Source organism: Ambystoma mexicanum, chromosome 2q, assembly GCF_040938575.1.
Source record: "Ambystoma mexicanum isolate Mex_15411 chromosome 2q, UKY_AmexF1_1, whole genome shotgun sequence".
Classification (NCBI taxonomy): Eukaryota; Metazoa; Chordata; class Amphibia; order Caudata; family Ambystomatidae; genus Ambystoma; species Ambystoma mexicanum.
In genome coordinates, this window is record NC_090924.1 from 559,193,418 (window position 1) to 559,337,596 (window position 144,179).

Sequence of the window (144,179 nt, forward strand, 5' to 3'; positions counted from 1 at the left end):
CACCACGATTTTGCTGATTTTCAGCGCTATTACCACCGGCGCTAATACCACCAGCGGTAATAGCGTGAAAATTCCCCATTGGGGATTGGGAACCAACCGTTCCGCCAAACCCGTTATCCAGCTCTAATAGCGCCAGGGGTTTGGTGGTAGGGATAATAGCCCCGGTGATAATACCGCTGGGGTTAGCGCCCAACTCGTGATGAGGCCCAGAGTGCGACAGAGTGCTTGTTAGCCTGTTGGCCTGGGGCACTGGGCTGTGGCATGTGGCGAACACTTCTGTTATACAAGTGTATAGTTTGTAATCTTGTTAGCACGCAACACTGTGCAAGGAGCTATCCATCATGTTGGTTTTGGAAGTGCTGTGTTTACTTTTGAACAAGGGGATTTGTAGAAGAGGTGAGCGGCGTTGTTTTCTGACCATGGAGATAATAAACTGTGTTGAATGACTCTTGTGCAATCATTTGAATAGTGTGCTCGATAAGAATTAGCTTTTTTTCCCCCTATGTTACTGGGTGTGCAACAGTGAGCGGTGTGCAGTTGTTGTAGTCTTTGATTATGAAGAAAAAAATGTTATTTCAAAAAAGGAGGGTATGGCGGCTGCAATATCTCCTCCAAATACATGAAGGGCTAGAATTAGCAGAGCGGCAGCAATGTTCCTTGCGCTCTCTCCTGAAATAGACCAGGAGATGCTTGACTGTGCTCAATTGTGCTCAAATGAGCATGTGAACTCGGTATCACCAATTAACATACACACTGTCGACAGTCACAAATCCTCACAATCATTATTTGGGGATGAGCGTGACATGGTGGCTGTTGGTAATGGACATAAGTGCGTTATGGGTAATGAAAGCAAGAAACCTTTGAGATAATAGATCTTAACTGTTCATTTTTGGACACACCTCCAATTTTCCCCTCTGGTGAGATTTCTTTTTAGGTCTTTCAGTGCACAATGATGAAATGGATAAGCAACGGGAAGGCCTACAATCTGGGCGGGAGGATAGATCTCTGCCAGAGATGGCTTTAGTAGACCTGGTGTACATGTTTGGTGGAATGAATGAGCACATTCTAGGGGAATTGAGAAAACAAACTGATGTATTCAATGTAGCCTTGACGGTATTGTCTTCTCTCCCTGATAACCTATCTAGGATTCTGCTAAATCGAGGTGGTCCTAAGTCAATGGAAACAGCTCCCAGAACCAGTCATATTGTAAAGGAAGCTGTGATTGATACAAATAGGTGTAATGATGATATTGAGTTAACAGAAGAGGTTATTAACCTTGATCCTCCTCCTCAGAATTCGGCAAACTCAAACAAATGTAAAGAAAAAATCTCAAAAAAAAGGGAAGAAAAAAATAAACAAAAATTGGTGTTGGCACAGATAACCCTGAACAAATCATCTTGGAAATTCCTAAGAGATAAGGGATAATGAAACCAAATAGCAGAGGGGATGAGGATCCTCAAACACTATCAGATTCTGATACACCAGTTACCAGTGAACAACATGGTACAAAGTCAAGGTCACCCCAGTTCAAGAGATCTTAAACTAATAGGGCTATTCTATGAATACCTAGACGGCACAATCAAACTATCTGAAGCCTTGGAGAACAGGAGGGACACGGGAAGGACTGATATGCATTTAAAATCAATCGAGTATGGGGTGAGTGACATTTATGACACATTCAAAAATCATGCAGCGCCCTCGAGAACAGTTACACCTCTATCTGGTGGTGTTAGCTCCTTGAGGGAGGCCATTGCGGAAACTCCTTAAGGGCAACAGCTATCAGGAATGTGTTCATTTACTGTGCCTTTTTCAGGTGCTCAAGGCGCCCATTATCCTTTAAATGGAAAATCAAATATTTCTTCATGGGGATAGGGCACACAGTTCAACCGTGTCCAATTGATCTAACTCACCCGAAGGACGAGGAGGTTCAGATTTCAAGGGAAAGAGTGATTCCTCTTCCTGTGATTCCTCTTCCTTTAACTAGGCCAGTGTCCAACATATCAAAAAATAATGAGGCCCCAACAGTGGAGGCACAGGGTCACTCACTTAAAGGTTTGGATGAGGAACCCATAAAACAGATGATTGATAATATGCTGAGAGAGAAAAGAATAAATGTAGATGGAGGAAAGGCTAAACAGGAAGCCTATCCTCTGGCATTAATGGACCCACACAAGCTCCCCATTAACAACATTTCAGGTAAGGAGACAGCAGAAATTAAATCTGCATATGCTAGTGAACAAATTAGGAAAGGTTACAAGAGGTAATAATAAGAGTCAAGACAATCAGAAACTCTCTGAGATAAGGAATTGTTTAAGAACGTCAGTATTTCCAAATGACCCGAGCCTTACTCTGAAAACAATATTTGAGGAGGTTAGGCCTTATTCTCTTAATAGATCTTATATACTTTCATTGTTTTCTGATATACCAGAATTAAGATTACTTTCATCTGCTGATATAAAATTTGTTGATTTCATTCATCAGTACAAATATGATTATGTCAGATTAATCATACCCTCCCCTCTAGTTTGCTCTCTGATATTAAAGGAGGTTGTTTACTTGCAAAACTGTGGCTTTGATATCACTACTATCCATCATTCTTGCGATATTAACACAAATACGGCGGGTAAACAACTAATTCCTGCAGTGGAAGGGTTTGGCCAAGAAGAGACAAAAAGTTATCTGGAGGGACAGGTATCTTCAACATCAGAAACCCAGGACTGGAGATGGCTGGCTCCGTCCCTTCGGAATCTATAGCCCAACCAAAAACTCTTTGCCAACCACTTTAGCATGGCATGTAACCTATGATTAATATCTTGGAATTCAAGGGGAAGCTTGCACTTGTTTACAAGTGAAAAACAAATAAAAGAGCTATTACAGTTTGATTTTGTACTGCTGCAGGAAACTTGGGAGTGTGGCAATTTATTTTGGGACACTTTTGATCCTATCTTGGTTCTCTGTGTGCATTCTAAATGTGGGGAGAGGGGTCACCTGAAAAGGGGGCTTCTAGTCGCACATAGACAAGGTACAACAATTCATAAGGACATTCCTACATTCTTTTCTGATTGCAACCTATTGTGTTGATTGTTTTGGGGCACCAATGGACGTAATGATCATAAATGTGTATTGGAATCCTCTGGATTATTCAGATGACCGATTGTTTTCTGCTATGGATAGCTTGAACAATGTAATCAATGAATGGCTATACGACAAGCAAGGGGGGCAAATAATATTGGCATGTGATTTTAACACGAATTGTAAGCAGGCATCCACCACGATAGAGGACTCATTGGCATCTGTAGTAAACCCTAACTCCAAAAGTGGGAATAAACAATTTCGAGGAGCTTTGTGGCTGACCCTTGCGTAGCTGGGGTCTTCAGCTAATTGATAATAATCAACCAACCTGGCAGCAGGAGGATCGTCATCAGTAATTGATTACATCTTTATTTCACATCAATTGGCGGTGAGAATCGAGGATTTTGAGCTGCGCTCTTCTTCTTGTAGTGATCATTGTATGCTCATTTTGTGCCTAAAGTGGCTGAAGGGAAGGGACTGTCAGGACATTTATTGTGAGGAGACTGAAATCAATCTAAGAGGTAACAGAGTCAAATGGACTTCTAAGAGGTTTCTTGAGTTTACAAGACGTATGTTACACGACTATGATTCTACAATTCTACAATTCTGGAAGATATAATTGTGAATTATATGGTTGAAAATTTTCCAGAATATTTGAGGCATAATATAAACAAAATGAAAATCTCAGAAATGAGCAGTAAATGATTGCAATCACAAACATGCACCCGACTTGCAAGTTAGGGAACAAAAAATTCAGCTGCGAAAAGACAAACAAGGTGAGGACATTGCATTACTGTCTGACAAGATCAAACATTTAAAACAAATATATAAAAATTGGTGTATTTATTATGGATACATCTTGCACCAAAGGGATAGTGAAAATATGTTAACCGCATTGATTGGTCATAACTCACAACATTTTTGGCTCCTTGTGAATAGTTTGGAAGTGACTCAAATACAACTGGCTATAAATCCGATCAAAGAAAACATTTGGGTAGAATACTTTTAAGATCTATATAAAGATCTGGCAATACGCAAAGATCCAGACACAAGCAGTATGGAGAATTAGGATCTTAAAATCAATGTAGAAAATATCTCAAGACATATCATTAAATAGAAAACATCTTTAACACCAGGTCCTAATAATCTGTCAAATGCTATTATGAAAGAAAATGTTTTTCTCTGGTTGAGAATATTGAATTTACTTTTCACAGATGTCATTAAGACTAAAAGAATGTCTCCTTCCTAGAAGTTACTTATGTGCTCCCGATTTTCAAGAAAGGAAGCTGCTTATGCCCAATGAATTATAGGTGCATGGCCTTGGTAGACACGGATTCAAAAATCTTTGCCTCCATAGTTTTGGAACACATTAAAGTGTGGATTGGTGGGTTTAATATCCTGGATCGGAGGCAAATGGGCTTCAGAAAAAATGTGGCCACTGATTGTGGTGGGTTGCTCTTAAGTGCCTTCAAAGAAATGCCTGGTCTATAAACACGCTACCAATATCTGTTGCCTCGATGCATCTGTCGAGGGCATTTAACATGGTGGATCGAGCAACTTTGTGGCAAAGGCTAGTAGCTCTGGGCAATCAAAAGGGCCTACCGGAGCTGATTATGTACATTTACTCCAACACCAAGATGAGGGTAAGATTGAGTTCTGAAGGATTGATGTCAAGGGATATTGTTAGATCTTTTCACTTCTTCTCCCGAACCGTAATACTCCCCTTCCTCCTCACCTGTGTAACTGGTTTCAGAGCTACTCTGAGTCAAACGCCGTCTGGAACTGTAATCTTTCTCCTTTTTGTGAAGAGAGGCCCTGCCTCGGGAGGAAGCCACAGTGGCCACCTGAGAACTGCAGCCCTGTGCCCCTCTCCCGAGGGTGGATAAACCCGGGGAAAAAGCATGAGAGGCACAAAAAACCCCAGTGCAGCAGAATCCTGATGATGGTAATGTCCGTCTTCTTTTCAACACTGGTAAAATGAGGTGTAACAAATTCCGAGTGACAATGGCTCAGACGATGAAGTGAATGGCAGTCTCGAATGGCCCAACAGTAGAAGGAGTCCGAGTCCATGGGAACCCAGGAGGAGGCCCAGGTCGCAAACAAGACGTCAACCGCGAAAGGGAGGGACATCCTTGATGCAGCGGCATAGGCAGGTGAGTAAACTGTCTCAGAGGGAGAGACGAGAGTGGGGGAAAGTAGCACAGGAAGAAAAAGCTAAAGACATGAGTGGCAGAACGGGCACAGCACGGGGGAGATGCGCTTTAGGGAAGGAAGAGAAGAGAATTCAAAAGAGAGAGAGGCGATCAGCAGGAAGGGACCCACGGAGAAAAGCGCTGGAGAGAGTTGGCAAACCCCAGGCAAGATGGGGAAAGGACAGGAGTTCCGAAAACTGGAACAGGAGAGAAAACTAGCAGCGTGTGACTGCAAAAGAGGAAAACAAGATCCGGAGCGGTTGCAATGTGCCGTCTTCCGCAAGTTTGAAAGTTGAGAACCTATCGGCAGCGGCCATGACAGGAGAAAGACTAGACCGTCCCCAGGAAATGTAGGAATAACGTGATGGAACAATCAAATGGCGGCCTAACCTCCACTTGTGCCACATGCGCAAATGACCTGGGCGCATGACAGTATGCCCCCACTTGTGCCCGGAAAAACCGGGCTTATCCGGATGGGCCCTGTGGAACTTGCCAACTAAAGTGGGGGCATGGACAAAGGAAGTGGGTTCCCCTGAGTCCTCCGACCGTCAGTACCCCTTCCAACTGACCAAATAATCAAGCCCACCCCAGCGATAACGAGAGCCTTAAATGTGTGAAACTTCATATTCGACCTCAGGGTCTCCTTGTAAGTGAGTAAGGTCCGGAACCGGCCTACGGGAAACATCAGGCACAAAGGTCTTGAGAAAATAGGAGTGAAAGACAGGGTGTATGCCGCTAAGATTAGATGGCAGTTTAAGTCTATAAGCCACTGGGTTGACTTTAGCAGAAATAGGAAATGGAACCAGAAAGCGAGCAGAAAGTTTAGAAGGGTTAACCCATCGAGGCAGGAACTTAGTAGAAAGCCAGACCTGTGAGCCTACCTTCCAGTCAGGACATTCTTTTCGGTGTTGATCGACTTGGATTTTGTAAGTTATTTGACTGGGTTCTAGACTGAGCTTAGCTGAATTGTGGGCTTTCACTATCTTGGACAATCTGGCCTCAATGGCAGGAACGTTGGTTGGACACATTTGAGATGGAAAGATGCTACGAGGATTGAGACTGTAGGTGCAGTCGAACAGAGTGATACCTATGGCTGAGTGTTTGGAGTTGTTATAGGCAAACTCAGCCATTGGTAGTAGGGGTACCCAGTCGTCATGTTGTTGGTTGAAGTAGCATTGAACATATTATTAAATTGTTGCATTAAGCCTTTCCAACTGGCCATGGTCTGGGGATGGAACCCCGAAGATAAGGCTCTTTCTATTCCCAATAGTTGGCACAAGGCCTTCCAGAATTTAGAAGTGTATTGGCTCCCTGTGTCGGATATGATTTTATCAGGAAAGTCAAGGATTCTAAATATATCCCAAACAAAGACTACAGCCATGTCGGCAGCCGTGGGAACTCCAGGCAGAGGAGTAAAGTGAGCCATGTTGGCCAGAGTAATCAACTGTTACCATGATACACGTAAAAGATTGAGACATGGGGAGCTCCACAATAAAGTCTGTGTCATGTGACTTCAAGGGTGAGATGGTAGAGGTCCTTGTTCCAGCAGACCAATCGGTTTACCTGTGATGTACTTGTTCCTGGCACAGGTTGGGTATGATCTTACATACTCCTTCACATCCTTCCTTAGTTTAGGCCAGTAGGAGCGACAGACTAGGTCTAGACTGCCCGACTGTCCCCTGTCTTGTGGTTGTGACACCCTTCCAGAATTGTTTGACTGAGCGATTCCGAAGGTATAAACAAGCAGTGGACTCGAAACAGTAGACCTTACTTTTCTTTAAGTACGTTGGCTGAATCCCTGGGGATAGTACACTGCTCCAGGACTGTTGCTTCCTTGACTTGCTGCAAGAATATCTTCAAGTAGACAACAATCTTATTCCTGGGGAACAGGAGTTTCGGCGGATGGTTTAGGGTGATATCCGAGGACCACTTGCGAGAGAGAGCGTCGGCCAAGGTGTTTTGACTTCCAGGTAGGTATGTGATATGAAAATCATACTGTGCAAATAAATGTGCCCATCTAGCTTGGCGGGAGTTCACGCATTCCATAGACATAGATTCTTATGATCTGTCCGAATGAGGAACAGATGCGCACTGCCCTGGAGAAGGTGGCGCCATTCCTCACAGGCAATTTCATGGCCAATAGTTCTTTTTTCAGGACGGAGTAATTGTGTTGACTAGTTGTAAGGGTCCGTGATAGGTATGCAATGGGGTATTCTACCCCATAATCTTCTTGGAGTAGAACTGTGCCAATGGCGGCAGCAGATTCATCAGACTCTACCACAAAAGGTTCTTCTTGATAGGGCTGTCGTAGGATGGGGGCTGAGACAAAGAGGTCTTTCAGGTGTTTAAAGCTGTCATCCGCCTGAGTCGTCCATAGAAAGGGTCCTAAATTCTTTTTCAGGAGAGAGGTAATGGGCAGCACTACTTCCGAATACTGTGGTACAAAACGGTGGTAGAAATTTTCCATGACAATAGAACTTCTGAACCTCTTTCACCGAGGTCGGAGCAGTCCACTCCCGGATTGCTGAAACCTTGCTCATGTCCATCTTGCTCATGTCCATCTCGATGCCTTTCTCTGACAAGAAGTAACCCAGATACGGTATCTCGGGTTTGGCGAGCAGATGGTTCTCTTGTAGGTGACGTAGGACCTCTTGTTAATGAGTGGGATGTTCCTGACATGAGGATGAATATATTATATCATCAAGGTACACAATTACATGTATAAACATGATATCCAAAAATAGTCTGTCCATAAAGCGTTGGAACACCGTTGGTGCGTTGACCAGCCTGAATGGCATTACCTTGTACTCGAATAGACCAAATGGTGTGCGAAAGGCCGTCTTCCATTTGTCCCCGGCACGTATTCGGAGGAGATGGTAAGTGCTCCTAAGATCTAATTTGGAAAATATTTTGTCCCCCTGGACTGCCTCCATGATGTCAGAGATTAACGGCATTGGATAGCGGTCTCTTATTGTGACTTTATTGAGACCCCTACAGTCTATGCAAGGTCTTAATTCAGTGGAGTCCAGTTTGGGAATGAAGAAAAGTGATGCCCCTGCTAGAGATTTGTAGGGCTGAACAAGGACATTATGGAGATTGGCATCCAGATATTTGTGAAAGACTGCCTTTTCTGCTTGCGAGAGGGAGAACATGAGCATTGGCAACTAGGTCAATAGCACAATCCTCTGGGCGATGCAGAGGCAGCTCCACTGGATCCCTTTCTGCAAATAATCTGCTGTAGTGTGCCAATTCCCTTGGGAGGGTGTGCACACCTGTGGTGTAGTCAGTGGAATTGGCCATAGTATGAACCTCTCTGTAATCAGAGTTTGGGTGGCAATTTTGCTTACAGTAGGGTGAGTCTAACTTCAACTAATTTTTTGCCCAATCAATCCAGGAGTTGTGTTTCCTGAGCCAGGTGATTCCCAGGATAATCGGGAAATGAGCTGACCGAATGATGTCCAACTTGATGGACTCCGCGTGTTGCATGATCGTGACGCACAAGTCTTCGGTGGTATGAGTGATGGGGCCAGATGTTAGGGGACTTCCATCTACTCCTTCCACCTTATGTTCTTCCTTGCGCACATGCCTCCGGAGACCCACCTTGTTCGCCCAGACGGTATTGACAAAGTTACCGGCCACACCACAATCCAGGAGAGCTAGTGAATCAATCTGATTTTGGTCGACCCAGACTTGGACTGCTACCACCATAAGGCGGGAATCCTCATGGACGTCGGTTGAGGATACAGAAAGTGAAACATAGGGACTTACGCAGGAATTGTACCCTCGGATGCCCGTTTCTCCTAGGACCGAGGGCGTCCGTTTCCCGGACAGGAAGGAAGTACTTCTGAGCATTCTCAGAGTAGGTGCCTGTCAGATACATAATAAGCACACAGTTCTTTCTCTGTGCATCTCTTCCATTCCTCAGGTGTGAGTGGTGAGCAAGCAGCCCCTATCTGCATTCGTTGTTCTTGAGGTACTACCTGAGAGGAGGTGCGAACAGGTAAAGGTCCACTGGAAGAGTAGTTTCCCCAGTGTCTTCTCCTTTCATTACGTCTCTCCTGAAGTCGATATTCAATCTGCAGGATGGTGGACAACTGATCCGAGAATGTAGGAGGTCTAGGGGAGCGTGCTAACTTTGTCCTTGATTTCGTCCCTTACTTCACAGCGAAAGATGACATACTGTGCTTGCTCTGGCCAGCCTGCTTCCACTGCAAGTCTTTTAAACATTGTAATGTAAGACAACATATCCATAGAACCCTGGTGTACATCCAACAATTCTTCGCAGGCTGCATATGAGATTTCGGGGCGCTCAAAAGTTTGTTTGAGAAGCATGAAAAAGCCCCCAAAGTTGTGCAATATCTGGTTGGCACAGATAACAAGCGGAGTAGCCCATGCCAAGGCATTGCCTGTCATGTTGGATATCATGTATCCTGACGGTAAGGCCATGGGAGGTAACTCAGAGGAATGGTGTTCACGTGCTGTTATCAACTGCCAAATCACTGTATTTTAACATTTTCTAGGGCTTGAACTTCCTGTGATAAGCCCTGGACTGCACCCAGGAGTTATTGGACCTGTTTGGCCGTTGCCATTCTTGAAGTTGGGCGTTGCAATCTGTTAGATTCTTTCTCTTCTTCCCCCGAACCGTAACTCTCACCTTCCTCCTCAGCTGTGTCACTGATTTTGGGGTTGCTCTGAGTCAAACGCCGTCTGGAACTGTAATCGTTCTCCTTTTCGTGAAGAGAGGCCCTGCCTTGGGAGGAAGCCACAGTGGCAACCTGTAAACTGCAACCATGTGGTCTCTCTCCCGAGGATGGACAAACCTGGGAAAAAAGCCTGAGAGGCACAAAAAACCCTGGTGCAGCAGAATCCTGATTATGATAATGTCTGTTTTTTTTTTTCCACAATGGCAAGATGAGGTGTAACAAATTCCGAGTGACATTGGTTCAGATGACGAAGGGAATAGCCATCTCGAATGGCCCAACAGTAGAAGGAGCGGAGTCCGGGTGAAAGAGAACCCAGGAGGAGGCCCAGGTCGAGAAACCAAAGAAGATGCCAACCGCAAGATGGAGGGAGGGAGATCCTCAATGCAGCGGCATAGGCAGGTAAGTAAACCGTCCCAGAAGGAGAGATAAGAGTGGGGGAAAGCAGCACAGGAAGAAAAAGCCAAAGAAAGGAGTGGCAGAATGGAAACAGCTTGGGGGAGATGCGCTTTAGGGAAGAAAGAAAAGAGGAGTCAATAGAGAGAGAGGCGAGCAGCGAGTGGGGACCCGAGGACAAAAGTGCCGGAGAGAGTCGGCAAAACCCAGGCAAGATGGGGAAAGGACAGGAGTTCCGAAAACTAGAACGGGAAACAAAACTAGCAGCGTGTGACTGCAAAAGATGAAAACAAGATCCGGATTGGTTGCAAAACACTGTCTGCCGGGAGTTTGAAAGTTAAGAACCTCCCGGAAGTGGCTATGACAGGAGAAAGACCAGACCGTCACCAGGAAACGTGGGAATTATGTGATGGAATAATCTAATAGTGGCCTAACTTCCACTTGTGCCAGATGCCCCAATGACATAGGTGCATGACAGTTAAAGAGACGCAAAATGGTCTTAAGCAAGGGTGCATGTTAGCGCCCATCTTGTTCAATCTATATGTCTCGGGAGCGGCTAAAGCGTTTGAAATTAGTGGTCTGGTAAATCCTTAGTTAGGCTCTGTGAGCATAAAATGGTTGGCTTATGCTGACAATCTTTTGTTGTTGGACTCGACCAGAATTGGGTTGCAGCGTTTAATAAAAGCTTTTGGAACCTTTATTACTGAAATCAAATTAAAAATCAACCCTTCAAAGACAGTAATTCTTCATCTAGGTACAGGGAGTAAAAGCTAGACTAAATTTAGGTGGCTATGTGAAGGTGACAAGATAAAAAGCCAGAATGTACTTCATTAGTTGGGTTACCTGATATCAAACACGAGTTCCAAAATGTTTTATAAAAACTGTATAAAGGTAAAGGCTATCGCAGCATCAAGGCAGATGTGTTCAATAGAACGGAAATATGGGAAATGTTCCTTATAACTTGTAGAGAGTTTTACCGTCTGTAGGTGATGCCACGGTTGCTATATGGGTTGGAGTTTTTCCCACTTGAACTTATAGACTATTTAAAAGTGGTGGAATATGTACTCTGGAGGGATGTTTTATTTTATATTCCCAAGTGTGTTCCTATGGAATTCATTTGTTATGAATTAAGATTGCAGTCACTTAAAAGCTGTGTACAATGGAAGAGATTATCCCTGCTGGGTAAATGTATTACAGCGAAAAGGGATGCTTTCTACTCAATTCTGGGTGACAATAATGATGAGGTGTTCATGATGAAACTCAGAAAGGATGCCGAATTAGTGATGCAAAACTTTGGTTTATCTATACAGATGTTGATACATAATCCAAATATAATAAAGGAGATAATCAGAGGAAACGACTGGTGTGAAAACAATGCATCAATTTTTAATAGCAAACTGTATACCCTAACAGTTTCTTTGGGGAAATGGTATCCGCAACTTGAGTCGCATATTAGAAAATACCCCAGTAGATCGATAAGAAACTGTTATATGCGATATCGATTGAATGTAATGAAAACACAGGACATAATAAACATCAGAAATCCAAGTTTGGGCGGGTGGACATTTTGTCGCTTTTGTAACAGGTGAAGAAGGAACACTATTGCATTTACTGCATGTTTGCCCCAATCTACTGCCTCAAAGAATACTTTACTTCTTGGACTTTGTGAATAGTATTAACAAATGTTTATAGAGAGAAATTATGGCTACAAATGCTACATCATAATTCAAATGTGCTAAAAATTTGAGTCCTTGCTTAACTTAAAATTTCTGTGACTTGACCTGAAGAGATTTAACTTTTTAAAGATTGAAATATTAATATGGAAACGTTTTTTTTTTTACTTCAGAGATGAAATTTCAAAATTGTGTATATATTATGTGTTTAGTTTTTGTTGATAATGTTTATTTTAAAATGATCAATTGGTATTTGAAATCAATGTGCGCGAATAAGCTCACATTTCTTTTGTAAATAAGCCTGTATTTTTTAATGTGAATGTTAGTTTTAAATGAAATGTCTTTGTAAAGGTTTATATAAACCAAAACTAATACTTGACTATTTCTTTGCCCTTTTTGTTGGTCTTCTGTTGTATGCTCCTTTTTCTCTTCCTTCATTCTTTAACTTTTCTATTTATCTAATCTTTCACTTATCATCACTATTTTCTTTCTTCACATGCCATTTTCACTGCTTTCAATTGTATTCCATAAGGCTCTCCCAATGTGTCTCGATAGTATGACCACACCTGATTACTTCTCTATGATCTTTTTATATTTTCCTCCATATTCCTTTTTTTGGCATCTCCATTTTGTTTGTGATTGCAATATAACCATATAATTTCTATTGCTTTTAATGTTGGAGCACTTTGGCAAATTGATATATGAATTCAACAAACAAAATTAAACTAAAGTTTGGAAACAGATCACCTCTTCACTAATAACTGTTTACCCCCTGCCATATGTTCCACTCTATCTGTGGAACTCAGAGGGAGCCAACATTCACTTCTTTAGAATATTATTCTCCTCCTCCTCCTTCTTTTACCACCATTAAACGCATCTGCTTATGGAATAACAGGGCACCATCCCAGCGCTGTCCCCTCCATTGATCTTTCTTGCACAATGAACCCCCACACCTCTTTCCTCCCACTCTCCCTAATTATTCATACAATTTTTCCCAGCAAACCTAGAGTGACAGGTACCACTGAGCACTTGTCAATATGTAACACTTCTCTTCTTATTGCAGAGAATATCATTTAAATTAGAATGCATTTTTAGTGATGGTTCATTGAAGTAAGCACTGTTTTCAACAGACCCTTAATATGCTTAACCATTTTGATTATAAAAACTGTTGTGAATGTATTTTTCTAATAGCAGCTCACACAGGCTCTAGTTAGCTACCCAAATCATGCACCTTCTCTTAAGAGCAATACCATGTGTCACACAAAACACAATTTAAAATATCTCTCTTTTTTCAAGGTTGCTTATTTTTTTAATATAATAGTGCTTATCTCCATATCCTATATGCAAAACACCTGTGTTATGTGTTTTAAGTCTTGGACTCACATTTACAAGACACTCAGGCCACTCTTTGAAGCTCACTTGTATTATAGTGTTCCTATGCTTCTGTTCGGGTGGGTAAAATAATGCTGCATTCAGACTATTTTCCCTTAACATATTGTTGAAAGTATGTGTATAATTGACAGCTTGGCATACTATTGTTAGTGTACTTTTCAAGTCATCTCAACATAACATAGTAATATTGAACGCCAACCATATATTTCAGTCAGTGACCATTGAAATGTGCGGGCCTAAGTCCTATGTGGTCACAAACCTCAGCTTTACTATAGTGTTTGATCTTAGGCATTTCTTTGTATCTGGGTGTGCCATATCTGCCAAAGTGTTTCAGTTCCCACTTGCCAGTATTTGAAGACAAGAGATAACTCCGCTGTGCCCCAGCCTAGCTCTCATTCCATTGGAACCTACTATGCTACTGCATTTTCAGTTCTTTGTAAACATAATGTGATGTGTCTTTATCTATTGATGTTATGTTGATGCCTTGTTACATAGTCAACATGTATACCTCTATGTAAACAATCATTGCCCTCTGTGATCTTGCCCCTGGCCTGTGCACTACTGTGATCTTGTTACTGGTTTAACCCTTTGTATTCCCACATTTACCTGTGAAGCCAATACACCAGGACAACAGCTAATGCCCAGCCAGCCCAGCCACAAAGGCATTTGAGATATTGTATGGGGTGGTGGTCTGCTGGCAGTCGGTCAGAGAGCTGATTCATTAATGGCCAGACTGCAACAAGCAGGCTATATCATTGCCCCATAGACATCCGGACGGATGCCTTTATCTTATGGAAATAGAAATCTGGGCAGAGTGAACCTACATATCAATGGCCATTAATCCTTCTAATATTGAAGCAGTGGGCCATGTATCCCTTCTCAGGACAAACTTAGGAGTCAATTGTGCTTTGGGCTATAGTATGATCTGCATCTCCCTTTCGTATGACCCAGCAAAGTTCTTCCATGATGCCGAGTGCTGCCTGTCTTTCTTTGCCCCCCCCAATCAGGAATAGTGGATATCCCCCTTACCTAAAACTATGCTCGCTGGACCAGCCTTGACCAGGCAACCAGACAAAGGGTGCAGATAAGAGGTAGCACGTTTTTGCCTGTTCACCCTATCCTCCCTACTTCTGGTCCAGCAGCAAAATGCTCATTTTCCATAAAAGGGACTTTCCCCCGCTGTACTTAACCTTTGATGTGTTCATTGCACATGTTAGCATGTGTGGCCCCACTATGATATTGCTCTATTGCTGCTTGGCATCCCCCTGTTCTATTCTCTGTGTTGCAACTATATTCCCCAACCCCAACTGTATTTTGCCCTCGGTGCTCCCTTTAGCCTGTTATGTTTGCTTCTGTTTTGTTGCCCCATTTTGCCATGGACTGGATTTCGCTCATAGGCTTTATCCCACTGTGTTCAGGCTCAACACTTTGGTTTTTCTTCTGGTGTCTGCCCAATTGTCATCACCATTGTTATTTGTCTCCTGAGTATTGGCGTACTGTGATTTGGCTCTTTGGTTTTGCCCCACCGCATTTATGCTGCCCACTGTGTCTTTATTTCTGGCTTTTCCCTATTATATTTCTGCTATCCATTGAGACTTCACTAATGGGGAGGTGCATTTTCCATGATACAGGCCATACATGCAGACAATAATATTAATGCACAGAGATATTTTGTCAGAGTACCCGGGCATATGCTTGCTGACAATAATTTCGTTTACCATAATCAGTAATTTGAAGGTGCAACCACTACTCCTCAAGGTTTGATGCATATTTGACACTCTAGGGCAGTGGTCTGCAACCTGTTTTGGACTACAATTCTCATGCTATCTGGCTGTTGACTATGCTGGTTAGGGATATGGGAGTTGTGGTCCAAAACATCAAGTGATCCAAGGGTTGCAGACCCCTGCTCTAGGGTGTGATGTATAATAATTGGAGGCAAGAGTCACTAAGTGAAGTTCTTAGACCAGGAGGAACCTACTCTAGGCACAAAGAGCAGGATAAGTCAACCCCAACTAACTGAAAAAATACAGTTATAGCTCAGAATAGCCACCACAGCAGCCAGACCTTTATGGAAATCCCCCGCCCATCTTTTCAAAAGAAATAATTCGCAATGAAAGACATGCACATCACAGATCCAACACAGAAACGCATCACATGATACACAAAAATACTGCGTTCATCACCGCATCATTACGCAGGCGTACACAGCCACAAATCACACCAGAATCAGACACACACCCTTAATTCATTGCACACTCATTGAGGCACACATATTACTTTGGGCATTCCCTCCTCGACACACCCTTAGAAGACAGGACATACCACATGGGACACTCATTATGATGAAGGAGCTGGCGCACCAGCAGAAGCAGATTTCACAGCAGATAGATGGCAAGGTAAATGGCCCACACAGGTGTGAATAGCAATTACTGATACAAGCTTGCAGTAACTCCAACCACAAAGACTTGTTCATATTCCAGCAGCTGACACTCATGAATAATACTAATCAGTATTAACAGCCCTCCCCATGAACCCTACTTTAGACAAAACAAACAGTACATGACGATTGACCAAATTTCTAGTGCACTTTTGCCTGAAATACAACATGCAACTCTGCAACCTGCCTGAGCACTGCACCACTGACAGACAAAAGGCCTAGCATCTGGGCGCAGGTTACCAAAGAGTTGGATGCCATGAGCATCGAGTGCCATACATCTGAAGAACTCAAAAATGAATTGGACAATTAGGGGGCACGTGTGAGCTCAAAGCACATGAAGATGTTTGCAGTTGAAGAACAGGGAGGCTCCTCATATTCAAGGAAGGAGACACTCCGCTTCCCGAAACATCCTTGCCACCATGCCTGTGGACTAATGTACAGGGAAATAAGCTTCACAAAGCATCACGCCAATCATAGGTAGATTCAACATCTAGTTAGAAACTCCATGGACATAACACTCAGGTCACTGTCTGTAGGGTCAACATGTCTATCGATGAGTCATACAGTGAAGGATGCATGCATGTGAGACACCATGGACACCATGGGAACTGTGGAAGATGGTTAGTTGAATGGTCCAGCCATGCAGGTTACAAAAAGCATATGCCATGTTACCTGTACACAGCGAATGCATCTATTTACCCTGGTGGACGTTAAAAAACATCACCTGACTGAATGCATGAACAATGTCACACCACAATTCTGAAATCTCAACAACTCAAATATTGACCCCTTTGGATGAAGAATAGGCTCCCTTTTCCTAAGGAGGAGAGTATAATGCAAAGGCCATGTAGCTGAGCTGAGCTGAGAGGGTCCATTCCACTAACAAACTCTCAACCTAGAGAACAAGGAGAAAGCCAGAGAGTACCAAACTTCACAAAGGTCAAAGGCCTACTGCAGATGTATGTTCACCGCACACTTCTTAACATTCTCTGAATATGCACACCAATAAGTCACACAGTAAGGCATGCATGTGAGACACCATGCACAACATGGGAACTGTGGAGGACAGTGGATTGGACAGGACAGCCTAGAGGATTACAGACACCATATGCCAAGTTACCTATACACAGGTAAAACGTTAGGCTATGAAATTGCACGTCTCTTCCCTCCAGTGGACACTAAAACGTATCACCTAACACTGGACACCTGCACAATGTCACACCACAAGTCTGAAATCGCAACAGCCCAGATATGGACCCATTTTGTCCAACAAGAGGCTGCCTTTTCCTCAGGGATGGGTGAGAGGGCATAGTGAAAAGGCCATGTAACTAAGCTGTGGGGATCAGTTCCACTGACAATCCCTACACCTGGAGGTCCTGCAGTAGCTCACACAGCACCCAAATTCAAAGGTCACAATGTTACAGAGACCTGCAGCATATGAATGCTCACTGCACAATCCTAAAGCCTGTCTGAATGTACACATTCAGAACAGTAGTACTACATACTGCCTCACCCCCACCACAAAATGGATGACAAACACAGTCACCTACAATACTACCCAAAGTAGTTCCTATGCTGGGAGAATAGTGTTCCATGTGGAGTGGAAACCTGACATTATTACTGAATAGCATCCATCTAGTGTCAGCTCCCTCACCGCAGGCTCCAATTTGTGGCAGCCATGCTGCTCTATCACTTCACTCTCATGTGCTAATGTCCCACATCCAAAATCCAACACAATTAGATCATGCTGGTCCGATAGCACAGCGAGTAGAGCGCTCGCTTTGACATCCGCTTCCAAGGTCGATAAATGAGCACCACACACCGTGGGTAATAATAAGCAGCGCTCAGATACCTGAGGGTTTGTAGCGCTATATAAATGCTAAATCATTATTATTATTATTATTATTATTATTATTATTATTTTATTATTATTAATTATTATTATTATTATTTTTATTATTATTTTTATTCCTATTGCTCTTATTAAGATACACTAACCCAACTGCTCCTAGCTTGCAAAACACCCGGAGACTCCTGCATCAGGCACTCACACATGTCGGGCCCGCTTTCCGTTTCCTACAACTTGCCCCCTTGATGTCTAACACAAAGCTCTGTGGTCAACAAAGTACTTGTGTGTGAACAAACATGCATCAAAGTCCCTTCCATAGCTACCCTTTGCGCACGCTAAAGTAGCAAAGAAAGCAACACCATTTTACATCCATCAATGCAACACCCTATGACTCCACACCAAGTGTGACCTCCGCAAATACCATCCAACCCCATCTCCTTCACTACAGAGAATGCACTCCTCCATTGCAAATTCCACTGCTTAGCTGATGGGCAACATATTCCATCATCAAAAAACAGGTTGTACTTCACTCGTGAACTGTGTATACACTATCTCACAGCAACAGCCTTTCAACTAGACCTGTGTCACTTTCTAGATGTCTGCCTTAAAATAACATTCTTCTATGGATAAATTATTATTCAAGAGGCATGCTTGAGATGTGCCATGCACTACCCACATCCAGGAATACAACACCCACAATGCAATCAAGGGCTTTCTTTGATGGAAGGGACAAACAGCATGCATGCAACTAGGCTATCACAGGATGGTGTGAGGACGCACAGTCAAACCACAAACTTCAATAATTCCAATAGAAGACAATGACCATACACACTGAATAAAACCAATAATGCCACCTGTGAAAGCCTCGAGTTCGTAAAGAAACAATGTTTGACTGTTATGTCATGCATCAAAAGTGGCTAGTCATTCAGTGTTGAGTGGCCAATCTTCATACTGCAAACCTCCTCATGACAGGGCATATATGTCCACCAATTACCACACGGTTCACACACATTGCAAAGCTGACTATCCAAAAATCTTTAGCTTGTCCCTGTCACCCGCTTCATCACCTGTAATCCAACATCGCTTAAAGTGCTGTGGACAGGCACACAAGTCTGTACCCAAGTGGACATGTCAGCAACATGAGTAGGAAAGCAAACCACACACAGACAATGTACCTCTCTAGTGAGGGCACATATGTCAGGATACACAACAGCCTCCAAGACCCATGACTCCCAGGCTCAGAACAGTAACACGTTTCATAGTACACAGAACTCTCCAGAACATAAACTTGTAATCACCACCATATACATTCCACCCATGAATCACCCCATTCCCACACTCATGAAGGATGCCCATATGCCCACAATCACTACTGCACAAATCAAGTCTCTTTTCAGCTAATCTGGACAGATGTCTTTCTGTCAATTGGATGCATAGTTGGCTATGTGAATACTCAAAAGTGTGGAACGGGAAGAAGAAGAGAGGCAGTTGAGTCAATCCACTGATTAGTTGCCAGTGATCTTCATCACATCTAGTCATTCACAAGCCATTCACAGTCCTGACACTTCCTAAATTATGGACTGGGATGCAAAGTGTGAATATGGGCGTAATGCCCACATTATGCCCTGTCATCTCCATACTACTTAATCCAGAGTACACTAGTTATTGGACTGATGCCCCAATTCCAAAAGTAATCTAATACATGAATGGTGAGTGGGGTAGCCATTCTGTAGACCTTCAACTGGTTTCCAAACTAAGTTGACAACACACAGATCATTAGCTAGGTTCACATCTCCCACAGCCAGTCTATCTTCCAGGACTTTGAGTGATGGATGAGCGATAACTGGTTGGCATTGAAACATGGCAATGTGGACCTCAAGTCGGTCTCCACTACTCTACCAATAATGAAGATATCTAAAATATATTCAGAAATCCTAGTGGCAGGTTCTTTGATTAAGACCAGGCTAAACAACAAAATTGCAGAACATAAATCTGGATGCTACACTTTCGATGAGCTTTCAAAATAACAGTGTACTTAGCTCAATGTATTTCTATCTTATGTTTCTGAGGGAATAAAGACAAATACTCTTGGAACATCATTGTGCCATCATCGCTAGTGACATCAAAGGTACAAAGCTTGATTATTGAAATACTAGTCATGCTGAATCTCATGATTATGTAATCCAGTGATAGTAGGCCCTGCAGAACACAGCTGCAAGCATAGTCACTAAAGATAGAACATCCACACCTCACTTCACCACAGAAGGCCCTTTGTCACAATATAATCTCTTTCCCTCACTACAAATTAAAGAGCCTCTTGTAGCTCTATCCTGGCTCTCTCTGAAAGCTCTATGAGATCCCTCCCTGAGGATGTGCTTCCATTTAGGAAGAGCAACACGTTCTTATTTAAGATCCTCCCCCTCCTCTCCTTCTCTTTGTCAGCATTTGTACAGAATACCCAAGTGGTCATGGTGCTTATGGGCCTAAGCAAATTCAAATACAATACATTTGTCGGCAGAGACTACTAGGGAGGAGGGATACAATCCCAGAGTTGGCAGGAGATTAGATTCAGGGACAGTAATTGAATGCCCAAAATGCGTGTCATCTTGTCGAGATTTCAGAAGAGACAATAATGGTGACAAACTCTTGAAACACATTACACAATCTTACACTATGTGCATCAGCTCTTACTAGGAGTTATCGGAGTGCGTATTGGTTAATATATCATTTGGCTTTATTTTATTTTTTCATTCATTATCTACTGAAATGATTATATTGAAATTGTTCATGGGGCCTATACACTCACAGAAGATATTCGAGAAGAACCTAATCCAGAATGTTGTTTTTCAGTATCCATGTGCATTAACCTTAACAATAATATCTTCTGTTATACAACTCAAATTATACATGAAAACACATAAACTACCCACGTAAGAGAATCAGGCTTTGTCTGGGTAGACAGACAAGAAATCAAATTGGATAATTGGTCATTGCTGATTTCACATATAGCCTTTAAATGGCAACCCTATCAGTTTGAAGTCCTCTGCTCTTGTCTCTCAGAGTGGAATATATTATTTCTCGCTGAGACAGACAGCTCATCCTGTATGAATTCCTCACTGCTAATACTGATTAACATAATTGCAGTTCATGTGTGGTTGTGTTTGTATATTAATATGTGTGCATCAGTGAGTGGAGGTGTGCCTCTGAATGAGGGTTTGCATTTGTGTGTTTGTCAGTGCATGTACGGCTCTTTGTGTGATAGTATGTATGCACGATGATACAATCTTAGAGGAGTGCTGATCTGCCTGTCTAGCAAAAATGAAGTTGCCTAGGTGATGATCAAATAAATGGGCCAATAGGGATACCAGTGCATGTATCGTAACTAAAGTCCTGAGCCAGCATCACCTAGAAAATCTTTAGATGTAGCTGACAAACCTTCACCAGATTTCTCGAGGCAACTTAGATTATACAGAGAGCTCAGCCCCAAGAATAATATGTCTGGTCATTTAGAGCCATTGATGACCATCCTAAGAATCTCAATGGAGGAATGTTTTATTTGTTTTTTATGTTACCCTATGACTGAAACTCTTTAGATTAATAGTAAGCATTCCAAATGTCTTCACTTGACACCCAACTTATAAGAAACTGTGAAGGAGGCTCCTTTCATTCTGAAAAACCACAATATACAAATGTTACCACAGCAAGCTAGTAGCAAGAACCACCAGCTTTATGTGTCCCTCTTGCTGATTTAGCATGGCTGCATTTGGAATTCGGGTTGGGGGGTCTCTTTGACACCACCAGGAGACATAGTCCCGGCAGAGTATGTTCAATAGGAGAAAGCACTATAATGTTCAGACTGTGACTCACTAATCCATGCCTCCATTGACATCTATCCTGCTGACGTGTTGGGAACCCCAGGCTGCCTTGGCAGTCTTTTATCTGTGTGCTGCTATTGAGAAGAGCTGCCAAGCTGCGAGTTAGCCCTTTGTGTCCCAGTTCCCTTTTACTTGCTCTTAGATTTGTACCTCATAACATTTTTCAAACATTGGGCCTCATTCTTAGTTAGTGAAGAATGGGACCGGTTCCATGTCATTTCCACAAGTAAACTAATTTGTGGTAATTTACTACATGGAAATTATTTCGAAATTTTACTTTTATTTTTTTTATGGGGGTTACCTCCAAACCACCCTTTTCCCATTATTAAAACCTCTACTCCAAACCCCTCACCACTCCCCTTTTACCCCTTAACCCACAAACACAAATACATTTCGAAGGATTTTTGAAGTAATTTCCACAAAGTAAATGACCACGAAATAATTTACTTTGTCGGAACAATGGGAGACCACTCAATGCAGACTAAATAAATATATCCTACAGATTCCGCTTTCCTAGGCACTGACTTCCTTAACTCTATTTGTCCTGTTTTGATTTTATGTTTTTTGCGCCCCCTGAGGCCCTGGGGCATGTGGCACCATACAACAATTAAATAATAATAATAATGTTAATAATAACCATGGGACCAAATAGCGGTAAAATGGCAGTAACATAATTATCACCACTTTTCTACACTGCAGTACTATGAGTTTGCAGGTGACACAAAGGTTTTACCTCCAGCCTATAGCTCATCATATATGTCTAACATCAGTATTATTATATAGCTTGGCACACTATAGTTAAGTTGAGAATCAACTTCCATAGGAAACCTGAAAAGTGAATTGCTGTTAATTTTTGATTTGCAAGATGGATATTGCGGATATTTTGCAAACAAAAGCCATGGCTAGTGGGCCCCAACAAAACCTGTTGGGGCAACACAGAGAAAGGATGTGGCCACTGGCCATGGCCAAAGGCTATGCCTAGTGTGCCCAAAAGAAAACCTAATGGTGTGCCCATGGCCAAAGGCCATGACTAGTGGGCCTGTTTAGGAAACCTATTGGAGAAATATGCAGAGTGGCCACGGCCGAAGGCCTTAGGAGTTTGTATGTGCAATGCACATATATATATATAATGATTCACTGAAAAAAAACTTAATTAAGGTGCAGTTAAGTTGTGCAGATTTAACGCAACAAAATCCTTTAAATTCAGCGAATGTGGGAACTCATGACCAGATTACCTCGGCTTGTATTTCCATGCTTGCACAGACTGCAGCCTTCTGAAGGGCCTTCCAACCCGCAGCGCTTCAAAGCCATAACAATGGCATTGGGCACTATAAAAATATCACATAACATAACATATAGGAGTGTGGCTTAGCTTGGGGCTTAATGATAATGCCTAGATAACCAAACACGCTGCTAAAATGCAACAGACCATAGCTGGAATGTTTCACTTTATGAAATCTTTTAGGGTCCAACGTATGCAGATGGCACTTGTGGTCTATAGGTCAAAATCTCTGGTGATGGCAAGATATGGCTTGACACTTTGGGGCATTGCTACACACTGTGAAGTGAACCTGGATGATAACCCTCTTTAGTATAGGTGATCCACGGGATTCACATATGGAACAATAGCAAGACGATTTGCTAACTAAATCTCAGCATCTTGCTATCCCATGGTTATGTTATTTACGTATGTTTATTTCAAAGGTAAATGCACACAGTCGCTTTAGCAATCCAGCACCTATCAAGAAAGCTAACATTTAAAGTGAACATTTTTTATGCTCTCTCCGGCAGCAATAAGCAAAAATGTCTCGTTTGCCGAAAATGTTACATAGAAACTTTTTAAAAAAATGTATGTATATTTTTAATTATGGTCCATCTTTTAAAAGAATAACATTTTTGAGTGTACTACCCCTTTAAGAGTAAGGTACTGAGTGCCTTCCTGAACTGCAAGAGCATTGGTGTGGCCCAGATTGCCATCCAGATGGTGTTCAAGTAGACAGCAAGAGAAGGCCTAATTGCTGTTTTTTTCCATGCTTGCCAGTTTTGTCTTAAGCCTAGCGATAGCCTGACTCTTAAAGGAGGTATGAAACCCACCTGAACTACACTACAGAGATTTGCTACTCGGTAGGCGGGTGTGCAAGAAGTGGTTGGTAGTTACAGATGATGCAGGTAGTTTAAAGCGCATTCTGGCAGGGTCAGAACGCCAGAACAGCTGATTTAGGATGGGAGAAATGTGCTAACATTTCGTATTTCCTGTTATGAGTCGTGCCCTTAGTGGTGCCAGACGAATCACCAGAATGCCAATGAGGAGGACATATGCCCCATCGATGTGTGATATTATCAGGGCCTATTTTCGTTCCCTGGTGAAAAGGAAGGATTTTATCTTTGGTGGAGGGTTTGCTCGTACCAGGCAATTTGGGCCTTTTTGTTATGTTTTCAGAAGGTGAGATTGCTGTCTTCATGGAACTTAGCGCTTTGGCTGATATAGCCGACTGAGATGTGAAGTAGTCAAGGTGTACGTCATTTAGCCACACTCGAAACTTATCCTGCTTAGATGGGTGTTAGGTAAGATGTTCATATTTATGATAAATCTTCCTGACCCTCTCATCTAGTCTTTTACTATTTTTATGGGTGACCTTTGTATGCCTCTCCATAGTGTGTGCTTACATTTATAGTTCGCTATAACTTTTGGGGTTAGGTTGAGTTGCCCCTTTGGGCTTCTGTTTCTAATTTCTCTTATTACCTCTTGATTTGCAGTGCAGCATTTTTTCTCTTTCCATTTCGGAGACGGGGCTAGCCTACTAATACCCTATAGACTGCAGAGCAGAGTTGGGACAGAGTCTGTGTGGTCACGGTCGTGGACACGGAAATTGTCACGGTGGTGAGCCTAAGCTTAACTGTGCAGTAAGAGCTTGCCTGCTTATTTGACTGATTGACTGCTGCTGGTCTGCTGGTCTATAGCTGCTGGTGTGAGAGTGTGATTGTTGTGCCTGAAGCAACTTCATAGCCCTTCGCCTGTTTGCATTCAACTTGCACATCTATATACTTTTAATCTCCAAAATCAATTCTATATTATGTTTGGAGTCTCTTAGTGTTGGCTGCTGTTGACTTGCAGACTGGATTTTAGGTTTTTTATTCGGCCACTTCGACTGCGACTGATAGAATCTTAAAAGGTTGGAGTGAAAGGAGACTTTCGTGGAGTGTACTTTTGTTGCCTGCCGGTGGAATTAATTGAGGGAGCATGTAAAGAAGTGCAACAGCGGTGTCTGGATAATGATGCAGAAGGGCTTCAGGAGCCAAATGGGTATGGACGACCCATTGGAATCATCTGTTTCAACTCGCCCAGAGTTATTGAACACTCCCAATATGGGAATGAATCCCAGGATAGGGGGAACAAAGGGGAAAACATTATTTTGCCAAGGAGGACTCAGGTTGTTGGTAATTCACACCCCTCATCTTGTAATCTGGCAGACAATTGTATTCCACCTTGCATCGCCCCCTGGAATGGTCAAGAGCTGGTATCTAATGGCACAGCTCATAGGGGTAACTTATGTGGTAGTGACCTTAATGGCCTGTTGATGCCTAAATGGCCTTATATTAGGAAACTTGTTACTATGGAGACTTGCCCGATTCAATGTTTCACCCAGTCCCTGATTGCCGGCCAAAGAATTATTGACTCCTACTTTGCTAAATCAATTGGAACAAGTACAGAGATTAAATCTGTTGCACCAATTAAAGGCACAGCAATTATAGACCATTCTATCATGTTAAATAAGAATTTTACTACTGATTTCAGTGAAATACATGATCTTAGTATTATTGACCCTAAATGGGTGGTCAAGCTGGCGCAGGTCAGGATTGTCAGTTTACAAGTGTGATCCAGCAAACTTTTGATGCTTCAATGCCCAATTCCCCAACTTAATTGACACATTTTAAGGCAAACAATGGGTTACATGCCAAAAAGATCACGCATTCTCCTCAGGTAAAGGGCGTGGAGATCTCGGGGAGGCTGGTTTGCATCACACCCTGCAAGATGTCGATGAACGTATAGGTTTAACCCATCCTACTGAAATGGTGCTTAGTTCATTTGTACATTTGTACAATAACATCTGGCATAAACTTAAAGAACATAGCTTACTACTAATGGGAGTGAATGATAAACGTGAGCAGTTGGGTATGGGTAACTCCTTTATCCACCCATTTTCAGCTGTACAACAGTTAAGGATGGGGAGTCTGGGTATATTCAATCAAAAGGGGCTATTTATATGGATCCTATTGTGATCAGTGACTCCTCTATTAATGTTACTGATGTAGTCACCACTGTTTCGAATACATTTAAAGGGGTGGAAACCCCGAACCAGAATCCACCTAATGATAATGCAATTGCTACTATTGACAAACAGGCTTTTGAACAATCATTCTGAAAGCCAATCGAGGTTGCGTCCTTTGGGTCTGATCAAGGTAGACAACAAAAGGGGGACAAATTAAAAGGCCAACTGCATGTAAATTGTTCCCTATTTTGCTTCAAAGGCAATAAGTCTGCTAAAAAGGTTAGGAAAAGACCACTGTCTTTGGGTAAATTAGTACGAGGGGCTTCTACTTTAGTACATCAAATGAATAAGAGGGGTAGCAACAAAGAAGGCATATCAGTGAGGATGCCACCAGTGGTTGAGGAATCAGTAGGGGACGCCATGGCAACTCAAAATAACAAATATAATGGAGATTTGATGTCACGTACGGTGCCCCCATTTCAAACCTGCGCCAAGGAGAGTACAATTCAGATTATTAGAGACTCCTCTACTCAGACTACGATTCCACCTATGGGCCAAGTGACCTTGGGGGTGGGGCAATTTGCCCTATCCCCATTGAGATAAATTGGCCCATTGTGGGGTATCCTCAAGGACCATACGATTAAGAAGTGAAGAGGAGTGGGATCCATGAAAAAGCTGATCTGGCCAAGAAGGATCGAATGGGATGTAACCAAGGGGGCGTCTCACCAAATGTCATAGTAAGTGGCGCTCTGGGGGACACAATAGTAGGACTATCATTACTCCTATTATTCAGTCTGGAAAGTACATCTAATGTTGCTTGATTGCTAATTCAATGCAAGGGTGTTGCACAATTTGATAATATCCACAGCTCGCGAGAGAACATGTTTGATTCAAAGCATATTTATTTAATGAAAACTACTATTAATGACTTGAAGCTTTACCTCCAAATTTATATCCGACACTGAATTCGGGGGTTGACCAATTGTTGGATAAATTGCATAGGCGCAATGCAAAGAATGTGGGGGTTGGACTTTGGACTGTAGGGGTGTCAATGAAACCCAAACCATACAGTGAGTTACAGCAAGGATGGTGATGTTGAGCGGGGGAGTCGGCTTGAACAATATGGTCAAAAGAAATGGGAAGGCTTTGCCTCGATCTTCTGATAGCAAGCAATGTAATAATCAGCCTAAACTGAGCATGAGCAGTCTTTTGAGTGCGAAGGTGCCCATATGCCTGAATAGGCGGAATGTTCTTACTATTTCTGCTGAAATTCTAACATTGAGCCTCTTATCATCAGTTGACAGCGACCGAGTGGCATTCCCGAATTAAGCAAACACAAATAGTTTTTTACTCTAATTTGGATCGTATTTGGTGAGAGAGCTGGTTTTCTCTGAAAGCCAAAAATGGAAAGAGCTGGGATTTGATATTCATTATGTGCCAGATATGGAATCAGTGGGTGGGAATATGAATATGTTGTGGGGGCGGGGGGACAAATAGTGATTACTTGTCCTCATCCTGGTTCAAGATCTATTAACCTTGTTGGGAAGCAAAAGGATGTTAACAAGTCCAATTGGGACTTAGCTACATCCGCATTATGGAAAATACCAGTCCCATAGTGGCCATAGGCTACAGGAGAGGGGTCTCCAGAAATTATTCTTAAAAGTTGTGTCCTGGAATTCCAGAGTTAATCAAAACCTGTTTGGCAATATTGAAGCTATGAAAGCTCCAAAACAGGGTAATGTCATTTTACTCCAGGAGATGTGGTTGTTGCATACCCCTCTTCTTGATGGCTACCTGGTGCTCTCATAATCAGCTAAAGCCAGCAAGGGTGTGAGACTGTTGGGGGGCATGTTGATTGCAGTTGGGGCTTCTTTGGGTATGAGGGCAGTTTTCTCCCGAATCTTCCATTTGGGATGATGGCAGTTGATTTAACATCTGCTGATGCACAAAAGGATCTGTTAATCCTGAACCTTTACTGGCATAGTGGGGTTGCTGAATTGCATGCTTTCTTGAATGTTATCTCTGAGAATATTAACGCATAGGCCAATTATTTTCCAGATGGAAGAATAATAATTGCGGGAGACCTTCACTCTAGTTGTATTTTGCCAGAGACAATAGAGGGTAATTGGGATGTCAATGTGGATATGATATCCATGGAGGCTAAGGTACAAAACGGTTGTATATGGTGGTCTACCATGGAGACCCTAGGCTTGTTTGCAATTAATAGAATTGTTCAGGGTGAGGCGCAGGTCCAACCTACTTGGCAACGGGGGCTAAGTTCCTCGACTTTGGATAATATATTTGTAGACTCTTTTCTACTAAATTGTTGCAAGGATTTTTCAGTCCAAACTAATAACTGAAGTGACCATGCAATGTTGAGTGCTGAATTACATTTTTTTATCCTATCAAAGCCACGTAAGAGAATGCAGCCTGGTCACTGCAGTTATTAGTTTGGACTGAAAAATCATTGCAACTCCAGTTGTATTTTGCCAGAGACAATAGAGGGTAATTGGGATGTCACTGGGGATATGATATCCAAGGAGCCTAAGGTACAAAACGGTTGGTTATGGTGGTCTACTATGGAGACCGTAGGTTTGTTTGAAGGGTGGGCTATGTCGACCTTGAGACTAAGCCATTTCCAGATAGGTTTCCATAATCGACATTCTACAAATCTGAATGGTTTAGTTCTAAGGGCATTGCATGACTAGTCTTGGGAAATTCGAATGATTGTACATATCTGCCTCAATCGATCTTTCAATGGCCTTTGATAAAGTCTCAAAGAATAGATTCTGGAGTAAATTAGCAAATTGGGGGTTGCCGGTGTTAGGGAGAATTCTCCAGAATGGCTAATTTCCCTTACCTGTTGAGTCCCTCAGCAGCTTTGCTGGATTTCTAGGGTTTCATTTTTTCACCTGGTAAGAGTGTGAGCCTTTTTCCCACTATTACATGTGTTTTTGCTATGTGTTGTACATTTTTTGTGCTCATGGACTATGGAGTCTCTCCCACTCCATAGCCACCACCGTTTAACTGTGTGTCACACTGCACCTTTAGTGCAGTGACACAGGGTTGTCTTTTTAGACTTCCCACTTTAAACTCCATTTTCTGGGACTGACTACTGTCTCCCAGAACATTTAAAGTTGCCATTGACTTTACTAGTCCTTTTAAATGTACAGACACAGTACAACCTATCTTCCAATAGAGTACTGGAAGGGTTAATAGTTATGCCTTTTTGTCTGATTCTCATGGAACATTATTTTGTTCCCCTTTCTCTAAGATTTGGCTGGTGGCAGTGGTATCTACATTTTTATTTTACTGCAAGGTATGAAAATACCCTCACTAACATTAGAGGCTATGGTGGTAGCCTCAATCTCTAACCCGCTCGACCCCTTTTATTTTGATTTGGTTCCGGTTGGGTTTATTCACCATTTCTTTTTGTAAAGGTCTTCCTCGTGTTTTACTCTGCGCACCAAACCAGGTTTGGTTTCTTTGTTCGCCGTCCTTTGAGGGGCTTCTGCACAGAAGCCCTCCTTAGGCGCCTGAGTGTCTGGGTAGACAGGATGTGAGGGAGGGGTTTGAGGTCCCCTGCACAGGGTGTCCTTGGAGACCTAAGTCAGACTCTAGTTTGATTGGCTAGCCAGGACAGCCACCCTGCTGTGTGATTGACAGCCATGCTGTGTGAATGGGGGAAAACTCCTTAAAAGCAGGTCTCTGGGACTTGGAAGGCAGAGTCGCCACTGGAACGAGAGAACCAACGAGGAGCTGAAGGAAGACGACTGCTGCAACTACTGGACATACCGATGAAGCCCTGTTGCAGGTCCGAATCGCCAGAAACTCCGACGACAGAGAAGATCTGCAAGGAATCTTCTTCCCTTGAGCTTAGTGGAACCAACCAGCGCACCAAACACCAAACACCAGCCTCCCTCTCCTGGTCAAGTTTGCTGTGCATTGCTGCAGTGAACCGGATAGCCAGTAGGAACGAAACCTGTTTGGGTTTTAAGGACCACACCTTTTATTCAACGCTTTGCTCTGCTGCTGGCTTCTTCCCTGGGAAGCGCAGGACCCTCCTTCTTGTCACCACGGCAATCGCTTCAGGAACCGTGAGCCTGCAGAAACTGCCAGGAACAACCGCCACAGCTACAGCATTCTTCTTCATTTAAGGTACTGTGCAAATCCGATCGTTCGTTCCGTCCGACCGCGGTGAAAGTGTTTCAAATATTTTGCCTCTCCGAAGGCTAGTCCATCTCTTCTCCTTTAAATAACTTTTCCTCCGACCAACTTCGTTTTGAATTCTTGGCAAAGACTTAACCGCAAACTGCTCTGAACTGTGTGATCCTCTGCAAAGACCCTGAACCATTAACATTGGCCCAGGCCTATTGACTTGAATCCTAGTTGTAGTAAGCCTTTTCTAGATTGCCCTGCCTATCACTTGTTGGTGTTGTTGATTTTGGATAACCTTGTCTTTTCCTCCCTTTTAAGTTGCCCACACTTCATTTTGAGCTTAACTTGTCCAAAATTGATTGGGGGTTATTGTAGTGTATTTCTGCTGCTTTATAATAGTGAACGGTTTTATAACTGATGGTGTAAATAAATGTATATTCTTTTACTCAGAAACCTTGAATCAGTGTTTGCTTGATTCATAGTAATTGTTGTCCTTTGTGTAACTTTTGATACTGCTCACTTTACTCTTAAGATAAGTGGCTGCTCAGCCATCTCTACCACTTTACTGTGTAGTACAGTCTTGTACCAAAGGTGAAATTCTACTTACACTTGTAGTCAAAGGGAACTGCGTATGATTCTGCCTAACAGCCGGATGGACTTTTGAAACTCCTGATGGGTCTTAATGGGGACTCTGGTATTTGTGTTAGGTTAAATAAGGAAGGTGCAGTGGACCTTTATAGAAAGGATTCCGACAGGAATACAATACTGCATCACGAAAGTTTTCATGCCCAGTCTTTGAAATCTAATATCCCTTATGGTCAGTTCCTGAGGGCTAGGAGAAACTGCACTAAAATAGACGATTTTAATAAGCAAGCTTCTGTCATCGAGGAAAGGATGACAGAGAGAGGATACCCTAAAAGATTACTTATTCAGTCGAAAAAACATGCAAGGTACCAACATAGAGATGTCCTTTTAAAAAAGGACATCAAAGAAAGAAAGTTGGGGGTGACCAACTAGTATGTGCCCTCACATTCAACACCCAACATAATCAAATCAAGAAGATAATATCCAACCATTGGCACCTACTTCAGCTCAATATGCTGAAATTGGCCAAACCCATTTATGCATTCAAAAGAGGCAGAAATATTAAGAACTGGGTTTCCAAAGCCGACAGAAATACGGCGCAAGATAGCCAACCTACCATCACTGCCGCTTGGGGTATGCTGCCTGTTAAGGGACACTACCCCTGTGGCAATTGTTCGAGCTGTGCCAGTACTTCTGCCACTGCCTCTATTGAGATTTAGGAAAAAATCTGGGATCTGAGGCATCATACCACCTGCCTCAGTACCAATGTAATATATGTTATCATATGCCCTTGTAAAAAAGCTTACATTGGGAAGACATCCAGAGCTGTTAAATTACGCATAAGTGAGCACAAATCTAAGAATAGAACGGGCCAGCAGAATGCTCCGCTAACAATGCATTTTTTGGAACTGAGCCATAGGCCAGAAGATTTGAAATGGTGGGCAGTTGAGAAAGTGTTGGGCACTGATGCGGCCAATACGGCTGCACGCCTAGCGCCAAAGGAACAATGGTGGATATACCATACCAATAGCCTAGAGAGGGGTCTGAATCAACGAGAAGAATGGAATTGATTTCCCTTTTCTTTCTTCTCTTTTTTTCCCCACCGTTGCGCTGCAGGCAGTTATGGGGTGAGTTTTAATCCCCCATGAAAGATTACATGGCTTCGAAACATCGGTGCATTTTTGTTCTTTGTTTTTTGTTTTTTGCTTTTGTCTTGAAGTTGGGACCCCAACTCGCCAGGGTTCTGTTTTATTTTATTTCATTTTTCTCTTTATGTAGGACATAATGTCTGTTTTAGTCCTTCTTTTGTGTTTATGTTACAGTTTGGAAATAAAAGAGGGACTACGATGGACATTGTCCTGTCCTTCGGTTTTCAGATGCACACGGCGTTATACTATGGGCTTCGACTGCTGCGAACAAGGTAAGCCGGTTAGAAGTAGACGTCTGTCTGCCGTACTGTTCATTTTGGCTGCGGCTAACGGGATCTGTTTATTTACAGATTTACGCATCAGCGTACGCGCCCGTTAGCGACGAGGTGTTCTCTTTTCATGACCGCGAGCGTATAAACAGTGCTGCGGGACAGAAGGGAGACAAGTGCTACTCTATTTGGATAGCGTTACCATAACGAAGGTGAGAGGTTTTTGGCATTAAGGAGATGGCGGTTTTGACCGCAGTAGTACACATGCCACATTCGAATTCCGTTAGTTTTAAAAGGATTTAATTTGTTTCCTAGACTGTTTCTTGAAAATTTGAGAAGAGTCATTTTCCGTTGCGTTTTGCTGGAGTAAGAAGTGACTGAGCCTTCAGTGTGACTCTATGGAAAGTTGCGAAAGGACTATTAGGCTGAGACTGTGTTTCTGACCTGAGCTTGGAACGGATCAGTTTAGGTATAGAACTTTTGCCATCTATAGCCTCCTATAAAGAGATTAGTATAGGCAGTTTCCATTGCGTGGCACTAATAAGTCTGGTTTACTGTCTCCCATGTGTTTGCCACAGGTTTTGTCTTTATGAAAACCCAGTATTACTGGACTCACACCAGAAGCTACTGGAATATAAGCTATTAGTCGAACCGATTGGGGTTCGCAGGTATGTTTTATATGTATTTGAATTCTGAAGCAGACCAATGGGGGGCGGTGGGTGCTAATGGAGAAGGCACTTAGCACTCAAAAGGATATGTGCTATTAAGTAGGAATATGGGAGCAGCTGTATTCCTTTCTGAACCCTGGAGCCCTAAATGAAATTGGGGGGATTGTCTACGGGTATACGAAAATTGACTGATTTGGTCGGTTGTTGCTTCGTTTAAGTTGGCTGCATTGAGCGGTACTGATGGGATCGTGGGTAAAGGGATACCCACTTGGACTCAGAGACAATTTTTGTTCTAGTGTTCAATGGTTGGTCCGAATTGCTAGAGAGAGTTACTGATGGAAGGTTGACAGCAGTATGTTTTTTAACAATGTTTTAATTGTATGTTTGTTTGTTTTTAGAACGTTGCTATTGTTCATCCAATCCTGATGAAGACACACATAATTTGTCGAGTCGAAACTATTAACCAACTGGGAAGCCTTTTATTGTAAAGAAGATTGAAATTGTTAGGCACCAATAGTCGATATTATATTGGGAATGAACTGTTATTAACAATGCTAAGGCGTTGTGAATCATTAACAACACAATGAAAAGAAGTGGTTTAATGAAATGATCAGCTTCTGTAATTTCTTAGTATGTCTATATATCTTTTAGATATTGTATTAGAGAGTGAATGTATGGATGCATGATTAGTAAAATGTTTTTTTAGAATTAATTAAATTAATATGCCTCTATGTGTTTTTAAGATAAATCCTAATAAAATGAATATAATGATTTGAGCTTCATACTCATCTGCCCACCTTCTTCAGTCTCTCGTGTCCTCCTGGTACCACTTTCATTCATATTAAATAAGGAAGGTGGCCTATCCGAGCAAATTAATACTTTCATGGGTCTGAAGCAGGGAAGCACTTATCCACCCTGCCTCTTTAACCTATAACCAGTGAAGTATATGAAAAACATTAGAGAGAGCCTACTAAATAAAGGGAAGAAAAGCTGTGGGTTCGCAAGTAAAGTCTGTGCGCTAGTAATCACTGATTGGAGTAAAGAATTCTATCAAAAATTGTAAGGTGTCAGCAGCATTACCACCCATGCAGCCAGACCACCCTGGCTGGAACTGAAAACTGGTAGGAGAGAGGGTGAGGTGGAGACGCGCTAGACACTACAGCAATAAGGCATACAAATAATATAGTTCACAATTAGAAGTTTACTTGACATCGCATGCAGATCACAATCCCTGCCGTAATGGCCGTGAAAAATATATTACTCGTAAATCGAGCAAACAAATAACAAGGAAATCCCCGAAAGCTTTCACATCGCCTTCTTTTTTTGTGGGATTACCCCACCACGATTTATCAACATATTTGTCTCGCGTACGCCTTGAGAACGACCAGCGTGTCGAAACACGTGTCGGCTGTTTTTGCTACAATTAAAACATCAACTATATTATTTGTATGCCTTATTGCTGTAGTGTCTAGCGCGTCTCCACCTCACCCTCTCTCCTACTACTAAATAAAGGGAATAGCCTAATTAACCAAGCCCTAAAAGTGTTTAGGAAATATATTCGCTTTTTGATTAGACCTGTTTAAAAAATGTTTGAAGGAAAGATCGTACCTAAACTGGTATATGCTTTGGAGTTGGTTGATGAGTCAATTTTTAAGGTATTGGATAAAACTGAGGCCAAATTATAGCATAACATTTTGAAAGTCGCAAATGCTATATCACTGGCAGCGATTAGATTTGAATTGGGGAGCACCTCATTGGTTGTATGGGGGCAATGGCTGTTGCTGTCATTATTCTCGAAATTGATCGCTCCGATGACAAACTCTTTATATGAGGACTTGGGTGCACAATTGCTGGTTATGAAGGATCAGCTGAAAAACAGTGATTTTCTCCTATTGCTGGGAGTGAGGTGTTCCAGTATTTTAATGAATTTGGTGATGGATAGGTACACCTTATTGGCTAATCTGGAGAAAGTTAGGAACACTCTATATGATCAAGATTGGGTAAGCACCACTGATTTATTTCATTCTCATCCCTTTCAGAAGGATTTGGTATTTGAACACAAAAGGCGTGTAGTGCAATTGTTTATTTTGTCTCAATTTACATTATTACTATAGAACGATTATTTTGAGATTACGCTGGAACCTATTTTAACAAAATAGATTTTATTTAGGAGACATTATTACAGAACAAAAAACTGGCTGTAGGTTTTGTAATGAAGCCCCCATGGAAACCATATGACATTTGTTATTAGAATGTGTGGTATTAAATAAGTGTAGAAAGAAATGTGTTTTAAAATTGTGTGATCGGATAATGCAATGAAGTAAGTGATTATTACGGAATGAGATATATTAATATAAACTCTGTATCAGAGGGTTTAGCGGTGGCTGGTTTTATTAAGACTATGAATTTGATGAATTGATGTATTGAAATCGTGTTTCTGATGTTTTGATATTATCTTGATTCATTGTTTTGTAAAGTTTTTTTTTTAAACCAGATACAAAATATATATATATATATATATATATTTATCTCTTGGTTGAACTACTGTTCCCAAGAAGTAAAGAGTGGGATTCCCACCACCTTTACATATATTTTAATGAGCCACCTTATGTGGAGTGCTGGGGAGATATAATGTAGTGCCTTGCTTACTTGCCTGGTAACATTTGTGTCACAATTAGAAGTTTACTTGAATTGCTGGTGGCAGTGAAACTACTTTTATGACTTTTAGTCATTATTACTCACATGCTGTCAAATCAGCCACAGTAATGCAGAGGAGGGTCACCATTCTGCTAGAATGGTGGGCACCTTCTTTTTTTACCATTTTTCATGTGCTTGTTGTTTCTTGGGCCTTCTTCTGTTGTTCAATGTGGGAAAGACCCAGGTTGAAGTTTGGTCTTCGGCAGGAACCCTTTGTATTCCCCACTGAGGCTTCAGAGTGTCTGAGAAGGCAGGAAGCAAGGGAAGAGTCCAAAACTCCAGAGCTGTCTTTCAACTTGCCTGAAAGCAACCAGCCAGACCACCCCTTTTTGTAACCTGCAGGGAGACTTGGCACATGTTGTGCTACAGTTCCTGATACATACTCCAATCATGGAATCTGCTGACAAGTCAACCAGTGGAACCAAATACAAAGAGGACGATGAAAAAACAACAGCTGTAACAGTTTTTGGCAACCATAGAGCCTGCTGTGTAACCAAAGCATGAAATAACTGTTTCTGGCAAACGACATGGGGTCCTGAAAGTGATGACTCCTACCCAGAGGCTAGTGAGATTAACTAATCTTGAGAAAACCTGCAAAACAAGCCATCCCGTGACATGCTGTGACCTTTTCGGGCTACAAAACGCCAATACCATGGGACCTCAAGCCTGAGTGCATTGCATGGTCTTCTGAAGTCTGATTTCTTCTAAATGTTTGGTGGACTCCTGCTGGACCTTCGTAAATATGATTCATAACCCAGAGGTCCCCTCACCATAGTCCAAGGCCGAGAGGGTGAAGAGAATCTGACCAGCTATATTTATCCTTCATCTGGCTCCTGTAAAAAGGCGCCAAATTCACATAAGAAGCTGATCAAAATCCTTCGTTGGAAGCCTCCCCCATAAATTACTTCCACCAGCTTTCCTTCAGTGTCCATTTCTTCAGTCTGCAGAACAAGAACCCAAGGACCAGAACATGTTCTTCTGCATACTGAAGACATCCAATCAGAAAATCTTCTTTTCTGCTGATGTACTGTGTTGGCTTGGGTAATACTGACCTTAAGTCTTATGTGACTCCTGTGAGGCTGAGTTGGTGATTTGAGTGTTTGGGAGTTTGCCCATACCATTCGCACAGGCCTAATGCTGGAACACATACAGGGAGCCTTCTGTAAAGTCCCTGAACACGTTCTACCAACTCTAAAGCTAATACCTACTTGTTGAAGATGATATCCTCTAGAACTCTGACTTTCCTGCAACTGAAACCTATCCTGATCTGCCTACAGAGGGCTTCTAGACCACTAGGGTCCCTCTTATGCCTCTGAGAAAGCTCATGCTATAGGCTATGGAAGGATTTTGATGATAAGGCTTCTGTCTTGAAAATATAACATGTTTTGAAAGTACTTATTTGTAAATGAGGTAGTGTTGTAACTGTATCTCTGAAAAAAAATACAAAGTGTTACAAAGGTTATTACTTACCTTTAAGTTGCTTGTAGCATCTTTAAAAAATATAGAAGTTATTTTACTAGCTTTGAATTGTGTTACACTCTTCAAAAAAGTAATAGAGTTGGTAGAGTTTTAAAGTGAATGAGTGTAAACGCCTTCCAATAGGATTTACCCACGTTGATTAGCTGTGTGCTCTTCTAAATGTGTGTTATGGGATGTGCTTTCCCTGACATGCTTTAGGGCATTTCTTAAACAGTCTTGTAGTTAATACCTACCAATGAATTGCTGAAAGCCATTCTTAAAAGTATAATAAATTCCTTACCTTGAAATACATTGTGTCTTTCTTAAAGGGTATAATTGGGTTATGCTTTCCCTGAACTGCGTTAGAGCACTTCTAAAATAGTTATAAGGGTTCTTACTTACCCTAGATTTGTAGCCTATACTTCTGAAAATATAATTTGTTAAACTATCTATTCAGTGGACAGATATAATGTAATTGTTTAAATACCAATAGGTTCTACTGATCTTGAATAGCTGATGCTCTTCTTGAAACGTAATATTGCTGAGTTAATTTCAATATGTACGTTTGCTCTTGTAACTGAAGTCACTCTGTCTGTGGTTAGAAGAATACATGTTAAATTACTCTTCTGTTGTTTTGTTTTTTCCCTGATTACTATAGTGCACTTCTACAATAGTTTCCTGTGTTCTTACTTATCTGTGCATAGCATAAAGCCCCTCTAGGTAGTACATATGTTAGGTTACTTCCTCTGAACTGTGTTCTAAAAAGTAACATTGGTATGTAACTGTATCCATTCTTGAAAGAAGAAAGTTGCATATGTTGCAAGAAATACTGGTAACAATGGTGTTATAATTAAGTGTGTATATAATTGATTAACACTGTATATTAGGACCAATAGGGTCTACTTCCCTTGAATTATGTATTGTATTCTGAAAGTATATCTAACCTGGTTATACCCGCCAAGAATAACTTAATGCCATTCTGAATGTGTTATAGGTTTGACTCAACCTGACTGCTGATTGTAATCTAAATAAGGTTATACTTTGGTTTGTAAACCATAAGTATTGAGTTGGTTTTTATAATTGTGTATATATGATATGTGAATAGTACTTATGCCCCCAAGATTTTTCTTGGCCTACCACATTTAAAATACACCATTATTTGTACACTACGTAGTGTATAAGTGTTTCTTTGAACCATATGTATGCTGCAATTTCTTTGTACTGACACACAGCCCTCTCTCTCTCTCCTAAGATTAGCCTGGCTGCTCTTTCTATGCTCCTAAATGTTCTCAGGTGGTACAGCCTTATACTTAGAATGGAGTTTTGTACTGCCTCAGATATGGATTCATTTATTCACCGTCCTTTGTCAGGCTTCTGCACAGAAGACCTCCTTAGGTGCGTGTCTGAGAGTCCAGGTAGACAGGATGTGAGGGAGGGGTTTTATGCCCCGTGCACAGGGTTCCCTTGGAGACCCAAGTTGCACTCTTGTTTGATTGGCTAGGGGACTGTCCTGCCAGGACAGCCACCCTTCTGTGTGATTGACAGCCAGGCTGTGTGAATGGGGTAAAACTGCATAAAAAGCAGGTTTCTGGGACTTGGAAGGCAGAGTCACCACTGGATCGAGAGTACCGATGAGAAGCTGAAGGAAGAGGACTGCTGCAACTAGTGAACCTCCTGGTGAAGCCCTGCTGCTGTTCCGAATTTCCTAAACTTCGACGACAGAGAAGATCTGCAAGGAATCTTCTTCCCTTGATCTGGTGGGACCAACCAATTTGCCAAACACCAAGCAAGGCCTCCCTCCCCTGGTTGGATATGCAGTACACTGCTGCAGTGAACCAGATAGCCAGGAGGACCAGACCCTGTTTGGGTTTTAAGGACTGCACCTTTTATTCGTTGCTTTGCTATGCTGCTGGTTTCTTCCCTGGGCAGTGCAGGACCCTCCAGTCTTCCTTCTTCATGTCAATCCGACAGTCGCTTCAGGAACTGTGAGCCTGCAGAATCTTCCAGGAACTTCTGCCTCAGCTACAGCATTCTTCTTCTTCTAAGGTACTGTTCAAACCCAGTTGTTCGTTCCGTTTGACCACGTTGAAAGTGTTTTAAATCTTTCACCAATCCGAGGGCTTGTCCTTCTCTACTCTTTTAAGTAACTTTTCTTCCGACCAACTTCGTTTCTAACTCTTGGCAAAGACTTAACCACAAACTACTCTGAACTGTGTGATCCTCTGCAAAAACTCTGAACTATTAACATTGGCCCAGACCTATTGATTTGTATCATCATTGTATTAAGCCTTTTCTAGATTGCCCTGCCTACTTACTTGTTGGTGCTGCTTGATTTTGTATAACCTTGTCTTTCCTTTCCTTTTTAAATTGCTGTAGTACCATTTTGCTCACACTTTATTTTGAGCTCAAATTGTCCAGAATTCATTGGGTGTTGTGTAGTGTATTAATATTGTGATTTTCTGCTGCTTTACTTAGTGAACTGTTTTACAACTGATTGTGTAAATAAATGTATATTTTTTTTACTCAGAAACCTTCATTCAGTGTTTGTTTGAACCATAGCAATTGCTGTCCTTTTTGTAACGTCTGATTCTGCTCACTTTACTCTTGAGATAAGTCTGGCTGTTCAGCCATCGCTAACACTTTACTGTGTAGTACGGGCTTGTACCATAGGTGAATTTGTACTGTCACTTGTAGTCTTAATTGTGTGTGGTGTTCCCAAAGGGTACTGCATATGATTCTGCCTAACACCGGGCCAGTATTACCAGCAGTTTGTTTGCTAGTAGCGTGGCAGATAGACCTTCAACTCAGAGCTGCAGGTAAATCCCCCACCTACCGGCAAACTTGTAGTTGGCTGGTTGGGAAATGTGCCGGTAAACTTTACTACAGGCACTTTATTTCCAGACTGGCTCACTTGCAATAAGGCCGAAAGGATGCATCTTAAAAAAGTTTGCTACTGTGGCTCTCTCCAACATAACTAGTGATGTGATGATTTTCTTGTACTTACTTAGGCTTCAAATGTTGCAGGTCCCTTAACACTGATAAAACTGAAGTAGTTTTCTTCCCCTCCAACTCTCTTCCCCCTCCCTCTCCTCCTTCTTTCATTCATTTTCCCCCTTCTAATCTCCCCATCTCTTACCACGCTCGCAACCTAGGCACTCACTTTGACTCCTCTCTCACCTTTTCCCATCACATCTCTCTCACTTCTCGTGCCTGTCGCTTCCACCTCTTTAATATTCACAAAGTCCGCCCCTCTCTCAATTTCCATGCTACTAAACTCTTAATCTCCTCCCTTATCTTCTCTCGCCTCTTCTACTGCTCCTCCTTACTCTTTGGACTTCCTATTTCTCATCTGCTCCCCCCTTAAATCTATCTACCACTCTGCCATCTGCACACTCTGTCTCCTCTCCCCCCATGACTCCATCTCTGCTTCCCTTTCCTCCCATGGCTGGCTTCCCTTTCACTCCCAACTTAAATTTCTCTGCCTAGTCTTTAAATCTCTCCACGGTCTTGCTCCCCCTTATCTCTCCTCCCTCCTCTAGTTCCACACTCCCTCCCGCTCCCTTTGCTCTGCTGACCACTTCCTTCTCACTGTTCCTCCTTCCCCTTGTGCCACATCCCGTTTCCGCTCCTTTCATCTCCTAGCCCCCCTACACTGGAACTCCTTACCTCTCTCACTCTGCTCTATTTCTACCTTTTCCTCATTCTGCACTTGCCTCAAATCTCTCCTTCTCCATTCCCCACCATGAAACCCCTCCCCCCTTCGTGCTCCCCTCCCACCTTGCCTTATCTCCTTGATCTTCTCCCTCTCCCCTTTCCCCCCATTGTCACCCTTCACCCCATCCGTTTCCCTCCTCCACATTTTATGCTACTTGGTCCTACTTTTCGTAATCTAAGAGTTGTATAATTTAATGGTAAATATTTGAACAAATTAAATCTATTTTGATGATGATGATGATTGATGATGATGATGATTCAAATGTTGTTTTGATGAATTGTCACTTACATATAGAGGACAGAACCTAAAGAAGAGTTGCATTTCCAAGGTGTGCTTGTATTTGTTTTTAAAAACAGAATTTTCACATACATGATGACTGTCTTTTTGTGAACTGTGCTTTACAATCTACATATAGATTATTTGTCTTGCTTTTTTGAATTGGAAGGTTAGGGCCAAAATAAATAGGGCCTCATTACGACCTCGGCGGTGGGCGCCGAAATCGCGTCCGGGTCCGGGTTCCCAGAATGAGGAATTACCGGGCCAATCCGAGTTCGGAGGGCCCGGTAATACCTCCCTCCAAGAACCCGGACATTCCCCATTCCCATTTCAGCCCCCATAGGGCTGAATGGGAATGGGAGAGGGAGCAAACAACGGGCCGATTACGAGTGGCCCGTTGTTTGCTCTCTCTTCCCCTCACGGGACCCGGTAAGCACACCTGGTTTTACCAGACGTGCTTACCGGGTCCCGCGAGGGGACCTCGTAATGTGATGGAACGGGTTTAACGGGTCTGCATCCTTTTACGGCACCCGTTAACCCGTTCCGCTAGGGTCGTAATGAGGCCTATAGTCATATAGTCATCTTCTGTGAATTGATCCCGCCAATCTCAATAGATTGTATTTGTATTGAAAAGTTTCAATTGAAGGGTTTTTAATGGGCTTCAATGCATTGGTATTACAGTTATCATTTACTACATATACAACAAAATAGCATAATATGAGTACAGCAAAATTGGAATAAGAACGAGTACTGCATTGAAATCTGCAATTCAGGAAAAAAATGTAATGCAAAGCTTATTTCTACAAATGTAGAACAATTAATGCAAACCTTATTTCTACAAATGTAGAACAATACACGAAAATCCTATTCCTCTCGTAGGATTGTTCACTATAAATCGACACTAAACAACCTTATTGTGGAGAATCCGGCACAAAACGAAACGCCATCCAAAAAAGTGACATTCGGGAATCCGTACTGTTCCATACTGCTTATGCTGCAAGTAGACATAAAACAACCTGGAATTCATTATTTTAGCAGGGTAGCCCCTTTAAACGTTGGACGTTTCCCTGTAAAACGAGGTAGCAGAACAGTGAAATACATGTTCAGGATAAACCCTGTATGTAACTGCAAAACCCGTGATGGGCTCACATATTACCCACACATTTATTCACATATTATTCAAAATACTCAAGCAGTGCTATGGTCCAAGTTATTTGTTGGATGCATACGTATTTTAAAACTGCAAATGAAAAAATAGCAGTCCCTCACCCCCCCCCCTCCTCCTTAATCCGCCCCCCAACCCCCAAGTCTCCCTCAGGTCTCATCTCGGGATCCTTTTCTAAGAAAACGTAGAGCTCTTCTGAGGAAAAAGTAGGTTTATAATTGTATCCTGGCTCTTCTCCTTAAATGCTCACCTTTACAATGCTGCAGTAGTTGCTTTGGTTTTCATCGCTGCTGCTTAGCAACGTCAATTTCATTGAGCACTATCCCTGGGGTTAAACCAGAGCACTCGGCTTTGGAGGCAGAATAATGTTTCTGAAATCTCTGCCACCACAAGCTAGCAAAGCGTAGCACTGCTGCATTAATTTCTCTTATGAGCCCAAGTGATGGTGGCTCTATGGTTAGGCAACCAGGGTATATTTTTTATGAACCCAAGAACTGCTAGTTCAACCTATTCATCATGTCTTTACATCTCATCAAATGCAGTTGTTCTCGCTGGGTGTAAAACACATTCTGACCGCGTTTGCAAAAAGTAATCTCACTCTGCAAGGGTAGGTGGGAATACGATCGAAGCTGACAGTTCCACCCCCACCAAACCCAGCTCTTTTTTGCAATTCTTCTACAAGTCCACAAGACCGCCTTGCAGAAATCTCTGTGCCAGGTAGGTGAGGATAAATGGGGCACATGGATAGGCTGTGATCCCCTGGGGCCACCCTCCACATATGCTACTTCTCAGTGAAACCCCTGAGTACCTGTTCCAAAAGAAACATGCACATTAGGAGCAGCAAAAGGATGGACTCAATCTGGCCAGTTTTGTGTCAGGCATTGATGGTTCGATAATAATACCAGGTATTGAATAAAGTAAATGAACCCTCAGCAGGAGGTGGGTTTGCATAGGGAACCAAAATGCAAAATCGGCCCCATCGACTCAACTGTCATTGCAGTGGCAAGTGTTGGCCCACACTAGAGTCTGTGTTGTCCACTCCTGTAAAATGGGCCCCTTTGTCATGGGTGCATATAATGCATAGTGCAAGTGACTTTTCGAATGGCAGTTCAACCTCCCTGCAGGCAAATGGCTCCATATGTATTGTTCACATATCTTGTACTACTCTACTTATAATGCTACTGATAACAACAGACAATACATGTATGCAGATGTTATATAAATTGCCACTTGCATCGTGGGTAACATCATAGAAATCTGTTTGGGAAATGGGCTTGTGTATAAACAGTTATAGGCAGAAAGGCTTCAATATGAATAATAGGATCACTTGTTTAGATAAAAAAAATACTTAAAATAAGTAAAGGCAAACATGTGGGGAGCAGATTTGCTAAAACGGGGAGTGCACATGTAAAAATGTTGAATTTTGAAGTACACCATTTACCAGTGATTTGCTAATGTGATTCCCCTTTCTCAAGAGTATGCAGAAGGAAGTCAACAAACACAATATTTGTCATTTTAACTTTGGCTGAAATTGTATTAAACCTGCTTTATTAATCAGCTTTTCCCTGCTCCCGATGCCAACATGTGTGCCCTGAGCTATGACATCCCAATCTCTGCCTCCTTTGATCCCTCTCTCTTTCGCTCCATCTAAAGTGCAGAGTGAGTTCGGATCTCAACCACAGTGCTCTGAGGAAAGGAATATGACGTGATGCTGTGAGATTCACATGCAATTCCCTCTAACATCAACAATATACAACAGAACATGCAAAGGAGCACTTGAAAATAAGGGCTGAAGTCAAATATTCTGATATCAGGATAGGATGAGTAATTGATAAAGCAACAAATGCGTGTTGTCACGATCATGGCCACAGTAAACTGTGTTACCAGAATAAATAATACAAGGTAGTGAGTTCTGCAAAAATATACAAATATTTTCCTTTGAAAAAGTAATGTTCTGACAGCATGGAGTCAACAGTCAACAGTCTGCAGAAGAAATATGTACTCCTGGGGGTTGGTCATAATTTTTAGTGTTTCTGTTCATGTTTATCTTTAGTTTTTGATCATAATAGGTAAGTGACTGTGGCTAACTCTGTCCCATGAGTGAGACTGGACTTCAAAGGGTGACTTCTGTGTTTCCTTGATTCATTCTATTTGTGACTGAGTGTGTCTCACTTCAGAATCCCGCTGTCCTCTTTTCAGCCTGTGGCATGGTGTTTGTATAAGGGCAATCTGTTATGAATAGTGTTTATTGAGAATCACTTGTTCACACCAACAAGCAGGCGTATGATCCAGCCCATTTGTCCCAGAGTCTAAGTTCTAAATGTACTACACTATGCCTCTGTTTGAAGCTCCTTAATGGCTTTCCTTTCCTTTCCTACTAGTGCTATTGTTTTCACTTGGTCACCAGAAGGCATGAGCTTCTTTCTCACTGGAGACATCAGTAGCTCACTTACCTCTATTCATTTATGTTTTCAGTCTAACCATGGAAGGTTGCTGGTTGCATTCAGTTGTGACTAGTTACTATTACTTGCATGAAGAGGTCTGGAAGTCCCTCTACCAGCACGAACACGGCCCACTGACCTGTTCTTGGGTGGATGGCCCCCAGGAGAGTCTCAAACATGCTTTAGCCCACTGTGCTTTTCACAGAAGAGACACTTCCATAGGCATAGCAATCTTTGTCCCACCCGAAGGTAGTCCAGCACTGAAATGCTAGGCAGATCTCCTCTGAATAAGAGTACCAACAGCAACCCCAGACACATGTTTCAGCCTAGTCGGGCCTCATCAGTGTGGTGAAGCTGTGTCTCTCTGATCACAGTGAGCAAGGGGTCTACGTCTGGATTACCATTGCACACTGTTCTTAGAGAGGCGCAGCTCCACCTCACTGATGAGGCCCGACTAGGTTGAAACACGTATCTGGGGTTTGTAACGGTTTTATAACACGGCAAACTCCAGCCAGGGACTCCTTCCACTGACAATGAATGTGGCACGCAATAAAAACGCTTTTTATCTTTAATCAACCACAGGTTCTTTATTTGAGTAGGCCCCCAACCCGTCTCGCACCCACTTTAACAAACACCCTGTGTCTCAATGGACCAGGAACCAGGCCGGTGTGTAACAATATGGTATGTGTTAATTTTATGGTCAAATGAAAAATCAAGCAAAATCAAACAATTGGGCAGCAGCCCCTGATGTTGTGGCGATACAAATGCAAAAATACCACAATATAGTTCATTCCAACTCATAACACAATATACAAAAACCTTTCCTAGCTAGCAAAATAGACATTGTTTTTAAAAGCAACAGATGGTATTCAGGTTAAGCACACCCCCTGCAGCACTCGACCCAAACTTCTGCTTACTAATTTTTTTCTGGATGCAAGGCAGTGGCAAGGAGTCAGTATGAAGAGGGAAAAATCAGATTTAGGATTCAGCCCACCACTCCAAGATGGGAGGCTGGAAAAGAAAACGTAAACCTTATTTACGGGCAAAATGGCATAATTGGATTTCACTGGTTACTCTCACAGCAGTTTGCAACCACTGTGGGATAGCTAGGACAGAAATGTGTGTTGCTTCACTTGAGAGATAAGGAAGCTCACTGACTACTAAGCAGGGCACCAAGGCAATGTGAACACAAGGTAAGAAATTCAAGTTTGGTAAAATAAAAGAAATGCAAAAGAAAACACACGTGGCAGAAGGGAAATTCGTTGCTACACAGGACTTGTGATGACAGGCAGCCCCAGAAAGGGCTTGGCGGTCACAAGTGAAAATCAGTTTTCAGGACAAGGAAGAGAGGAACATAACAGATGGGATTCTGATATAAAGGGGTTACTCTCAATTGGACTACAGTTTGTTTTTTTCTATGGGACAAATACACAGTAGGACTTCGAAATTGGTAGGAAAGCACACACAATACACGGGCCAATTCGGTATTTGTTATGCAAAGGCTAGTTTTGTTGAGACTATATTTTAATGGCTATAATTATTAAAGAAAGGCATTTGACATGAGGTGGTTGATTTTGAATGCAAACCAACTCACTGTGAATCTCTTTATAGGGGAATTCATTGATTTACTTGAAATTAATGCTAAGGATGTATACCGACTTTTGAAAGATTTATGAAAAGGGATGAACTAACATACACAAGCTAATACAGATTAGTCTGTCGAAAGGTGAACAGATTATATTGGCAATTTGGGACTTGAATGGGATTTCAAGGGGGTGCAAGGGTCAAACGAGTGGGATATGCAGTTTGGGGAACTGGGGTTAGGTGCTACTTACAATGTAAGCTTGAGTTTGGGATTCTGGAAAGCCAGCAAGGTCTCTGGACAGTTAGGCAAAGGGATCTGGTCACGCTGGACGGCTGGGCCAAGGGATCTGGTCACTGGGCTCTCCTGGATGGAATGCTGGACAGCTAGGCAAGGTCTGGTCACTGCACTCTCTAGGATGGGATCAGCTGCCTCCTCTCCTTTCTCCCTGGATTCTTGGGTGTGCCTGGATCTGGATGAATGGATGGATCTGTCTGGATGGATGTATCTGGTTTCCAGGATCTTGAATGGATTTGGATTCTTCAGTCAGTGAGTCTTGAGAGTGAGTCAGTGAGCCAGTCCCCTGTGTTTCTCTGTTTCCCCCTTATATAGCCAAATGACATAATCGAATTTTCAATCTGGGGAGAAGTACTCTGGAATTATTCCTATCCTGGGATAGGACCATCTACCAGCCCTTTCTCCTCCTCCTGGGCCAATTGGTTCAGGGGAAATGACATCATTTATGTGTTTGCATTTATGACCTTTCTTTGTCTCTCCAGCCTACTTTTTACCAAAAATGAGTTATAGATCAAAGCTTCAAACTTATACTAGTCACCGCCATGAGAAGTAGATAAGCAGATTCACTAGATCACAGGGAATTGGACAATCTGATCGCCGACTCTGTGCGAGCTATTTAAAATTCTGCCAATGACTACACATATTCCCAATAACAATTTGCATCTTCTCAACTAGTTCCATATGTGTCCCATTTATAATTCACCCCGAAACGCGTCTTTCATGGCCATTTCAGTTCACCAGTGCTAGAAACATGTACTTGGTCTCTTTACATTCGCCTAAAAATCACATGGAAAACTACCATAATGCAAAATTATTACTTATTCAGGGTACTGGGAAAAATGTCTTAAAACAGAGGAGTCCTTTAATGTCAATGGGGTGGATTTGTCACATGTGTGGGTGGTGCTGCAGACCCCCACAGCAAACTGTCTCTGCCAGGCTCGGCTTTCAACAAAGGACTTTTATGATGCCCTTTGAAGTTTGACAGTTCCTCCTTCAGAGTGGGTGCTGGAGGACATTGCACCTCTTGGTCATGCACCAGCCCTACTGGCTTCCATTGTTCCTTCTTCCAGGGCTGCCTGATTGTCTAGTAGGGCAGTGAATCCTCACACTCTTGCCCTTTCCATATGTCATTGTGAGCCAGTTCAATTATGGATGCAACTTTTTCAATACGAGGCAGGGCTGGTCATTGAATTCAGTGTCTGGACCAAAAACCCAGTTAGTGTTTTCCGAGTCTTCTTTTCTATGTAACCAAGTCTTGTGGGGACAAATATAAGGTACATTATATAGCAAAACCCCCACCCAAATATATCTCATTTCTATGCAAGCAAACTCTGTCATTTGACATTAACTTTTCAACTGCATTTCCCTTATTTTTAAAAGAGCATATTCACACGTGTCTTCATTTCCTTTCATTTCAAGTTTACAGATGCAGTTTATGCAGACCACTGGATGGTTTTTCAATTAATCTTCTGGGGGGCTCGCATCTACTGCTAGTTTATGGACACCAAAGGACACTGTACAGGATTTCTTGGATGTTAACATGGAAAATGAAAAGCCATGTTATTTCTTTCATTTACTGCAATTTGAGCGCAATGGTTCACAGCAAAATGAACCAAAAGCTGTGTTGAGTAAAAAGCAGAACTCTCTGCCCCTCGTGTGATTTATTGGTAGAAAATGCTGTTCTTGGGAGGTATTGCCTAACTTTTTGGCAATCAGATAAAATAAAGCACACAGGGGTATGTTTCAATGGAGCGCACAATTTGGTGGTGTTTTCAATTAAAGAAAAAAAAGTACAGGGCCGTCTTGAATGTTGTGCGCAACTTTAGGATTTAGAGAGGAGAACAGCAAATGTAGAGCCGTTCTGAATGCAGGTCTATTTCTGATGATTCAACTTGAAAGTAAAGCAAATGCAGAGCCATTCTTCGGGTGGCAGTGTTCAATGATTGCCACACATGTGCCAGGAAAAGAAAATCACAGATGTTATTTCCATGCCGTTTTTGTTTTAAGGGGATTTCTGCTTAGGGCCATAAATGTCATGAACTCTAGAGACTAATAGGCAGAAACCACTAACCTCTTCAGATGGACAGTCCTTGGAGACAGGAAAAGCCCCCTTGGGAATCTTGTTACCCCCCGTCTGACAGTACACAGGTATGGAGAAAGACAAACCCCCCTAGAGAAACCCTCTGTGGTAGAAAACCCTGTACTGGATAGAGAGCGCTGGTCTGCAATGGACTCCAAATTCTGACTCCCGGATCTAGGTTATTTGGGCTGGACAACTTCTAACGATGATGTCTTCACGAAGTCTGCATTACTGGAAATGACACAGGTAAGTTTCTGAAGTACTGAGAGAGCGTTTATAAGAAAGAGAAAAGGAGGTAATGATATAAACCTGTATTAGTCAATAGAATTCTTCCTGTATAGATGGGAGGTCCTGGCATAACTGTAAGTTAGAGTATAGAAGGAGGAATGAATACAAAGAATTCTAATACTTGGAAATTGAGGTGTATCGATAATTGCAACCTACTGGAGGCAGCGTGTAACTAGGACAGAAGATCTGTGATGCAGGAGTCATGTAGGACTTGCTGGGAAAGTCTGGATGAGTCGTGATAGCGGATTCACAAAAACTGAAAGGTAGGCAGACGAGTAACTATCCGTTCTACCTACTGGAATTTTGAAGAAGGAAATGAGCAGAGAATCCTACCTTGTCTCAAAGATGCAAGAAACGCGGAAGGAAGTTCCCGAGGGTGGCGGCGAATGTTTGTTGGACAATTCGGGCTGCAGCATATGATGCCACGAAGGAGTGGACATAACCGCGAAGATTTGTAATCTATAAGAATAGTGAGTATTTTAGAAAAGAATACAAATAGAGGCAGAAAAGGGTAGCTTCCTAATGAGCGTACTTAAGAAGCGTCTGTGGCTAGAGTAGCAACGCACTGCAATGTAGGCGCGGCTTGCTTAAATCCTGCCACATGACTGGAAGATTGAAGAGCCACGGGGAAGGCTGGGATAGGCAGCACAGCATTCTGTAAGCGGGACACACGGGTGGCCATTTTAGGTAAGGCAAGTGGCACTGTATACCTATGTCTACCATGGCACCACCATGACCAAAGCCCATAAAGGGATGCAACAGTAAATGTACCCCACAGATTGCTGCTGGTACCCCTGTTGAGAAGAGAATCACCTAGCATTTCAGTGCTGGACTGCCCTTGAGCAGGACAAAGACTGATATGAAGATGGAAATGTCCCCTCTGTGAAAGGGATAGTGACCTAAAGACCTGGTTGGGACTCTGTCGGGAGGCAACCACCCAAGAACAGGTCAATGGGCCATGTTTGTGCCGGTAGAGGGACTCAAAGAACCCCCTTTCTTTAGTTATTATTACTATTTAAGAGGTTTTGTCATAATTAGCACTGTGAAGTTGCTCTGCATCACTAGGACCTGAGTTAGGTGACATAAGCCCCACCCACCTGTTAATAACTGCTGATATTTTGGTACCTTCATGTTTTCTTTTGGCACTATTTTACCATACACAAGCAGTCCTCCAGCCTCTTTTCTTTTGCAGTTGGAGAGCTGTGGCAACTGGATCGAGGTCATGTGACCTAAACTCCACTCTCATGTTTAGCCCTCTTCCTGCCTTTCCTTTCTCAACTGTTAGATCAAAGGACATCTCTTGCCCAGTTGTCAGAAGTGAGGAACAGATGAAGAAAACAGCAATTCCTGTTTAGATCTGTTCGAACCAGAAGGACCCAGGAACAAAACCCCTGCTACTCTAACATCAGGTAAACCCGCCTGAATATGTGTTCTACCCATCTCTGGTTCTGGAAGCACCTCAAGACCTTCCTCTTTGCTTCTGCCTTTGCCCCCCCTTCTCCCCTGCTGATCTGTTCTTTCCTGGCACTGTGCACCTGGCCAAGCTCTGTCATCCGGGCCCAGGTTCCTGCTCACCCCACCACCCTCCCATACTGCCACCGAGCCACCCCTTGCACTGGGGTCTGTATCTGTACCCATACAGTCCCCCCTTTTTTCTTCCTGCACTTATCGGACCTACCCTGTCTGCTGCCTTAAACTCAGCACTTGCCATTTGCTGGCTGCACTACCACTTGTGTTGCTTTTATTATTTATTTATTATTATTTATTCTGTTCTCCTTTTGCTCCACACTTTCCACTTCTCCCCCTTCCTTGCACTTTTCCCCGCCCTATGCATTTGCGCGTTCTCAATTTCACTGGGCCTAGTAAAATCGTTGTTTTGTTCTCCCCTGTTCCCCTCCCTTGCCTTGTCGTGCTCTGAAACACTTGTGTATGAGCGCGATAGAAATAAAATATCAATTCAATTCAATTGAATTCCAACAGTCCATTCCCACCATTACCACTCATCGACCACCATAGCGCTCACCTGCAACATCATGGACACCACATCGCAGCAAACTAACCTCACCCATGTAACCATAAACCCTGTCAACATTCCATCATCTACCAGTACACAAAAACTGATGCTTTCAAACATTGACTCAGCAATCAACCATGCAGCATGACAGTGCCAACCTCATCACTACACATGGCCTTTATGCCATCTTCATTACCAAGACCTGGATGACATCCACCTCCACCCACATCTGGATGTGCTCATCTCCAACAGCTACAGAATTCTACAACAAGACCATGCAAACAAGATGGGCGGAGATCTCACCATCATTCACAAGACATCATGACCATGCATGCAACTGTGCAACTGAGCATCACTCTTTTGAAAAACATTTATGCCACTTCCCGCTCCCCCAAAAGACATTGTCACTTTCCACCTCATCTACAGAACACCCAATCCCAACACCTCCTTAATCAGAGACTGCATGGACTTGGTCACCACTATTTTGCTCACACATGCCAATATCTTCCTCTGTGACTTCAATTTCCAGCTAACCAGCAACCAAGTCAATGAAGGAAGATCTCCACTGTCTTCTCAACACAGCACACAAAAGACTCAACTCACAAGAAATGTAATATCCTTGAAGACACCATCACTGCCCTGTCCATGCTCTCAATCCCGCTGGACTGGTTGGGTGATCTGGGAGACCCAATTGACATATGCCACACCACCCCAGTAAAGCACACCCATCAGAAAACCACCAAACAAGCCTTCAGATCATTCAAATAATTCACAGTTGAGATTCTCACAGAAGATTTTGCCAACCTCCACCTCACATGGGCCAGTCTACATCAGGTGACCCAGAACTATGACTCACTTCTACAAGAACTAAACACCACCCTCACAACCAACAGCAACCACCGAGCTTCAGTGAAACAATGCACCCACACGCATAACCCTTTTACACCTTGGTACACGCAAAAATTCAACTTCAACAAAAGAACCATAAAAAAGCGAGAGAAGACTTGGAAGAAATCATGCACTGCATCTGTCCTCACACTTCACGATAAACTCTGCTACACACAGATGATGGATCACCACTGCCAAGGTAAACTAATACAAAAATATGATAGCCAAGTTAATCAATGAATGCAGACCCCTCTTCAACGCCAACAAGCATTGTGTCATCCCCATGCCTGACCCACCCGTGCTGCACTCCATCCACAAATCCAAATCCATTAACTCTTTCTTCATCAAAATGATCAGCATAATCCACCAACATAAAGACAGCAACACCACAACTGACATCACATTGCAAACCCATTCTCTCAGAACCTCCACTATCTGGACAACTTTCAAGACACTCACTATGGAAAATCTAACTGTCACCCTATCATCCCTCAAGGTAACCTTGTACATGGACGACATGCTACCTGCAACTGTACATCCCTTTCTACTGAAAGACTCCTCCCTTACTTGACCATCACAAACAACTTCCTGTTTATGTTTACGTTTATTGCATTTCAGGGAGTGGGTTTTGTGGGAAAAACTCGGTAATCATGCCCTGGTCCGCGGGTATGGCATTCTTAGTTTTCTTCCTGGGTTTTGCCCATGCTGTATCATTACTCGGAGGACTCTTGACTTTCTCCATTCCCTTAGTTCTTCTAAGGTTATACTTAAGCTGTGTAGATCTCTTCATTGGAGGCATTCGGGCTTCCACCAACTCTAGTCCTCCGCACTTTGATTATATCACAGTACAGTATCAACGGGAATAGATCCCTGCAGTCTCCTCGATATATTGGTGGTGAGGATCAAAGGGATCAAGTCCCAATAGTCTCCTAACCACAATTTATTGCATTTGTATTGCGCACCTACGGACCCAAAAGCTTGAGTGCGCAGACATCACAAAAGACAAGAAAATACAAGATATACAAAAATAACAAAAGAGCAAAACATAGAAAAGATAAACCATATTGTCATACGAATGACTGACTTTGGGGCAAAAATCAAAAAATTAAATTACAGTTTGATGACCCTTTAGGCAAGCATTTGCAGCGTCTGAGATACACCGGTAAGGCGCTCTTCCCACAGCCAACTAAGATACAGTCACTATTGGGAGAAGAGCACCAGTCACTGAGGTCCAGCCTTTTAATGATCAATAAATCGTTCAGTCTAACTACACCCGGGCCTGTTCTCTGGCGGGCGCAGCCATGCAAGAGTCTTATTTCGCAGCGCTTCTTTGGACTCATTTCCATTAGATTTCTGAATATTAGTGATGATAAAGTTTCTCTCATCCATTATAAAGTCAGAAGAGTTCAAGTTTTTTAACGGTGGCATTTGTGCTTTTTTTACTTGAACATTACGTGATAGTATCCTTTTCAATTTAGAATTCATGACTAAGGGCTGATTAGCTACTTTAAGGTCACCACTTGACTTCTGTAACGGTAAAGGTGGATCAATTTCCTGTATAGAGTCTACGCTGGAAGCTTTTAATCTTTCCTTTTCTGGCAGAGGTGGCTCAGATGATCCCAAATGGAGTTTGGTGTCTACATCCGTTTGCGTGGCTTGATCACTCATTTTCTTTTGTATGGGAGTTTGACAGGCAGTGTTTACCCTCAACACAGGAGCCAAGGAGTCCTTATTAAGAGGCTCACGGGTCTGAGAAGCAGAATTTACCTTCGAGGGCCGAAAAACCACTACCCAATCATTTAAGGCATCCACCAGGAGACTGAGCTCAAAAGGTTCCTTACAAAGGATAAGCTCTTTAGCAATGTTGGCCATAAGTGCAGGCCATTGGGAGGGTACAATATACTCAGGTTGTACAGGTTTAGATGAGTCACTCCCTTCAGAAGCAGGAAATGGTAAAATGAGAGGTATCTCAGGATTTCTAGCTAGTGGGACATTTACAGTCAGCACTGGCTCCCTATCATCCATAGGGCTGAGAGGGCCGCCCATTAACATATGTACTGAGTAGCTTGCCTTCGCAGGGGATTTATCCGTGACCCGTGTTGACTCTGATGCCTTACAGGGGGGGATAAATATCTCAGAAGGAGGTGTTTTGGTGCTTGGTGGTTAAAGATTTGTTCTATTGTGCTGCACTCTTAGTCTTCTGCGCTTACTAAGCGCCAAGACCTCAAGTACTCGATCTCTATTAGCCACTGGGGAAAGGGTCGTAGGGTCCCCTAGCTCCCCCATGCCTGTACTTGGCAATGGCTTGATGCCCGTTTTTTTAGGAGCAGCCATCCTGCTAGAAATATAATAAACGTACCGTTTAAAAGTTATAGGCAGCAGGGTATAGGCTAGCCTTGCCTGTTCATAACTCCTTGAAAAAACATCATGAAAGAGAAAGAGAAGTACCCGCAATGGTATCCACACGTAAGAGGCTACGTGTCTTCAAGACTCTTACCAGCAAGTTATGCCGAGTTTAATTCGGACCTTAATTCGGACCTTGGGCTTGCCTTATGGCCTGGATGTGCCTGGATGTTCCTGCTTCGACCGCAGGATAGTCTGGAGACACAGACTCAGCCGCAAGCACAAACGCAGCCACAGCTGCAGGTACAGCTGCAGGTACCAGAAACGCAGCGGAGCCTGCGAGCGAGCGAGGAGCATAGAGGAAAGGACCTTGCCTCATGTCAAGCCACACGCCGGCCTAAGGCTGACGCCGCTTCCGACGTGAGATGAAAATTCCTCACTCAAGGCACCTTCCCCTTGATGCTCCAGATGGGACAAATCCTCCTGCTTCTCAAGACTGGACCCTGACAACCTCAGCAAATACCACCCCAAAACCCATATTCCCTTCCTGGATAAGATCCTTGAGAAATCAATAGTCATGCGATTCCTCCAACACCTCAATGCCAACAACCACTTGCAGTTCTACCATTTGGGTTCCGTCCAAAATGCAGCATGGAAATGGCTAATGTAAAAGTGATCGACGATGCCCTTAACAGCCCTGATGAATGCCATCCTCCTGGTTCTCCTCAACCTGTCAGCAGCATTCAACACAGTGGACCATCAGGCATTCACAGACATTCCACATCACTGCATGGGGATGTGGGAACTCATCCTCATCGGGTTCATATCCTATAGTGCTCCAAATGGATTCCTAAAGATCACAGACTCTGCCCATCACCTTGGGAGTCCCACAAGGATCCATCTTAAGCCTGATGTCTTCAACCTTTACATTGAATTGCTCAAAAATGTCCTGGTTCCACAAAACATCCACATCCACCTATGTGCAGATAATACCCAGCTCTACCTCAAGATATCCTACATGTAAGACATGGACAGGTTCAAGGCTTGCTTCAAATTGACCCAGTCCTGGATGTCCAGTGCTTACCTGAAGCTCAACCCCTCCAAGCCAGAATTCCTACTGCTGACCAACAGCACTGAACACCCCGATATCCAGACTTGGCTCACTGCTATGAACTTCAAGGGCTTTACAAAGCAGCTGACCATCTGCTCCAAGCCCCTTAGGTTTGACATAGATAGACAACTCTCCTTCAAGTAGCAGATAGCAGGGAAAACACAAACAGCTTGGTACCAACTTTCCCTCCTGTGGAAAAATGGGTCCCTTAATGTCAGAAAACAACTTCAGATCTGCTGTCCAAGCCTTGATCCTCTTCTACCTGGATGGTGGATGCCCTTCTGGATGGCCTTCCACTGATTACCCTGGAACCTTTGAGGTGTGTCCTACATGTTGCATCATGACTCATCAAAGGCCTCTGCAAATTTGACCACGTCACCTGCTGCTCATAGAACTTCACTGTAAGCATGTCTCATCTTAAAAATCTGCCGCAACCATCTACAAGGCTGTCACCCTGAAGTCAACAAGTTGCCTCAATGAGAAAATTAGTTATTCAGGAGGCTTAGGATTCACCAGAAGTACAGACATGTGTGCACCAAAATTCCACCACTGCAGGAAAAAAAGTACCAAAAGACTGGCCTCTGTCTATGCTCCCAGACACTGGAACCTCTGGAACCTTCTCCCTGTCTACACCAGACTTACCCCCTTGCTTCTATATTTGATGAAGAGATTCAAGACTCAATCAGGTGTCCTCCCCTGGTTTCTTGCAGATCACTTCCTGCCAAATTTCCTGCCCTTCACCTCACTCATTGTTCTTTCTGCCCCCCGCCCTGCATCTCTGCTTTTCTCACCATGTCCTTCCCCTATGACTTGTAAAGCACTCTATTGCGTCCCAAAGCTAGGTATGTGCTCAATAGAAACTTTAATACAATAATAATAATAATAATAATAATAATAATAATAATAATAATAATAATAATAATAATAATAATAATAATAATAATAATAGTAATAATAATAGGCCAAGTCAATTGTGGCAGATATAAAATGCAGGGAAGAACATGGATGCCATGCATGCACATCCTCTACTAAAAACATTGGGAGTGTGTCATGTTCTACCTATTGACTGGCTGTGCAAAGAGGTGTTTCTCTACTATGGCTGTGTTTTGGGTCCACCGTCCTTGTTCAGATATATCAAGTAATCTCATCTCTCTCAGCCTTTTTGCCCTGGCTACTTAAGCCAGGCAAGCAGTCAAGTCAGGGACCCCTACCTGCGTCTAGCCACGTGACACTCGAGTGGCATCATTATTTTCCAATATCATGAACTTCTGGTATGACTAGATTGATGAACCTTTCTCCATGAGTGGTGAAAACACTAAGCCGACATGCTAAGTGTTGTTCAATACTCTAAGCCATTAAAGTATTTAACAGAAACCAACAATGTTTTTCAGGAATAATGTAGTGCAAGCTAATATTATTCTGCCAAACCTCAGACATCTGAGACTTTTCACATTAAAGTGACACCAGCAGCAGCAATGCTGCCCAATGCCAACTAAGACACATACCGAATGTTCATATTCTAGGAATCACAATGGCAAGCAACAAGAAAATTAGGGGATAATGACACCTTTCTAAGGCACATGTGTTTTCATTCCCACTTACATCTTCCACTGTCAATTACGGTCCATACATACTCAAACTATGATATGCCCTTAAACATTCATTCATCCATCCTCAAATCTTTCATTTATATCTCTAGCAGCATTCTTATTCATGTATCCTCATAATCATTCATTCACTCATCACTGCTCACTCTCATTCATCATTCCTCCCATTTCTATTGATTCATCCACCCCACCTGCACCATCTAGCCACTCCTTCTGCTTTCTCTCAGACACGTGCCCCGTCTGCCTGTGTCATGAACTCGGAAAAAGGTTTTGACTAAGCAACAGCAAGAACTCATGTTATGGGAAATCGCATATACCACTATATGCAGATTTTTAAACTGCTTCAGATCACTTTACGAACTAGGGAACACAAACTAAGAATGACATTGACTAATAAATAATCTGATAAAGCACCATTACAGTAAAAAATATTTCCTTAGATCGTACTCAAATCAATAGATCATAGAAATATTTCATTGCATTTAACTAAATGTTTTCCTAAGGCATAATGGGTAGACGTAGCCCTACATAGTACATACAGTGTCCGAAGAATGCAGACACTTGATGTTCTCTGCTGGACTGGTGCAATGGTCTGTTGATCCTGGATTCTATAACCATAGGCTATGAGCGGGTTAATTCAAAAATCTATTGGCTTTAAGTCCCACCATTTTGAAAAGCTGCTGGTACACTTGTATAACTATAAAGACAGTAGGGGTCTCTAATTAACGGAGGGGTTACATGTGTATATGTTTAATTAGAAATCATAATAAAACAGACAGCTGAGACCCTGCGTTCAATTGTCACATGCTAAATGTTGTGCATAAATTAGAATTTAATTTCACAGTGAAATCCACCAGGTTGCTTTTGTGTGCCTTTTTTTTGTGTTTCATCAAAAGCGTTAACAGTCTGGACCAGCACCTCCACCACCCTTGACCACCCCCAAACAGGTGGTTTCACGTTGCATCGCTGGAACGCATCCGGGTATACTTCCATGTGGGCAGCCATTCCATTTAGGCAAGGTGACCTCCCATGGGATGCTAGTCTAACCGAATGTCACTCTATCAAAAGGCTGCCATCTGGAGTTGTCTATTATGGATGATGACGTCTCTGACAAAAACGCTTTTGATATTATCATACTCATTTTAGCCAGCGTCTTTTTGGAAATTCAATTTCAGCGCCCAGTTCACTCGAGATTTGATAAAAGATGCAATGGGAGTTGACTGATGTGTTGGTGCTAATGAAGACTGAGGAATCAGGGAATGTGATTGGAACTAGCATAACAGAAGGTGTTGGACTGGTTTACTTTGGTCCTATTAATGAAAGATTTGACCTCAGTTAGTTCACCACTATTGTTATGTATTTTCATGGTGTAACTTTTTTGGCAGTACACTTGTTGAATTATAATTTGGGTGTGTGTCATTTGTTGTGTGTTTTGATGTGACTTATGCTGGGGTACACACGATGAAATATGACCCTGAATATTATATAATGTATTGATGAATTGTATGTATTTAGTTTTTTCATGGTATGTACCAGTCGTTTGCATTGATATGTAATTAATGTTGTTTTTCCTTTTTATTGTAATAAGTGGGCTGTCTTTGTTCTATATGTACATCTGTTATGTTTCATTAGAGAATACACAATATATATTTCTGCACTAGACATGTGTGCAGACTATGGTGAGTGGAGGATAGCACAGGAGCAATGTGCTGGTCTTGGAAGCAAAACCACTCAGAGCAACAGATGTTTGACTCCCGAATCCGCATTTAGAAACCAAATTCAGGTATTAAGCAGGTTATAAAAAAAAACAATAAAATGAATAATCAAGAAAGCCAAAGTTTTTGGGGAGTAATTATACCATTCAATTCTTCTCATATGACACACCACTTGTCATTGTAGTTTGTGGGATGAGAGGATCTCGGAAACCCCCCTCCATTCTTCACCCTTCCTGGGTAGACCCAGCAGCGGCTGCTATGGGTCCAGGGCACTGGCCCCGGAGCACCCATGCGGGAACACCCCTAGGAACCGTGATCCCCCTCAAGACAGTGTGAAACCAAGTATTGAACAAGACTCCATTTTGTAAATTACTGACTCTATTTTGTAATGGCAAGTCAATCATGAAGTTAAAACGCAGGCCCGAAGTTCTCCCAGGCAGATGCGCACAGCGAGGAAGCTACTCCCTCCACCTCCTTCCCTCTGCCACCTCTGCAGCGGTTCAGTTCTCATGAGAGACTAGTCGCGAGAATGCAACAAACTTTACACTGTATCTTCTGCCTTCCTGCCCCCTAACCCAGCAGACACTGGCCATAAAGAATGCTGTCCCCACACTCTTTAAAGCAAGATCAAACAATTGAAGCAACCCCCAATTCTGTTTGATTGTTTGCGCCTTAGTAAAACGAGAGCCAAAGTGTCTTTCTCCATGTAGACAAGAGGTGTTATTCATGAGCAGGTTTCTATCTCATGCAAATAATTGTAAGGATTGTAGTAGAATAATAGATATGGTAACGCACTGTATAATATATGTGTAGTAGAAAGCCCTAATGTTAGAATTCAATTATAAAGGTGTGATGTATATTAACGTATGGTAGGATGCTGCTAATAGAAATTGATTGCCGCAACGATATGCATAGCCAACCTAACGCTGTACACGCCAGCATAAAGCTACCTCATCTTTTAGTTTAACTGTGATTCCATGACTGATATTATGTGACATTAATACCACAACCAATTGCTCTGACTAGAATGTTCATATTATGACAATATTTGTTAAGGCCACATGTGCAGAACCTGAACCATGAACTGTTAAGTGTAAGAATGGACTCTGACCCTGGCATACTTCTACATTCCTAATGAGGTTTGTAACAATGAGGATATTATGCTCAATAGAATTATAGTATGCTCTAAACAAATGTAACCAGAATGTAGAGTAATAGGTCACATGTAAAGAGCCCATATGTGAAACTCATTTCTGAAAGCCCTGTCTCATTATGCAATGCGGAATTGTACCACAAAGGTGTTTCGATTCCCCACGTGGTGTCGAAGGAGATTTGCAGAGATTTAATGATGTTTGAACAACCAATCACTAACCCCTTACAATGAGATTTATGCCCGCAATGGTTTGTGCCTCATGTGACCTGTTTTAAGTATAGGTCCAGTCTTAAATGTAGAGCCCTCTTTGCTGTCGATCAGATGGACATTCCAGACCCTGCAGTGACCTCAAATGCCTCACCTCTTTAGCCAATACATCTTGCATTGTATCAACATACGGTTAAGATGCCTACCAACAGATCAAGCATTGCATTTAATGGTTATACTCTACCTGTGCCCACAGATAAATTAACCTGTACTTGCAAGTCTTTGAGTTCGCTGGACAAGCAGATCATGGTAGTGAATGAATGGGAATGTGTGGCCACAAGGGCACATGTCAAATTGTTATTTAATGCGTATCCAGAACAACATGTTGCCGATTCTACATGCCAATTCGATGAGCCCAGCTGACCGATCGACCCGAGAAGCGTCATTGTTACACCACATGTCCTCAATCAAACCAAGTGTCTCCAACCCTATGGCACCTATAGGTGTTCGCCCCTAGTGACCAATACCAGTTGTTTGTGTGGCCCTTAGACCTTCCCCCTGTTCGATGATGATATTGTTGTATAAAAACAATTTTTAACATGTTTTCTGCAGAGTGCTCTCGGTGTGAGCAGAGTAAATTCTGCTTACCCTATTTAGATAAAAAAAACTCTTCTTAAAACCACCACTTGGTCTTGGTCTCATTCCCTCCGGGGATGCGTCCTGATTGACTCTATTGAGTGAATTGACTGTATTTTTGAGTGCCTCTCACTTTCATTGGTGACCCGGATACGATAGCGTTCTTTCTGTCCTTCTGGCACAAGACATCCCCCTGTTTATGACCCAGTGCGCACTCTCTCAAGAGCTACCTGCCAACGGCTAACGGTACACCTATATTTGCGCACGCAAGAGGGAGAAAGGGTATGGAATCCCCCTTTACAAAACCCACTGCACCACTTGCCGGAGCCGGGCGTGGTCTTTGATAAAGGAGCAGCACACTGACCGGTTGGGTCCAGTGGGTCTCGGATCAAGACGGACACGTGAGTATCAAGTGCGGGTGGTATTAAAAGGAGGGTGGGAATCAGATTAGAAGGGTTTGGCACAAATAGCATAATTTGGGGTGAACAGGTACAGAGACTCGTAGTGTAGAGGGGAACCAGGGGGGTTGAGGTCTTTTCTGTATTCCATTCTACTTGTATCTATCACATATGGCCATTAGGACGGTAACAGAGAACAAGGTGAGAACAGGTTAAGGGATCCTATCTCCATTGTGGGGTGGAAGGCGACGCCGCATAGTGCTATCTTGACTAGTACAGGATAAGTGGATATGGGAAAACTGAGGTAAAAGAAGAAAACGTAGGGGACTCAGAGGAAGACCCGGGGTAGTATTTAGAAACACTTTTTTCTGACTTCATCTGTCTATCTCTCTCTCTCTTCAGTAGGTTGAAGTAAAGTGTAGGGGAGAGAATCGTTCAAGGGAAGCACAATTAAGCAGGGGTAGAAGGGACAGTAAGGAAGGTGAAGTACAGTTTATGTTGTCTATGTTTTCCTTTGTATGTGAAATTTGTTAAGTATTTGTATTTTGTTTATTTGTATTGCGCACCCTGCCCAGGGGCATCAAGGCGCATGTTTGAAAAAGGTAGTTACAGATACGTGTTACATAGATAGGTACAAGTTACATCATATAAACATATTTACAGCAAGAGTAAGAACATGAATAAGAAACATTACACGGAAAGGCCTAGCGGCCTACATATACAGTATATACACTGAGTTATGTAAGCCTTGTTTGTTGTTAAAGAACATTCATGAGATTGGTCTGACATTGTGGAAAAGAATGTGGTGTTCAGATAAATGTGATTTAGAACTGCTGAAAACGAGTAAAAGTTTATTGCTTTGAGAAAGGTTGCACAATATACTGAGTAGGCCATGTAAGAAGTGTAAAGGTCTAGGGAAGGGGTCTCAGTGAGTAACACGCGCAGTCAGGTATAATGGGCGCAGGGACGCCCTTAGCCCATATTTGTAAGACTCTGCCCGGATACACAGAGAAAATCAGTGAATAGCGTGACCAGTGGATCACGGAACTAAATATTATAAAGGGAGAAGGACTGCCGCATGTTTGGCCACAAGGAGGGTCTTTTGATAAAGGAGTGTTAGATATGGTTTCCACCTGTCTGTTCATTAAATACAAAGGTAAGCAGCTACACAACAGGAAAGAGATATTGGACCTGTGGTGGCTGTTCGAGGAAGTGCCGCCAGGGAAAAGTGGTGAGTGTAGCTCGTCTCCCCTGACAACAACTGGCAGTGAAGGGCAAATTATGCGGGATGAGAGTAAGTAGAGGCCACACATGTATACCCTTTATTGACAAAATCAGTGCCCGCAGAAGGATATAGCGATCCACTGTACATACCACAGCCCACACTACCCTCCATACTTAAGCCTTCTGCCACAAGCACCACCCCCGTATGAGCGTCAAGGAGTAGCAGGACAAGTAAGTACCCCTACAATCGATATTGAGAAACTTACACAAGACCTAGATTCACGATTAACAATGGCTCAGACTGAGCGGTCCCGCCTAAGGGCCATGGGGGAACAGGGAGGGTCACTCACCCCCCGAGTAGAACGAGATGTAATGTCTCTTCCGAGTGAAGGGGCAACGGAAGATGGATGGAAAAAGGGGGAAATACTATTCCGAATAAAAGACACCCCCACACGAATTATAGAAATAAACACAGCTGATAGTGAACGCAAGCTAAAAGAGGGAGGGGCGGCATCAGACAGAGAAGAAGAATACTGGTGTGACATAGAGGAGCAGGACAAAGAAGAAAGGAGGTTGGGAACTGCCACAGGTGGGGCTGCGTTTGGGGAGGGATTGTCCCCCATGGAAGAATGAAGAGGGACGTTAAGGAACAGGACGGGACGTATGGCGGTAATAGGGAAGAAAGGGAAGAAGGTGAGTACCAGCAAAGGGGAAAACATCTACAGCTACCACTAATACATAGGGGGGCAGGGAGGCCCAATTACATACCGTGGGCCCAAATGGATAAGCCAAACTTGCTTAAACAGTTACCCCCACTGTCCAGAGGCACTAGTAAGTGGATATATGCATTTCATAAACACATGGCAGGAGTGCCCTTGGCAGTGGGGGATGTTAAAAGCCTTGCTAGTATCTGCAGTGGGAGACCAGGCAAACAGGGTCTGGGCAAAGACGGGGTTTTCCAGAATAACACTATATTTTGACCGCCATGATGGGGCCTCCTTCAACACAGTGCGAGCACAAGTGTGGGACTCCCTAAGAGAAACATTTACAGATACCCCACACTTACAGTCAGTCTTGCAGTGCACAATGGGAGATGAGGAAGACGCAATGTCTTTCATTCTTCGGGTGCAGGACATGTGGAGAGCGGAAACGGGTACGGCCTGGGACCAATTAACTTCCTTGTTCTACTTTATTATAAAAAGAGGGCTCCCAAAGGAAGTACAGAAGGCCCTAGATAAAATAGCTGGGATAGAAGCCCAGGGATGGCCTGAAATTCAAAGCATAATAGTGCACCACTGCAAGAGGATCAAAGAGAAGCAAAAGGAGATAGCTCAGCGGTGGTTGGCAGATGAGGCTAAATTAGTACAAAGAAAACTATTTAAGGTCAGTACAGTAGCAGCAACCAGCGCAGCAGGAAGGGAGCGGAGGAGGATGACAGGCTGATGGAATACCAGTGCAAATGGCAGCGAATTGGACAGGTAACAGGCAGGATTCCTGGTTCAGGGATAACCAGTATGAAGGACCACAATGGCCATCGAGAGGCGGGCAATAGAGGAGGATTCAGGGGACCAAGAGGCGGGAGTGTTGGGTTTGGAGGGCCCAGAGGAGGAGGGAAAGGACAGTGTTGGAATTGTGGGAGGTGGGGACACTTCATGAGAGAATGTCAAAGGAGACCCAATAACTCGTACCCAAATGAACAACAGAATGGACACCCCTACCCTGGGAGCCCCCACGGATTACCAATGGGTGGCAATAGAAGGGATAGTCAGCCCGACCCTAGGTAAATGAATGAGTGTCAAACGCCCCCCACAAAACACATCTCCACACCCCCAGTTTCACGAAAGTACTGCCCCCATGCGTAATAACATGAATGCCACCACTGCAAATGGAGCACCTACACCATGTAGAGGAACAATGGTAACAGGAAATGTTTTTGATGCTGATGAACTTCCATGGCATTCAGCATAGGACAGCCAACAGGGAATTCTTGCATGTCCAGTACTATCGAAGACCCTTAACGCATCAGAGGAACCACTGATAGGGGCGGCGATAGGAAACATACAATTCATCTTTATGGTAGATTCGGGAGCAGAATAATCATGCCTCAAAGAATGCCGATTCCTGCTTTCTAATCGGACTTTGGAAACGCAAAGATTCTCTGGAGCGGTGGTCGAGGTTCCATATACCGAGGAGTTAGACATAACGGTGAGGGGGGAAACTGTGTGGGCACCCCTGTTCTATTATGAAGAGTCGCCCATTAATTTGCAGGGAAGGGATCTTCTCAGCAAACTTAACATGACTATATCCTTCACAGACAGAGGAATAGTGTGCTCTACACCAGGCTTATGTGCTATCCGCGCCATGTTAGCAATACACACGCAAGCCAACTTTCCACAAACACGTGGCATACCTGTAAATCCTGATATGTTCATACAAGGGTTGAGAATACTAGCGAGAGTGGTGGCAGAATTGAAAAATGAAAAATGGAGTGTGCCTTCAGAATTTATTTTCCGCCCCATCGCAGACCCAAAAATAGTTACATGCTCAATAGTGTCCTTAGATATACATGTAGTACAGGTGTTGTCACAAAGAATAGCAATTATTGCAATGGACATGCAGGGATGCGAGTGGAGAACAGTGCTGTGCATTGACACCAATGTGGCCTTGCAGAAGCTGACAGAGAAAGAACTCTTTAGTGACACAGGAGATGACAGGGAGCTAGTGATGGAAATAGCAAACCCTTGTGACATAATTGTTCAAAGAACGGAAGTGCCACTACCACTAGTAGCAGTCATCAAAGCACCATCAGAACACCTTGATGCAGACATTTCCCAAGTACCGCAGCAATTGTAGACCACAGGCCCACATGATGTAGGATTGCAGCATGAAGTGACAACTGTAAAGATAAAACTCAAGCCTGGAGCCATTCTACCGCGAGTGAAACAATACCCCATATCTAGAGAAGGTGAAGAGGGTATAAAAGAAACGATATGTGCATTGATGAAACAGGGAATAATAGTGCCATCCAACTCGTCCTGTAACACATGCATTTACCCGATTAAGAAAGCAAAAGCAGGGGCATGGAGGATGATCCAGGACCTATTCTCCCTCAATGACGTAGTACAGAAAGAGTTCCCTCTTGTTCCAAATTCTGCCTCAATATTGTGTAGCATCCCAACAGAAGCTACCCATTTCACAGTAGTGGATCTGAAGAATGCTTTCTTTTCAATTCCTCTCGACCCAGGCTCCTGGTATTTGACAGTATTCACGCTAGGGGGAAAAAGATATGAGCACTGCAGATTGCCCCAAGGGTACTGCGAAAGTCCCAGTATTTTCAATAGGATATTGCATGAAGATCTTGGAAACATACACACAACGAGTCCAATAATTCAGTACGTGGACGATTTGTTGGTCTGCGGAAAAGATGAAAAAGAGTGCAGAGAGCATTCCATTACCCTGTTAACACATCTGGCACAGAAAGGATACAAGGTAGCGGACAAAAACTGCAATCCTGCTTGACAGAAGTGCAGTACTTAGGCCAGCTGATATCCAAAGATGTTAAGAGAATAATACCCAACAGTGCAGCAGCAATAAAAGTGGTAAGAGAGCCTAACACATTAAAAGAAATGCAGAAATTCCTTGGCATGTGTAATTATTGCAGAGCGTGGATACTAGATTATGCAGCATACACAAAACCCCTGCTGCAAGCACTCAAAGAAGTGCAGCGAGAAAACACCAAATTACAGTGGACACAAGAAAAGGACACAGCTTTTGACACACTCAAAGAATTGATATCCACTGCCCCAGTTGTTGCAACACCTAATTATGAGCAGGAATTTTATTTGTTCGCACATTGCAATGGCACACTCATGACAGCTGTACTGACACAAAAGACATCCCTGGGTCACAAGCCACTTGCATTTTACAGTGGTACACGAGATGCCGTAATGCAAGGACATTTCACTTGCGAACAGGCTCTCACAGCCACCACGTTCGCAGTCGAAAAGAGTTCTACAATCGTGATGGGATGCTCCATCACGTTATATGTGGAACATTCTCTTTTTGCCATCCTAGAAAGATCAAAAAGTACATTAACTACCCAAAGGGCCACAGCATATGAGTTGATCATATCCAGCACGAACAGTCATATCGTACGATGCAAAAGTGTAAACCCTGTCATGTTTATCACAGAAGCATGCACAGTAGAAGACATGCAGCAGCACAACTGCTCCACATACACAGGAGATGATGATGATGACACGCCCAAAGCATATGAGAATGCACTGTCAGAATGAGAAATTTATTTCATAGATGGGTCTGCGTCTATAGATTGTGACACAAAAGAAAAACATGTGGGAGCTGCGGTAGTGCGGGTGGAAGATGGGGAATTTGAAGTGATTGTGCAGAAAAGAATACCATCACACTTCTCAGCCCAAGCCGCAGAACTAGTGGCACTCATCGAAGCATTGCATATAGCAAAGGGGTGCGTGGTCACCATCTACACTGACTCTGCTTACATGGCAAAAACAGTACATGGAGTATTAGCAAGATGGGGGAGGAGAGGATTCCGGAGGGCAGGCGGGTCGCCAGTATACCATGCAACATTTCTAGGGGAATTAATTGATGCGTTAAAAGAACCTACAATTTTAGCAGTCATGAAATGTCAGGCCCACACACAAGGTGATGAAGTCATCTCATTGGGAAATGCGGCAAATGCGCTGCTGCAAAGGAAGCCTCCAATTTATTAAAACATGCAACAGGTGAGTACATTTTACAAAAGGTAGTAGAGGAGATACAGCCAGAAGGATTTAACTCATTACCAGTCTCTCAAATCATTGAGCTTCAGCAAGATGTGCCCAGTGAAGAAAAGGAAACATGGGTGAAAAGCGGGTGTAGCCAGTCATCAACTGATATATTATGGAGACAGAATAACACTGGTAAGGTAGTAATGCCCGTAAAATTACTAGAAGTGGCATTTATGCAGTTGCACTTTCCAGCCCACAATGCAAAGCAGCATATTATTGCAGATATACAAGAAGATTAGTTCACCCCTGGACTACAGGTACATGTAACAAAGTTGATAATAGAATGTATCACATGCCAAATGTACAACTCGGGCATGACACTATGAACACTCAGAGGACCATTACCGAAACCTGAAGGGCCATTCAGGGAACTGCATATAGATTACACAGACATGGAAGGGAGGAGTAATGGGGCCAGATATTTGATTGTTGTGGTATGCCCCTTTCACCGATGGATGGAAGCAGGCCCCTGTGCTCATCCAGATGCACAACGGTGCGCCACCAAGTTTTTAGTCAAGGAAATGTTCCCCCGTTGGGGCATCTGTGATGTCATACGTTCCAACAGCGGGACACGCTTTGTGAATGACATGTTCAAGCACATCACTGCGATGCTAGGAATAACTCATAAGCTCTGCACAATTTATCATCCGCAATCAATTGGAGTTGTTGAGAAAATGAACAGATTTCTCAAGAGTAGAAATGAGGAATCAGCCCAGCAAGGACCACCACCTGTCACCCCATGAGATTGTGACAGGTAGGAGGATGCACACAGCCCACTCACCCCTGCGCAGGCAATCAGATGCCCACCAGAGTGCCACAGTCCTAGGAGAAGAATTACATGAGTATCTTAGGAACTTGACAAGAGCTGCACGAGCCATAGCCAAGCAAATAGCACCACCCTTTACACAGGAACATGCCATAGATACAACCCCCCCTGCCACAGATAGCCCAGACTGCCAGTTGATAACAGGTGACAGGGTATACGTGAGGAGTTTTGTGTGACGATGGAACGGGCCAAGGTTCCATGGTCCATATAAGATAATATACTGCACACCAACAGCAGTAAAGGAACAGGGCCTAAGGTATTGGGTGCACTTGACAGATGTTTGCATAGCCCATGGGAGTACAAACGGTGCAGATTATGAAGATAACAGAAATGAGAAAAGCGCACAAACATAGAAAGCGAAGAATCAGGAGTACAAGAATAAATAGTAAGCGCATATCAGGGACAAAACAAAGAGTAAACGGGAATATTTAAAAGGATGCGCAATATTAATGAATAATGATAAAAATTGTGACAGGATGATACAAAACCAACTGTTGAAGTGTAAATAAATGAGAATAGATGTACCTCCATGCTCTTTCTTCTCTTCTTTCTTTCTCTCTCTATCTTTCCTTTTTTTGGTATGTACATATGCACCCCTATGAGCGTGTTTTCTTTACTGCTGATCCTGCATTGACAGCGAATCGCCTCCCTTGGTTCCTCGTCCCCAGACGCAAAGTGTGGGGAGGGGGAAGGAAGGGATGCAGGAATATTTACTCATATTATGAAATGATAAGCAAGTGCAAGAAGAACCAAAATGTGAGATAATTTACGAATAAGCAGTGTGAATATTGAAAGTTTAATATGCATAATTAACAAATGCTTGTATCTCGTGTATCAGGAGCTACAATGGGCATTGAAGAGGCCCCAGCGACAACAAATAATAGTGCAGAAAGGAACAGATGCCGAGGACATGTGTATCCTAGTTACTCATATGAGTGTGTCTTGTTTGTGTGTGCAGTAGTATTCTTTTTGACATTATTTGGCTTGTTCTTGTATTGATTGATGCGAGCCAGGCGAGTGTGGGCATGGAAACAATCAAAAAAGGAACCAATTTAATTTGGGAAGGGGTAACATTTATTTGGGCCCACAGGAGTGATGGGAATGAAAACCATGGTACTTCAAATGCCACCCTTAAACAGGCCACTGAAAAGCCTCCGTATGTAATTGAATCCGACTTTAGCATTTATACAATGAATGACAAAACACCTTCTGAACTCACATGGGTACTAAATCACCCCTACCCAGCCACAATGCCAGTGCCAGAAACTGTATCATTAGGTAATATAACAACCACTGAAGAGAGCTGTCATAAGACACATATAGCCATCAGCTACTATAATATGAACACAGAGTGGGAGCGAAAATAGGATGGCAGAACGGCCCAAGGGAATGAGGGAGGTGGATTTAGGAGGGAAAAGAAAGAAACACAACAGGAAAAGTGGTAAGAGCACTATAATTTTGGCCTAGATACAGTCGATGATCCTCAGCACCCACACCAAACAAACAAATGGTATACTGACATGAGAAACACAGCAAAGCAAACAACTAATGAGAGTTGCTACATGTGCTCACTTATACCCCATGCTTCGGGCACCCCAAAGGTCTTATTGCCACAAGAAATCCCATTTGCAGCAGCTCAGTGATTCCTACATCTTGCGCTATGTCGAATCAAAAATACTTTTCAAGCACACACCGTCTCATTTCAATTGTTGCAAAACGAGTGAACATGTTACTCCCGGCCGCAAGGAGTGATGTGCATAAAAGAGCCTTTTATGGTGATAGAAGGAACATTGGACTCAGGCAATAAGTGGCAAAATGAAGAAATACTATGCAAAGCAGAAGCACTGCGAGGGGTGTCTGAAGAAAAGCTTTCATGGATCAAAGAACGTGCGCTCCCATTTGGACTGAACATATAATGAAGCTCACTTGGGTTACTGCCATCGAGAAACCCTTCAAACTGCAAAAATACATTTCTTACGAACTCTGCTTCCTTGGGGAAGGTAAAAAGAACATGGGGGAAAATAAAAATTGCAGCAAGACTCTCATAATACCTGACATGAAGAAAGGCACAGCTGCTATGATGGACATATACTGGGTTTGCGGTAACATGGCATACCTGCACCTCCCGCAATCATGGAGGTGCACATGCTCATTGGCAATGCTGCATTCCGCACTGATGGTAATCCCAGAAAGCCACGTCCAGGGTGGAAGAATGCGAACAGCGGCGTCAACCAAACTTTCCCCAACGCCGCCTGAAGGAGTTCCTGTGTATACAATGGATGAAGAAGGATTGCAGAGCACAATGCGAAGGAAGAAACAAGCATCAAACTATATCTCTGCCAAATCATCAGAGCTCTTGGCACAGATCCCCGATCGATTCCGGTTGTTCAGCTCTGTTGAAATGTTTTTTTCGTCCCTCGTTCCCAGTATCCAAGCAAGAGCAAATACAAAGTGGCTTCAGATCACCAGATGGGAGCTCATCCAACTGGCAAACGACACTGAAGAGGGTTCAATGTCATCAAAGTGGAACTCAGAGCCCTGCGACTAATTACCATGCAGAACAGGATATGTGCAAGACCTGTAAACAGCAATCGATGGAGGTGTTTGACAAAAAATCGGGAGCGCATGTTGCACTTTGGTATCCTCTGTAGACGCAGATAATGGCTCACTCTCAGACGTGATAGCAGCGGTGCATGACCTCGGGGAACGTATGAAGGATGAAGGTGGAGCTCAGCCCAGCACCTGGTTTGACAATCTTTTTTCTTGGGTACCATCATGGCTTGGGATGACAGTGATGCTACTCCTACCGCTCATCGTCTTTTTGCTCCTCATTTTTTGTGTGTGCCAATTAGGACTCAGGTGCTGCGCCAATGCAGTTCTTAATGGTGCGCTAATGATGGTAACAATGGGCCGTGCAAATGGAGTGGCGCAAATCAAACACGAGGCAGAAGTGCAAACAGGAGATAGTGCAGAGTCCAAATACAGGATGACTGCCATATACAATACAGGGCATAGCGTGGATAATCTATATCACACAACCATTAAGGAGCCCAGGGAATTACAGTGGTACAGTAGGTATGGGTGGACTTGGAGGGAAATGGAGGGTGTATATATATTACATGCACCCCAGAGGAGTATGCCAGGAGGGGGGAAAGCCTTAGAGTGGTATGCAGAGCATGGATGCCAATAAAGGGAACACCAGCATGGGATCAAGCAATAACTGAGGAGGAAGAGTGTAAGAGGTTAGGACAGTTACAATATTTGTTACTTAAGTAACAAAAGGGGGGAATGTGTGCGAGGAGAGGGTCTTGGAACCCCCCTCCATTCTTCACCCTTCCTGGGTAGACCCAGCAGCGGCTGCTGTGGGTCCAGGGCCCCGGCCCTGGAGCACACATGCGGGAACACCCCTAGGAACCGTGACCCCCTAAAGACAGTGTGAAACCAAGAGTTGAACAAAACTCCATTTTGTAAATTACTGGCTCCATTTTGTAATGGCAAGTCAGTCGTGAAGTTAAAACGCAGGCACGCAGTTCTCTGAGGCAGACACGCACAACGAGCAAGCTACTCCCCCCACCTCCTCTCCTCTGCCGCCTCTGCAACGGTTTGGTTCTCATGAGTGACTAGCCGCGAGAATGCAACAAACTTTACACTGTATCTTCTGCCTTCTGTCTTACTTCTTTGACCCTGACATGGCCCAGCACAAGGGCCAGCACAAAAGTAATTTATCTCTATGAACCAGCCCCATACCCAGCAGACCCTGGCCATATAGAATACTGTCCCCACACTCTTTAAAGCAAGATCAAACAGTTGAAGCAACCCCCAAGTATGTTTGTTTGTTCGCGGCTTAGTAAAACGAGAGCCAAAGTATCTTTCTCCATGTAGACAAGAGGTGTTCTTCACGGGCCAGTTTCTGTCACATGCAAATTAGTGTAAGGATTGTAGTAGAATAATAGATATGGTAATGCATTGTATGATATATGTGTAGTAGAAAGCCCTAACGTTAGAATTCAATTATAAAGATGTGATGCATATTAACATATGGTACGATGCTGCTAATAGAAATGGATTGCCGTAACGATATGCATAGCCAACATGACGCTCTACACGCCAGCATAAAGCTACCTCATTTTTTAGTTTAACTGTGATTACATGACTGATATTATGTGAAATTAATCACAAAAAAGGAAAAAAGACAGAGAATGAGACTGCGCCCAGTTTTAAGAAAATAATATTTTATATGTTGAGGTGCCCTTTGTGATGACACGTGTTTCGGTCCCTTAATAGACCTTTCTCAAATCAGGGCTGGTTATAGTGAATATACAGTAATTAAATGCCAAAAATAATAAAAAGACATTATGTTAGATCACATATTGTACATTAGCAAAAGAATGAACATAGAACAAAGAAACAAGTCACATATCCAATTCATATGGATGATAAATCAAAAAGCAAAACAATAATGTAAATTAAGATGACAGACAAAAATAGGTGGGGGATTGGGAGGGACAGGAAGGGTCAAGAGAAGGGCATAAAAGACTCAGTTAGTTAATCCTTTATCCATAATCTCATAATACCGTTTTACAGTGTATGGTAAGTAATAGTTGTTCTTTGAACTGCCCCTATTATTTTAGCTTTTACAGAGAATATCCACTTCCATTAACGGGTTAGATCCCTTTAAAGAAATGACATAAATTATAATAAACTAAAGCATTCTGCAGATGCCGCTCGGCATTGTGAGTCTAATGTAATAGGCAAGTTCCACCCAAGGTAACGCGCATCTTAATCCAGTTTCCTAGTTCCCAGTTAGTATACATAATTAGGTTTCCGTAAAGATTAGTAGATGTTGCCAGTAGCTTTTTAAGAATCCCGTATTTCCAATTTTATAGTCACGTGATCACAATATTATTTCAGTTATATAGATTAAATCTTAGTATTCCGCCCGGCTTGAGCCAGCGTGCAATTTAAAGATGCAGCACACAAAGTGCTTGCGGTCTTTCATTACATTGAAATCGTAAAGAGAGAAAGAGAAAAACTGACTCACTTCTGAGACGGTCTCTCACCTGAAACTGCATGAATCGCGTATAATAGCGTGCCGAGTGGCGTCCCCTTCGTTGTTAAACTAAGAGTGAGTCACCATGACGACGTACTCCAAGAGTTGTCCGTTCTCTAATTTTGAGGCCATTGTTGTTACAGTATCGAAAGCGGCGGCCATTATGAAATGGAAGAGATTATGTGCTTCATGTATTACTCGACCTAGTCCATTTAAAGAACTAGGTCATTTAGGTGCTTGTTAGAAAGTACTGATTGTTTAGATTCAAATCATCTCAAATTTCACCGATCATTTATTTGTTAATGATAATGATATGCGTATTATAGTAAGTCAAATTTAATTCCTTGTTCAAATACAATCTGTGGTACATGCTTGTGTGATGGCTGCCTACTGCAAGAAAAAGTGAGTTATATGCATTTAGGTAACATTATCTCATAATATACGCCGCATTTGGGTCTGATGCTGCCTTTTAACACCATCTGGTAGGATTTGTTGCCTATTACTGCTCCAGACCATTAGTCTTGAGCATATTATTATGTGCCAAAATGTTTATAGGGGTTGTCTCCTATATCTTAATCAATTATCAAATGATTGCAAGCATAATCACAGTTTGGAGAATGATTGGATGCAAAAATGCCCCTTAATATAGTTAGTTGCTGTTAGTCCTACCAGGCCAATAGTCTCGAGCATATTCTTTGGTGACATAAGTGTATACAGAGGTTGTATCCTAAATCTTAAACAATTATCAAAAAAGATTGCAAGCATGATGACGTAGTGTCAGGGTGATACATTAGTATGGTACCAATTCCTCAATCTTAGGCAATCTAGGAGTTATTACATATTTGGTGATATTTTGAGTAATCAGAATGATTAAATCTGGTCCCTTTTAGAGGAAAGAGATAATTTCATTGTCTGTGTTTAGGCCGAGAACTGTGGAATTAAGTTTGCATATTGTTCTCGCTTCCGCTTGTCTCAACTCTTTCTCCTTATTGCCACCTCTTTTTCCCAAGTTGACTTTCTGGAGACCAAAAAACTTGTACCCTGATTCATGGATTATTTGTGCTGAAAAAAACAGGATTTGTGCGCCATTCTGCCCGCAAATCCCTGTTTAACAAATGGGGATTTGCGGGCTGAATGGCGCACAAATCCCGTTTTTTTCGGCACAAATAATCCATGAATCAGGGCCTTGATGTTTGCCTTGTTGTCCATTTGGTGTCGTTCTTGCCAATGGGTGGCTAATGGCAACCTTGGGTCTTGGCTCCAAATTTTGGCCAAGTGTTCTCTAATCCGAAACCTTAGTTCCCTGATAGTGCTGCGACATAGACCCGGTTACATACACATATGATCCCATAGACCACGTATTTTGACCTAGAGTTAATGGGTTGCAAAATCTTCAACGTTCTGTTATTAGTGCCGGTGAACGAGTCAGTTTTTTTGTGTGCATATTTGCACATTGTGCATGATCCACACTTCCTGAATCCATTAGTGTGTGCTTGTCCCCAGGTCAAAGGTTCCTCCCTGTGTAGGTCTGGAAGGTTTGGGGGACTCAGTTTATTTTTGAGAGTCTGTGCCTTCTTAAAGACAATCCTTGGTTTTTCATCTACATTTTTGGCAATGTTCTCGTCCAACTTAAGAAGATACCAGTGTTTGGCTAGGATTTTGTAAAGCATTCTGTGATCTGTACTGTATTTAGTAATGAAGCCAATGGTAGGTAGTTCTGTACTTTTGCTCTTTGGCATGAGAGTTCCTTCATGACTTTTTGCTAGACTTTTATCTAGAGCTTTCTTCACACATTTCTCTGTGTACTCTCTTTGCCAGGAATCTAGATGTTAATAATGTACATTCTTTGTCAAAGTGATCCATTGTCTGACAGTTTCTTTGGGCCCTTAGGAATTCTCCTGTGGGTTTGTTCACAATGGTGGGTCTGTGGAGGCAGCTCTCTGCATGTAAAATCGTGTTTACTTCCATAGGTTTTCTGTATGTACGGGTTTTGATTTGATTCTGTTCAATGTATATTGTAAGATCCAAGAAATCAATGCTCTCCTCATGGCATGTGCCTGTGAACTGTATGTCCATTTCATTCTGATTGATCCTGTCCTTAAACTCAACAAATTCTGTGGTTGTACCTTTCCATACTATCAATACATCGTCGATATAACGCATCCAATGAACAAGCTGATTTTGATAAGCTTTATCTTTATATACGATTGTGTCCTCAAATAGTCCCATTAAGATGTTGGCCAGGGCCGGGACATATTTAGTGCCCATTGCTACGCCCTTATTCTGTCTATAAAAGCAATTGTCAAAATTAAAGATATTATATTCAAAAGTTAATTCCAACATTTATTTTACCATTTGTATTTGCTGGTACATAGAGGCTGAGTCATCCTTAAAGGTATGATCTATTGATCTTAGAGCCCAGGTATGTTGGATAGATGTATAGACGGCTCTCACATCTAACGTTGCTAGTTGGTAACCTCTTTCCCAAATCACATTTTTGAGCTTGAGAATGACATCTGTCGTGTCTTTTAAGTATGCTTTCAAACGCATTGCTCTAGGTCTTAAGATATTGTCTAAGTATTGCAAGATATTCTCAGTTGCCCACCCTATTCCACTCAGGATTGGTCTGCCCTCTGGAATTCGATCATAGTCTTTATGTACTTAGGGCAGGAAATACATAATGGGTGTCTTAAGTTCTTTAATGGAAAGGTAGCTTCTCTCATCATCTGTAAGGAGACCCATGCAGTGCCAGTTCTTGATCTTTTCTTCCAAGTTAAGTACAATCTGTTTGGTTGGATTTGTTGGTATGATTACATAGCAGTCTGGGGTGTTCAGTTGTTTATTGGCCATTTCTAAGTAGTCTTCTCTATTCATTATCACTATGTTCCCCCCCTTGTCCGCTTCCTTTATTATGATAGAGAGGTCAGTTTCAAGAGTCTGGAGGGCTAATAGTTCCTCGGCGGTTAGATTCTGTTTCATTTTTAGCAGATGCCGTTTCAAATCAATTCGGTAAAGGTCCTGTGATACTGCCTTGTAGAAGGTATCAATGATGTTGTCCGCTGAAAATTGAGGTACAAATGTCGAAGCTGGTTTGAGCTCTTTAGTTGGTAAAGTGTCTGGTTCCACATTCAGGTCCCTTAAAACGTGTGTAATATATTCTGCTGGCTCCGTAATTGATCTTAGTAGATGTATCTCTTCTATTTCTTTAATACCCAGATGTATTTGTTTGTTGGTAAGTACCTGGTGCATTAGTGGCAAAAAACTTCTTTAGTTTCAGTTTTCTCACAAATTTAAATAGGTCTATGTGTAAATCTATTTCATTATGCTTAACTGATGGGGCAAATGACAATCCTTTGTTAAGTAACTTGTTTTCTTCCTGGGTTAAGGTTCTACTGGAAAGGTTCAGAACTAAGTTCTGCATTAATTTGTTCTGTTTGTTTCTTTTGGGCTTGCTCTGGTAAACCTAGCCAAGAATTCTTAAACTTCCCTTATGTGAAATTAATACCACAACCAATTGCTCTGACTAGAATGTTCATATTATGACAATGGGCCTCATTAAACGGTATGCGGTAAGGGATTACCGGCACCGGTGAGGACACTGGTGCCGGTAATCCCTTACCGCCCTACTACGAGGTCCCTTAGCGGGTCCTTTCCTTAACGCCTGGTTTTACCAGGCGTTAAGGAAGGGACCCGTTGAGGGACTTCAGAGCTAATAACGGGCCCGCTAATAGCGGGCCCGTTATTAGCTCCTTACCCATTCCCATTGAGCCCTATGGGGGCTCAAATGGGAATGGGGAATGGTTCCCGGAATGGGGACTTACCGGTCCTGCCAGGGTCGGAATGACCTGGTAAGTCCCCATTCCGGGAACACAAACCCGGACCCGGAATACAGTAAGGGGGTAGCCATGGCGCTAATAGCGCCATGGCTACCGCCTACCGTGTAATGAGGCCCAATATGTGTTAAGGCCACATGTGCAGAACATGAACCATGAACTGTTAAGTGTAAGAATGGACACTGACCCTGGCATACGTCTACATTCCTAATGAGATTTGTAACAATGAGGATATTAAGCTCAATAGAATTATAGTATGCTCTAAAGAATTGTAACCAGAATGTAGAATAATAGGCCACATGTAAAGAGCTCATATGTGAAACTCATTTCTGAAAGCCCTGCCTCACTATGCAATGCGGAATTGTACCACATAGGTGTTTCGATTCCCCTCGTGGTGTCAAAGGAGATTCATAGAGATTTAATGATGTTTGAACAACTGATCACTAACCCCCTACAATGAGATTTATGCCTGCAATGGTATGTGCCTCGTGTGAACTTTTTTAAGTACAGGTCCAGTCTTAAATGTAGAGCCCTCTTTGTTGTTTATGAGATGGGCATTCCAGACCCTGCAGTGACCTCAAAAGCCTCACCCCTTTAGCCAATAAATCTTGCATTGTATCAACATACGATTAAGATGCCTACCAACAGATCAAGCGTTGCATTTAATGGTAATACTCTGACCTGTGCCCACAGATAAATTAACCTGTACTTGCATGTCTTTGAGTTCGCTGGACAAGCAGATCATGGTAGTGAATGAATAGGAATGTGTGGCCACAAGGGCAAATGTCAAATTGTTATTTAATGCGTACCCAGAACAACATGTTGGCGATTCTACATGTCAATACGATGAATCCAGCTGACCGATCCACCTGAGAAGCGTCATCGCTACACCACGTGTCCTCAAGCCAACCAAGTGTCTCCAACCCTATGGCACCTATAGGTGTTCGCCCCTAATGAACAATACCAATTGATTATGTGCCCCTTAGGCCTTCCCCCTGTTCGATGATGATATTGTTTATGAAAACAATTTGTAACATGTTTTCTGCAGAGCGCTCTCGGCGTGAGCAGAGTGAATTCTGCTTACCCTATTTAGATAAAAAACCTTTTCTCAAAACCAGCACTTGGTCTTGGTCTCATTCCCTGCAGGGATGTGTCCTGATTGACTCTATTGAGTGAATTGACTGTATTTTTGCGGCATCTCACTTTCAGTAGCCAGCACCCCCCACATACACAAACACGTCATGATGCTCTGCTATGAACTTAATGATCGACACTTTTAAACTAAACTCCTCATTTGCTGTCCATCTTGCATGTGCTGTCTGGTGGCATAAACTGGCGACTGTGTCTGCAATTTTCTTGGAAGTAGGCAATCATAAACTCTCGCAGACAGCTTCTGTGTGGTGATATGATTTTGGCCTGCTGCAGACAAACGGCAGGCAAAGCACACCGCAGAGTTAGTGTGCACTCAAGGGACAAACCAAGAATGTGAAAGTTGCTGATAAGACACAGAAAACAGACACAATAAATCAAACCTAGTGGATTTCAATGAAATACAAACTTAAAAATAGTGATGTCTAGCTAAAGTTAATTTGGCAATGTGGCAGTTTGCATTTCCATAATGTGCCCTTTATTATGAATTATAATAAGGAACAGAAGATTGAAAACCCTCCTTTAAATATTAGCCCCTGAGGCAGAAGTGAGCGTCAGGCGTTTAGTGCTTAGAAATGCAACTTATTCGCTCAGAGTGAATCCATGGTTGTCATGGAGGGCTTAGGGCACCTAATGCCTCGCATTGCCCAACTCGGGGTACTAAGGCGTTTAGCACCCACAAAAGAGATTGAAGTGCCTCATCAAAACATGCAGGGGATCCTAGGGAGCACTTGGTGAGCAACCTGGTGGGGGGTGAGAGGACAGCAAGAGAGAAGGACCTGAAAAAGCCCTTTGAGCTGTGTTTCCATGGCAACATGTCATGTGCGAAAGTACATCTGATGGCTAAGAGGGAGAGCAGGATGACTGCAGGCAGCCAAGCAAATGCATCCAACTATAAAAATAGTTTGGGCTTATGTGTAGGCATTGAAAGGCACTTCCCAGCACTGCTGTAGTGGTATTAAATGGCCATTGATGGTAGCAGGTGTAAAATGGTGTGGGTACCTGGTCATCTGATAGCAGTGCCTGGTGAATGCCTAATGCTTATGCACAAGCCAAAACTGTTGGCTTTGCTAATGCTTGCTTTTAACAGTGAAGGATATGTATAGTGCTTATAAATCGAGTGGCTGAAGGCAGACCTGGTTAAGACAGTTGTAACACATCAGTAGCAGGTTCACAGATCCAATTAAGTAATTAACTCTCAGAAGACTTAAAAAGAAACACTGGCAAGCACTTTAAGTGCAAAGTATGATGGTAAGGCTTGAATAAATCAAGCTCAAAGAGTTCCCATGAGGAGGTGTTTCGGGTCGGGAGGGACAGGAACTGGGTGGGAATGGCCCTAGATATTAGCATGGTCATGGGTGGGCAAATAACCAAACAACACCTACAAGCTGTGTGCCTCTCCTCATCAGATACGTCGATTCACCAAAATGCTGGTAGCAGAAGTGACATCACAGACTTGATGACATCACATCACTTGCCCTTTGACCCAGATGGCATCAGTTCCTCTCTAACCCATGGGACATTACCAAAAGTGGCTGGCATTAGTAAAAGAAGTACATAAATGTAAAAAATGTAAAATGTCAAATACATACTTAAGCTTATTTTAAATACCAACCACATTTTAACAAGGGTGCTTCCTTCATATGCCATGGATGGGATCATGATATAATAGGGTTAGACCCAAAAATACAACATAGTCTGAGGCAATATCAACCATCAGGTTCGCTATTTGAGTGGTTGAAGGCAGACCTGGTTTAGACAGTTTTAATACATCAGTAGCAGGTTCACAGATCCAATTAAGTCATTAACTCTCAGAAGACTTAAAAAAAAACATTGGCAAGCACTTCAAGTGCAAAGTTTGATGCTAAGGCTTGAATAAATCAAGCTCAAAGAGTTCCCATGAGGAGGTGTTTTGGAGCGCGAGGGACAGAAACTGGGTGGGAATGGCCCTAGAGATTAGCATGGTCATGGGTGGGCAAATAACCAAACAACACCTACAAGCTATGTGCCTCTCCTCATCAGATACGTCGATGCACCAAAATGCTGGTAGCAGAAGTGACATCACAGACTTGATGACATCACAGGAAGTGACATCACTTGACCTTTGACCCAGATGGCATCAATTCCTCTCTAAGCCATGGAACATTACCGTAAGTGGCTGACGTGAGTAAAAGAAGTACACAAATGTAAAAAATGTAAAATGTCAAATACGTACTTAAGCATATTTTAGATACCAACCACATTTAAACAAGGGTGCTTCCTTCATATGCCATGGATAGGATCATGATATAATAGGGTTAGACCCAAAAATACAACATAGTCTGAGGCAATATCAACCATCAGGTTCGCTATTTGAGTGGTTGAAGGCAGACCTGGTTTAGACAGTTTTAATACATCAGTAGCAGGTTCACAGATCCAATTAAGTCATTAACTCTCAGAAGACTTAAAAAAAACATTGGCAAGCACTTCAAGTGCAAAGTTTGATGGTAAGGCTTGAATAAATCAAGCTCAAAGAGTTCCCATGAGGAGGTGTATTGGAGCGGGAGGGACAGAAACTGGGTGGGAATGGCCCTAGAGATTAGCATGGTCATGGGTGGGCAAATAACCAAACAACACCTACAAGCTATGTGCCTCTCCTCATCAGATACGTCGATTCACCAAAATGCTGGTAGCAGAAGTGACATCACAGACTTGATGACATCACAGGAAGTGACATCACTTGACCTTTGACCCAGATGGCATCAATTCCTCTCTAAGCCATGGAACATTACCGTAAGTGGCTGACGTGAGTAAAAGAAGTACACAAATGTAAAAAATGTAAAATGTCAAATACGTACTTAAGCATATTTTAGATACCAACCACATTTAAACAAGGGTGCTTCCTTCATATGCCATGGATGGGATCATGATATAATAGGGTTAGACCCAAAAATACAACATAGGCTGAGGCAATATGCACCATCAGGTTTGCTATTTGAGTGGTTGAAGGCAGACCTGGTTAATACAGTTGTAATACATCAGTAGCAGGTTCACAGATCCAATTAAGTCATTAACTCTCAGAAGACTTAAAGAAACACTGGCAAGCACTTTAAGTGCAAAGTTTGATGGTAAGGCTTGAATAAATCAAGCTCAAAGAGTTCCCATGAGGAGGTGTTTTGGGTCGGGAGGGACAGGAACGTGGTGGGAATGGCCCTAGAGATTAGCATGGTCATGGGTCGGCAAACAACCAAACAACACCTACAAGCTGTGTGCCTCTCCTCATCAGAGACGCTGATTCACCAAAATGCCACTGGTAGCAGAAGTGACATCACAGACTTGATGACATCACAGGAAGTGACATCACTTGGCCTTTGACCCAGATGGCATCAGTTCCTCCCTAACCCATGGGACATTACCGAAAGTGGCTGGGGTGAGTAAAAGAAGTACTTAAATGTAAAAAATGTAAAATGTCAAATACGTACTTAAGCATATTTTAGATAGCAACCACATTTTAACAAGGGTGCTTCCTTCATATGCCATGGATGGGATCATGATATATTAGGGTTATACCCAAAAATACAACATAGGCTGAGGCAACATCCACCATCAGGTTCACTATTTGAAGATTTGATTATATCTTTAAGCAATAATTATGACAAAGCGTTGAGCAATTTTGGGGAGTGTTGTGACACTATTATTGCTGAAATTGGCTCAGAAAAGCTTACACAGATGGAAAGGCCTGTGAAGATGTATATAATGAAAATTGTAAAAGGGGGAAATATATACAGAGAATGCCATGGTATAAACAACAAAAGGAGCTAACCACACAACTGAGGACAGATGAGGAGATGCAGTCCTACGTGATGAGATTCCCAAGGCCGAAATATTTTTACATTTATATGCGCTTTCGTCTTAACTTACTAGGCTCCCTGAGAGAGATCCCATGACAAGAATTAGGCTGTAGGATAGGTGGGGTCAAATGACATCACTTTGTGTAATGTCATCAGGGGTCAAGGGTCATGTGATGTTACTTCCACTACCCGTGGCATTTTGGTGAAATTATGTCCCTGCTGGAGCCTTCCCAGTGATTGTATGTTGTGGGTACACCCTGTGCGTGGGACCTGGGTGAATGGAATATGTGACCAACATGCACTTTATTTTGTGGATGTCTGGTTTCTGGTATGAAACGCAATGACTGAGACAGCCCTGCCCGAAACTGGTATGAATGCAGTGTGTAGTGTTGAATGGCTGACTACTTGTCCCAATACAGATTCCTTGTTGTGAGTGTCTGAAAGGGAGGAGAATGGGCTGAATGCACTGTATGCCTGATTGGCTGACTGACTGCTGAATACCATTCTGAGTGATTGGTTGGCTGAGTGTGACCCAGCAGAATGAATAGAGATCAACATTATATCTGGGGGCCTCTCACTGCTAGAATTCATTCAGAAGCTGAAGTCGAAACTGATGCTTGATCTCGAGGCTGAGCCCGAAGAAAAAGGTTGACTGCTGTTACCTTCACCGCAATCTGAAAGCCGCTATGACACTGAGACTGATCCAAGAGAGGACCTGGTTGGGCACACTCTCCCCAAGCTCCGAGGGACCACAGAGCACTGCTAACCTTCCCCAAATCTCCCTGGAAGTCAGACCCTCGACACGCTGCCGACTGGAGATGGGGACCACCAAGGAGAACGAATAGAGTCACCGGACATTCCATCCACCATCGTCGACCAGCGTTCGCAGGTTTGCTATAACCGCTGGAGGCCCGTCGAAGCCGTGTTGCCCAGAAGCAGGGACTGATGGACGCCGTTCCGTCGACAACTGGAGCCGCAACGCTCCATTTATTAAGACATTTGATTCCCGGATGCGCTTGTCCGCACCGCCGACCGACTTATCCCACCGGAGAAGCCCAAGGAGCATCCGCCGGTGAGTTTCCCGCCACCCAAAGACCGTACAGATGCCGGACGACTCCACGCCCTTGCTGGGCCAAAGTTCTTCACAAACTCTTTGCAGTCCTGAACTACCGACATTGAGCTGCCCCGCATGCCTCATCCTTGCACGACGTCTTTGACTCGTCATCGACAGGCACCGCCAGGACCGACGCTGCTGCCTCGGTGCCACCGAACTTCCATCGAGGAAGGGAATAAGACGCATTGAACAATATATGGACTGGGCTTTTAGTATATCTTTATTTTACAGGTTGCCCAGGTGGGGGGATCTCCACACTGAACTGTGTCTAGTGGTAGGGGCCAGTATTCTGCCAATTGTTCTAACCAACTGCTTTCCCTCCTATGTCTATTGTTGGTAACCTTTATTAATTGATTTGTGGGACAGTTGACCAGAGTACAGTTGATGCACTTTAATTAAATCTGATAATAATTGTGGTACCACTTAGAACTGTATATATTTGTCATTTTAGATTAACTGAGCACAAAGTGAGTTATTGTGATTGTGTATATAACCTTGAACCTTAATTATATAAAGATTGTGTTTTCACTAATACAGTGTGTGGACATTTCTTTGTGTGTGCTTGGGGATGACACCATACTTAAGAACCAGCCTGCATCACCTCCTGAGAAGCTAGGCCTTGATTGCTCGACCATAGCTACCGAATAGAGAATCTTGGCTGGGGTCCTCTGTGCCTCTCTTCTGCCATATAGAGATCAGGAGTACAGACATCCCCCTCCAGTCTTTACAACCAGGTCAGGTAATACTGGCAAATCCATGATGGAGTCCTCTGGGACTGCATGGAATGGGGATTTACCACTGTCACCGGCAATCATAATCTGTCAGTAATTTTGTCGGACTGAGTGCCAGTAACGGTATTACCATTTGCCACTATCCTGACGGATTTACTGCCAGGACACCGGCAAAGCTGTAATGACCCTAAATTGTCTTATAGAAACCTGGGGTCATGGATGACTACATGAGTATTTTCATGAAACTGGAAAAACACTTTGGACCAAAATACAGCACTGTATTTGAGCACCCCAAATTATAAGGACTCAATGCCCTGAGGAACCTGTAGAGAACTAGGTGGCTGCACTCAGAACCCTTAGTAACACAAGTGCTTTTGGAGAGATCACAGGCTCCATGATAAGGGATCTGTTAGTGTGATGTACTAATAACATACAATTTCAAGAAATATTGCTGACCAAAGACTCCATCTTGAAGCATTGGGGAAACTGTCTAATATGTGAGAGAAATGAAGCTAGAGAAACAGGAATTGCACTAAGTGAGTGCCATCAAGTAAGCTGCAGAGAGAAAGAGACAAGCGACAAGACGTACCAAAGGAACAAACATGTTTCTGTTGCAGCAGTCCAAGACATTTCTCAAATAGCCAAATCTGCCCAGCAAGGATAGCTGTATGTTTACGATGCAAAAGAAAGGTAGGACATGCAAAGAAATGGGTTTGGATAAAGGTTATGAAAATGCTGTCAAATCTGTGGAGAATTCAGAAATTGGTTGTGTGTGCCATGGGGCCTCATTACGAGGTTGGAGGTAGCCATGGTGCTTCTAGCACCATGGCTGCCCCCTTACCGCATTCCGGGTCTGGGTTGTCGGAATCTCGATTTACCAGGTCGTTCCAACCTTGGAGGACTCAGTAAATCCCCATTCTGAAAAGCATTCCCCATTCCCATTCAAGCCTCCATAGGGCTCAATGGGAATGGGGAAGGAGCTAATAACGGGCCCGCAAATAGCAGGCCCGTCATTAGTTCCATGGTCCCTTAGCAGGTCCCACTAAGGGCGGCTGGTAAAGCCAGCCGGCCTTAGTGGGACCTGCTAAAGGACCTCGGAATACAGAGGTAAGGAGTTACCGGCACCGGCATCCTTACCGGTGCCGGTAACCCCTTACCTCCAACCTCGTAATGAGGCCCATGGTCATGTTCTTGATGTAGCTACCCCCATGTCAGCATGCAGGAGTCCAGATGTCACTTATCTACTCAACAGAACCCTGATCAACATAAAGGTTCATAGTGGGTCATGGTGGCAATTATATTCATTGATACTTACAGGAACCTAAAAAGAGAGCCTAAGGATTTGGGGCCCCTGATTTTGACCCAGTAGCTTATTGAGATTTCAGAATTGGATTGTTTGGTAAGTTCCAAGATTTTATAGAGTACAAGGAGCACACATATGAAGCTTGGGTCTACGTGACCATTAAGGGGTCATCTCTCCTGGGCTGGGAAGAGCAGGATAAACTATGACTACAAATTGAAGCCTTTGCTTCCACCCCAGTATTGGTGGCTGTTGTGAGTGACAGGTGGTCAGAAAGATACACATAAGTCTTTTCAGACAAGCTAGGAGAATTGAAAGCTTTCAAGCTTCAGATTGTGTTGTAATTGTTTGTTTGTTTGTTTGTGCATTTATATAGCGCTACGAACCCTCAGGTACAGGTATCTGAGCGCTGCTTATTTCCCACGGTGTGTGGTGCTCATTTATCGACCTCGGAAGGATGAAAGGCTGAGTTTGGCCCTGCCGGGATTCGAACCTGCATCAGCAGGCTCTACTCGCTGCGCTATCTGACCGGCTTATTGTAATTGTCATTTATATAGCGCCCTTTCCCCATTTGTATGGCTTCAATGTGATTTGTGGTTGGAACGACCTCTGGGACTGATGTCAATGTGTGGGAGATTCTAAGAGTTAAGTTTAAGATGGATATGTGCTTTCTTCCAGGTTAGGATTTAGGAGGGTTGTCTGGGCCCTATTAAGCTGCCCCAAAGTCGATTCCATGGGTGGGTTCTGTTGGTGAATTAGGATAGAGTGATAGTGCTGAAGAGTGTATGTGTGCCCAGATATAAAGAATGTTTATTTTGTAGGTTGTCACTGTATACAAAGGGTAGAGCTGTTAAGGTACATCGGCGCTTTCAGTGTGGACGGCTGTGCGAGCTGATCAACCTGATTTGCATAGACGTAGCTGCTTTCTAGAGTGCATGAATGGGGAGCTGTGCCTACTGAATGTGTCCACAGATGTGGTGCTAGTAATGTATAGCTCAGTTTTGGACAGACTTTTTGTTTGGTGTCGTTTTCTTAGGTCTCTCAAGATGATGAATTGGTTGTTTGAGTGCATCATTCCAAAAGAGCAATTATGGATGTACTTACTTCAGTTGGGTATCCCAATAAACCTTTTAGCCGCAATATGCAATCTGTACACTGGCACCTATTCCCAGATGCGTCTCGGCAAGTATGGGGGCTTAACAAGGCCCTTCCTATTGGACAGGAATGTACGGCAGGGCTGTGTTGTAGCCCCTACCCTTTTTAGCCTCTATATATATAAAATGGCAATTGAATTAAAAAAACTAGAAACGGATGGTCCTCTCTTGGAAGGGGAAACACATGGGAATCCTATTATATGCTGAAAATATGGTATTGATCAGGAAAACCAGGTTGGATATCCAAAAGGTGAAAAATTAGTTTGCAACCCTAGCCTTGAGTCTGGCACTCGTCATCAATACTTTCAAAGACCAAACTATTGGTATAGTCGAAACAAATTGGGAAATCTACCACCCCACCAATCCACCTAAAAAATATCGAGGTTTAGAGGGTGGATTTCTATGATTACCTAGGAGTCCAACTTGAAGAAAGAGGCCATTGAGGAAAACAGACTGATAAGTCTATACTCAATTTTGCAAGACAAAAGGTGGTTGCTTCCCTGGCAGTCTTTTGAATACCGAAGCCAGAAGTGCCTGAATCCAGCGTTCTCCTTCCCGCTGTCTTCTTTTCCCCGCGGAAACCCACGGCAGCTGCAACAGAATTGGGAACGTGTCATTCAGCGTTCACCTGTCCAGCAACTGTTTCAGCGCTGGTGAAAGTCCTGTGAACAATATTCTTCACTGAATAAGGAACGCTTTTCCAGCAGTGTCCCTGCTGTCTATGGAGACGTGAAGGTATTCATCCACACGCCAGAAAGACTCTCAAGTAAGCACTATCAAGCTATGTCTATCTGCTATTTATAATTACGTTCAACATCATTTGGGTTAATTTCATATTTAGTTGGACGTTAAATGCAGAAGTTTATAGGGCCTATTGGAACTACCTCCTCAGAAAGAATGGAGTATTTTATTTTCTCATGAGCATTGATTTCGGATACATTGTGCACAGAACTTTGGGACGCTAACCAGGTGTGCACCAACCCGGCTCTAGCGTGACCCTCGTGTCATTCGGGAGTAGTTTCTCTACTAACCTTCCCTCCTCCTAGCCATTGTTTCCGGATTTGATTTATTTTTGTTCTACAGTCCTGCAGTTGCTCCACCACAGGTTAGTGTGGGATATATATGGGCGTATAGTGTAGTTACATCTTAGACAAATATACTTATAGTTCTTTTCTTTTACAGGTTGGTGTTGTTCTCGTTTGGCCCTTTCCACTGATCCCTCACTCTGTCTGTATAATTATTAGACATAGGGCCTCATTAGGACCCTGGCGGTAAGGGGTTTGCGCCAGCGTTAGCTGCGCCGACCCCTTACCGCCAACTACGAGTTCCCATAGCGCCATGGTCATTTTTCCGCCCGCTTTTTGCGGGCGTAAAAATCCATGGCGCTATGGGACCTTGGTGTTAATTACGCCACCGTAATTTACGGTGGCGTAATTAACTCCTTCCCCACTCCCATTATACCCTATGGGGCCGAAATGGGAATGGGGAAGGGTAAATGGGTCAATGGGGACTTACCGCCCCGCCGACCTCGGAATGGGGCGGTAAGTCCACCATCCGCCATGGCGTAAACGGACTTTACGCCATGGCCGGAAAGTCCGTCGATGGCGGAAAAAATCCGCCAGGGTCGTAATGAGGGCCATAGTGCTTTATCGATTGGAAGGTCTCTTATTGATTTTATAGCCGTCTTTCTGGGATTCCTACATAGTGGAACACAGGATACAGCAAGCTCATCACGTATCCTTTATTAAGGTCTGATTGACCCATTGTATCCTTTACGAATATCCTGAGTTTGATTTATATCTGATTGGACTTGCATAACCCAGACTCTGTTTATGACAGAATCAGAAGCCATGCAAACAGAAGGCGCAGATCCGTTAACAGTATTAACACAGTTGATTTCTGACTTACAGAATGAAATGATTACCTCCCAAGATACCTTGCGCCATCGTATGGAAGTACTACAAGATGCAGTACATGCATCCCCTCAGAGTGCTACAATTCCCACTGGGGTAGCAACTGGTTCTAATCTACCTGCTCCCACACGGGAAAGTGTGGAAGTGGTTATGCCCACTCAGTTCCCATTGGCCCCTTCAGAAAGATTCAATGGGAACCCTAAAGCCTATCACATGTTTGTAAATCAATGCAGGTTGCATTTTCTATGTCGTCCTAGTACATTCCCTGATTTGACCACTAAAGCCGCTTTTGTATTGTCCCATTTGGGTGGTACTGCAGCTGCATGGGCTAATCCATTATTGCAGTCCAATAGTCATCTGCTCTATGACTGTGATGCCCTGCGATCTGCCATGAGTAAAGTTTTTGACATTCGGTATGCCCCCCAAGCAACAGATTTAGAGCTTTTAAATTTACAACAGGGAAACCAGTCCTGGTTAACCTATCTGGCGAAATTCAACCAACTGGTCGCTGAGACACAATGGCCAGAGGACAAGAAAGGGCACTTTTCTATAAAGGATTGTCAGAGGAACTTAAGGATGCTTTATCTACAATCCCAATGGTTCCTTCTTGTTTCACAGAGCTTCTGGATCTCATTCTCCAGATGGACGCACGGCATACCACAAGGAAAGGTGGAAAGAGACCTACCATGCCTCCTTTGTCGCGCTGAGATCCTCCTATGGTTCCTTCTAACGATCCTGAACCTATGCAAATAGGGGGTTGAATTTTCGCTGCGGAACGAGAGAACCACCCAAGAACAATTTGTGTATGTACTGTGGTTCAGCAGATCATTTGTTGGTGAATTGCCCTAAAAAACCAGCCAAGCGTTCGGGAAATGCCAAGGCTTGGAAATAGAAGGAGTTCCTATGCCGGGTACAAAACTCGATTTCCATCAGGTACTTTTGTCCTCTCCGATCTCTATTCCAGTAGATTTAAGCTATGGGGACAAGTGTATTCATACTACCGCCATGGTGGACTCAGGGGCCACCAACAACTGTATTGACAGTACTTTTGCCAAGACTAATGACATCAATACAGTGGTTGAATCAATCCCTGAGACTGTTAACACGATTGATGGCTCTGCATTAGCCTCTGGTCAAGTAAGGGAGGAAACCATCCCTGTACGGTTGGTTAGGCTAATGGGCATACTGAACAGGTGGTATTTGACGTCATATCTGCCCCACAGTACAAACTCATCCTGGGCTTGTCATGGTTAACTTTGCACAATCCATCCATTGACTGGGTGACAGGTCACATCCAGTACCCTTCTGCCTTTTGTAATGATCATTGCTTTCAAGACCAAGAAGTAACCAGGGCCGCATCAATTTTGGCTACTATGGAAGGGGTTACCACTATTGGGGCCCTTCTGTCCAGTGGAAATCCAGTGCCTCCTAAATATGCATCCTTTTCAGACGTATTCAGCAAAGGGATGGCAGAACAATTACCTCCACATATACAATGTGATTGCCCGATAGGGTTATTGCCCAGGGCCAAGACACCAACTGGGAGAGTCTACTCGTTGACTAGGCAGGAGGACCTAGTTCTAAAGGAATATATAGACAAGGCTTTGAAGATGGGGTTCATACATCCTTCTCAGTCACCAGCGGCTTCCCCCCTCTTCTTTGTTCCAAAGAAAGAGGGGGACCTCTGCCCATGCATCGACTACAGGGCATTAAACGCCATAACAGTAAAGAACCAATGCCCTTTGCCTTTGATCAATGTGCTCCTGGATCAACTAGGGACATCAGTGGTTTTCACTAAACTAGACCTACGGGGGGCATACAACCTCGTACGAATACAAAAAGGTGATGACTGGAAAACCGCTTTCAAAACAAGATATGGTCTTTATAAGTAATTGGTAATGCCCTTTGGGCTGTGCAATGCTCCTGCTACTTTTCAGTTCTTTATGAACGATATATTCAGTGACCTTTTGGATCAATTTGTCATTATTTACTTGAATGACATCCTGATCTTTTCCACGTCATATCAAGAACATGTAGAACACGTCTCCAGAGTTTTACAAAGGGAAAACCATTTATTGGTGAAGGCTGAAAAATGCGTTTTTCTTCCCAGGAAGTGGAATTCTTAGGATATGACATCACCAGCTATGAAGTGCGCATGAGTCACTCCAAAGTGAAAGCCATCCTGGACTGGCCCATACCAGGCAACGTTAAAATGCTCCAATCCTTCTTAGTATTTGCACATTTCTATTGCCGTTTTATACAGCCTTTTTCCAGATTGGTCACTCCTCTAACTGCGTTAACCAGTTCTAAGGTAACCTTTAGTTGGAACAAAGAGGCAGACAAATCCTTTTGGGCATTGAAGGAAGCTTTTTACAAGTGCTCCTATCTTACAACATCCTGATATCGAATTGCCATTTATTGTAGAAGCTGATGCTTCTAGTGTTGCAATAGGTGCTATCCTTTCCCAGGAATGCCTTGACACCAAGGAAGAAGACCCAATCACTTATTTTTCTCGTAAACTGACCCCTTATGAACAGAATTACACCGTTACCGAGAGGGAGTTGTTGGCTGTTAAGGATGCATTCCTAGAATGACGCCATCACCTGCTGGGAGCAACACATCCAGTATTGGTATATTCAGACCATCGCAATCTACAGGCCTTCAAGTCTATGAAATGCCTTACAGCATATCAAGCTCGATGGCATACTTTCTTTGCTCAGTTTGATTTTCAAATCACCTATCGTCCATCATGTTATCACATCAAGGCAGATGCTTTGTCACGTATCAATAGCGATGTGCAGGAGACCCATCCAAAGCAACAACTGGTTCTCTCAGAACAAGTGATCTGCAGCTGTTCAGTTCAACCTTCTTTGAAACAAGAGATCCAAAACTGTGTCTTGAAAGATTCTACGGAGTTAACGGATCTCAATCTCGATGTCCACAGTGGTCTACCTTACATACAGGGTCTCTTGTATCTGCCCACAAAGAGCACTCTTGACAAAGCATTGCAATGGAACCATGATTCTATGGTCGCAGCACATCCAGGCCAAAAGAAGACTCTGGAACTACTACGACAGTGGTGTTGGTGGCCTTCTATGTCGGGGATGTGACAGATTACGTCACAAATTGCTCTATTTGTATACAATGCAAAGAGAGCCGAGGTAAACCAATGGGATTTATACAACCGCTTCTTGTGCCACATAAACCCTGGCACATGATATCTATGGATTTCATTGTGGAACTGCCTCAGATACAAGATTACAACCCAATATGGGTGGTAGTGGACTACTTTACCAAGTTGGCTCTGTTTGTGCCCTGTAAGGGTTTACCGACAGCATCGGCTCTTGCAGAATTGTTTCTGCGGCATGTTTTTTTTTTCCCTCCATTATTATCACCGGCAGGGGTTCTCGGTTTGCCTCGAAATTTTGGAGCGCATTAAGTTGCGCTTTTCTCATTGATGATAGAATGCCTAGCTCCTATCATCCGCAAACTGACGGACAGACAGAAAGGTTGAACAGCACTCTGGAGCAGTAACTATGTTGTCTATGCCCACAGTATCAATCCTCCTGGTTATCAGTGTTGCCATCAGATGAGTTCGCCTACAACAACTCTATACATACATCAACAGGGACTTCTCAGTTTTTTGCTTTATGTGGACAGCATCCCCGATCCTTACCATTAGATCCTGTTTTGTGTCAGGATGCACCTGCTGTTAGTCACAAAATACAGGATTTCACCTCTTTGCATAATCATATCACGAAACAACTGCTGAGAGCTCAGGACATATCCAAGAAGTATGCGGACACACAAAGGAGATCTGCTCCAATATACCAGGCTGGTATGAAGGTCTGGTTATCCACCAGGAACTTGAAAATCCCTGGAAAGCGGAAACTGTTACCCATATTCTTTGGTCCCTATAAGATTACTAAAGTGATCAATCCGGTTTCCGTCTGTCTGGAATTACCTACTCGATGGAGGGTGCATCCAGTCTTCCATGTGTCCCTGGTTAAACCATGTCCTTCCGCTACATGTCTACGAGTCAGGCCTTTATCGGATTCTGTTAAAGGATCAGAGGAATACGAGGTCAAGGCCATTTTGGACATGCTTCTTTGTTCAGGGAAGCCTTATTACTAGATTGATTGCAAAGGCTACGGTCTGGAAGACAGGCCTTGGGAGCCACTGGACAATATACATTCGCCTATCTTGCTTTGCCGTTTTCATGCCAAGAGGGGGGTGGTGGCCCCTTTGGGGGATGGCAGTGTCATGCCTGCCACCTCCACTTCCCCTTCTCACAGAGGACATGTAGCTCCACGGAATGAGCATTATGCCCATAGGACAGCTAGACCATTTTACACACAATGGAAGCTGTTACACACGCTTCGTGAAAGACAGCAGAGACGGGGTGTTCGGTGGTAGGTCACGTGATTTGTTTACATGACGTCGCCGTACGCATATAAACAATTGATGGCGCTGACTCTACGCTTCTGATCGCTTGCTTCCACCAAATCGAAGCTCCGGCAATATATCGCCTTTTTGTCAGCAATTTCTGCTGTTTGTAACTACTTCCCGCTACTTTCCTTCAAGCGGAACGTTCCCAATGCACTTCTTCAAGCGGGATGTCGTCCGCGGCAAGATCCCCTAGCGGAGCATTTCCCGCTGTACTCCTTCAAGCGGGACGTCTCCGGTGGCAAGATCTCCGAGCAAGACCTCCTTCCCCGGCAGTCTTCTGAATACCGATGCCGGAAGTGCCTGAATCCAGCTTTCTCCTTCCCGTGGTCTTCTTTTCCCCACGGGAACCCACGGCAGCTGCAACAGAATTGGGAATGTGTCATTCAGCGTTCACCTGTCCAGCAACCGTTTAAAGTCCTGTGAACAATATTCTTCACTGAAAAGGAACGCTTTTCCAGCAGTGTCCCTGCTTTCTATGGAGACATGAAGGTCTTCATCCACACACCAGAAAGACTCTCAAGTAAGCACTATCAAGCTATGTCTATCTGCTATTTATAATTACTTTCAACATCATTTGGGCTAATTTCATATTCAGTTGGACGTTAAATACAGAAGTTTATAGGCCCTATTGGAACTGCCTCCTAAGAAAGAATGGAGTATTTTATTTTCTCATGAACATTGATTTCGGATACGTTGTGCACGGAACTTTAGGACGCTAACCAGGTGTGCACCAACCCGGCTCTAGCATGACCCTTGTGTCGTTCGGGAGTAACTTCCCTACTAACCTCCCCCCTCCTAGCCGTCGTTTCCGGATTGGATTTATTTTTGTTCTGCAAATCTGCAGTTCCTCCACCAGAGGTTAGTGTGGGATATATATGGGCTAATAGTGTAGTTACATCTTAGACAAATATACTTATAGTTATTTTCTTTTACTGGCTGGTGTTGTTCTCGTTTGGCCCTTTCCATTGATCACTCACTCTGTATAATTATTAGACATAGTGCTTTATCAATTGGAAGGTCTTTTATTGATCTTCTAGCGGTCTTTCCTGGATTCCTATATAGTGGAACACGGGATACAGCAAGCTCATCACGTATCCTTTATTAAGGTCTGATTAACCCATTGTATCCTTTACGAATATCCTGAGTTTGAATTAAATCTGATTGGACTTGCATAACCCTGTTCATGACAGGTGTGCACCATTTCAATAGGTGGAAGTCTTCAATGGATTATATTTACAGGTAGGGTAGTGAATCGTCCGAGTATTGGTAAGTGTTCATTTTATGGCTGGTGACAAGGATTCCCAGTGGCTGCATGTGGAAGTTGAAGTGGGTTTAAGAGTTGATCCCTGTGTTATTAAACAGTTGACACCCAAAAGTGGCAGACTGAAATTGTCTGTCTTGGAAAAATCATGATGGACTTTTAGATAGGAGGCAAACAACAGAGAAATTGTTGTGTGACTCATGTGCAGTTGTGCAGTATGATGGTAAAGGCTGGATTATCTTCTGTGTCAAAGGATGCAGCCGGATTGAAGAGTACCAGGATGCAGGTTGTTTATCACCTTGGATGTAGAGTGCACTTGTGGCTGCTGGAAGTCATAATCATTACAGTTGTCCGGATTACCCCATGACCATTCAAAATATTCATATAATATATCCTGTTATGCTCTATCATGAATTTGAGTTTTCAGAGACCCAGAGTCAACGAAGTTCTTGATCTTTGCATGGAGAGCCTGCACTTTCCACTGCAAAATTGTGTCCCATATAGAAAACAAAACCATGGCATGTCTGACATTAACTTCCCATGTGGATCTAATGTACCTTCTGCAGTGTCTTAAGAACTTGTCTGAGCATTACCCTCTAACCCTGCAAGGGAGACCTTCAAAACACAGTGAATCTAAATATTCAACACTGAACACCTACATTGTAGATGTCGTTCACCAAATGCTAGATTGCTTGGGCTCTATATGAGCTAAAGAGAATGGGCCTCATTACGACCCTGGAGGTAACCATGGCGCTATTAGCCCCATGGTTGCCTCCAAAACCTTCCCGATACCGCTATGGTGAATGGAGCAATTACCGCCCCATTCCAAGGTTGGTGGGGGCGGTAATTCCCCATTCACCATGGCCCTTCCCCATTCCCATTTTAGCCCCCATAGGGCTCAATGGGAATGGGGAAGGCGGTAATAACGGTACCGCAAATTGCGGTACCGTTATTATCTCTAAAGTCCCTTTGCGGGTCCCGTCCTTAACGACTGGTTTTACCAGCCTTTCAAGGAGGACCCGCAAAGGGAACTCGTAATAGGGTGGTAATGGATTACCGGTACCGGTGCCCTTACCGGTTGCAGTAATCCTTTACCGCCCCGGTCGTAATGAGGCCCAATGACTTTGAATATAAAGTAGCTTAAAGGTAACAGTAAAATGAATCACTGTTTGTCCCCAGCAATCTTAGCGAGAGCTAACAATTAAAAAAAATCTTTTATTAGTATCCAGAGTGTGGTGGAGTGCGTTCTCTGTGTGGACCGGCTGCTGGACAGTCTGTCCACCCATTCTACTGCTGTTGCTGAGATTCACTTCCTTAAAACACCATGGGCCTCATTACGACCCTGGCGCTAAGTGTTTAACGGCGCTGTAAAAGGCTGCGGCGCCATTAAATACTTAGCGCCTTACCACGAGGTCCCTTTGCGGGACCCAACCGGAATGGCTGGTCTAGACCAGCCGTTAAAGTAGGGACGCGCAAAGGGACCTTGGTGCTAATAGCGCCATGGTTTAGCGCCGGTGTTGTAATGAGGGTCCATAGATGGACAAGGAGCATCACAAGTGTGGTGGAGTGTGTTCTGTGTATTCTTCTGTTCTACCTGTTTACTCCCGAGCAGTCAACACTGAGAAGCTACGTTAAGGTAAGAGACTCGATCTATTATAGCTGACTGGCTTTAATCTCTTGGATTGGAACGCTTGTGAACTGTTTTCCCATGTATGTACATCTGACATAAAGTCAATTTTATTTCATCCGCTTGAAATATGCTGGGCAAGGCACCAACTAAGCAAAGGACGTATAACCTCAGGAAAAGTAAGAGTAAGCCGTACGGCAAAACAAATGGCTATATACGAGCAGTGATGTGTGCTTCTCAGGCGACGTCACCGGTGGACCCTACCCTTAGGCCTGCAAACAACCAGCAATGCTTGCCTATTGCTCTGGCCTCCACCAGTGTGGGCCAGATAACTAACTACTTTAAAATGAACACCATAAAGGTTGGCCTGGTAGTTTCAGCAGGGCCTAAATTCGTGACACTTAAGACTGTTGTGGGGGAGGCTCTGCCTCCAGCTGAGTTAAATGTAACATTCAGTGCCATAGATAACAATTTCCTGTTACAGCTGTGTTACTCTCTGTGCAACAGTGCTAGAGAGATGGAACCCCCTGGTATTATTCAACCTGGAATTTTGAAGCCAAGCAGGTTGGACCATGCTATAATTAATCCGGTTACCACTAATCCTCCTCAAGAGGATCCCCACGTTTCTCAGAGGCGTTTGGCAAACCCAAATCTCTTTTATTCTCTCCAATCCTCTGTAGTGGAAGCTAGGCCAGTGCAGGGGGGAGGTGGGGATGGGTTGGCCGTGGAAAAGGAGCAGGGTTCCTTTACCAACAAAACTGTCAACCGGATGGGACAGCAAGCTCGGTTGGGGGTTTCTCACGCAATGTTTTACATTTTTCTGTGAAAATACTTCTACAATTTTGTGGGTGGATATATGAGGAAAAATTGAAGCACATTCTTGTTTTGTGGCATCTGATTATTATATGTGGCGCGATTAACCTATCCTAAAGAGTTTTGCCTGGAATTCTTTTGCACGGTGCCACTGTCACCTCGCCCACTATAAATCACTCCCACCATTTGGAGGATAGGTGTGACAAACTGGAGACATCTCTTCAATCCACAAATTGTTATTTAACCATCAGATACGATGTAGGGAATAACAAAAAAGGGAAGCAGCATGTAAAGCCGAATCTGAGGGGCTTCTTGGTGTTGACTCCACTCACCCCCATTCACAAGTCCAACCCCCGACGGTGCACCACGGGCAGATGCAATGTGCACTGAACAGCCACCCATTAGCATTGCAACCCCAAAGTGTGTACGCACAGCTGCCATACACACATGACCAAGTGCATTGCAGCCCTACCCAGTGCACAACACCACCCCCCATCTTCGCTATAACACTTGGGCCATATCAAAAGACCAGTGAGCCCAATAGAAACCCCCCTTGACCAGCCTACCATCTCCAGCGTACCACTACAGCAGTGAAATGGCAATTGCACAGTCGCCATCCCCCAAATCACAACCAGCACCAGTGCTTCCTCCCCTTCCCACCATGTCAAAATGCCTTCAACCAAGTCACATGCCCTATCTCCCATGCCGGGCCAATTCCCACCCACATGACAAGCCACCTCACAGTATCACCTGCACACTGTGACACACCCACACCCTGTAGGCACACTCACACACACCTGAAGAAACGCCCAGGGAACTGTTGCTTGCATACTCCCAGGACCCCTGACATTGATCCGTGCCTGAAATCCCTGATGAACACTGCATGGACACCCTGTACTGCCAAGTGAAAATACATGTCCCCAGACACAGACACAAGGCACCCTGGCACTGCATAATGCATGTGTGCCTGCCGTGCCACAACTTCCACTACAACACAACAATGCCAGCCCTGACCTCCACCCACTCATGGCCACCCTCCCATGCAGTGGGCACAGCATGGAGCTTCCATTGTCCCTGCCAGACCTACCATAAAACAGCATTCACATTTTGGACCTGCAACTGGGTCATCCATCAACATGTGCCTTGCCCCTTCTGCCCACCTTCGACACTCCCCCTTCACATCCCAATACACCACTCCCAGACAGCCCTGCATGCCACCCTCCCCAGCAAATACTACGTCACCACACCAGTAGTCCCACTTGAGCTGTGCCGCATGTGCCAACATCCCACAACTTGCACCTGAGGCCCTGCAACACATGCATGAGTGCACCATGCCATGTACCATGGCATTTCATCTCAACATCACGCCACAAGATCACCATATTGTATGTATCAGGGCATTTGGAAGCCACACTGGTCTTTAACGTCATGCCTTTCTTCCACCCACAGTCACATCATCTGACGGCAATGGAGGCTGACCAGGCACCTTAAGGGGCACCTGACGTGGAAGGTGGGAAACTCAATGCACCAGCAGGGGGTAGATCTCTGTCCTCGTTGGGGCCTCCCTCTGGAATAGCCTCTCTGCCACTCTAAATTTTGAGGAGAGCCATCTCTGGTTCCGGAAACACCTTAAGACTTTCCTCTTTGCTTCTGCCTTCACTCCCCTTCTCCCCTGCTGATCTGTTCTCTTGGCACTGTGTACCAGGCCACCCTCTGTCCCCTGGGCCCAAGTACTTGCTCATCCTGCCACCCTCCTGCACTGCCTCCTGGCCACCCCTCGCACTGGGTTCTTCTTTTTCGGCACTTATCAGACTTACCGAGTCTGCTGCCGTAAACACAGCACTTGCCACTTGCTGGCTGCACTACCACTGTTTATTGCCTCAATTATCAATTTATTTGTATTTATTATTATTTATTTGTTTCTCCTCTGCCCCATACTCTCCACTCTCCCCATTCCATGCACTTTTCCCCTTTCCCTTTCCCATGCACTTGTGCGTTCTCAATGTCACTGAGCCTAGTAAAATCGTTGTTGTGTTCTCCACTGTTCCCCACCCTTGCCTTGTCGCGCTCTGAAATACTTGTGTATGAGCGCGATACAAATAAAATATCATATCATATAATACCATCACCACCACCCCCCTGGACACAGCAGCACCACCTACGCAGGTCACTGCCCCAGGGACAGGGCTGCCTTCCCAAGACACCAATCCTGCAACATCCCATGTGGCACAAACTGCAGCTCCAGTCACAGCTGCTCCCACCCCAGTCATGCACCACCCGCAATGTCCATAACAACTGCTTCCACTCCCAGCCAGGCACCACCCTCAGTGCCCGTAACAGCAGCTTCCACCATTAGCCAGGCGCCACCCGCAGTGCTCGTAACGGCTGCTTCCACCACCAGCCAGCCAGCACCCGCAGTGCCCTTAACAGCTGCTTCCACCATCAGCCAGGCACCAGCTGCAGTCCCTGACATGGCACATTTGGCAACAAGAGAATGACCATGACGATTGGCTATTGCCCCCCCCCCCACACACCAGCCTCCACCATATGTGCATGACTCCACTGAGGATGATTCTGCACAGGATGCTGTTAACTCCATTGTGGACACCACAGACCATACCCCATATGAGCAGCCAGTCTTCCGCCCCAGCAACTTGCACAGCCCCCCACACCCGTCCTTCAGGGACATGGATGGCCGTCTGCTCTGTATGGAGGAACGGCACGAGAAATCGACAGGCCTGGTGCAGCAGCACCTGGAGGAGTTCCGCCTGCTGTGGGAGGAGGCACAGCAAATCCAGGAGAGTGTGCAGGCCACAGGGCAATACAGTGCATGTGCCCTGGGTCATGCAACATCAGCCATTGGCCACCTGACTCAGAGGGTCCGCGAGGGTTATAGTTCCATTTAGCAATGGCTTCGTCCTTATCAATCTCCCCGCAGGTGGCCCTGGATCAACGGGCATTGACTCGTCCTGCCTGCCCTAATTCAAATCCATGACCACTACCTCAATAGAGTAGCCCGAGGCGCTGGTCCATGCGCCTGTCTGCAACGCATCACAAGGGCAAGCCCTGTGGCAAGAGGGCACCTAAACAGACCCTGGACTCATGTGTGGCATGGGAGCATCTAGAACTTTGGTATTGACATTGTTACATCAGTTGGGGAGTGTGTGTGGGCAGGGATAGTGGGGGAGAGTGTGTGGGGTGGGATAGTTGGGCAGGGGGTGTTGGTCCACCAGTTCAATTATGCAAATACATTTGAAATACACAAGGTGTTGCATTGCAAATCATGACTGGACATTAATTATTTTTGTGCACGTGTGCTTTATTTCCTGGCAGTGTCACATGTGGTGTATGGCCTAGGCCATGTGCTTGTGCTCAGTGGCTAGAAGTAATTCCTGTTGCGCTCATAGTGGGCTTCACATCCGTCCATGTCATCGCCCTGATAGGGCAATGGCATCTCAGCCTCACTGTCGCTGCCGTCGTCCCTCTCCGCTGGAGGCATGTCCATGTCCCGGGCCAGGGGAATGTTACACCTGACGCACATATTATGTAACATGGCACAGGCAAGGACGATCTTGCCCACTTTCACGGGACTATACATCAATGCACCGCCCCCCCCCCGATCTACTTAGGCAGCAGAACCTTCAGGAGTCCAAAGTTCTGCTCTATGGTGCACTTCGTCTGGATGTGCGCACGGTTGAATGCATGGTCCTGCTGGTTGTGTGGGTGCCTGACAGGTGTCATTAGCCATTGCATCAAGAGGTATCCGGAATCACCTACATGGGAGGGACACAAGGGAAACATAGATATTGGGGTGGTACTGGCAACCCAGCCATGTGTGGACGTGGGTCTGGGGCACTTGGGATTACAGCAAGACATAACAAATGGCAAAGATGACCCTTGTTTTTATTGATTTTTCTATTGCGGGGGGAGTTGCCCCCAAATTCCCCACCCCATATGACCTCCATCTTGGCCATTGCCCTTAAGCCGACACACGCATCTCCATTATTTTCAATGGGTGCCTTTTTTCATTGGGTATGCATGATATACATAGGTCATCTCTGCCATTCATAATTCTGTGGTCCTTCATTGTTCAGATTCCGGTAACATGCATATGGGTATGTGCACATGTGACAGGCAAATCACCTAGCTTCATGCTGTGACACACACTGCTGGTTGGAAGGTTGCTCTGATTTGTCTGACATGGGGCCTCATTAGGACCCAGGCGGTAAGGGGTTTACGGCGGCGTAAACAGCGCCGACCCTTACCGCCTGATTCCGAGGTCCCTTAGCGCCATAGAGGATTTAACACCTGCTTTTAGCAGGTGTTAAAATCCATGGCGCTAAGGGACCTTGTTGTTAATTACGCCACCGTAATTTACGGTGGCGTAATTAACGCCTTCCCCACTCCCATTATGCCCTATGGGGCAAAAATGGGAATGGGGAAGGGTAAATGGGGATTGGGGACTTACCGCCCCGCCAACCTCGGAATGGGGCGGTAAGTCCGCCAACCACCATGGCGTAAACTATGTTTACGCCATGGTGGTAAAGGTACGACCCAGGCGGTAACTTACCGCCTGGGTCGTAATGAGGCCCATGGTTGTGACGCTGGCAGTGGAGGTTGTGCACAGTGTGGACATGCTGAGGTAGGTGTCATTGGAGTGATGCATTCTGGTACCTGTGGTGCATGTAATGTGTCTGTCCATCTGTGCCCAAATTGTGATGGTGTGTCCTTCCATGTCCACAGGCTCCACATGCCAACCATGTCCTCCCACTCATGCATGCAGTCTGTGTACATACTGTTGCCTAACACACATGCACTGGTGACAGTGAACAACCCCCCCCTTCCACAGTGCACATGCAATATGTGGTGTGTGTAGGTACTTTCACTCACCCAACATCCCGGTTCTCTCTCCGCTGTATCGTGCCATTTACCCTGGGAGCATGGTGTTACCCAGCAGCATGGAGTCATGTGTGGATCCAGGGAAACATTCACTGCAGTGTGTAATTATGAGGTCTGCATCACGCACAAAGTGAACGTTCAGCGAGTGGAACAGTTTCATGTTGCGGTATACTTCCTCATTGGCATGTCTGGCCGCCAGCTGAATGTGCATGCAGTCAAGCACACCTAGTATGTTGGGAATGCCTGCCACGGCATGAATCGTAGCATTGACCTGAGCCGGTGTTCTGGGGAGGGGAATGTGCTCAGACACGTGACACAGGAGGGCATCCAGGACCTGCACTAGCACCTTTGAGAAAGTCAGCTGGGAAATCCTGTGCAGTTCACCCCCAGGGTGTAGGTATGGGCCAGTGGCCAGGAAATGCAGCACAGATAAAACCTTCAGCAAGGGGGGATGGCGGTCGGATGCCAATTAGCCTCTGGTTGTCGTCCTGGATTAGGTTGACTATGCTGGTGATGGTCTCCCTGTCAAGGCGATATAGGGTCTATGTCTGTGCATCTGTTAAAGTGAAAGGTGTGGCCCTTATGCAGGTATGGGTGGTTGCCTGTGGGATGCTACCTGCTGCCCATTGTTCCTCTGCATTGCCATCATCCTCCTCCGTCTCCTCCTCAGCCCCTTTGAACTCCTGCTCATATATATATATATATATATATAGATCCCTTCATGCAGGGCCCCCAGCTCCATGACTGCTGCTGCTACTGCCAGCATGGTTGTATTGGAAGGTGTGTGGGGCGTGGGTGTGGTCATTTTTAACATTCACAGTGCTCATGGTGTGCAGCTGGGCTGATTATGACCACCTGTGGCCTGTTGCTGCACACCTGAGACTGCTTAACGTCTGCTTGTTAGGCAGAATCCTGTGCAGTTCCCTTGGGGAACACTGCAAGAAGATTAAGACTACAGGAGTAAGCAGTAAACCCAATTGGTAGCAGTCTGCACCACCCAGATTTACCTGGTAGCTGTGGCTGAGCGGTCAGACTTCTCTCAAGATGAATAGGGCAGTATACAGAGGATACACAATAGGGCTAAAAACACAGTAGAGCAAGCAAAAACTGACCCGAGCCGGCCGGCTCACCACTGGGCCAATCAGAACAGAGTGCGACTTTAGTTGCTAAGACAACGCAGTCAGGGTGCCAATTCCCCCACCCACACATCCTGTGGAACCCAGACAGAGTGGCACCAATTGGAGGGCTTCTGTGGAGAAGCCCGCCAAAATGTGGAACAAAGGGTCCGACCTTGGTTGGAGTTACAGAGACGGACACAAACGTCATTTTAGAAAAGAGTTCTGGTGAAAAGACCCAACCGGTGATTTTATATTAACTAAATAAACCGGCGGTACCTTTAACATTGCACCAAAAAAGTGGTGCGTTTAAAACCAATGGGAAAATCCCATAGGAAATATTCTGGTGGAATATTTCACGTGGTAACCACTGCCACCAGCCAGAAACTCGACAAGGGGGGACTGGACAGTGTCCCCTTGGAAACAGACCCAGGGGCAATCTAATTAACCTCTTCCAGTACTTCCACAATATGATGGTTTGTACTGGTTCTGTTCACAATGTTGGACTAGTAAAGCCAATGGTGACTTTACATGCCCTGGGAGACAGTAGTCAGTCCCAGGGTATGGAGTCTATGTTTGGGGGTCACTATGGCACCCCTGTGTTACTGCACTGAGGGTGCTGTGTAACACACACACTAAAACAGATGATACCCTATGGAGTAAAAGACCCCATAGACCACAAGCACAGAATAAGTCAAAGACATATCTCAAATCATGCCTAAGAGTGGGAGGAAAAGAGTCTCACTCTTAGCAGGAGAAAAAAAACAAACCCCAAAAATCCAGCAAAGCTGCTGGGGGACTCACTAGGTTTGGGAAATTAGCCTTATAAGAGAATTCTCCCTAACACTTCTCTGTGATGCCGGTGCTTGCGGCACAGTTTTCACATTTTCCTGCCGGTGTTTCCGTGTTGACAGCAGTTGGAATACTGCCTTACTACCATTGCGGCAATGTTTCCAGCACGTCCTTCCTTGGTTGCCGTATTGGCATTCACAGTGATGCCAGCAACAGTAGTCGCGTGGACAAGGTTAGCGGCAACTTAGTTTCTCGGCATCACAGGCCGTACTGCGACAGTCCGGAAACCATGACAGTAATCAGTGTTACCGGCACATTGTCGCCGGATTTGCACAGTTGTAATGAGGCCCCAGAGGAAGTTACAGGAAGGGGAAACATATCTGGACTATGTAGGAACCATGATGGAGGATTATTTGAAGAGAGATTTGGGAGGGCCTTCTGCAGGGTTTGCTTTTTTTAAAATTTACATTGCCCGATTTTCCATTTAGTTGCTTCTCTCAATGCATTTTTTTCGCTTACATTTATTTGTGACTGGACAGTGAAACACATTTTTCTTTTAGTTTTAACTTGTGTGCTGCTGCTGTGAGCTAACAGCTGTTAAATAAAATGTATTTGCACCTGCTTGAGACATTTTTTCATATTAAAGTGCTTTTGTGTGGAGGAACTAGACCAGTGCTGCAGTGTTAATGTGAGGGGTGGCAGGAATTATAGGTGATTTAGGATCTATGTCTAATGTGCAAATGGGCTGTAGTAGCAGTGTGAGTTGGTTTCATCTTCTACCTTACATCTCCATTTCCTCAAAATGTCACTTTGCATAATAAGTGAAATACTTGTCTTGGTTGAACGTGCAGAGATAATTAAATACGAATCGTATAAAAAGTAGAGAGACATGAAAAAACGTAGCATTGTTGTTGAAAGTAAACTATGTGTACGAGCCCATGTGAAATGGAAAGTCTCTGTGAAGGAAGACATGCATTTGCCCGTTCTGTTGTCATTATGCTGTGTGATGTGTTTAGTCAGAGTGGGGCTCTTTATTCCCATGAATGGATCAAGCATTTCCTGAAAAGCAAATGATCTATATGTCAGAACTATGTCTTTTGGGGGAAGGATTAACTCTGTGTTGAATTAACTTTGCTGAACAGTCCTACCGTGTTTGTGGATCCCTGCTCTCTCCAGTGCAGCAGCACTAGTGGATGAGTTTGCCATCCTCTGAATCATTACCATCTGAGTCAACAGTAGCAGAAACAAGTTCAAAGTCTCCCATATATGATTGCCCCAATTCCTCAACTGCCAGAAGAGTGTATGGGCCTCATTACGCGGCAGGTGGTAAGGGATTACCGGCACCGGTAAAGTCACCGGTGCCGGTAATCCCTTATCCCCCTATTCCGAGGTCCATTAGCGGGTCCCTTCCTCAACGCCTGGTTTTACCAGGCGTTATGGATGGGACCCGTTAAGAGACTTCATAGCTAATAACGGTCCCGCAAATTGCGGTATCGTTATTAGCTCCATCCCCATTCCCATTGAACCCTATGGGGGCTTGAATGGGAATGGGGAATGGTTCCCGGAGTTGGGACTTTCTGGGTCCTCCAAGATTGGAATGACCCACTAAGTTCCTATTTCGGGAACCCGGACCCGGAATGCGGTAAGGGGGTAGCCAGGGTGCTAATAGCACCATGGCTACATCCTACCGCGTAATGAGGCCCTGTGTGTTGCATAAAAAGTGCTTCTTTATCTTCAGTGCCATCAGGATTCCTACATTATTGGCCAAAAGACGTGTTCTTCTGTCCCTGCAGCACTAAAAATACATTTCAAGTTTATGCTGGATGCAGAGCACACTAGATTTTTGATAGCCTTCCTGATTGATGTTAGCCCACCGCTCTGTTCTGATACGCCAAAAAAAGCAGAGGCTTGTCATTTATGGTAAATAGTTTATTACAAGACAGATATTTCTCAATCATTTATCCTGCTATCCTCCTGAACACATGCAATTGTTTCATTGGCTGTGCCTTGAATTCATATTTGGCTAAGCCTTTGAAAGTAGGAGACTGTGTTGTGGACAAAATTGGAAAGCTCCTGTGGAAGATTTGAGCTGCTGTGCTCCTTGGTAACAGATGGAAGAGTCATTGTAGAGGCTGATGATTGCCACTGTCCCGTGATTTAAGACTTTTCTAGGGGTGTTGGTGCCACTGGTAGTTTTCAGATTGGATGTGAAAAAATAGGGCTTTTCTCCAGTGCCTTTCCTGGGGAGTTTCCTGGGGAGTTGCAAGTTATAACCCTCCCTCTCATGTGTCAAAATGCAGTTCATGATCCATGTTCTGCATCTGCATAAAGCATACAGATTCTATAGTAGGTGTTTAAGATGGTGGCATAGATGAACTGACTGAGCTATATATGTCTATGTTGATTCTAGCATTTGTTGCTAAGCATTGGTGCATTCGATGGCTGGCCCTGAGATTCAAAACTTATTTATTTCCTAATTATCTACCCCATCAGCTCAATGTGAACTTTGAACACATGGACCGGATGGATCACATCACTGATGGTTGAGTTTCCATTGCTGACATCTTGATTGATTGATAGGTTATTTATAATGTGTCTATGCACACATGTTTCAAGGCTCAACCAGACAGGGAACCGTGAACAGGGGAGAACAAGACAAACAATCTTACTAGGCCTAGTATCATTTAGATCATGTAAGTGAGCATACAAGACATTCAGGAAGGAGGAGATGTGCACCCAGTGGAACACTGCCCTGGGATAAGTGCAAGGAAAGCAAGGCCTCCAAGGGGACATGCCCCAGAAGTGCAAGGAAGGCCAGGAGGCAGTGCAGGGGGGCTTGGGCGCAAGTGCAAGGGACTGGGCAGGGGCGGTTTCAGGGGGGCTTTCAGGTGTCCTATATGACTCAGAGGAGCACCCGGCAGCCAGTCACATAACTGAGCAGGAGGATAGGAAAGATAGCAGAGGGAAGGCATAGAAAAAAGGGGCAGGGAAAGGTTAGCACGGGAGAGGCAGAGAGAAGGAAGAGGGGAAAAGGAAGGTTTTGAGTTGCTTTCGGAACTAAAGGAGGTCTGGCTGAAGGCAGAGTTTGGCAGGGAGGCCATTCCAGAGAGGGGCACCTGCAGAGGAAAGAGATCTACTACCCAGTCTCTGCTTGGAGAAACAGCTCACACGCAGATAATTGGAATTAGTTGAGCAGAGGGCTCTGGAAGGAAGGTACTTAGGAAGAGAGCGTTGGAGGCTGTGTGGACGATGCAAAGGCCACCGGGAGCCAGTAGAGGCATTTCAGAGCCGTTCTCTGGGCTTGAGGGCGGAGTGTAGAGTTAGGTAGATTGAAAAAGAGGCTGTTGCAATAGACCAGCCTAGCGAGAACCAGGGCTCTGGAGAGAGTGCGTTTCTGGGGGAAAGTGAGAAAAGGTAGAATACCTCTGAGGAGGTGCAGTTGCAAATTGAACTTTTTGGAGATGTTCATGATGTGGGGAGAGAAGGAAAGAGTGGAGTCAAAGATGACCTAGCGGTTTTTTGCCTCACAAAAGGTTGAGGGCACACAGCCAAGGGAGGCTGGCCAGAGTGAAAGGGGAACAGCAGGAGCAGGGTTTACAATGAGAAGGATCTCCGTCTTACTGGCATTAAAGCAGAGATCATTAGAGGTGCACCATGCCTGAATAGTGGAAAGACAGTCAGGGATGAGCGAGGAGGAGGCCAAGGGTAGCCTGAAAGAGAGCTGTGTGTTATCTCATCTGCATAACACTGAAAGTTACAGGAAGAGGTAGAGATAGGTGGGCCAAGAGGGCCAGATAGACAGGGCAAGAATATAGATCCCTGGGGAACACCACATGTTGAGATTGTGATGGAGGATAGGTAAGACCCAAGTTCAACCTGGGAAGGTCGGTCCAAGAGGAAAGAGGATAGCCACGCCAGAGTCTGATCCGTGATGCCCAGGGTATCTTAGAGATGGGTGAATAGGATGTTGTGGTTCACTGTGTTAAAAGCAGATGAAAGATTGAGGGGAATGAGGACAGAGGGAGAGTACAGTCAAGTTTAGAGAGCACATTTTCACAGGTGTTCAAGAGAGCAGTTTCCGTGCCTCTTGCTGCTCTGAAGCCAGACTGATGGTCATAGAGACAATCAACAGATTCATTGTGGAGGGTTATCTGGGAGATAGCCAATTACTCCAGGAGTTTGCCCAGGAAAGGTATAATAGGGATTGGTCAATAGTTTGCTGGATTGGAGGGGTCCGCAGAAGGCTTTTTGAGCAGGGGAGTGCTTAAGAGGAGAGGGGAAAGCTCCACTGGCAAATTAGTGGTTGCAGAGATCAGCCAAGGCTGGGGAGAGAGAGAGTCAATGTTATCCTTAATGGTTATTGAGGGTCAGGGAGACACCTGTTTGGATGAGACTTTCATAGACCGGACTTGTCTGGAAACCTCATCAGGTGTGACAGGAGAGAGGGAAGAGAGGAGGAGGGGAGAAGGGGTGACCAAGGAGGGCCTGAGAGAGGAAGAGGGAGGGATGGGAGCAAATGAGAGTGAGGACAGGATGTCATGAGTTTTAGTGTCTGGTAGAGGAAGATACTGCAGTAGGGTTGGCCAGCTCCTTGCAGATTTTTTTAAAGTATGGCTGTGTTGTTAAATGTCGTGTCTTGTATGTATGGCTTGAATATGGACTCTTTTTTTAGAGAGGATAGAGAGTCTATATTGCCTTTGAAGTAGGCAGCAGGCCAGTTTGTAAGAAGGTGCACCTGATGCTCCCCATTTCCATTCAGCTGCTTTGCACTTGTGTTTCAGGGTAGCCAGGTTGGAGTCGTACCAAGAATTGCACTTTTTGGTGGCAGACTCAGGTGGATCCTTGTGATAGGGGCAAGGATGTCAAGAGTGCTAGAGATGGTAAGGTAAAGGTTGCAAAGGGCTGTGTTAGGGTGGGAGTCAGCTGCAGGAGCTGGTGGAAGACAGTAGGTGGAGGCAAAGGCTGCCACTGCAACTCTCTTAATGGGTCGGATGACCGTAAAGGCGGGTGGTACTGCTGGGTGGGCCATTGCCAGAGGAAAAGGACATTTTAGGTGAGAAGAGGGAAGAAAGTGATCAGTCCAAAAGAGAGGAGTAGTGAGAGGGTTAGATAGAGGGATGTCAGAGAGGATGAGAGCATCCAGGGTGTGTCCGGCAGAGTGGGTCAGACCAGAGGATAGAATGGAAAGGGAGAGAGAGTCATAGAGAGTCATAGAGGTTGCGGAAAAGCCCAGAGGAGTCAGGAGAGTCCAGGTAGATGCTGAGATCCCTGAGGACAAGCTGAGAGGTAGATGAGAGGAGAGAAGATCTGAGGACTGCCCATTCAGAGAGGAAGAGGGTAGCCTGGCCAGGTGGCCTGTTGAAGGTGACCAGGGTCAGAGATGATCTGGTAGAGACAGAGAACCTGCAGACAGGCATTCAAAGGAGGTGTAGGCTTGAGTGGGAATGATGGAGACCAGAATCCACTCAGGAAAGATCAGGGCCACTGCGCCTCTGGGCCTGTTGGGCCTGGGATCAGAGAGGATCTTGCCGCCCACAGGGAGAAGTGTGCCAAAACCTGTGACAGAGCTGGCCTTAAACCATGTCTTGTTAAGAGCGAGAACATCTAGATCCAACAGTTCAAGGAGGAGGTAGATGTCAGAGGAGTGTTTGATAGCAGAGTGACAGTTTAGAGTAGCACTTCTGGGGAGGGGTACAAGGGACAGAGGTCCCCACTGGAAGAGGTAGAGGAGCCTGGAGGTAGAGAGAGGAGGAGGCAGAGGAGACAAGGAAGATGTGGATGGCAGAGGGGCTACTGAGGGGGCGGCCAAGGGAGGTGAGGTAGCCAGGAGAGAGGCATCTGGCAAGGGAGCCAGAGAGGTAGAGGACAAGAGAGGCAAGGGAGCCAGGAGAGCCAAATCTGGCAAGGGAGTCATAGAAGTGGATTGGGGAGGGAAAGGGAGCCAAGAGGTAGATGGCAAGAGATCCAGAGTAGAGGAGGGAGAGGTTGGCAAGGGAGCAAGACTAGCAGAGAGACAGTGTGGCAAGGGAGCCAGAGTAGCAGAGGGTGGGGTGGCAAGGGAGCCCTGGAGGAGGATTGCAAGTGAGTCAGGGTGTGGATGAAGGAGGCAGAGAGTCCACCGCAGTGGTATCCAGGGTGGCGGAAGAAAGAAAGTTGATGAGGTGAGGGATGCACCTATCGAAAAGTAGGAGTTTGGATGAAGCCCCTGTACCAGCATGGTACCATTGCGATAGACATAAGTGATGACTCTGGAGGAATGGAAGGAGGCTAAGAAAATCACCCAGTGTCTTCCACCATTGAGGGGAGAGGAGAAGTACTGCCCCCTGGCAACCCATGCACTTGAGGACTGTTTCTTACTTGACAACACCTGATGTCTGCACTTACCCTGCACTTGCCACTAGCTGGCCGCATTTTTATTTTATTGTCTTTATTTATTTTACTGTTATCCTATGGACTGCACTGCCTCCTCTCCCTTTCCCCCTGAACTGTTCCCCTCCCCGTGCCCCCTGCACTTGCGCGATCTCAATGTCACCTGGCCTAGTAGGGTTGTTGTCTCTGTCTTCCCTCGGTTCACCTCCCTTGCCTCGTCACGCCTTGAAACACTTGTGTATAGGGGCATTATAAATGCCTTATCATATCATATCATATCATATCCATTGTAAAACTTCACTTAGGTAATAGTTTCTATTATACTTTGTAGAGTTGTTGAAAGGAGGCTTGATGCAAACTTATTTAAGTGTACTAGATTGTGAAATTGTGCTGCCAGACTTGCCTTCAAGGGTGCCTGACTTACTAAGTGATGACCAGGAATGAGCAGGAGAATACATTGCTGTGCTGCATGGAGGATTATATAAGGGGCATGGAGAGAAATATAATATTTAAGATATATAATATGTCATAGAATGCATGCACTTTTTTGAATTTGCACTATTCAAGGTTTAGTAGGACAGTTGTAAACATAATGTTACATACAATATTCATATTGTAATTGAAAGGGTTTATTGAAGTATTGAAATTCATTACAGTGAATCTGCCTAAGCTGCTGGACATAGTTGGAGCAATGATTGTATGAAACTGAAATGGACAAATCACTGATTTTGCCAATTCTATGAAAGCATGTGCACACTGGGCAATGCTTTCAATTTTACAGATTTTGGCATAGCCTTAGGATTGCTTTTTCTTTCTCACTTTTGATGTAGCATATAATCATTAATTCTAATCCATTTTCCATTTTCCCCATGCCAGTGCTATCCTCTTTTGTGATTCTTTATTACACCATCTTCACTCACCCAATCCAGTCTACACACCTACCCATCATATTTAGTATGTAATTTATGAATACTAGAAAAGTGACAACAGTCTTGATAATGACCAGTAATACTATTATTCCAGGTGTATAACCAACCATGTAGCAATTAATGGAAAATACCACTGTGACAAAAATGAATACGGATCAGAAATAATAATTACAAAAGTGAATACAAATATTGCAGTAAATCAGGTGAAATGTAACAGTGAAAGAAATGTATTTATATTCATCTGGGATAATAATATAAAAGATGGAAATACAACGTAATTGTTCAAAAAGACCATGGATATAAAACATAATTTCATGTAGGTTTGATTCTAAGGAAGGTAGAATAAAAAGTGGAGTGTTTCATAAAAACTATCAGAGCAATAAAAATATAAATGTTGATCAGCAATAATAATAAACAAGGGGGATGTAGGATGTAAAAAAGTGTGCATTCAAAAAATTATTACGGTGAATAAAACAATTGCATTAATTTATGAAAAATAATGAAGTAAAGACATGATATTCCTCAGAGGGTGAATTAAAACATTTAGCAATGCATGCAAATTACCAGAGTGACACACACATGAATATTGATGAGAAATAATAATAATAATCCAGGAGAATTAAAAAAGTGTAGTTATTATATAAAAATACAAGGTTCAAAAAAATGAATATTGATCTGTGCCTAATTACAATTGAAGTGAACACATATCTGCAGTAATGTTTTATAAATACCACAGAGACAAATAAAATGTGAGCAAACATTATAATTATCAAGGTCAATTATAAAAGTGCAGTAATTCAAGAAAAATATCATAGTGTCAAAAATGAATAATGATCAGAATAATATTCAAGTTCATAGTTATAGTAGTACTTAAGGAAATATACAATATCTGTAATACAAAAAACCTGTAACAAAATTCACAATTCATTTTTAATAATAAACCTATGAAGAATGAATAATTCATGAATGAAAAAGGCACTATAATTTTTTTAACGTTTTATTACGAAATAAATCATTGTGAATTGTAAACTGTATTATATATTTACATTTCTGCATTTTTAGAAACTTGCAAAAAGAAAATGAACATTAAATGGTTTACATTTTTTTCTTTTACATGGTTAGATTGTAAAAATGTGTAAGAAATGTTTTTTATGGTTAATTATTTTACACCTTGCAATAATTTATTTTACATTTTGCATTTTAATGTTTGTGCTCCAGGGTCCTCCGCTCCCTGTGCTCAACTATGATTACATTGGGCTTCACATTAATGTGGCTAGTTTGCCAACACACTTAATGATGGCTGAACAAACTTCCAGTTCCAGCAGGCAGCTCCAGTTCAAAAATGTGTTGTTACACATGTCCATAGTAAATAACTTTGTTTCAATATAGCAAAATGTGAGGACTGCACAGCGGGAGAAAGGATGCTTCCAGATTTTTATTTCTGATTAAGTAGTCAGTTTCTCTGCCAGGCCAGACAAAAGAGAAAAACATGAAGTGGAAGTGTACACTGCCTCCGCTGCTTGCCAACTCCACCATTTGTCATGCTTGACTTTATCATCATTTTGCCCTAGACGTAATTGGTTTGTTCGAAATAAATTCAGCAAACAATCTTTTTTGGTTTGTAATTGTTTCTTGGTTGAAAACGTATTAAATTTGGACTATAATGTCAATAAAAAAAGACATATACAATTCTTAAATATCATTAAACATATAAAACCAACATACATCAAAATACCTATTTCATTCTCAACAATTACCACACACAATTGATAATTCTCATTTCTCTCCACTGTAAAAATCATCCAGTCAGTAATACTATGCACTGCTAAACACCTGTATACATTCCATTTCAAACAATTCAAAAATTCACCACTGCTATTTCAATCGATACTCGATGGCTGAGAACACAAGTTTCCCAAAATGAGTCGAATTCAATGCAAATACAGGTATCAAAAAATGTTTTAATATGCAAATATCTCAATGTTCGAAGACTCAGGCACTCAACCAATAAATGTTCAAGGGCCTCAGCCTGTTTGCTTGCTTACAAAATCTACATTCTGCCCCAGTCTCCTGTCATGATTACATCTTAACAGCACTTCTCGTGTGGAATACAGGTTCCAACGAAAGCAGAGGAAATCCTTCCTTGTCCTAGCACCAGGGAAGATTTCTAGATAATGGGCCATAGTCCCCCTCTGCTTATGTTCACCCTGTAAATGGCTCAAACTAGTATACCCATTTACCATTCTAAATGTAAGCACCAGTCCTGATCGAGCATAAATCTTTTTACCCTGCTTGGGTCAGTCAGAAAATCAGCATTGGAAAACCATTGACCTGTAGTATTTCGATGCAGCTTGCAACATATTTTTATTTATTTATCATTTAGTTTTTTTTCAAACTTTTGGTAATCAATTACAATTCTTAAAAGAAATCACAACCTTACAGCATTTTCCATCACATAAAAGAACAAAAACAAAAAGTCATAGAGGAAGCATTTCTTATTGGGGTTCCATGTCTCTGAATTTCTTCATAAAAATAAGCTCAAGAAACTTTACCAAACTCTGTGTAAGACCCACGTCAGCTCCCCCTTAAAGAGCCTCCCATCATGCTTCCACATCAGTCCCAAATCTTTTACTCATACTTTCGTACAGTAAGAGTGTTCTCCGTGTTCTTAATGCTGGACAGAAAAGGATCAAGTTTTTACTTGGTTTTTGCATAGTCGACAACTGTCATCCTCTAATGGCCCACCATATCTGTGCAGCCTGACTTTAGTATGGAGTATGTTCAGTCGGAATCTAAGAAATAGATCCATCTATTTTGCATTTGGAAACTTTTTTTAGGCATTGGGGAATTACGTTAGGTAGCCCAACAAGCGACTTTGATAGTGTATGTATCTTTGAGTGAGACCTTTTGACTCCGTTTTCACTCCAGTCTGCAGCCCATATGGCCTTCTTCACCAGCAACGGGTTTCTGCACAGGGTGTCCACTGACAGACCAAGATTAGACAGTGTTTCTTTGCATCGTTCCCACCACAAATTCAACGGACAGTCCAACATCCCCACATTTTTCACTATTATGATCTGAAATTCAGGTGGGCAATCAGGTGTGTTGAATTTGCCAAAAATGATCATGGATTTCCAAACTACCCTCACATGTGAAGAGAGGTGACGTAGTTCATGTCTAATAATTGCCATTGGAATTGCATTTTGGAGTTGTAAAATTGCCTTCCAGAAAAGACTCTCCAGTTTCTCCCAGGCTTCCCAAGGTAAACCAAGGCATACCTCTATGGAATATGCGAGTTTTGGTATGACTTTCTGGTTATAGGAATTTATGATTGGGAGGAGCGAGAACTTTACATACTTCCACCCGATCACAATTCCTTGTGCAGTCAGCTGTCTCACTTTGGTGTTTACACATTCAATCCACGGTTTCTCACAGGACACGCACTGATCATTTCCGTTCTAAGACCAAAAGGGTGCCTTCCTATTCCGTCCCGTCACATTTCCAACAGAAGTATTTCAGTGTGTGCTATGTTTATCTTCCAACCCTTCTAGTTTATGTAGTTCTGTAGCCTGTCAAGCTTCTTCTGCAGGCCAATAGGAGTTCTGTCCAATAAGACTACAACATTGGCATACAGAAGCCATCCTGCAGATGTTCCATTTATCCTAGGTGGACATAAATTTGGGGGGATCTAATAACTCTTTCATGTCCATAATGAAAATGGTATATAGGATGAGTGCCAAGGGGCAACCCTGCTTCAGGACTCCGTACTTCCAGATCCTCCTTGTCAAGTTGCTCGCCTGGTGAAGTCTGACCTGTAGGGTAGTCCCAATGTACAGATCTTTAAAGGCCGTCACTAAATCCTCAGGGCATCCCATGGCTTTCATTTTAGCCCATAGTTACTCCTGACTGATGCTGTCGAAGGTACACTCCATGTCTATACAAGCTATATAAAGTCTGCCTTCCCCTTGATCCTCTTCATCTTCAGTAGGCTAATCAGGAGCAAATTTATACTACAGCCAACTCCACTGACAAAGCCAGTTTGCCTGGGGTGTTAGGACCTTGTCTCATTCACCCATTATTTCAAGCGTATGAGCAAAATTCCATCAAAGATCTTCCCCAGAATGTCTAGGAGTGCGATATGGCAGGGTTTTTTTGCAGTCGTCCTATCACCCTTCTTGAAAATGGGGACCACGACTGCTCATTTCCATGTGACTGGAACTCTGCTGCACCGGACAATCCATTGGAACAGAACCAAAAGGAAATCAGCCAAGGCCTCTGGGGCCTCCTTTAAGATAGTGTTTGTCATCCCGGCAGCCCCTGGAGCATGGGAGTTGCTGGATTTCATTATTAAGTGCAAGATTTCCTCCCAATCAAAGTGAATTAACCATTGAGTATGCTGGTTGTGCATATCCCCTTACCTCATTTAATAATTCTGGGCAAATACATTTTCAAAATGCTCAACCAAACAGTTCTCTGGTGCCGGGTTTAGTTGCAGTAAGCCATTGTCAGTGTTCCTGCCATTTAATAATTGCCACAGGTTTCTGGAGTTTTTCAAATCCAGGGCCTGCACCATAACTTCAGAGTTGTTCTGGTATCAGATTGCTTCATGGAATATTACCCAGTTCCTATACATTTGTTTAAATTATTTTGTTTCTGAACCCCTAATGACAAGAGGCCTAAGGACACTACACAAGAGGTGTTTCTGTGTTACGACTGCTTTGTGAAATGAATGTTTTGGTTTAGAGCAATGTTTACTTCCCCTTCTTTGTTGCTCCCCAAAAATGGCCAACCAGGATTGTACTGCACCCCCTCTACATCCATCTGTTGCCAGGCTATCCGTTTTTACCCCTGAGTGCCATGTCGCCACCCCTGTCAAATCTCCTTTATCTTGGCCGTTCACCATGTGTATCTCCCTCATCGCCATTCCTGGCATCTACCTATTTTTTTCTTTGGAGCCATCCTGACCCACTCCTTGCTTCCCTCACAGACAATCAACTTTTAAGTAACCACAAATCATTAACCAAAGATCAACCATTTGTGTATACATTAAATCTATCCTTGACAGCACAGATTCTACCAAAGTGCTGGAGTCGTTAGAGTTTGGGTTCCAATAGAGGTTAAAGAAAGCCAAGCCCCCCTGCCTATTAGAAGGATAATCATGAGAATGTTGTTATTAGTATCTGTATATTGGGAATTAGGTAGACAAATGGAATAACCTTATCAATGGAACTATTTCTTATCAGTGTCAACAGGCCAGAGCTGGGCCTTCCAAGGTTCCCTTTGGTTGCTTTGTTGAGGTATGCAGTGAAATCATCCAATATTGGAGATTCGCTCAACCACGTTCCCTGGAGGCATATGATTTCAGGATTAGCTACTGTTGCATCAATGGCTTGAAACAGGTGGGTACATCCTCTGTTGTTCCAGGATCGGATGTCCAACCTCCCGGATCTTGTTGGGCCCCAACTCTAATTTGCAGTGCCTAGTGCTAGGGCTCTACCCAGCCAGCCAGAAACTGCTCTTTATCAATCTTAGTGTTCTGAGGGCCTGCTCTCAACACTCAGCCTTCACATTCCATCTAATTACTTGTGCCTCTTATGGTGATCTTTAATGAGTCAGGGCCACGTAGAACCACTGGCTTTTCCCTCAGAGGTTTAATTTGCTGGTCATCCTATAGACAACATTCATTGTTAATGGCTCTACTGAAGCCGCCAGCTCAAAAGCAGAATTCACCACTTACCTTTAACTTTCAGTGAGTTCCCTCCCACCTCATGTCTTATAGCTGATATTGGAACGGTATTCGGGACATTGAGCACCATACGCCAAATTACACCTTCCAGCACCGATAGGTGATCCAGAGTCCAATCTTTCCACATCTCTATGCCACACAATAGCTTTGGGCCTACTTTCCCCTAAAAACATGTTATTAAGGGTATAGGTAAAAATGTGCAATAACATTTAATTAATTTCATTTGGGGTATAAGAGCATCTGCTTTTGCTCTTAAATAACCAATAATGTATGCTTTGTCTGGGGAACCTTTAAAGGAAAACCCCAAATAAACCATAGAATTAACCCTACTCAATGTTGAGCAATTTAAAGACCAACGTAGTACTGATTTCCTTTACCTTATATTATCATGGTTTTTGTGGCGTTAAACTTTAAGCAGTTTCCATTTGCAAACACAAAGGCAGCCAGTAATCATTGCAACCCTTTCCCTGTATAGTCTATCAGCAAAATGTTGTTGGCGTATGCCAACCAACATACTGACAGGTTCACAAATTTTGGTGTAACAAAAGCTGATTCTTCCAAAGACATACCCGCAACAATGTCCCTATTTCTTATTAGATTACAGCGGCTTGTGGAGGGGAGAAATACAGAACATCAAGATGATCCTTTATCATGCAAATAATCACATAGGCATTTTGATAGACCAACACAGCCCAAATTGTGGTCATTGATGGTGACAGCCAAAAACTTTGCAACTTCTTGAAGTTTGAAAGATATTGCAGTAAACTTCACATAGTGTGTGAAGATGAAGGCATGCAACTTTGCATAGCCTGGGCCAGGAGGGTTGCACAGGAGCAACACACACACCCTGAAAACCAAACATTTCCAGTGCAACGTCGGTTCGTGCTCCGTCCAACACTTAGAAGCTGGGACAGCCTGATATTAAGCACAATACAAATCATCAAACCCTTCCTACTGCAAGGTGATCAGAAGAGACTTTCACTAAGTTGAACACCACTCGTTTCTCTGGCAACTCCATGTAAGCAAAAAAAAAAAAAGAAACAGAACATGAAGATATAACACTTTTTGAAGAGGCCAGTAATACATCTACTGAGGCTCATGATGAACCCCTCAAGAACTAAACTAATCTCTCTGTCAAATTCAGGGTGCTTTATATAGGTATCCTTAAGACATCCCAGTTAGCCCTTTTAATGCAGACATGGCGTTTGTCATACTGTCAGGTACACCTTTTGTGTCAACCCACAAAAAAGGAAAAACAAAGAACTGGCCAACAAAAGTGGATGCAATGCTTCTGAGAAGCACAATGTCTGAAAACTGACCGCATGGTCCGAAATTTATCATGTTAAACTAATTCTTATAATTTGTCTCAGAGTTTAACTTCTGACAATTTCAATAACTATCCTTTCAAAAGGCATCATTGAGAGGAATCTGGAGGAAACTTGTCAGACTTACCAAGCTCTCCAAAATCTGATGTGTCTCTTCTACATTTGAGAGAGGAGATCAAGAAACCCCTCTTCTAGGAATGGCTCCTCCCTAACACATACGTGCACATAACTTCCACTCCCCATCTAACCTGATATTTTGTGAGCTGCTCTGCCCTAAATCATCCAATGGTAGAGTGTAGAGCCCTTGCTGCCAAACTGCCTCCCCCTTCCCAAGTTGTTAGCTCCCCCTAACTTATAGCTCTGCTTTATTTACTGTGTATTTTCCCCTATGACTAGGTCCTCACTCAATAAATACCTGAATAAATAATAATAATAATAATAATAATAATAATAATAATAATAATAATAATAATAATCATCGTCATCATCATCATCACCATATCAATCCATATGATTTTACAAGTGTGTCTGGAGCAGAGGTAAAACCATGTGAACCCAATCCACTGTTTGCTGTCATAATGGGTTACCATGAAACATTTATTGTTCCCAGGTCGATAGTTTTAAGACGACCCTTAGAAGAGACAATATTCCCTTAATCACACACAACTAAGTGTAGTACCACAAACCTTGAGCTGCTATATTTTTGCAAACATTCTGAAGGGGGTTCATGATTTTGTTTTCCTTTTATATGTCTATACGGGTAGAGGATCTGCTAACTTCAGCCCAACCAAACAAGACAGACACTTCTGGTTAAAAATGAGAGCATATTCTTCCATATCAAGGTCCACCCCCACATGAGCATTTACCGCTGGCTCCATGGGATCAGGCCCCACCATTGCAGACTTTCTCAGTTCCCTTTGGTAATTCACTCTTCAAGTCACATGATTAGGGCCCTGAGACATCTTCTAAGCAGCATTGCATAATTGTGTTATCACTAAACCTGTGTCAGAGAGAGACAGAGAGAGAGAGAGAAATAGAGAGAGATGTCAATATATAGGATGCACTTAATTGCCCAATTAATACAGACTGCTACTTTTCTACCTAAAATGGCACCTCATTTCAATTCCGAAACAAATCACCTACATGGGGCCTTTCCTGGAATGCTAGCAAGAAGGGCAAGTCACCAGTGCCATAATGATCAGGCCACACAAATAGCTCATTAGTCACTTGAGGGCAGCCACTCTGGCCAATTCAGTGTACATTTCTAGAGATGATCATGCATCATGGATGGGTGGCAAGATCAACAAGGCAGCTAATGGTAATGTGAATTGAATTGTGCCTAAGGGAATTGCATCCAGCATGACACTTGGGGAGCATCAGATCCAGTGTGTCACCCAGGTCATGCGACCAATGTTGAGAAGGGTGTCTCCATGTTGCTGACAAGATTATGATTTGTGAGCTTGTGAGAATCTTTTACTTGTGTGGCCTGTGGTTGTTCCTCAAGTAGGATGAGCACAATGTGTCTTTCTGTTCAGGATGTCTGCCAGGTATATGCTGTCACCATTCCTATATGGTCAACATGTTGGATGCAATTCATGTGATACCATTATATTCCATTATGGCTGAATCTTTTATCATTCCCTTCATTGGTGAACATGTGGGTTGTGCTAAAAAATACAGAAGGTTACTTCCTTCTTTTAAGCAACAGCTATTAAGCTGTGGCCAGGGGCGTGGTAAATACCTTAACTGACAAATCCACCACCACTCTAGCGTTTACGGATGAGGAAGCCAAGAGAATTCTAGGCCTAATTAAAGATACCAGCAGAGAAGCTACTAACAGAGAAAATCCAGACCTCCTTATACAGAGACTGGAACGACTCATATGGAGGGAAATCTCTCAAAAAGGACATGCAACTACTCTGACTCAGTATTATAAAGCAAAAAGAATCCCCAGGGACTACGTGTCTACCTTCCCCCGACATTATGCAAAGATAATCGAGAATTTGTTAAAAGGTGGTAACATATTTTGAATAAATGTTCTCTGGATCTAATACGTTTGACCATAGACGAACTAGCCAAATCACTTAATATCATCAATCAAGAAATAGAGGAGGTGTGTACGCAGCTTACTAAACTCAAATCAGCCTCAGAATTACAGAAAATCCTGGAAGACACTAACAACAAACCTGAGAGTTACAAAAGGGACATTGAGCAGCCTAAAATTCGAACATTTCGACGTGCCACCTTAGACTATGCCAGAGAAATTGTCTATTCTTGGCAAGAGTATTACGGTAACTACAAAACAAGACCTGGTGCACCAGGACCTCTGAAGAAACCAACATCAAACAATAACACAGACAGCAGAGAGATCACTAGTGGTGAACTAGAAGAACAGCCTAGCACAAGCTCTGCTAACATTGAAACAATTCCTACTACAATAGACTCCCCAGCTGCACAACCAAGGGTCATTGACAGAATAGTACCTGCGGTCCTCCCCCGCCCCCATTTTTAGGAGACTTCAGACCAGACAAGGGCAAAAGAAAACCCAGGCAAAAGAACAAATAACATCACCACTAATTACGAATATTTCTGCAAGGAAACTATCGAAAGCACACACTCAGTCTTGGAATTTCCTTCATCCCCACCATTTCTACCACTTTATTTGAAGAAGAAATTAATTTATTCCAATGAATCAACAAAATGAAATTGAAAATCTTCTTTGATAATCTGGGAAACACACCTTCAGTTAAAGAACACAATTACCTACAGATGAGAAATAAAAGTACTTTTCATCCACAAGTTAACAACCCGTTGGTAAACCTGTTCAAAATCAAAACAACCAAAGATTTGAGGAGAGTCAAATATGATTTATCAAGAAAACAAAACATTTGCAGACACCAATTGAAGATAATCAAAGATTTGGCAGAGGACACTTTACTGACTATCAAACAGGCTGACAAGGGCAGAGCCCTGGTCCTCATGGATACAAGTTTATACAATGCTGGCTGTCTAAAACTTTTGGATGATATACAAAGATATCTTCCGCTGGATAATGACCCTACCAACAATATCTGGGACTTAATTAAGCAAAGGGTAGAGAAAGCGAGCACATTGGATTGGATCTCAAACAGAACAGAAGACTTCTTGATTAACACATTTCCAGTAATTCCAGTATTTTATGGGCTACCCAAAATTCATAAAAACATCAATGACCGGCCCTTTAGACCCATTGTCACCGGACTAACAGCATCTTCCAACCACTGGCAGTATATCTGGATACGGCATTACAACCATTGGTACAGAAGATACCAACTTACCTAAAAGACACAACGCATTTGCTACAAACTATCAAGGCACTGAACATTAACTTCTCAAACCCTTTATTATTTTCAATGGATGTGAGCAGTCTATACACGTCGATTCCATATAACGAAGGTATAGCTGCACTAGAATGGCTCTTACTAAGAAATGACGACATTGCAATTCAAGAGACTTTTGCCATCGAGTTGATAAAAATAATCCTGAACAACAATGACTTCACGTTCAACGATCAGTACTATCTTCAAACATCAGGTACTTCAATGGGTCCAGCAGTCGCCCCATCGTACACCAACATTTTTATGTTTCATTTTGAAAATACCTTTGTCCTTGAACATCCCAATGGAAAAACAACGTACACTACTGGGTGAGATAGATAGACAATGGGCCTCATTACGTGTTTGGAGGTAGCCATGCCGTTTTTAGCAGCATGGCTACCCCCAAACTCGGGTCCAGGACACGAAAAATGGGAATTAGGGGCCATTCCGACCTTTGCGGGCCCGGTAATTCCCATTCGCGGGATCCGGACCCGGTACATCCCCATTCCCATTTGAGCCCCATAGGGCTCAAATGTCTGGTCTGACCAGGTGTTCAGGGCGGCCTCGCAAGCAGAACTCTTAATGAGGCGGTGAGGCAACAATGGCGCCGGTAGCACTACCGGCGCCGTTGGTGCCTTACCGTCAGGGTCGTAATGAGGCCCAATATCTTTGACATCCCGTTTTTTTGGGGTTAATTAACGGGATAACCTCAATAGTGATTCCTACACATTACAAAAAGTCATGTGCGCCCGTGCTACACGTCTGTATTCACATTTAGTAAGTGCACGTTATTTACATATTGAATACTAACACTTGCCTCTGCTTACTAGCACCTCTTCACACTGACTAGACTACCGCACTCTGATAATAGTATGGGGCAACCTCATGACATCACGCGTGCATGCGCATTGCTACGTCATCATGTGTAATTATTACACTCTATAATCTTTCGCATTTAGTAAGTGCACGTGATTCACATATTGAATACTAACATTTGTCTTTGCTTAATAGCACCTCTTCACGTTGACTATACCACCAGGCCTTGATAAAAGAACAGGGCAACTTCATGATGTCACACGTGCATGTGCGTTGTAACGTCATTGCATGTAATTATGTAATTATTACACTCCATACAACTTTGTATGGAGCGGAAACCCTAAACATAGTTTATCAGGAACTACATAGTTTTCTCCAGAAACATCTGGACATCTATCTAAATGATGACATTGAAGTAGTCTTCATTAATAGATGACATCACCCGCGCATGCGCTGAGGGATGAGGTCACCAATTGATCCCGATATAAATATATGCCGACATTGCAAATGGCGTCAGGTGTCCCTTTTGGAGAACCCATCACAGTGAACTACTTATCCTGTTCCACTCTTCAGGATTCACTAAGTAAGTAATATATGGGCAGTACAGCATGGTGGCCCCTGTTTTTTAACTTAGACAAAGCTCAGGCATTCTCTGAGTTTATTCGAGCTGGTCTAATAACCATTTTGACTTTGAATTATGCTAGAACTCTGCTTCCCTTTCTTTGCATTTATTAGGTCCCTCTGAATAATGGTCCACCACACATGAGAGATACACGCACCATACCTTGTGCATAAGACATCAGACTGTCTCCGGCCACAAGCCGCTGTAAGTTGTTTCCTGAGCTTACTTTTCATATGACTTGACGTAATGTGTCTTTAGCTCCTCTAGTCATCTCCCTGTTTTGGTAATACTGCTGCATTTTACCACACAGGTCATTGGTTCTTACACAGGTCCTGGAAGGGCCACTATATCTGAATTGGAAATCTCTACATGAAGTGACTATTTCCTACTTCAACTGTCTACATGGCAAAAAGATTTTTAAGCATAATATCACAAGGTTAGATAGCCTCTATTTCTTTTCTTTAACTTCCCTGAATTCTATTAGGCATTTGATTATATGTATGAGATCATTAACCAACAAGGAAAGTGAACTATTGGGTAATTCCTACCTAAATCAAAGTGTCCTTCTTTTCACTAATAGTTACTGAATTGATACTACTCTGCTAAAGATATAACAGATCAATATCAAATTATTGGTATCATCACCATGAATAAAATTAAGATTTTTTGTGATAAACCTTTGACTGAACTGTCATCTTGAATTCTTCTTTGGACTAAAAACCACATGTGTTAGTGTGGGTGTTACAAAATATTGACTACTTGAATAGATATAATCACTTAAACAATACACGTTATTGGTCTGGTTTTCCAGACAAAGTATCGTGTGCAGGGGATGCGAGTTCCCTAATTGGGAACTTTTCTTTGTTCTCTTATGCTGTACAACCTCGGTGTCAAGGTTGTCTTACTCTCCCCTGCACCTTTAAATTCTATCTGAAATACACTACATTACCAATATGAAGACCTACTCAATTTTTACTAACCGGACAGCATTAGAAAAAGGCTATGCTAGGAGTGTTTATCTCTCTTTTTTGTTTGCGCGTGGTAAAACATGGCCACACAACAAAGTAAATATAAGGTCAAGGAAACCTAACATATGGCCATCCAGTTTGAAAAGTAAACACCCAGCTCTTTTGGAAATAACATAAGAAGATTAGGAAACAACATGATTCATGCAGACCCACTTCTTTATATTTCTCATTAGGTTAGTTGTAAGGCATTTTCTAAGGCATTTTACAAGCAGTGCAACTACAGGTCTTCTGTTCAATGAGGAGAATCTTGTAAAAACGGTGTCAGTTTCAATGACGAATTAATTTCCAAAATAATACAGACTCATATCCTTTCTACAATGGCCCTCTTCCAATTGCAAGTGCCAAATCGCCTAAAGGCGTCCTTTCCTGGTATGGTAACAAGAAGGCAAAGTCACTAGTGAGATAGTGATCACACCCCAACAACTCATTTGTCACCTCAAAGAAGCCACTATGGCTCTATTCACTGTACATTTCTGGAGATGATCATGCATCATGCATGGGTGGTTAGATTGCCTTGGCACCTGAGGTTATCTGGAAGAGCAAGGCTCTTAAATGAGCACATCTAGCATGGCACTTGGAGAACATGAGATCCAATGTGGCACCCAGATGCATCTGATTAGCATTGGAAAGTGGGGTTTCCATGCTGTGTAAAACATTGGCATTTTTGGGCTTGTGAGAAGCTTTGGCCTGTGTGGTCTTCGATTATCACTGAAGTGGAAAGAGCAGAATATTACTTTTTGCTCAAGTTGTCTGCCAGGTTAGGCTTTCACCACTCTGGGATTGTAGATATGTTGGATGCTGTTCATGTAATTCCATTCCATCATGGCTGAGTCACTGGCCATTTCCTCATTCCATCATTAGCTGGCTTTTTGAGTAAACGTGGCCAATTAAAAGATGTCAGTGTATCATCACACTCCTGTTCCTGTATGTTGTTGCATATTCACCAGACGCGAGTCCCAATTTCTTTGCTTGCAATTTACTCGTACATACTCCAGTTTGGACTGGGATATTCTATGATATTAATGATTTTATCAGCTATTGCAAACCAATTCCGGCAAGCAAACTATTTCTCTATTTCCCTCTGTTTGTGCTCAGGATTGGCAAGCTGGCCTCACAGAAGTGGGTCAATGTCCTTACACCGAAAGAGAGAATAATTAAATCAAAGTGCCCAGAGTCTCGCAGAAATATGCTGGTGTAATGACTAGAACCTAATCTAAGCTCTCAGTTTCAAACTCTACCCCTGCCAGGAAAACCGAGATACACTCTGTCCCTCCTGTTACTCGCTGACTAAAAACGCAGGCTCTTGCCACAGGTAGAGCATTGCCTATTCTCTTACTGACAGATTCTGAGCACATTCACTGCATGCTTAGCTGCCACTGAAACAATATTGCTTAGAGCAAATGTATGCCTTTGCTTTCTTGTGTCAGGTTCCACAAACATTACTAGAATTTTGCGGTCTTTAGAATCACTTTTCTCAGTCTAACTCAGACTGAGATGAAGGGTACATGATCCAGTCTCCTAATGTCAGCGCCCTTTTCATGTAGCTTGGTGTTTAAGTAGCCAGCGGTTGTTCCCCTTACGCCTTCAAAAGAGGTGTTGTTGTGCTTAGTGTCAATATGATTCAGACACTGTGTGACTTTCAGGCAGGATCCATTTAAGCCTCCTATATCAGATTTGGTATGTGGCATTGACATTATTACCTCTCACAAACTGCCCATGCGTCTTACTAAACCTCCTCAGAATAGTTTATTTTATGTTAATAAACATGTTTTTCTTGCCAAAGTCTGAAATTAGTATGGCATTGGTTCTATGTACAAAAGGTATTCTCTGAACACAGTGTCTGATGCTCTCTGTCTACCTGTTGTATTGAGCAAATTAAAGAACAGCATACAGTTAAGCATATCATTGTCCTCCCATGTAACCCTCCAAACACTCCTTGAGGTCTACTGGGCATAGGTTGAGGTATGGATAAGGTTGATTTGCCAAAGATCTACTAATCATTGTGTGGCTATCAACTCCAATTGACTCAGGTTCCATTTCACAGAGCATCTTGCTAGTGTCCAATCTTCCTCTGTCGTTCATAGGGACCATTTCATCAATGAATTTCTCATAATAATATGACGTTAATCCCCTGGGCTTGAACGTGGTGTAACAACCTGGCAGACCAAGGTATTGGCCTGAGTGAAGTAAGGAGTGAAGTAAGGACCTATAACGAGGGACCCTGGGCCGTTACCCCCATTCCAGCCCTTGGGATGGGGAATTAACACCATATTAGCACCCAGGGTTACCAAAGCGGTAACCCTGGGTCAAAAAAAAAGTATTTTTCTTCATTCAATTGGACGCCATGAGCATACCGTTGAATGAAGAAAAATACTTTACCAAGATGGCCGCCATGGTTATAGAAGGGGGGGCTCTGTATGGAGCCCCTCTTCTATGACCATGGCGGCTGGAAAAGCGAAGCTGCTGCTGCAGAGGCGATAGGCTATGCCACTGCCACAAAAGTCAGTCAAGCTGGGAGGGGGGTTTAAAGTTATTGGGAGGGTGGGGGAAAGATGACAGACCACAGCTGGGGATGCAGCCTGCAGGTTCCGTGGAATGTGGGCTGAGATTACAGTTTTCAGCCCATGATCAGCGAAACCTGATTGGCTGTGCTCCCTGACTCGGGTCCTAATGATTTTTCTTGTCTCCATTTCCATTTGTGTAGTGTTTGCGTTCTCCTCTGTGAAGAGGCTACACTAATGGTCATGCAATGTGATTTAGAAGGAAGAGATGTAGGACTCATCAATTCGACCCATGGTCCTCTATTCCTCATGCAAACTTGATGTGGTATCTTCAACTGTGTCCTACCCCCGTCACCCTGATTCTCTCTGGTCTGCTACCATCCTAAAATACATATTTCAGGATCTTCTTTCAAATGCGGACAGGCCACAAGAGAGAAACTTCTCTCTCTGCACAACCCTTTAAAAGAGGAAGCATTCGTTTAGATGGGGTGGAATGACCAGTCTCCTTATTTAAATAAATATGGAACTGTAGTGGTACTATCTTACCTCCATGGTTATTTTATCCGTCTGCACCTGCAATGGTTCTTCGCCATGTCAATTCCTTCTCGTCTGCCTCGCCCTTCCACCCTGTATTCCCTCGAGTTGCAATCATATTCTAGTTTAAAAGGTCTCGTTTTTAGAAGGTGCTCCCTCTGGCTGCCCACTCTATTTGGCTAGTTGTCATTATTTCAGTAATCAAAGTGTCGGCTATCTTTTTTATTGGCACAAAAAGTGAAATTCTTATATTGCAAACATTTTTGGGAATTATAGGGGGAAACCTCCTCCTCCCTCTCTCTTTTTGAATTTATTCACTCCCAAATAGCTTTTTGTTCATTTTCTTGCAAAAAATAGAACTTTAAAACATTACTTGTGTGCCAAAAAACATAGGAATGCCTTAGCACTGCTGCGATGAAATGTCACCCTCTGTTTCACATGACTCGTACTCTGTGCCTTTCCTGAAGTGCCTTTCCTGAAATATATCCATGATCTAAATTTGTATATTTTGGCTTTCTCGTTATTTTTTTACTATTTGGTGTGTTTCTCAGGTACCCATTTTTCTATCTAAATAACTGTGGAAAGCAAACTTTAGCTACAATAGATTAATAAATATATACTAGCTATTTAGTTGTGTTTTCATTCTGTAATCTTGTCACTATCTGTATTGTCAGAAAACTAGTACCTCACAGTATTCTAGAATCACTAAGCATTTCCAAAAATAATAAATGGTCGGAAAGGAGAAAATATGATCAACCATTCCTCATTGCACTCAATGGGGCCAGGCACTTCAATTGGTCAGCGGGACAGCTGGAATGGGGGTCAACCGACGTCTTTAAGAAATCGAAAAATGTCTAAAAATCTGTAATTGCAAATCTTATCATTATAAACAGATCCTAAAATAGTCATGGTCCAAGGCAAGTCTACCCTCGAGAGATAGGGTGGAGAAACTGCTGGCACGTGTGCCTAGCACTTTCTGCTGAAGGTTAATCATGGATACGCACAGGTAGACCCATCAATGAAATGAGCTTGAATATATGGATACCTGGACCTGGGCGGAAACACATCCAAGGTCTGATGGGGGATGAGATGGAGCTGAATCCACACAGGGAATCTGCAAATGTGCCTTAGTGGTCACTGGTTACCACGGCCACTGCCATTGCTTTTTGGAATGCCCTTGTCAGAGTGTGCAAACAAGAGACATATTATGAAATAAGAAGCTCTGAAGTGAAGACACGAATAATTCATTAAGTAGGTTTATCTGGGTCGATTCTCAAAACCAAACGAAAGATGACAATGAGCCCCTTCAGTTGAAACAGAAGGGCACAAATGTTGCCTTTAAGCAATCCAGAAGGCAGTATACAATTTAAGGGAGTTCACTGTGAAGCATCTGCAGGCTGATGGAATGTCTCTGAGCATGTATTTCTGTACAGGTGTACTTTAATGCAGGATTTGTATTCTGAATTTCTTGGGGGCCACATAAACTCCAACCTCTCCCCCTACTTCCATATAAGGCCACAGCTGCCATGCGGTCCGGAGACCTTTGTTGCATGGTTTTTATTTGCTGTGACCTTTCACTGCTTATCAAGGGAGGCAATTACAAGCACTTGCAGGCATAAAGAGCATGAATTGCAGGGAAACAGATGAGTTTGATCAGTTTTAAAAACGTTGTTTTTGGTACACAAATATATAAATATGTATTTATTTTTCTGTCAAGTTGTAATGATCTCTTATCGGGTTCCATGGAAAGTGTCTTTTACATTGAGTGATATCAAACATGCTACACATGTTGTGATCACCAAATTCACATGATAGACTTAATAGACTTATGGAAAGGACACTTTTCAAGCCTTCATTATCCACTAATACCTGATCTTGGGACATCTTTCTTTCGAACAATGTGGAAAGTGCAATATCAAATTGATATCACAAACGTGTTAGCCCTGTGATCCCAGTTCATCTTTGGAAGGGTTATGTGCACTTCAACCAGCCAGGCTGTCTTTGCTGCTGCCAGCAAGGCTGTGGCTTTGGGGGATGCCCCTCTTTGTTCATGTGTGGGGCAGGTAATACCATCCCCAGAGTGAGAGCGACTCCAAAGGAAGCTAACATGGGAACAGGAATAAAAGGCGCTACTAATTCACAAAAGGTGTAGACTCACTTTGTGCTGCACACCAGAATGGTTGTTTATTATATTGAAACGGTAAGGGGGTGGGGTTAGTGCAGATAGAAGGAGCTCCACAGAGCTGGAGAAATGTTCGACAAGCTTGCTTCGCTCTGGTTCTATCTTTACTTCTTGTCAGAAGGCAAAATCCATGTGTTCCAAGAACAGGTGTTGGTCCCTTAAAGCAGCCTTGCTTTTGACCAATTATTGTTAGACTTTTGGCTTTAAAAATAAGGGGTATCCCATGCCTTATTTGAATCATCTCTGTACTTCCAACCATCAAGAAAACTTTGTTGGACCCTGTTGGGAGGGCAGTATTTTGCAAAGTCCTCCAGGTGAAGACAGATGGTCCACGCCAGTGGCACACTCTATCTCCTAACAATCCCTGTGGCAGATTGGGGGTGACCTGCTGCTGGAGCAGTACCTGCACCTCTTCCAGCCACACTAATGACCAGGACCTCACCATGCTGAACAACCCTTGAAGGTGTGTGCCTGCCTCCCCCATGTTTGGGAGACCGATATCAAGGACTCCTCTTGCCACTGAAACCCTGGAGTGGCTCTCACAACTCCTGGAGCCAAGACAGCCAGGATGCCTGCTCTTTCACCATCGAACAACTGCAAGCCATGATCCAAGCTCGTTCAAATCCACTTTGAACTAACTGGACTCTCCAGAGATGCCTTTGACACTCACTGAATTTATAACTGTAGTTCCGACTGTTCAGACCAGTTTGACAAAGGACCACTCCAGCAGAAGCACATTGTTGCCTCCACTCGGACAAAGAAGCATTGCTGCACCTACATCACTCAAACCACTGTTCAAGCTACCAGCCTCTTATGTGGCAAACCAGTCTATGGTCAAATTGACCCTGCTCTTCTCTTCAAATGAATCATTCAATTCCTGCATCCAATTGACTCGCCTGTGCATCCGGTCATCAGACTGTCTGACATCGAACCTTGACCGTCAAACTAAATGTGGTGACCTCTTATTTGCATTACTTGAACATCCTTTTGAACCAGAGCCTTCTTTCATCCGACCACACTTCAACATCTGATTGACGCTGGACTAACACAACTGTGGTATATCAAACCAAATTGAACCACTGAACAGAACCAAGAAGCTGCATTCAATGTTGTGAAACCACCAAGATACTGAACAGTATTATTGCCTGATATCTGTCCCCTGGTCCATTTCAGTTACTGGAGGCAGGGTATGTCCCTTTGCAGTTGAAGAACATATATTTTTTTAGTGTTGTGGTTTTATTGCCTTTTCTCCCAAACCCATTACCCAGAATGCTAACTTTTGCCATTTTGCAAATTCTGTATTATACAGGAATGGGTTTTTGTAGGGTTTTCTATTTAGTTGTTATTGCACATGCTGTGTGTTAATATATATATATATATATATATATATATATATATATATATATATATATATATATATATATATATATATGTGTGTAAATATATATATATATATATATATATATATATTTATATATATATATATATATATATATATATATATTACATGGCCACGGTAGTGGCCATGTAGTTATGGTTAAGTTGCTGTTTCCATAGGAAGAGCACTTTTTGGGCGGCTTATAACTTCACTCTCCCTGGACGGATCCTCACCAAACTTTGCAAAAAAGGTAGTTGGGTCACTCTGAATTCTTTTGCAAAGTTTGGTGAGGATTCTTCCAGGGGGGGAAAAGTTATAGGGGGGGTCCCAAAACTTTTTTTTTTCCCATAGACTGAATGGGAAAAATTTTGCGCACGGCTACAGCCCGAACCGCTGGAAGGATTTACACCAAATTTGCGGCAGGAGCGGCAGCCTGGTCCCAAAAGCGTTCTTTTGTAAATGTGTTGTAAATCTGTCCAGTAGTTTTTTTAAAAATGACCAAAATGTAAGGCAAAAAAATTTGTGATATCTGCGTTCGCTTCGCGGACGGACTTCCCTGTTCGCTCCGCGGGCAGCACCCCGATTGGCCCATGGGCTTGCGTCATGTCCGCGGACATGCGACGTGTTCGCTGATTGGACGGTGAGGGGCGTGGAGCGCGTCAGATTTTCTGTGGCGCCCGCCATCTTGTATTCGCAGTCGACCGCGTACAGCGCAGTGAAACGTGGATAAAAAATTGTATTTAGTGCCGTGTGTTGGTGTGTAAGAGTGTTTGGGGAGGGTGGGGGAGTATGAGATATTTTCAATGTTTTGTTTTTTTATGTGCTAGACCTTTTTGTTGCGTTTGATTTGTCCGCGGAGAACACGGCTGTTCTGACATTTTGTAAATAAACTAAATGGTGGGGTGTTTAGAGGAGGGAGTATGTGTCATTTTTGTTCGCAAGGAAGGTAAAAATGAGCTATGAACACTCACGGTGTACTTAATTGTTCGTAAATACACAAACTGGGGGTGTCCTCAGGACGCTGTCCGTATAGTAATCTGTCTAGTTGAATGTGTTTTAAGAACACTCGCAGTGTCCCGAAATGGTTGCAATTACACAAAATGGGGGTGTTCTGAGAACGTTGTTTGTATTGTTCGTTGTCAGGGTGAAAATGTTTTAAGAGCACTCCTTTTGTTCGCTAATAGTACAATTTCCTAGGGGCGTCAACCGACTTTTTGTCCACTAAAGAAACGATAAAGCCGGCTGGTGTGCGCTGACATTATGTGATAATCCTATGACTGGCGCTATTGACCTGGCTGACTTGCTTTTGCGACACTAAATCATATCTCCCGCCCCTAAGCCTGATTTTATCAAAGCATTCATATTCCCCGCCTTTCTCTGTGATGTTACAGGGTGCGTAATGAAACGCGCCCAGTCGTCTCCGGTACTACGCGACTTTACACAGAACCCGGAAGACAACACACATTATGTCACAACACAGCGCGCCACAATTCGGAATATGAAACTGTGATTTAAAAGCAAAGAGCAAGATTGTAAATGTTGTAAAGTACATTTATTTGACATCAAATGTTTAGAGAATATTCAGCAATTTGCATTTGTTTTTGTTGTCGATCCGCAAAAGTTCATGTTGAGACACGCGATGTTCCTTTGCGGTACAGAGAGTGTTAGATCAGCTTACAACTCAGTGCGCCACAATTCGGAATATGAAACTGTGGTTTAAAAGTAAACAGCAGGATTGTACATTTGGTAAAGTACATTTATTTCACATGAAATGTTTAGTGAATATTCAGCGATTTGCTATTGTCTCTGCTGTCGATCAGCAAAAGTTTATTTGGAGCCACGCGTTGTTCTTTTGCGGTAGATAGGCTGTTGGTTTATGATAAAAGCAGTAAATGGTCGCTGTGATAATCGGAAGGTTGCTCCAACAACGAGCCATTAGACCACCCTATTGGTTGGTATGTTGTTTGTAGCCGCTAGTACTGCGTAAGGGCATATTGATCCTTGGCGATTGTCCCATAAAATGGTGAGGGTCATGAAGTTGCATATTTGGACTTGCACCTGGCAGTTGAAGACCCCATCCGCTGGAGTCTGTAAATCGTGACATAGACAAAATGGGGCCACGTACCTGTTTTAAAAAACATAAATTAGTCTCACCAGCCGATCTTCATTAAAAATCATCATTTTATTTATAAGGGCGTGAAACTATTTGCTATCGAAGATAGTGCAACAGAGTATGTTAATAATACAATAATAATATTTTCCCATTCATATAGCGCTAAGAACCGTGAGGTATGTAAGCGGTGCTTATTATTAACCACGGTGTGTGGTGCTCATTTATCGACCACGGAAGGATGAAAGGCTGAGTTTCGCCTTGCCGGGATTCAAACTTGCGTTAGCAAGCTGTGCACGGAAGTCAAAGCGAGCGCTGTACTCGCTGTGCCACTTGACAGGCTACAGTGAAGTGGCACAGCGAGTAGAGCGCTTGACCGCCTATAGACCTGCTAAATTATTTCTATTAACCCACCCTGTGTCGTCTGCCTTTTTCAGAGCCCTCTAAACGACAGGGGATCAATTTGGCGGTGATAGTGCGCGGTAGAAAACATTATGCCACTTTCAACGAACAAGTTCAACTTGAGCGGTCTTTAATGCTACGCTATTGTAATTATATTTGGTATAAAGTAATCTAAGGGGTTACTTACAGTACAATTGCAATTTCCATTGTCTACGAGTGGTGCAGTCCCAAAATACGACTCCGCGTGTGCCAACGATCTTTCGTATAGTGATATAATATGTAAAAGTGGTTTCGTTTCAGAAATTTCATCTTTATCTTCTTTTACGTTTTAGCAACACTCCTTCAAGAGAAGTCTTTCATCACAATCTCTGTCTGTCAAGGTCAAAACACAATACAACCTTTTAGTCCGCTTCGTGAGCCTCTCCGCGGCCCGAGAAAAAAATGGAAGCAGCTGACCTTCACTGTGAACGAGCATAAATTCTTACTTTGCAACATTCTTTGTAAAGCCATCTGTAGAAGTTGTGGAAGCAGCTGACCTTCACTGTGAACGAGCATAAATTCTTACTTTGCAACATTCTGTGTAAAGCCATCTGTAGAAGTTGGTTTTTGCACGCCATGTTTGTATATTGTTTGCGTGATATTAAAAAAAGTTTGTTTAAAGGACGTTATGGTTCTAAGTACAGCTGAAAGACCCCTGAAAATCGCAAGTTATGGTAAGCTTTGAAAAATAACTGGCGCCACCACCGTGCACTGCTAAGACTAACACCCAGGACATCAAAGATGACATCGCAAATGTCATTGATGAAATCACTGCTGACATCATGTGTGTATGTACTTTTCATGGAATTTGTGTACTAGGGATTTTTATTATAATGTTGCGAAAAAAGTGTCAAGGATATTGCAATAAATATCATACCGTTATTAGTGCTTTGAACGATGCATTGATATAAATAGCATTGTATTATGGGATTTTAACTAGTGTACTGAGCTACTAATGGAGAAACATAGCATTGTGTGCAGAGTACAAGATGAAAGTATAATATGTCTAATGTTAATATGTTGAATAATGAAATAATAATTGTCCTGAAATGTTCGAAAAATCACAAAATGGGGTTGTTCTGAGGACGTTATTCATATTGTGTGATTGCTTAGCTGTATGCAATGAGGGAATGGCACAGAGAGTAAAGTGGACGCCGTCCGCGGAAACCGCAGCTGTTCGTGGACAGGGCGTGCTACAACTGGGTTTTTCCAGGAAATCCAACATGGAAAGAAGACTGTACGGATCAGCCAATCAGATGTTGAGGTTGTGGATTTGTGTTGAAAGAGACTGTGTGTGGTGAAGATGGCAGAAGTGGAGAAAGTCAGGATGTTGGTGCTCGGAGATATGTTTGTGCATGGTTTACAGCAGTACGCTGAATGCAGGCATGTTGCAAAGAACTTTGATGTGAAAGGAGTGGAGGTGGTGTGGAGCAGTGTGCCTGATTGCAATGTATAGGGAATTGTACAAGTTTGGGAGGATATGGCCACGATGAACAGTCCGCATGTGGTAGTTTTGCACTATGGAGCTTTCCATTTGGGCAACGTCAGTGCCCCTACTTTGTTGGCTGATTTGGAACGCTTGGTTCAAGCAGTAATGAAGATCCTTCCAAATGCAAAAGTAATTTTTTCTGGATTACTACCTAGGGCAATTTGGGACAATAGTTCAGTTTTTTGTCCTCAGCAAAATATTGCTAGGTGTGTCATCAACCGAGGGCTGTGTGCCTTCATGCTTAGAGCTGGTATGTTCTTCTGTAACAATGAGAATATTGATGCCAGTAATGCTGTTAATTTTAAAGAAGATGGCATTTCTTTATCTTTTACGGGAAATGCCTTTCTATTTTGGAATGTAAGGGTTGCTTTGGAGAAGGTTATGTGAACATTTTAGGAGTAAAGTAAGAAAAAAAACAAGAAAGAAAATACAAAATAACAGGTGTCTGTCAAGCATCTGTAAAAAAAACAAAAAAAACGGCTCTTTTCAGAGCCAACTTCAAAGGGGAAATGGGGCACACTATTTAAATTTACATTCACCACGCTCAGATTTTTGATATGTCCGCGGACATGGCGGTAGTTCGCGGACATCGGGAGTTACATATGGGGATTTTTGAGCTCAGAAGTCATGAAAATGAGAATAAGCACTGAAATGGATTGGTCAGGAAAGTTTGGTGGGTGTGTTGTGCCAGGAGAGATTTTCTCAGATACTCTTTTTGCTGAGAGAACAAAAGATAGCTATGGCTGTGTGTTTCAGAAAACAGATTGTTTGGATTTTAGGAGATTCGTGGATACATTGGTTGAAAGTGCATGCAGAAAGCTGTGGAGTAGCTGTAGATCTTGGATTCCCACATGTGGAAGTACACTGGCATGGAGTACGTGGAATGAAGTGGTTGGACTTGCTATCTCTCTGTGCTACTTTGGAGACAGAGCAACATCCAGACATAATTGTAATTCATTGTGGAGGGAACAGTTTAGGACATGTGACAGGAATTTTTTTGCAATTTGCTATGAAAGAAGGATTTAGGAAGGTTATGGACATGTTTCCTAATTCTCAAGTGATATTTTCACGGATTGCACAGAGACAAATGTGGCTTCGTTCTTCTTCATTTGGTCCACAAATGTCTTCTTTTCACAATGAAAATATTATGTTTTGTAGTACATACATTTTTCGCAGAGATGGACTCCATCTTACTTATGCTGGCAATCAGATTTTTCTGAGAAATGTACAAAATGCATTGCGACCTTTTTTGGAATTACAACAACGATTTTGAAGTAGATGTTAAGCATTTACAATTTTTGACTTACAAACACCACCCAAAGGCTCTTTTCAGAGCCACCACTTCTTTCCAGAGAAAATTACAATGTTTGTGATGGAGTAGCAACCCAATTTTTTTAATGTTCGCGAACTGTCCGCTGACTTCTAAAAAATACAAAGAGCCCTGCTTCATTTATTTTCACTTCTATTTTTTAACTGGTAAAGGCGGCTCTGAAAAGAGCCTTATTTTTTTTGATTTTTGTAATTTTGTATTTTCTTTGGTTTTTCAGACACGACACACTAGGAGAGGAGGGTAAAGGAGGGTAAAGGGGGGGACACCAACCACAGGGATAAGAAAGGGCGAGCTGAGAGAGGAAGATGTAGAGTGGGTTTTATTTGGGTAGTGAGCAGGTCTTCTCGTGCTCTGAGACGATAGTCTCAAAAGCACTACAAAGTCGCTCCCCCCTGCAGAGTACTGTGTCACAGTACATACATACAACTGTGACCCTCGAAAGGTAAGGGTCATCAGCATTCTGTATGGCCTGTGAGGCAGGTTGAGAAAGACGCTGTCCCACAGAGGAGGTCCTTGTGGTGACAGGATCAGAAACAGAGGGTGAAGTAGAGGAAATCAACCTGCTACGTTCTTCGCAAGGTACAACCCTGCGAATAGCCCCAGAGTGAAATGACCTCAGGTGTTGCTTCATAGTAGTGGTCCCAAAGCTGTAGTTACCGTGCTTCCCGCGACTGAGTATCATTTTGCACTCATTGCAGGTAACATGGTTCGCACGAGCCTTAGGACCATTCCCATGAATGGTAAATAACCGCCACACCCAAGACTCATGCCTAGTGCGGGTAGTAGGGATTTCCTCTACCTCATTCTCATCATCCTCTTCTTCCTCCTCCGCATACTCAGTCCTGTTCCCCTCTTCAGGCCCTTGGGGATGTGGTGCTGGTGGAGGGGGTGGTGGTGGTGCTGAAGAGGTGCAGCACCAAGTGGTGAGCAGACAAGGTTGCCATCTCGATGATGGTGTAGTCTGCAGGTGGCAGCAAAAATCACTGTGTTCTGAAGAATAGCCAGAAACACAATGGGAATAAGCTCTTGGGCGTGGTCTTTTATAGGGGTGCTTGTGCGCGGTCCGCGGACATGCGCACTGTGCGCAGGCAGATCGAACACAAAAAAGGATCGGAAAGTTTCAAAAGGTATATAGAAACTCAAGATTGCTATGTGGGACTTGTGGCATGGTGAGATTTCATTGAAAAATATTATGGATTAACTGAAAATGTACTTTTAAATTGTTCAGGGACACGAACAGTGTCCGCATTTCAGGACACACGATGAGCGTGGGCGCGGTCATATGATCTGTTTTCGAACTAGTCTGCGAAGGAAGCGCCTGTCCGCAGGACACGAAGTGCACGGAGATTGGTTAGCGCATGCGCATTGATGTCCTACGGACACTGTTCGGGTTCTGAAGTAATTAAAAGTGCGTCACACGTGAAACGAACATTTCAGGACACCGCGTGTGTTCTTAGAACAGTTTAAACTTGGTAGCGAACAGTAAGGACAGATATAGTGTTCTTCAGGACACGTGTAATTTAGTTTATGTACGAACATTTCAGGACACCAATTGTGTTCTTAGAACAGTTTCAATTGGGTAGCGAACACTACGCACAGGTATAGTGTTCTTCAGGACACCTCCATTTTCGTTTACATACGAACATTTCAGGACACCAATAGGGTTCTTAGAACAGTTTCAATTGGGTAGCGAACACTGCGCACAGGTATAGTGTTCTTCAGGACACATCATTTTCGTTTATTTACGAACATTTCAGGGCACCAATTGTGTTCTTAGGGCAATTTAAGTTGATAGCGAACATTACGGACAGATATAGTGTTCTTTAGAACACTTTAATTTTTGTTTCTTTACGAACATTTCAGGACACAACGTGTGTTCTTAGAACAGTTTCAACTTGCTAGCGAACAGTACGAACAGGTGTGGTGTTGTTCAGGACACCTCCATTTTCATTTATGTACGAACATTTCAGAACACGCGCACTGTCCGCGGACACTTTTATTGTTTTTAAAAAAAAAACGGAAACTATTCACAATACAATATAAAAATTAAACTGTATTTAACGTATATTAATAATTTATGACAGAGAAGGTGAGGCAGAAACAGAAACAAAAAGAGGAGAATTTGGGGTTTCAACATGATTGGTATTAGGTGAAGAAGGGATGGAAATCTCATCAAAACGTTTTGAATTATGGAGAGGGTTTGGGGATGATTGACTGGGATATGGTGAGGAGGGACAAGTACATGTGGGCAATGGTATGACGTTTTTGTTTTTTAAATGATCTTCAACAAAAGTTTTCAAATTATTAAAATTGGTCAACAGTAAATCCATTTTTTCTTTTATGTTGTCAAGCGTGTTTTCCATAACAGCTTCTTCAGAGGTAGTTTCTATTTTGTTATGCTCTGTACAAAAAAAATATATATGTTAAATGTATACAAAATAATAATATTTAAATGGTTTATATTATAAAGTGTTTACCATTAGTTTCACTATCTTGTGACATTTCTTCATGTGGGAAATTGTCCTCTAGCCATTCCAGAGTACTAGACATTTCTGTGAGAAAAAAAAAAAAAGATAATATATTTTTTAATCTAATACAGAAAGTTTATAAATATATGAGTAAAATGAAGTACACTTACTATTTCTGGTAAGATAAGTCCTATGTATTCAATGGGTCGGGTCTTCTTCTCAGTTCTGTTGTGTCTGTGAGGTAATTATGTTGGAAGCCAATTTATCTTCTTGTGTTATATTCCATTTCAGAATATATTGTATTTAAATGAATGGTTAGTGTGTTACATATATGGGTTACATTTCTTATGTATTACTATATATAATGTGTTTGTGTGCTGCTTTTTGAATTTGTTAAATGTTCCTATATTATGATATAACAATCAAACATACCCCACCACCCCTCCCCACAGTTTTTAGGTAGTGGTACTGTTCTCCGAACATGTCCGCGAACATTAAATAAGTTTGCGGACATCAAGTTCATAAGAAGAGATCTAGTCAGTTCCACATGACATGTATATAAAGTCAAAGTCATTATTGTTAAGTTGTGCTACTAAAAAACTATGAAATTCAGTGAAAAAACTTTGTTAAAGGGACGTTATGGTTAAGTTGCGCTACTAAAAACCTATGAAATTCAGTGAAAAAAACTTTGTTAAAGGGATGTTATGGTTAAGTTGTGCTACTAAAAACCTATGAAATTCAGTGAAAAAACTTTGTTAAAGGGACGTTATGGTTCCAAGTAAAACCGAAAAACCCTTGAAATTCGCCAGTTATGGTAAGCTAAGCAACCATAACTCGCGCCACCACCGTGCACTGCTAAGCCTAACACCCAGGACATCAAAGATGACATCACAAATGGCATATATGACATCACTGATGACATCACATGTGTATGTACTTCTCATGAAGTATGTGTAGAAGGGATTCTTATTCTGTTGCGAAAAAAGTGTCAAGAATCATTGCAAGAAATATACCCTAATAAGTGCATTGAACGATGCATTGATATAAATAGCATCCTATTATGGGGTTCTATCTAGTATACTAAGCTACTCATACAGAAACATAACATTGTGTGCAGCGTACAAGATGAAGGTATGATATTCGTAATGTTAATATGTTGAATAATGAAATGATAATTGTTTTCTTAATAGATTTTTGTGTACTGTGAAATATGTAATAAGTAGCTAATAAAACCCATGTATTACATAATTGCATTACTATAGACAAAACACAAAGACACAAGAACACATACCAATATGGGTATATACAGGGAAAGTGAAGTGAGCAAAAAAGCACAAGTAGTAGCAGAAACAATTCATAACTTAACTGATTAGTTTCATGCAAAAAAATGATTGCTCTGTTTCAAAGCTGCTATTTACCCTATGTATATGTATCACTTGATGTGATTGGACCCTAAGGAAAGTAGTGTGAGTACAATGTATACAAATATGACCATATACAGGGAAAGTACAGCCATAAAAAAAACAACAGAACTATCAGAAAGTGCTCATAAGTCTAGTGATTATCTTTATGCACAAAAAGGATTGCTGTCTTTCAAGCTTGTGTTTTCCCATATGTATATGTTTCATATGATGTGACTGTACTCTAAGGGAATTACTGTAAGAACCTACTAGAAGGATACGTCTACAAATAAAATAAAATTCTTAGTTTCTGACTGTTACTGAAGAAAACCATGTGGCCTAGATATGTCAGCAAAAGAAAAAATAGTGAGCCAGACATGTGATGTCATCAGTGATGTCATCAATGACATTTGTGATGTCATCTTTGATGTCCTGGGTGTTAGTCTTAGCAGTGCACGGTGGTGGCACGAGTTATGGTTGCTTAGCTTACCATAACTGGCGAATTTCAAGGGTTTTTCGGTTTTACTTGGAAACGTAACGTCCCTTTAACAAAGTTTTTTCACTGAATTTCATAGGTTTTTAGTAGCACAACTTAACCATAACGTCCCTTTAACAAAGTTTTTTTCACTGAATATGTATATATATATATAAAACTTTTATTGGGCATTCCTCTTATGTGGACTGTTACACTTTGATGTATGGGTTGCTACTGTTTAACATGCACACACCACTTGAGAGTATAGCCTTCCCTTTGCTCACGTTATCACAAATGGCAAAGGTGTTATATCTCATAACTGTGCCTGTTTAATCTTTATGGTTGGTATGACTTGGTTCACTCTTGGTTTGTAGAAGTGTGAGGGTTGAGTAGGCATGTGTCACCATTAGAGGGTCTCACATGAGTATCATTGTCACTGTCACTGTTGGAAACCTCTGAGTCCGATAAGGCAGTTGTGGGTTCCTCTGGAGGTCCCTTCTTCTTGAAGAGATAGGGTCTGTTCCGGGAGCTCACCACTTTTGTTGGACCGTGAAACAGTGCCAACACAAAGGGCGTACTCCCTGCACAGCCCTAAAAGCGGAAAAAGCCAAGCAGCACAAAAAAAACCTGTTTGGTATTCCGGAGCAAGTTGCATTCAGTCCTGTAATCCAGTAATGAGTCGGCACTGGGTAGAGGGATGAAGGCTGTATCCAATGTAAGGTAGTGGTTAAATCCAAAGAGGTGTACACAAAAGAAAGGTAAAGCTCATCGGAATAAGCAGAGCAGAGAAAACTGGAGGATCAAGACAGGAACAGCTACACATAAGGAAAACCAATCAGAAATACCACAGAGAAGGGAAAAGAAAACAAGAAAGCAGAGCATGTAAGTATGGCTTAGTAATAGCGCTGCGTAACCACAAGAGCAAAGGTGGAAGGCGGTTGAAAACACCGCCAGATGGTACACGTGCGAAAATAAAAGCAAAAGGTAAACGAAATCCACAACGTTCCAAAGAAAACAGCAAGAGAAACCATGATTCCACGCCGATGGGATAATGCACCGGAATCGAAGAGTAGCCCAAGAGAGGACGAAACGCAAGACCCGAAAGGGGGAAAGAAAGGGAGAGATAGATTAGGAAGAGCGAGAGAGAGAGACAAAGAGAGAGAGAGACAGAGAGAGAGAGAGAGAGAGAGAGAGAGAGAGAGTGAGAGAGTGAGAGAGTGAGAGAGAAAGAGAGAGCCGGTGACAGGGAAGCATTAGGCGAGACTCACGACTGGCAAAAAAATGACAGTGGACACAAAATGAAAGGAAGCAAAAGTAAAGCAGTGTGTGACCGTAGGCACACAGTGGGCGGGGGAGGAAGAGGCTGGAAAGTGACCCAAAGGCAGCACACGGAGCGAGAAAGAACGGGGTGAAAGTCACTCCCAGAGTTGCAATGCACCGGAGAGCGGGGATAGGGAGAAGAAGTAGGAAACACTACCAAAAGACTAGACCGCTACAAGGAACAACAATGGCATGTTCATGGTGGATCCTCCACCTAGTGCAGTGCTTCCAGGAGCCAGCCCTCATGACAGCTTCTTCTCACCCTTGTTCTCTTGCATGGCAGAAGTCAATTTGTTGAAATTGGTCTTGAACAGCTTATTCATGGTTCCACGTGGTGAGCCAGTCCTTAGAGGGTATGTTTACTTCCTCTTCCTTACTCTACACAGGTATCCTCACTTCTGTCCCTGCTATGATCATGCAGGGCATCCCTTTTTCTCTTTTGTTCAGACCTCCTGCTCTTTATCACCTTTTAATAAAACATCTTGGACCTTTCGGAAATGTTTAACTATTGCTCCATAATCCTGTTTCAAATATGTCAAACTGAGACAAATGCATCTAAAACAGCTGGCAAATAGCACATCAATCAGGCTAAGCTTTGGGATATTTTTTTACAGTAGAATACTGGCAGATGTGGATCAATTTGCTTCTTCTAACAAGGTTTTCTTAAAAGCTATAACTCAGGATAATAACCACTGGTACTTCAAAGGGGCCCAGACTATTAAAAATTATCTCTGCAATGATTTATATCTATGCTTAACATCTGACACATTTCACAGGCTCCATATTTTCTCTGACAAGTGGAATGTTGTTGGAGGAAAATGTATGACCTGCCATCTGCAGATCAGTTTCTTCTTATTCTTATCCAGTACAAAAGAAGCATCATTAAGGATAAACATTAATATTTTTCATGACATATTTTTACCATTAAGAGCATTTCACATTAATATGTTAAAGTCCCAACTGGTTATTTATATCATATAGGATAACAGTCAGGTTAGTACACCAGCAAATGTGTTGTGTGACAATTTAGCTATGTTTTTCTCTGACAATATTTCTAAGAATATGTCATGAACTACAGAACACGCCCCTTTTGGACTTCCTGGTCCTTGTCTCAACGGGGCTTACACTCCAACTTCCAACATGGCCGTCCACTGTGAAACACCTTCCTCGCTCTACACCTTGGACGTAGCGTGTTGTATTAATAGACCACGTCTCCCGCGGCTCCGCGCGTCTCAATGCTATTGCAAAGTAGCTACCAGACGTGTGCTCCGTAGCTCGAGGTATTGTTTTCCTTGCTTCTTTCTAGCCAACCCCATTCCTAGTCCCTTTCCTTCCTTTCTTGATTCCTGGACTCGTGTGCTAGTAGCGCACTCTGTAAATTTCCCAGATTCCTGGATCTTTGCATCCTGGAACTTTGAACGCACGCTGGAGTCGGAAGAGACTTGTGCAGCCTTATTCAAGACTCGATCCGTCCGCAAGAAGGCATCGATCAAGAAATCCAGCAAAGATCGAAATCAGGTGAGAAGGGGGGAACTCCTTGACAGTTTGGGACGCCACCCGACCGAACTCGATATGGACATGGAAGCGGCTGTCCAGGAGCTGATGCGTGGCATGCAAGAGCTATCAACCGAGGTGCAGAATCTAAAGGCGGAAAACGCCGCTCTCAAACAATTAGTTATATCCCGTGATTCTGCCACAAAAGAAAGTGTGTTGTGGGGCGGCATAGTGGACAAATATGATGGGTCGTCAAAAACCCTTTGCTGATTCCTGTATTCATGTTTGCTTCACTTTACTTTTAAGCCCTACTACTTTTCAACTCCCAGAGCTAAGGTGGGGTTCATAATTTCCCACCTTTCAGGAAACGCCTTAACCTGGGCTACGCCCCTCGTTAATTCCGGCGATGCTCTCCTAGATGACTATGATGGCTTCATGCAAGCCCTTAAGACCATGTTTGACCATCCAGAGCAGGTCTATAGTGCCTAGGAACGCCTGTTAGACTTTCAGCAAGGATCCCAGGATATGCTCATCTATGTTACCTGATTCAAGCAATTAGTCAAGGAAGCTGATTGGTCCCCTGATGCGAATTTTACCCTTTTCAGCAGAGGACTAAATGAGGAGATTAAGGATGAGTTGGCCAGAGTGGCTCGCCACAACTCATTCCAGGCACTAATGGACCTTGCCATGCAAATAGATTTCCGTATCCAGGAAAGGAAGGCAGAGAAGAAGAAATCCAGAGGTAATCCTCTGAAGCTGTCCTTTGAGAGTACCACCAAGACGGACACAAACCCAGGCCCAGTCTCTGAACCAGAACCTATGCATATAGGAGCCTTCCATGGACCTATATCCCCACAAGAAAGGATGAGAAGGATTCATACGGGGTTGTGCATGTATTGTGCCTCAGACAAACACTTGGTTAGGGAGTGTCCTCTAGCCCCTCCTCGGCTTTCGGGAAATGCCAGCTCCCGATCCTAGATGGAGCAGAGCTTCGGGAGAGAGATGTTTGCTCCACATCAATTCCATCCTTGAACTCTCCTGGACAAAACAATTTGGTGATACTACAGGCCTTCCTGTTGCCCTACAAGAATAAGACCTATCCCATTCTGGCCCTGGTAGACTGCAGAGCTATGGGAATTTTCATTGATCAAGACTGGGTTGTTAGTCATCATATTCCGTACGAGACACGAAGCACCATGCAGCCGGTGGAAGCAATCGACGGAAGACCCCTCATTTCAGGACCCATAAGCCTGCAGACACAAGAGATCCAGCTTTCCATAAACCATCACCAAGAGCGGATTACATTCAACATCATTAAGTCAGCTCATTACCCCATAGTATTGGGTGTGCCCTGGTTACAGAAGCATAATCCGTATATCAATTGGACAGCAGGATCACTATTCCTAGGCTCAGAGTTTTGTATGTCCCACTGTCTATTCCTGGATCCCTCCTCGACAACCCCTAAAGAACCACTAAGAGACCAGCAAACACCACTCATGGTTTCCAATATCATACAAGTCCCAGGGGCCTATCAGGGATATGCTGATGTATTTTCAACTGCCATAGTCCAGGCCTTACCCCCTCACAGACCTGAAGACTGTGCCATAGATACAGATCCCTCAGCAGTGATTCCCATCGGCAGAATGTTCATCCTTTCCGAACCAGAGAAAAAGGCCCTCTGAGAATACCTGGATACCAACCTTGAAAACGGCACCAGCGGGTGCTTCGTTGTTCTTTGTTCCCAAGAAGGACACCAAGGAACTCAGACCTTGCCTCGACTATCGTGGCTTAAATCAATGCACCCTCAAAGATCGGTACCCATTGCCCCTGATCTCGGATATCCTGGAAGCTGTGTGAAGCGCCGTAATATTCACGAAGTTGGATCTCCAGGGTGCCTATCATTTCATCCGTATCCGGGAAGGAGACAAATGGAAAACAGCCTTTAGAACACCCTTTGGTCACTATGAATATCTAGTCATGCCCTTTGGACTAGCTAATGCCCGTGCAGTTTTTCAATGTTTTATGGATAGGGTGTTTTCTGACAAGATATGATATGATATGGCATTTATAACGCGCCTATACACAAGTTATTTCTATACACATGTTATTCCTCTTCGACATTGTCTATCTGAATGACATATTGATCTTTTCCAAGGATCCTCTAAAGCATGATGAACATGTAAAGGCAGTATTACAACGACTCCGTGAACACAAACATTTAGCCA